Source organism: Heptranchias perlo, chromosome 8, assembly GCF_035084215.1.
Source record: "Heptranchias perlo isolate sHepPer1 chromosome 8, sHepPer1.hap1, whole genome shotgun sequence".
NCBI lineage: Eukaryota > Metazoa > Chordata > Chondrichthyes > Hexanchiformes > Hexanchidae > Heptranchias > Heptranchias perlo.
This window is the reverse complement of record NC_090332.1, coordinates 59,395,370-59,539,548: the sequence shown is the minus strand read 5'-3', so window position 1 is coordinate 59,539,548 and position 144,179 is coordinate 59,395,370. Positions and strand designations below refer to the sequence as shown.

The following is a 144,179-nucleotide window of genomic DNA, read 5'->3' as shown; positions in this document are numbered from 1 at the left end:
CAAAAGGGAGAGAGCTCTGCCCACATTTGTATCCAGACAAAAAGCTCTGCCCTAAAAAGAAGGGTTTAGGGTTCTCGCCAGATGGGAGCCAAGCCATATAAACATGGTTCTGCCTGGCTGGAATCAAACTGACTGCACTGTAAATGTGCCCCAAAATTTGCAAATGGGATCAAATACAAACACCCTTCCATAAAACATCGATTCAGTCCCACAGTTCCATTAGGCACTATAGGGCCTGATCCTTAACATAGGGTTACTGATTCACCTTAATACTTCAAGAGTGGGAAAGTAAAATCTGTTTTTATTTTAATCCCATGCAACATGTCCTAGTAATAACTTTGGATATTCACTTTTGCACTAGTTGTTAACCGATCAATTATACCCTCTGGGGGCTGAGCAATTGTGGCCTTTTTGAGGCAGTGACGATATCATATCAGCTAGACATGTCAGCTCCACAAGGTCAGATGTGAAGCTCCTGATGGCAAATTTAGTTTCCCTGCCCTGGTCACTGAAGATCTGAAATCTCCCTTGGTGTGTCGTTTCTGATTAATGCGTTATTCCACCGACGTGACTAACTTTTTAAGTACACAGCTGTACATAAAGAATTGCTTATTTGTGAATTTTTATATTCATCGAGGTGCTAGATGTTGGCCCCAGGGCAAGGAATATTCCCCATTTAAGGCACTCAGCAACAAGTACTCCCAGGTCAGGTGTAGCATGGTTAGATGTAGAGTCAAATGATCCTTACTCTGCCTTCCCACCAAGGGTGAGAAGAGCAGTCCCAGCTGTGACCTTTCCATTTCCCAATCTGGCTACTCTGGGTGAGTGTGCCAAATTAGTGCCAGTTTTGTGCTGTGGGCTCACACCCACTAGAAACCAGCTTAAGGCTGGCTAAGCTTATGTCTTGCAGGAACCTTATGGTCAGCAGACAGTGACTTCCAAACCACCAGTCTGGGCCATATTCCAATCCTGACTGTGAACGAGCAGCGCAGTGGGTAGCACAATGGTACTTTTATTAATTATTCTCAAACTTATCAGGTCTATGTTTCCCTTTACCAGGTGATAATTAAAGTATTTTGTATCCTTCTGTAGTTGGTTATTATTTTAAATGGAGAAATGAGAACAAAACTTATATTGTGCTGCAGATATACCCATAAAAATGTCTCAAAGCATTTTATATACAATTGCTTTGAAGTGCAGTGATTATTGCCATGTAGGCAAAATGTGGCAGCCATTTTGTGCACAGCAGTATCTCAAACAGCAATGAAATCAAGGGGCATTTGAGTTGTTTTTGGTGGTGTTGGTTGCATTGGTTGTGGGAATGTTGGCCAGGACACTGGGAGAATTTCCTGCTGTTTGAATAGTGCTGTGGGATCTTTAAAATCCACCTGAACCCTTGAAATTTGAAAGCAGGGTCTCTGTTTCACGTATCATCTGAAGGATGGCACCTCCAACAGTGCAGCACTCCTTCAGTACTGCTGGGACTCTAATCCACCACCTTTAAGTGTCAGCTTGGCTCAGTTGGTAACACTGGCCACTGAGACAGAAGGCTTTGAACTGAAGCCCCACTCCAGATGTAATCTAGGCTCACACCTGCAGTACCGAGGAACTGCCACATCGTCGGATGTGCCATCTTTCAGATGAAACATTAAACCGAGACCCCATCTGTCTGCTTAGGTGGGTGTAAAGGATCCCGTTGCGCTACTTGAAGATTGGGGAGTTCTCACGGTATGCTGGCCAACATTCCTCTCTCAACCAAAGCAGATTAACTGGTCATCATTTCTTTGATGTTTGTGGGACCTTACTGGTTGGGATCTTATAGCAAGTTGTCTGCTGTATTTACCTACATAACAACTGTGACTGCCCTTTAACAGTAATTCATTGGAGGTGAAATGTCTTGGGGAATCCTAAGAAAAAGAACAAACTTGCATTTATATGGCAACTTTTGCAACCTCAGGACGTCCCAAAGCTCTTTACAGCCAATTATGTACTTTTGAAGTGTAGTCACAAAGTGTAGGGAAAAGTCCTGAGATGAGACACTATGGGCCAGATTTTGCTGGAAAAATAAAGGCATGTTAACGATTCACGCCAATATTAATCCGCAAATCGGCCAGCAAGCTCAGCGGATTAAGAGATACGCCATGAGTTGTGAGTCTCCAGAACTTGATTTACGCTGCTCTACCACTCGCTTCGCACAAACGGCATCTCGCCCGTAGCCTCCCCATTATTTTTAAGAACGTGCTGGATTTGCACATTAATTGCCTATTAAACTCACCGCAGAAAGATAAGTCTGGTAATTAACAGCTGGTAATGACATGTTAATTGTTAATGCAATGTCAATCAACCTCTCTGGCTCAGAATGGAAACAATTTAAAGTGTTCAATCTCATTCCTGCATGTAGTCAATTGTTAGAGGTTTAAAAAATATCAAAATTAAAATTTAAAAAAATTAATTCTTACTTTTCTTTTCTGTCTCTTTTTTAACTCTGTCTTAATTCAATCTTTCTTTCCCTCTCTATTCTTTCTGCTATGACTCTAATTCACCCTCCTCTGTCGTTCCTCTGTTTCTTTCTTTCTCAATCTTTAAATCTCATTGGTGAATGAGATGGATTGCTAGTCCCGTCATTCACTACAGTCCTAGATGCCCGTTGCCCTCGCCGTGCCGTTATCAGCTCGCACTTCCAGCAAGTTATGGCACAAAACAATTTCGAGCTGAAGGATGCAGGATAAAGTCTAACTAATGGCATATGCCACGAGATGCCCCCTCCAGCAAGATCTGGTCATTCCAGTTCTTTCTTTTCCGGCCTAGAGGCAAAAGTTGAGCCAAGCTGGCTGACAGCTTTACAGGCCAAGCCAGTGAGAGTACCTCTCGGTGGCTGACACATTGTTCATTATCCTAATGAGTGTCGGCTGGGGGGCTTGGAGCCCAAGACGAGGTGTTGAAATGTCACATCTCCAAGCCCACCCACTCTCAAAGAAAGAGACCGAAATGACAGCCCAAAGTCGAGGAGAGCAATCTGTAGGTTTAACCTCCCTTCATCATCCTCCATCTGTAGGTATAACCTCCCATCATCATCCTCCATCTGTAGGTTTAACCTCCCTTCATCATCCTCCATCTGTAGGTATAACCTCCCATCATCATCCTCCATCTGTAGGTTTAACCTCCCTTCATTATCCTCCATCTGTAGGTTTAACCTCCCTTCACCATCCTCCATCTGTAGGTATAACCTCCCTTCACCATCCTCCATCTGTAGGTATAACCTCCCTTTATCCTCCATCTGTAGGTATAACCTCCCTTCACCATCCTCCATCTGTAGGTATAACCTCCCTTCACCATCCTCCATCTGTAGGTATAACCTCCCTTCACCATCCTCCATCTGTAGGTATAACCTCCCTTCATCATCCTCCATTTGTAGGTATAACCTCCCTTCATCATCCTCCATTTGTAGGTATAACCTCCCTTCACCATCCTCCATCTGTAGGTATAACCTCCCTTCATCATCCTCCATCTGTAGGTATAACCTCCCTTCACCATCCTCCATCTGTAGGTATAACCTCCCTTTATCCTCCATCTGTAGGTATAACCTCCCTTTATCCTCCATCTGTAGGTATAACCTCCCTTCACCATCCTCCATCTGTAGGTATAACCTCCCTTTATCCTCCATCTGTAGGTATAACCTCCCTTCATCATCCTCCATCTGTAGGTATAACCTCCCTTTATCCTCCATCTGTAGGTATAACCTCCCTTCATCATCCTCCATTTGTAGGTATAACCTCCCATCATCATCCTCCATCTGTAGGTATAACCTCCCTTTATCCTCCATCTGTAGGTATAACCTCCCTTTATCCTCCATCTGTAGGTATAACCTCCCTTCACCATCCTCCATCTGTAGGTATAACCTCCCTTTATCCTCCATCTGTAGGTATAACCTCCCTTCACCATCCTCCATCTGTAGGTATAACCTCCCTTTATGCTCCATCTGTAGGTATAACCTCCCTTCATCATCCTCCATCTGTAGGTATAACCTCCCTTTATGCTCCATCTGTAGGTATAACCTCCCTTCACCATCCTCCATCTGTAGGTATAACCTCCCTTTATCCTCCATCTGTAGGTATAACCTCCCTTTATCCTCCATCTGTAGGTATAACCTCCCTTCATCATCCTCCATCTGTAGGTATAACCTCCCTTTATGCTCCATCTGTAGGTATAACCTCCCTTTATCCTCCATCTGTAGGTATAACCTCCCTTCACCATCCTCCATCTGTAGGTATAACCTCCCTTCACCATCCTCCATCTGTAGGTATAACCTCCCTTCACCATCCTCCATCTGTAGGTATAACCTCCCTTCATCATCCTCCATCTGTAGGTATAACCTCCCTTCATCATCCTCCATCTGTAGGTATAACCTCCCTTTATCCTCCATCTGTAGGTATAACCTCCCTTCACCATCCTCCATCTGTAGGTATAACCTCCCTTTATCCTCCATCTGTAGGTATAACCTCCCATCATCATCCTCCATTTGTAGGTATAACCTCCCTTCATCATCCTCCATCTGTAGGTATAAACTCCCTTCATCATCCTCCATCTGTAGGTATAACCTCCCTTCATCATCCTCCATTTGTAGGTATAACCTCCCTTCATCATCCTCCATCTGTAGGTATAAACTCCCTTCATCATCCTCCATCTGTAGGTATAAACTCCCTTCATCATCCTCCATCTGTAGGTATAACCTCCCTTCATCATCCTCCATTTGTAGGTATAAACTCCCTTCATCATCCTCCATCTGTAGGTATAACCTCCCTTCATCATCCTCCATTTGTAGGTATAAACTCCCTTCATCATCCTCCATTTGTAGGTATAAACTCCCTTCATCATCCTCCATTTGTAGGTATAACCTCCCTTCATCATCCTCCATTTGTAGGTATAAACTCCCTTCATCATCCTCCATTTGTAGGTATAACCTCCCTTCATCATCCTCCATTTGTAGGTATAAACTCCCTTCATCATCCTCCATTTGTAGGTATAAACTCCCTTCATCATCCTCCATTTGTAGGTATAAACTCCCTTCATCATCCTCCATTTGTAGGTATAAACTCCCTTCATCATCCTCCATTTGTAGGTATAAACTCCCTTCATCATCCTCCATTTGTAGGTATAACCTCCCTTCATCATCCTCCATTTGTAGGTATAACCTCCCTTCATCATCCTCCATCTGTAGGTATAACCTCCCTTCATCATCCTCCATTTGTAGGTATAAACTCCCTTCATCATCCTCCATCTGTAGGTATAACCTCCCTTCATCATCCTCCATTTGTAGGTATAACCTCCCTTCATCATCCTCCATTTGTAGGTATAAACTCCCTTCATCATCCTCCATTTGTAGGTATAAACTCCCTTCATCATCCTCCATTTGTAGGTATAAACTCCCTTCATCATCCTCCATTTGTAGGTATAAACTCCCTTCATCATCCTCCATTTGTAGGTATAAACTCCCTTCATCATCCTCCATTTGTAGGTATAACCTCCCTTCATCATCCTCCATTTGTAGGTATAACCTCCCTTCATCATCCTCCATTTGTAGGTATAACCTCCCTTCATCATCCTCCATCTGTAGGTATAACCTCCCTTCATCATCCTCCATTTGTAGGTATAAACTCCCTTCATCATCCTCCATCTGTAGGTATAACCTCCCTTCATCATCCTCCATTTGTAGGTATAAACTCCCTTCATCATCCTCCATCTGTAGGTATAACCTCCCTTCATCATCCTCCATTTGTAGGTATAACCTCCCTTCATCATCCTCCATTTGTAGTTATAACCTCCCTTCATCATCCTCCATTTGTAGGTATAAACTCCCTTCATCCACCGCCTGTTTTCGTTCCGTTACTGGCCTGTAGGAAGTGTGCGTGAATGGGTTGGTGATTCTCATTGCAATTTGTCCATGGCAGGGAAGAAGGGGACCAAGTGGCCTCCATCAATGCTTCCCATGGCCACACAGGCTGAGATCAGGAACTCGGCATGTGGAGGATTATGGCACAACCAGAATAATTTCTATGTAATGTTTCATAAAAGATTGTTTATTTTTTTAAAAATCACCTCAGGGCCTGGAACTGGTATCAATCTATAAATAATTCCCTGGATCTAACAGCCAGCCACTGTAAGTTTTGACATTTCACTTTCTGCAGGGCACGAGCTACTGCTTTGTGTGCTAAACAAATAGACCTTTTCTTTTTATTTCTTGAATGTTTGAAGAACGTGTACTGCTTAATCATCTGGTAAATACTCCTTTTGTATCTTGTTGCTTAATGCATGAAGTTCAAGGAACCAGCTGAGATGGGTTAGCAAATATTAACGGATCACAAATCAGCTGACGTGGTGGCTGTAAGGTTCAATTAATAAAAGCTCAGTACTGGATGAAATATCTTCAAATACCTGGCATAACGTTAATTCGATTCACTGAGTGAGGGCAGTGAGAAACTGCATCACACAACACTAAGCACTAAAGGCCAGAAAGGTCCCAGATTGAATTCCCTGCTTTGTACTGAGCAGCACTGAGGGGGGCTATAACTGGCCTCAGTGACCTCCATCTATAGAGAGGGAGAAAAATATCAGTTAGGCTTCCCACTACCACCCAGTGACCTAGAGGAAGTGCATGTGTATGGGCATCAGGGGAGGACAGAGTCCAGTTTGACTGTGATGGGACTATGGTTCAGTAGCTGACTGACATTCTGTCTGGAATGGTTACCAGTCGGAAGCTGCTGGTGACATGGAGTCAGATCCCTGTATAAGTCACCATCTGCAGCAGAGAAAAGCTGTGAATAGTGAGGGGTGGGGGGGATCAATGCAAGTTCTATTTTGTTTTACACAAACAAACGTATGTCGACTTTCCAAGACATGTTTCATGTATTCTTAATTTACCCAGATAAAAGTTAATTTTTAAATGTTTCCTTTTTACTTATGGAACTTATAATTTTTAGGAGTTATTAAATTAGAGAGTGACATTACAGTTCTAAAGTAGACAGAAAGAACTTGGATTTCTATCTCAGGATGTCCCAAAGCACTTCACAGTGAATGAAGTACTTTTTGAAGTGTAGTCACTGTTGTAACATGGGGAAACGCAGCAGCCAATTTGTACACCACAAGGTCTCACAAACAGCAATGTGATAATGACCAGATAATCTGTTTTAGGACTTGGTTGAGGGATAAATATTGGCCAAGACAATGGGGAGAATTCCCCTGCTCTTCTTCGAACAGCATCATGAGATCTTTTACGTTCACCTGAGAGGGCAGACGGGGCCTTGGTTTAACGTCTCATCCGAAAGATGGCTCCTCCAACGGTGCAGCACTGTGATGTGATAGTTCTTTTAACAGTCACAGATTTCGTACGCAGATCTAGATATCCAATCACTGATTTCATGGACTCAGAAGCGTGTCACCAGGTGAATAAGAGGTGCTATCAAAAAGCTGGTTTTATTGTTTGATCAGTATCTTTGCTTGAAATCGACTCCCCAACAGTATGGTCGGAAATGGTTTCTAGTCAATCTCCTAAAGTCAGGGATGTGTAATATTTGACTATTGTCTGTCGCATGTTCTATTTATAATACACATTTAAAACTGAGATAATTGCCATCGGAAATGTAGTAAACAATGTGGAGGATAGTAACAGACTTCAGGAGGAATAGACAGACTGGTGAAATGGGCAGACACATGGCAGATGAAATTTAACACAGCAGTGTGAAGTGATACATTTTGGTAGGTAGAATGAGGAGAGGCAATATAAACTAAATGGTACAATTTTAAAGATGGTGCAGGAACAGAGAGATCTGGGGGTGCACATACACAAATCTTTGAAAGTGGCAGGACAAGTTGAGAAGGCTGTTAAAAAAGCATATGGGACCCAGGGCTCTATTAATAGAGGCATGGAGTACAAAATCAAGGAAGTTATGCTAAACATTTATAAAACATTGGTTAGGCCTCAGCTTGAGTATTGTATTCAATTCTGGGCACCACACTTTAGGAAGGATGTCAAGGCCTTAGAGAGGGTGCAGAAGAGATTTACTGGAATGGTATGAGGGATGAGGGACTTCAGTTATGTGGCGAGTTTGGAGAAGCTGGGATGTTCTCCTTAGAATAGAGAAGGTTAAGGGGAGATTTGATAGAGGTGTTCATGAGGAAACATTTTTTTATGCAGCAATCTGAAATGCATTGCCTGAAAGAGTGGTGGAAGCAGATTCAAAAGGGAATTAGATAAATACTTGAAAGGAAAAAATTCACAGGGCTACGGCAAAAGAGCAGGGGAATGGGACTAATTGGACAGCTCTTTCAAAGAGCCGGCACAGGCACGATGGGCTGAATGGCCACCTCCTGTGCTGTACGTACTATGATACTCAAACTACAAGCACGGTTTGAAAGGAACTGTACATCTTCACTGGTCTTGAATCACTGACATTGGCGGGAATCCCCCCAGCGGCCAGGATATAAAGGAGAGGGGAGAGAAAGCGCGGGAATCCCCACCAGCGGCCAGGATATAAAGGAGAGGGGAGAGAGAGCGCGGGAATCCCCCCAGCGGCTGGGATATAAAGGAGAGGGGAGAGAGAGCGCGGGAATCCCCCCAGCGGCTGGGATATAAAGGAGAGGGGAGAGAGAGTGCGGGAATCCCCCCAGCGGCCGGGATATAAAGGAGAGGGGAGAGAGAGCGCGGGAATCCCCACCAGCGGCTGGGATATAAAAGAGAGGGGAGAGAGAGCACGGGAATCCCCACCAGCGGCTGGGATATAAAGGAGAGGGGAGAGAGAGCGCGGGAATCCCCACCAGCGGCTGGGATATAAAGGAGAGGGGAGAGAGAGCGCGGGAATCCCCACCAGCGGCTGGGATATAAAGGAGAGGGGAGAGAGAGACAAAAAATAATGAAGGAATGACATGTCAGGACAGCAGGTTGGTGATTAGTTGGTGAGCATTAGGGCAGTGGGTTAAACTAAGAGCTGGAGACTACAACTATTATTTTATTAAATCAATAACTTAAACTAGTTAAACTAATTAGTTAATAAAACAAAAAATATCGAGTGAATAAAAACTTTAACTAATATATAAACTTTAACCAATATATAAAACAAGGTTAGATAGGGATGGCAGGGCAGGTGGTGTGTCGTAATTGCAGCATTTGGGAGTTGGTGGAGACTAGCAAGATCCTGAGCAACCACATCTGCAGTAAGTGTCTGCAACTTGAGGAACTTTGGCTCAGAGTTGTTGAGCTGGATTCCAAGGTGCAGACATTGTGATGCATCAGGGAGGGGGAGAGTTACCTGGACACTTTGATCCAAGAGGCATTCATACCCTTTAGGTTAGGTAGTAGTTTAGATTTGGTCTGTGGTCAGGGACAGGTGGATGTGATTGTGGGTCAGGCAGGTATGGGGACCCAGGATGCAGTGGTGGAGAAGCCTCAGCCTTTGACCTTGTCCAATAGGTACGAGATACTTGCTACCTGTGTGGATGAGAACAAAGACTGCAATTTGACCGCGGCACCGTGGTACAGGAGGCCATTCAAGTGAGGAGAGTAAAAAGGAATGTGGTAGTGGTAGGGGATAGTATAGTCAGGGGGATAGATACTGTTCTCTGCAGCCGTGACCAGGAGTCCCGAAGGCTTTGTTGCCTGCCCGGTGCCAGGGTTAAGGACATCTCCTCGCTGCTGGAAAAGAACTTGGAGCAGGAGGGGGAGGATCCAGTTGTTGTGGTTCACATAGGAACCAATGACATAGGTAGAACTAGGAATGAGGTTCTGCTGAGGGAGTTTAAGGAGCTAGGATCCAAATTCAAAAGCAGAACCTGAAAGGTAATAATCTCTGGAATACTTCATGAGCCACGTGCAAATTGGCATAGGGTCAAATAGATCAGAGAGTTAAATACATGACTGAAAGAGTGATGTGAGAGTCAGGATTTTGATTCATGGGGCACTGGCACCATACTGGGGAAAGAGGGAGCTATTTCTTTTGGACAGTCTCCTCTTAAACCAGGCTGGGATCAGTGTCCTGGCGCATCGATAACTTGGATGTGGATAGGGCTTTAAACTAAAAAAGGAAGGGGAGGGTTCAGGTAAGGGTAAATTTATAAATCTAAAGAGAAAAGTCAAGGCCGTAGAGCAGTGTAGTGATTTGGGTAAAGATAAGCAGAGTGTGACGGGAAGGGACAGAGCATCAGTGAATAAGGTCAAATCAGGTAAAAATAGTAAAAGGTTAAAATTAAAGGCACTTTATCTGAACGCACGAAACATTTGTAACAAGATAGATGAATTAATGGCACAAATAGAGATAAATGGGTTTGATCTAGTAGACATTACTGAGATGTGGTTACAAGGTGACCAAGGTTGGGAACTAAATATTCCAGGGTACTCGACTTTCCGAAAATACAGACAAAATGGAAGGGGGGGCGGGAATAGCCCTGATAATAAAGGATGACATAAGGACACTAGTGAGAAAGGATCTTTGCCTGGAAGATCAGGAAGTAGAATCAGTATGGGTGGAGATAAGAAATAACAAAAGGCAGAAAACACTGGTGGGAGTAGTTTATAGGCCCCCAACAGTAGTTATACGGTTGGACAGAGTATTAATCAAGAAATAGGAGGAGCTTGTAACAAAGGTAATAGAATGGGGGACTTCAATCTTCATATAGACTGGACGAATCAAATTGGCAAAAGTAGTTTGGAGGACGAGTTCATGGAATGCATTCGAGACAGTTTCCTAGAACAATACTTCGTGGAACCAACCAGGGAACAGGTTATTTTAGATCGTGTCTTGTGTAATGAGACAGGGTTAATTAGTAGTCTCAGAGTAAGGGATCCTTTGGGGAAAAGTGATCATAATATGATAGAATTTCGTATTGAGTTTGAGAGTGACGTATTTAAGACCAAAACAAGAGTCTTAAACTTAAACAAAGCCAATTACATAGGTATGAGGGGCGAGTTGGCTAAGGTAGATTGGGAAATTAGATTAAAAGATATGATGGTAGATAAACATTTTTAAAAATTCATAATTCTCAATGAATATACATTCCATTGAGAAATAAAAACTCCACAGGAAAAGTGACCCACCCATGACTAACTAAAGAAGTTAAGGATAGCATTAAATTAAAAGATAAGGCTTATATTGTTGCCAAGAAGAGTAGTAAGCCTGAGGATTGGGAAAGTTTTAGAATCCAGCAAAGAATGACCAAAAAATTGATAAAAAGGGAGAAAATAGAATATGAGAGTAAACTAGCAAGAAAAATAAAAACAGATTGAAAGAGTTTCTACGTGTATGTAAAAAGAAAGAGAGTAACAGAAGTTAACATGGGTCCCTTAGAGGCTGAGACAAGAGAAATTACAATGGGGAATAAGGAAATAGCAGAGACGTTAAACAAATATTTTGTATCTGTCTTAACAGTAGAAGACACAAAAAAACATACCAGAAATAGTGGGGAACCAAGGGGTTAATGAGAGTGAAGAACATAAAGTAATTAATATTAGTAAAGAAAAAGTACTGGAGAAATTAATGGGACTAAAAGCTGACAAATCCCCTGGACCTGATGGCCTACATCCTAGGGTTCTAAAAGAGGTGGCTGCAGAGATAGCGGATGCATTGGTTGTGATTTTCCAAAATTCCCTAGATTCTAGGACGGTCCCAGTGGATTGGAAGGTAGCAAATGTAACATCGCTATTCAAGAAAGGAGGGAGAGAGAAAACAGGAACTACAGGCCAGTTAGCCTGACATCAGTCATCAGGAAAATGCTGGAATCCATTATTAAGGAAGTGGTAACAGGGTACTTAGAAAATCATAATGTGATTAGGCAGAGTCAACATGTTTTTATGAAAGGGAAATAATGTTTGACAAATCTATTAGAGCTTTTTGAGGATGTAAGTAACAGGGTAGATAAAGGGGAACCAGTGGATGTACTTTATTTGGATTTTCAAAAGGCATTCAATAAGGTGCCACTCAAAGTTGTTATGCAAGATAAGGGTTCATGGGGTTGGGGGTAATATATTAGCATGAATAGAGGATTGGTTAACGGACAGAAAACAGAGAGTAGGAATAAACTGGTCATCTTCAGGTTGGCAGGCTATTACTAATGGAGTGCCGCAAGGATTAGTGCTTGGGCCTCAGCTAATTACAATCTATATTAATGACTTAGACGAAAGAACCGAGTGTAATGTATCGAAGTTTGCTGACGATACAGAGCTAGGTGGGAAAGTAAGCTGTGAGGACACAAAGAGTCTGCAAAGTGATAGAGACAGGTTAAGTGAGTGGGCAAGAAGATGGCAGATGGAGTATAATGTGGGGAAATTGAGGTTATTCACATTGGTAGGAAGAATAGAAAAACAGAACATTTTTTAAAGGGTGAGAAAGTATTAAATGTTTGTGTTCAGAGGTATTTGGGTGTCCTTGTACTCAGAACACAGAAAGTTAACAAACAGGTACAGCAAGCAATTAGGAAGGCAAATGGTATGTTTGCCTTTATTGCAAGGGGGTTGGAGTGCAAGAGTAAAAAAGTCTTGCTGCAACTTACAGGGCTTTGGTGAGACCACACCTGGAGTACTATGTACAGTTTTGGTCTCCTTACCGAAGGAAGGATATACTTGCCTTAGAGGCTGTGCAATGAAGATTCACTAGATTGATTCCTGGGATGAGAGGGTTGTCCTAAGAGGAGAGATTGAGTAGAATGGGCCCATACACTCTGGAGTTTGGAAGAATGAGAGGTGATCTCATTGAAACATATAAGATTCAGAGAGGGCTTGACAGGGTAGATGCTGAGAGGTTGTTTCCCCTGGCTGGAGAGTCTAGAACTTGGGGGTACAGTCTCAGGATAAGGGGTCGGCCATTTAAGACTGCGATGAGGAGGAGTTTCTTCACTCAGAGGGTTATGAATCTTTGGAATTCTCTACCCCAGAGGGCTGTGGATGCTCAGTTGTTGAGTATATTCAAGGCTTAGATAGATAGATTTTTGGACCCTAGGGGAATCAAGGAATATGGGGATCAAGCAGGAAAGTGGAGTTGAGGTCAAAGATCAGCCATGATCTGATTGAATGGAGGAGCAGGCTTGAGAGGCTGTATGGCCTATTACTGCTCCTATTTCTTATTTTCTTATGTTCTTATATTGTGATCTCTGTGTAGGGGATTGAATTAGGGTAGACCCGATGAGGCTGACCAATTACACACATGTTAAACTCAGCAGACTGATCCTGTCTGGCTGATCCTACAGGCAGTCAGTGAGACTGGGACAGTTACAACAGAACAGAACAGATCTAGCAGCTGAAAATTGGGCATCCATGAGGCGCTGTGGGCCATCAGGAGCAGCAGAATTGTATTCCAGCACTCTACCATTACCAACAAGCCAGGGGATCAACCCTGGTTCAATGAGGAGTGTATAAGAGCATGCCAGGAGCAGCACCAAATGTACCTAAAAATGAGGTGCCAACCTGGTGAAGCTACAATTCAGGACTACATGCATGCTAAACAGCGGAATCAACATGCTACAGACAGAGCTAAGCGATTCCACAACCAACGGATCAGATCAAAGCTCTGCAGTCCTGCCACATCCAGTCGTGAATGGTGGTGGACAATTAAACAACTAACAGGAGGAGGAGGATCTGCAAACATCCCCATCCTCAATGATGGCAGAGTCCAGCACGTGAGTGCAAAAGACAAGGTTGAAGCGTTTGCAACCATCTTCAGCCAGAACTGCCAAGTGGATGATCCATCTTAGCTTCCTCCCGATGTCCCCACCATCACAGAAGCCAGTCTTCAGCCAATTCGATTCACTCCACGTGATATCAAGAAACGGCTGAGTGCACTGGATACAGCAAAGGCTATGGGCCCCAACAACATCCCAGCTGTAGTGCTGAAGACTTGTGCTCCAGAACTAGCTGCGCCTCTAGCCAAACTGTTCCAGTACAGCTACAACACTAGCATCTACCGGACAATGTGGAAAATTGCCCAGGTATGTCCTGTCCACGAAAAGCAGGACAAATCCAATCCGACCAATTACCGCCCCATCAGTCTACTCTCAATCATCAGCAAAGTGACGGAAGGTGTCGTCGACAGTGCTATCAAGTGGCGCTTACTCACCAATAACCTGCTCACCAATGCTCAGTTTGGGTTCCGCAGGACCACTCGGCTCCAGACCTCATTACAGCCTTGGTCCAAACATGGACAAAAGAGCTGAATTCCAGAGGTGAGGTGAGAGTGACTGCCCTTGACATCAAGGCAGCATTTGACCGAGTGTGGCACCAAGGAGCCCTAGTAAAATTGAAGTCAATGGGAATTGGGGAAAACTCTCCAGTGGCTGGAGTCATACCAAGCACAAAGGAAGATGGTAGTGGTTGTTGGAGGCCAATCATCTCAGTTCCAGGACATTGCTGCAGGAGTTCCTCAGGGCAGTGTCCTAGGACCAACCATTTTCAGTTGCTTCATCAATGAACTTGCCTCCATCATTAGGACAGAAATGGGGATGTTCGCTGATGATTGCACAGTGTTCAGATCCATTCGCAACCCCTCAAATAATGAAGCTGTCCACGCCCGCATGCATCAAGACCTGGACAACATCCAGACTTCGGCTGATAAGTGGCAAGTAACATTTGCGCCAGACAAGTGCCAGGCAATGACCATCTCCAACAAGAGAGAGTCTAACCACCTCCCCTTGACATTCAACGGCATTACCATCGCCGAATCCCCCACCATCAACATCCTGGGGGGTCACCATTGACCAGAAACTTAACTGGACCAACTATATAAACACTGTGGCTACTAGAGCAGGTCAGAGGCTGGGTATTTTGCGCCAAGTGACTCACCTCCTGACTCCCCAAAGCCTTTCCACCATCTACAAGGCACAAGTCAGGAGTGTGATGGAATACTCTCCACTTGCCTGGATGAGTGCAGCTCCAACAACACTCAAGAAGCTTGACACCATCCAAGATAAAGCAGCCCGCTTGATTAGCACCCCATCCACCACCCTAAACATTCACTCCCTTCACCACCGGAGCACTGTGGCTGCAGTGTGTACCATCCACAGGATGCATTGCAGCAACTCACCAAGGCTTCTTCGACAGCACCTCCCAAACCCACGACCTCTACTACCCAGAAGGACAAGGACAAGGGCAGCAGGCACATGGAGGGGAACGTGCAGGTGGTGTTGTTCCCAAGTCACACACGATCCCGACTTGGAAATATATCGCCGTTCCTTCATCGTCGCTGGGTCAAAATCCTGGAACTCCCTACCTAACAGCACTGTGGGAGAACCATCACCACACAGACTGCAGCGGTTCAAGAAGGCGGCTCACCACCACCTTCTCAAGGGCAATTAGGGATGGGCAATAAATTCTGGCCTCGCCAGCGATGCCCACATCCCATGAACGAATAAAAACAAGGCTGACTATCGTGTTTGTCACAGCTGGCCTGGAGGGAGCTACTTTGTCAGGAATGTTTTAAGCCAAATATTACATTTTTAAAAAATTAAAATACCTTCCTGACGATTGAGAGTGGAGCGCACTCTCCCTTTTTCAAGTCGCATCTTTAACAATTCTTTTTTCATATGAGGCGTACATGTCACTTTACTTTGTTCTTAGAGGGAAATGGGGTCAGTCAATATTGAAAAACAACTTGTGATGTCTTGTTTAGTTATTAAAGGATGTGACATCTGGCACTAATAGACAATACAGGTTTACTTTATATCCTTAATTGTATGTATTGGTGTATATTGTGTTCAAAACATGAATAATTAACCATAATATTAAGCTTCAATTACAATACATAAAAGATGTCACAGGCTTAAGCTATTTTAGTTTCATGTAAAACATATTTTGATCTTTGTTATTCAGAATGTGGCGTCCTCGATTCCCATCATGAAGCATTCATTCAATGTAGTGGTTTTCGATCCTCTCTATGGGGGACTGTAGAATATGAAGACATTGCCAAGATCTCCTGCAAATATTAACATATTCCCAGGGACCCTCTGCAAACACTAACGCGCTCCAGGGGCCCCTTGCAAACATCAACACACTCCCGGGGACACCTGAAAACATTAACACACTTCAGGAGACCCCTGCAACCATTAATACAGTCCCGGGGACTGTGTGCATACATAATCACACTCCCAGGGATCCCTGCCCACATTAACACACTCCCAGGGACCCCCTGCACTCACGAACACACTGCCAGAAACCCCCTGCAAATATTAACACATTCCCCGGGACACCCTGCAAAACATAAACACACATCTGGGGACCTCCTGAAAGCAATAAAACACACTCGGGTACCCCCATGCTAACATAAACACACTCCCAGGGACACCTGCAAACACTAACTCATTCCCGGGGATCCCAGCAAACATAACGTACTCCCGGGGACCTCCTGAAAGCAATAAAACACACCCAGGTACCCCCTGCAAACATTAACACATTCCCGGGGACACCCTGCAATCACAAACACATTCCCGCGGGCACCCTACAAGCATTAAAATACTCCATGGGACAGTCTGCCAGCAAAAACACGCTCCCAGGGATACCTTGTCGAAACTTAACACTATACTAATGCATTAACACCCAAGCCAGTATTACAAAGAGAAAATTTTATTTTAACTTGTATACAAGGGAAGAGCACCTCCAAACAATGGTTGAAGGTACAGCTTCCTCGAGTCAGTGAAACAGCTCATGTTTATACAGTTCAATAAGAACGCCCATCTGCTACAGAATATGGGCGTACACATACATTCTTTATTGGCTCAGGTGGTTGGTCAATCAAGTCGTGAGCCTGCCCCCTCCGAACGTCCATAGCCCTTTTTTTATCTTGGCACGTAGGCCTCGTAGGCCTGAGCATTCTCATTCTCCCCACATTTCTGTCCTGGTTATCAGTAGGGCTGAAGTCAGTCTCAAGGCCACATGGCCTTTCAAGAAACTGTATTCTCATTATACTAAGCACCTGCTCAGCTAACTTAATTATCAACATACCAAGGCTTAAACGTAATTACACAATTGTGCTTCTCTGTGTGTGTTGTAGCTACCCCATTATGTGAGCTAACAAAGAGTTAATATGGTCAAATATCCCTTCATGCATTGCTACATTAATATGGTCAAGTATCTCTTCATGCATTGCTACATTAATATGGTCACGTATCTCTTTATGCATTTCCACAACCTGCAAATATTAGCACACTCCTGGGGACCTGCTGAAAACAATAAAACACACCCGGGTACCCCCTGCAAACATTAGGGGCTCAATATTAAAATCAAATTGCTGGTGCATTGGGGGTGGGGGAGGGGGGGGCTGTGAAAGTGGTAGCTGATCGAAGACCTTTTGAAAATCCAAATATATCACATCTACAGCATTACCTTTCTTGTTACTTCTTCAAAGAATTCAATAAGGTTGGTCAAGCATGACCTCCCTTTTGAAATCCATACTGACTAGTCTTAATTATATTTTCAGTTTCGAGATGTTTTTCTATTTGAGTAAGGATTCCATTATCTATCCTATCACCGAAGTTAAGCTAACTGGCCTATGCCTCCCTGGACTTGTTCTATCTCCCTTTTAAAATATTGGAATAACATTAACTGTCCGCCAGTCCCCTGGCACCATTCCCTTTTTAAATTAATTTTTATATATATGTAATAGTGCCTCTGCTATCTCTTCCCTAACTTCTTTTAATATGCGTGGATGCAATCAATCCGGACCAGAGGTTTTATCCTCTCTAAGTTTGATTTGTTTGTCAATTATCTCCCCCTTTCTATCTTAAATGTCTCTTTTTTAAAATCTCTTCTAATGTCATATCCTAGTCTCCCTGGTAAATACTGAGGCAAAGTAATTATTTAATATTTCTGCCATTTCGCTGTCACTATCTGTGAGTTTATCTTGTGTATCCCTAAGTGACCCTATCCTGATTTTTATTTTATTATTTATATGTCTGTAGAATATTTTACTATTTTCTTTTATATTCCTTGATAATTTAATCTCGTAGTTTCTCTTTGCCTTCCTTATTATTTTTTGACTTCTTTCCTAACCTTTTAGTATTCCGTTTTGTCATCCTTTCCTCTGTTGTCTATGTACTTAGCGTATGCCTTTTTCTTAAGTTTCAATTTTGTCCTTATTTCTTCATTCATCCATGGTGTGTCATTACTGGCTAGTTTGTTCTTGCTGTTTAGTGGGATATATTTCTCCTGGACTCTATTGATCACTGTTTTAAATGTGCCCCACTGCTGTTCTATTTCCAGTTTATTTTCCCTAGTTCCATTCTCATCCCCTGAAAATCAGCTTTTTTCCAATTTATTACTTTGGTCTTTGTCTTGCTTATGTCCTTCTCAATCTTTATCTTAAACCTTATTAAGTTGTGATCGCTATTGCCTAGATGTTCCCCTACTCTTACTTCTCTTATCTGTACTGGTTCATTTCCCATTACCAGATCCAGCAGTACTTCCTCTCTTGGGCTTTTTAAATACTGGGTGAGAAGGGAATCCTGCACACATTGTAAAAGCTCCATTCCCTGTACGCTTTCAACTACCTCTTGCCAGTTTACTTGAGGGTAGTTAAAATCTCCCATGATTATTATTCTATGTCCTTTACTCATTTCACATATTTGCTTACATATTTCTTCCTCCACCTCCTTTCCACTATTAGGTGGTGTGTAGTACACACCTGTTGGCGTGATCGATCCTTCTTTATCTTTTATTTCAATCCATACCAAATCTGTTTCTATCCTTCTGTTAGTTATGTCCCTTTTTTCTACTGCCATTATGTACAGCTACTCCAACCCCCATTCTTCCTTCCCTATCCTTTCTGATTATGTTATAACCTGCAATATTTAGTTGCCAGTCCTATTCTTTATGTAGCCATGTTTCAGTTATTCCTACTATATCTGGTTCCTCGCTACAGATTATTGTCTCCAGTTTCCCCGTTTTATTTTGGATGCTGGGTACATTGCTGTACAGGCAGTTTAATTCATCTTTAATTGTTGTTCCTTTTACTTTATTTTTAACAGTCCTTTTGTACTTCTGTTTTATAACTGTATTTATTCCTTGACTGTTTATGTTATCTTTATTCTTTACCTTGGTCTGACCTTTACACTCATCTCCTGTTCTTTTATCTTTAAGCTTTTGTTATTGCTACCAGATCCCTCCCCCCTCTTGCTAGTTTAAAGTCTTATGCTTATCCTTTCCGCCAGAACTCTGGTCCCATTCCGGTTCAGGTGGAGCCTGTCTCAGCAGTACAGCTCCTTCCTGTCCCAGTACAGGTGCCAGTGTGCCATGAAATCGAACCCCTCCTTCCCACACCATTCTTCCAGCCATGCTTCACCTTTCTGATAGGCCTATCCCTATACCAATTAGCATGTAGTTCAGAGAGTAATCCTGAGATTACCACCCATGCGGTCCTTCTATTTAATTTAGTTCCTAGCTTCTGATATTCCCTTAGCAGGACCTCCTCCTTGTTCCTCCTTATATCATTGGTGCCGACATGGACCACGACAGGATCCTCCTCCTCCCCTTCCAAGTTTCTCTCCAGTTGCTCGGAGATGTCCTTTACCCTTGCACCAGGTAGGCAACATACACTCCTGGACTCTCAGTTGCCACTGCAGAGGATGCTATCTATTCTCCTAATTATCGAATCCCCTATGACTACAACCTTTCTATTCTGATCCTCCTCCCCCCGACCTCCTTGGACTGCATCATGCTCCATGGTGCCATGGTTAGTATTTTGGGCATCCTCCCTGCAGCTTCATCCTTATCCTCATAGGACCAGTGGATAGGACCAGTGTCTGCGGGACCTCCTTCTCTATCTCTCCTAGGTTCCCACTACTGGACCAAAACTGCTGACTAACAGTTGCACTCTCCCTTTCCTGCACCTGTGCTTTCCTCTGAGGTGTGACTGTACTCTGGAAAAAAACTATCTAGATATTCCTCCCCCTCCCTTATGTGGCGTAGTGTCTCTAATTGGTATAGGGATAGGCCTATCAGAAAGGTGAAGCAAGCCAGAGACAATTACTGCAGATGTGGCAATCCGGGACAGTCACGCTGTCCACAAACTCCCACATATAACAGTCCCAATACACAGCCTGTACTGCCATTTCTTGTCCAAGCAATTTTATTTTAAATTCACAAGCTTTCGGAGGCTTCCTCCTTCGTCAGGTAAATGTTCAGGAGCTCCTTGAAGTCTACGCATTTATACATCACAGAACAATACATGGTGTTTACAGACTGCCCCTGCAACTGCCCGTTGCCAAGGCAATCACCGTGTTCAGACAGAGAGGTGTCACCTGCAGAACCCCCGAATACACATTCAACAAAAAAACAAACAGGAAAAAAAAACAGAGAGAGGCAGAAACATCCGGAAGGCAGAGAAAGCCAGCAAATGACCCATTATATTAAAAACAGATAACATTTGTTCACTGGTGGGGTAACGTGTAGCGTGACATGAACCCAAGATCCCGGTTGAGGCCGTCCTCATGGGTGCGGAACTTGGCTATCAATTTCTGCTCGACGATTTTGCGTTGTCGTGTGTCTCGAAGGCCGCCTTGGAGTACGCTTACCCGAAGGTCGGTGGATGAATGTCCATGACTGCTGAAGTGTTCCCCGACTGGGAGGGAACCCTCCTGTTTGGCGATTGTTGCGCGGTGTCCGTTCATCCGTTGTCGCAGCGTCTGCATGGTCTCGCCAATGTACCATGCTCTGGGGCATCCTTTCCTGCAACGTATGAGGTAGACAACGTTGGCCGAGTCACAGGAGTATGAACCATGTACCTGGTGGGTGGTGTCCTCTCGTGTGATGGTGGTATCTGTGTCGATGATCTGGCATGTCTTGCAGAGGTTACCGTGGCAGGGTTGTGTGGTGTCGTGGACGCTGTTCTCTTGAAAGCTAGGTAATTTGCTGCGAACGATGGTCTGTTTGAGGTTGGGTGGCTGTTTAAAGGCGAGTAGTGGAGGTGTGGGGATGGCCATAGCGAGGTGTTCGTCGTCATTGATGACATGTTGAAGGCTGCGGAGAACATGGCGTAGTTTCTCCGCTCCGGGGAAGTACTGGACGACAAAGGGTACTCTGTTGGTTGCGTCCCGTGTTGGTCTCCTGAGGAGGTCTATGCGATTTTTTGCTGTGGCCCGTCGGAACTGTCGATCGATGAGTCGAGCGTCGTATCCCGTTCTTACTAGGGCGTCTTTCAGCGTCTGTAGGTGTCCATCGCGGTTCTCCTCGTCTGAGCAGACCCTGTGTATTCGCAGGGCCTGTCCATAGGGGATGGCCTCTTTGACGTGGTTAGGGTGGAAGCTGGAAAAGTGGAGCATCGTGAGGTTGTCCGTGGGCTTGCGGTAGAGTGAGGTGCTGAGGTGCCCGTCTTTGATGGAGATTCGTGTGTCCAAGAAAGAAACTGATTCTGAGGAGTAGTCCATGGTGAGCTTGATGGTGGGATGGAACTTGTTGATGTTATCGTGTAGTCTCTTTAGTGATTCCTTGCCGTGGGTCCATAGAAAGAAAATGTCGTCGATGTATCTGGTGTATAGTGTTGGTTGGAGGTCTTGTGCAGTGAAGAAGTCCTGCTCGAACTTGTGCGAAGAAGTCCTGCTCGAACTATAGTCATACAGAACAGAACAGACTATTGCAAAGAAGCATACCGACAACTGGACAACCAGGAACACTACAGACGGTTACCCGCAGATCCGACCAAAGAACACACCCACCAGCTCAACAAACTGATCAAGACCTTCGATCCAGACCTTCAAAGCATCCTACGCACTCTCATCCCACGTGATCCCCGCGTGGGAGACTTCTACTGCCTCCCAAAGATACACAAAGCCAACACACCCGGACGTCCCATCGTATCAGGCAACGGAACCCTGTGTGAGAACCTCTCTGGATACATCGAGGGCATCCTGAAACCCATCGTACAGGGAACCCCCAGCTTCTGTTGCGACACTACAGACTTCCTACAAAAACTCAGTACCCACGGACCAGTTGAACCAGGAACACTTCTCACCACGATGGACGTCTCGGCACTATACACCAGTATCCCCCACGATGACGGCATCGCTGCGACAGCATCAATACTCAACACCAACAACAGCCAATCTCCGGAAGCCATCCTACAACTCATCCGCTTCATCCTGGATCACAATGTCTTCACCTTCGATAACCAGTTCTTTACCCAAACACACGGAACAGCCATGGGGACCAAATTCGCACCCCAATACGCCAACATTTTCATGCACAAGTTCGAGCAGGACTTCTTCACTGCACAAGACCTCCAACCAACACTATACACCAGATACATCGACGACATTTTCTTTCTATGGACCCACGGCAAGGAATCACTAAAGAGACTACACGATAACATCAACAAGTTCCATCCCACCATCAAGCTCACCATGGACTACTCCTCAGAATCAGTTTCTTTCTTGGACACACGAATCTCCATCAAAGACGGGCACCTCAGCACCTCACTCTACCGCAAGCCCACGGACAACCTCACGATGCTCCACTTTTCCAGCTTCCACCCTAACCACGTCAAAGAGGCCATCCCCTATGGACAGGCCCTGCGAATACACAGGGTCTGCTCAGACGAGGAGGACCGCGATGGACACCTACAGACGCTGAAAGACGCCCTAGTAAGAACGGGATACGACGCTCGACTCATCGATCGACAGTTCCGACGGGCCACAGCAAAAAATCGCATAGACCTCCTCAGGAGACCAACACGGGACGCAACCAACAGAGTACCCTTTGTCGTCCAGTACTTCCCCGGAGCGGAGAAACTACGCCATGTTCTCCGCAGCCTTCAACATGTCATCAATGACGACGAACACCTCGCTATGGCCATCCCCACACCTCCACTACTCGCCTTTAAACAGCCACCCAACCTCAAACAGACCATCGTTCGCAGCAAATTACCTAGCTTTCAAGAGAACAGCGTCCACGACACCACACAACCCTGCCACGGTAACCTCTGCAAGACATGCCAGATCATCGACACAGATACCACCATCACACGAGAGGACACCACCCACCAGGTACATGGTTCATACTCCTGTGACTCGGCCAACGTTGTCTACCTCATACGTTGCAGGAAAGGATGCCCCAGAGCATGGTACATTGGCGAGACCATGCAGACGCTGCGACAACGGATGAACGGACACCGCGCAACAATCGCCAAACAGGAGGGTTCCCTCCCAGTCGGGGAACACTTCAGCAGTCATGGACATTCATCCACCGACCTTCGGGTAAGCGTACTCCAAGGCGGCCTTCGAGACACACGACAACGCAAAATCGTCGAGCAGAAATTGATAGCCAAGTTCCGCACCCATGAGGACGGCCTCAACCGGGATCTTGGGTTCATGTCACGCTACACGTTACCCCACCAGTGAACAAATGTTATCTGTTTTTAATATAATGGGTCATTTGCTGGCTTTCTCTGCCTTCCGGATGTTTCTGCCTCTCTCTGTTTTTTTTTCCTGTTTGTTTTTTTGTTGAATGTGTATTCGGGGGTTCTGCAGGTGACACCTCTCTGTCTGAACACGGTGATTGCCTTGGCAACGGGCAGTTGCAGGGGCAGTCTGTAAACACCATGTATTGTTCTGTGATGTATAAATGCGTAGACTTCAAGGAGCTCCTGAACATTTACCTGACGAAGGAGGAAGCCTCCGAAAGCTTGTGAATTTAAAATAAAATTGCTGGACTATAACTTGGTGTTGTAAAATTGTTTACAATTGTCAACCCCAGTCCATCACCGGCATCTCCACATCTTGTCCAAGCAATGCAGACAAGCTGTCAACAAAGTCTACAGGATGTTGAACTACATAGCCAAATCAATAGATTTTTGGGAGGTAATTGTCAGCCATGGTTCACCTCTGAGTCAGAAGATTGTGAGTTTGAATCCCACTCCAGAGACTTGAGCACAAAATCTAGGCTGGCCCAGTGCAGTACTGGGGGAATGCTGCACTGTCGGAGGTGCCGTCCTTTGGATGAGACGTTAAACTGATCTGCCCTTTCAGGTGAACATAACAGATCTAATGACACTATTTCGAAGAAGTACAAGGAGGTTCACCTGGCCAATATTTATCCCTCAACCAACATCACTAAAACAGATGATCACATTGCTGTTTGTGAGAGTTTGCTGTGCACAAATTGGCTGCCGCATTTCCTGCATTACAACAGTAATTGCACTTGAAGAGTACTTCTTTGGCTGTAAAGCACTTTGGGACGTCCTGAGGTCGTGAAAGGCGCTGTATAAATGCAAGTCTCTCTTTCTTTTTATTCAGACCTTGCTATGAATGCTGCATCCAGTTCTGGTTGCCAAGAAACGAGAGACATTCAAGTACTGGAGACATTGTAGAGAAGAGCAATCAGCTGATCCCTAGTGGCAGGGGTCTGAGACTGGAGAAACCTGGGCTTTTCAGTCTGGAAAGGAGGCGTCTGAGAGGTGATCTTATTGAGGTTTATAAGATTGTTAAGGGTATAGAAAAAGTTAACCCAGAATATTACTTTAAATTAAATTGCAGGTATAGGACCAGGGTCATGGGTTCAAACTTGAGAAGAAAAAGTTTTAGTACAGATATCCGGAAATTCCCTTCATGCAAAGAGTGAGCAACATGTGGAATGAACTTCCAGAAAGAATAATGGAGGCAAAAATCCAGGAATCCTTTAAGAAACAGTAGAAGGGTTTTAGGATCTCTCTGGATTGTTGATTTAAGATGGGTCAAATGGCCTTCCTGATCCATAATTATATTGTGAGCTTATTAACCACCTATTCTGCATTTTATAAAATTATCCTGACATAGTATAGGTTATCCCTGTTTCCTTAGAGATTTCAAGTCTGAGTTGAGATGTCTCTGGCCCCTCATCTGCTTGCTTACTACGGCATTAATTATTTCGTAAGTTATGCTGCTTGAATTCTAGTATATAAAGTCACCTTTCTGATTCTTAAGTATCCTCAGGTCCCTCTTCACTCCTCCAAATCTGGCCTCAACCTGCTCACTCTCTTGAAACCCAGGCCTTAACCTCCCTTTGAGCTCCAGCTTTTTAAAAATTCATTCATGGGATGTGGGCGTCGCTGGCGAGGCCGGCATTTATTGCCCATCCCTACTTGCCCTTGAAAAGGTGGTGGTGAGCTGCCTTCTTGAAATGCTGCAGTCCGTGTGGTGAAGGTTCTCCCACAGTGCTGTTAGGAAGGGAGTTCCAGGATTTTGACCCAGCGACGATGAAGGAACAGCGATATATTTCCAAGTCGGGATGGTGTGTGACTTGGAGGGGAACGTGCAGGTGGTGTTGTTCCCATGTGCCTGCTGCTCTTGTCCTTCTAGGTGGTAGAGGTCGCGGGTTTGGGAGGTGCTGTCGAAGAAGACTTGGCGAGTTGGTGCAGTGCATCCTGTGGATGGTACACACTGCAGCCACTGTACGCCGGTGGTGAAGGGAGTGAATGTTTCGGGTGGTGGATGGGGTGCCAATCAATCGGGCTGCTTTATCTTGGATGGTGTCGAGCTTCTTTAGTGTTGTTGGAGCTGCACTCATCCAAGCAAGTGGAGAGTATTCCATCACACTCCTGACTTGTGCCTTGTAGATGGTGGAAAGGCTTTGGGGAGTCAGGAGGTGAGTCACTCACCAAAGAATACCCAACCTCTGACCTGCTCTTGTAGCCACAGTATTTATATAGCTGGTCCAGTTAAGTTTCTGGTCAATGGTGACCCCCAGGATGTTGATGGTGGGGGATTCGGCGATGGTAATGCCGTTGAATGTCAAGGGGAGGTGGTTAGACTCTCTCTTGTTGGAGATGGTCATTGCCTGGCATTTATCTGGTGCAAATGTTACTTGCCACTTATGAGCCCAAGCCTGGATGTTGTCCAGGTCTTGCTGCATGCGGGCTCGGACTGCTTCATTATTTGAGGGGTTGCGAATGGAACTGAACACTGTGCAATCATCAGCGAACATCCCCATTTCTGACCTTATGATGGAGGGAAGGTCATTGATGAAGCAGCTGAAGATGGTTGGGCCTAGGACATGGCCCTGAGGAACTCCTGCAGCAATGTCCTGGGGCTGAGATGATTGGCCTCCAACAATCACTACCATCTTCCTTTGTGCCAGGTATGACTCCAGCCACTGGAAAGTTTTCCCCCTGATTCCCATTGACTTCAATTTTACTAGGGCTCCTTGGTGCCACACTCGGTCAAATGCTGCCTTGATGTCAAGGGCAGTTACTCTCACCTCACCTCTGGAATTCAGCTCTTTTGTCCATGTTTGGACCAAGGCTGTAATGAGGTCTGGAGCCGAGTGGTCCTGGCGGAACCCAAACTGAGCATCTGTGAGCAGGTTATTGGTGTGTAAGTGCCGCTTGATAGCACTGTCAACGACACCTTCCATCACTTTGCTGATGATTGAGAGTAGACTGATGGGGCGGTAGTTGGCTGGATTGGATTTGTCCTGCTTTTTGTGGACAGGACACACCTGGGCAATTTTCCACATTGTCGGGAAGATGCCAGTGTTGTAGCTGTACTGGAACAGCTTGGCTACAGGTCCAGCTAGTTCTGGAGCACAAGTCTTTAACACTACAGCTGGGATGTTATCGGGGCCCATAGCCTTTGCTGTATCCAGTGCACTCAGCCGTTTCTTGATATCACGTGGAGTGAATCGAATTGGCTGAAGACTAGCTTCTGTGATGGTGGGGATATTGGGAGGAGGCCGAGATGGATCGTCCACTCGGCACTTCTGGCTGAAGATAGTTGCAAACGCTTCAGCCTTGTCTTTTGCACTCACGTGCTGGACTCCGCCATCATTGAGGATGGGGATGTTTGCAGAGCCTCCTCCTCCTGTTAGTTGTTTAATTGCCCACCACCATTCACAACTGGATGTGGCAGGACTGCAGAGCTTTGATCTGATCCGTTGGTTGTGGAATTGCTTAGCTCTGTCTATAGCATGTTGCTTCTGCTGTTTAGCATGCATGTAGTCCTGAGTTGTAGCTTCACCAGATTGGCACCTCATTTTTAGGTACGCCTGGCATGCTCCTCTGCACTCCTCATTGAACCAGGGTTGATCCCCTGGCTTGTTGGTAATGGTAGAGTGAGGAATATGCCGGGCCATGAGGTTACAGATTGTGCTGGAATACAATTCTGCTGCTGCTGATGGCCCACCGTGCCTCATGGATGCCCAGTTTTGAGCTGCTGGATCTGTTCTGAATCTATCCCATTTAGCACGGTGATAGTGCCACACAACACGTTGGATGGTGTCCTCAGTGCGAAGACGGGACTTCATCTCCACGAGGACTGTGCGGTGGTCACTCCTTCCAATACTGTCATGGACAGATGCATTTGCGACAGGTAAATTGGTGAGGACGAGGTCAAGTAAGTTTTTTCCTCCTGTTGGTTTGCTCACCACCTGCCGCAGGCCCAGTCTGGCAGCTATGTCCTTCAGGATTCGGCCAGCTCGGTCAGTAGTGGTGCTACCGAGCCACTCTTGGTAATGGACATTGAAGTCCCCACCCAGAGTACATTTTGTGCCCTTGCAAGCCTCAGTGCTTCCTCCAGTGGTGCTCAACATGGAGGAGGACTGATTCATCAGCTGAAGGAGGACGGTAGGTGGTAATCAGCAGGAGGTTTCCTTGCCCATGTTTGACCTGATGCCATGAGATTTCCTGGAGTCCAGAGTCAATGTTGAGGACTCCCAGGGCCACTCCCTCCTGACTGTATATCACTGTACCGCCACCTCTGGTTGGTCTGTCCTGCCGGTGGGACAGGACATACCCAGGGATGGTGATGGAAGAGTCTGGGACGTTGGCTGAAAGGTATGATTCTGTGAGTATGGCTGTGTCAGGCTGTTGCTTGACTGGTCTGTGGGACAGCTCTCCCAATTTTGGCACAAGTCCCCAGATGTTAGTGAGGAGGACTTTGCAGGGTCGACTGGGCTTGGTTTGCCGTTGTCGTGTCCGGTGCCTGGTGGTCCGATGCTGGGTGGTCCGTCCGGTTTTATTCTTATTATGACTTTTCGTAGCGAGATTTTACAACTACCTATTTCCTCTGAGCCCCAGCCACATCCTCCAAGGCCACAAGGCTTTCCAATGTTTTAAAAGAAAGAAAGACTTGCATTTATATAGCACCTTTCATGACCTCAGGATGTCTCAAAGTGTTTCACAGTCAATGAAGTACTTTTTTGAAGTGAAGTCACTGTTTGTAATGTGAGGAACATGACAGCCAATTTGTGCACAGCAAGGTCCCACAAGCAGCAATGAAATAATGACTAGATCATCTGTTTTCGTGATGTTTTGAGGAATAAATATTGGCCAGGACATTACTAAAGTCAAAATGAAACCTGCTGTCTCCTTGTAAACTTTGCAAAGGGAAGAATCTGTCCACTATTAATGCATTGTTTTCAGAAATAAATGAAGATAAAGTCACTTTGAAGGTTGGAATCGTTTATTTGAAATGAAAATGTGTGTGGTTTGACAGATGGTGTTGTGATTTCTCATCGTAATCAGGTGTGAAGCCCAGCCTTGGAGAAGCATTACCAACTTCAAGTTATTACCACCTTTCCTACCAAGGTGTCCAAGCTGTTACTATCAGTTTTCTTCCTTACTTCAAAAGAAATGGCACTACATGAAGAGGCTATCAGGGTGGGAGCACCATTCTGGCTGCCAGTCTTCAGTTCTAGCAAATACTCCAGGTTTTGTGGAGATACTCGCACCCCTCATACTCCATGTATAACATCTCTTCCTGACAGGCTATAAAAGAGAAAACCTGACTGTTTCACGAAATGAGCTGCTGCTTGCCAACAGTAACTTTCTGGAAAAGGGCATATTAGTCACTTGAGGATTGATTCAAAGGCTATTGTTTGTTGGGTGCTGTTAGGTATCTTGCTGTATGTTTTACTTCTGGATAGTATTTATTCTGTAAATTAAATTAGCTGAGCCTGTACAGATTGGCCCTTGGTGCCATGTTATTTTCTTCTTTCTGAGGTGATAGAACATTGTGTGGAATGACCCTCGCCACCATCTCATGTGAAATGGGCATTATGAAGCAGGGACTTAAAGTCCTCAGGGAGAACCTTCAGCATTTATTCAACTTTCAGGGACTTCTAAAGACAGTTTTCAAGATCAAAGACATCATACAAAATACTGACAGCACAGGCTAATGAGTAATCTGGCACACAACGCTGGGTCTCATACCGCCCAAGGTTTAAAACAAGCACATTCAAATTTTGACTAGAGTGAAATTTCCTGGATGGTTCAGCCATTGGAGTTAATGGGACAGAGTACTTGGGCGTGAAGCATTGCATGGGTAGAGCATAAAGGAGGGCCTTGGATTGGAAGTTTGGACACATCTGTGCGCAACAGCGCAATCGTTGTGCACAATGCTGGAAATAGTACCTCCCAGAGAGAGTAAAAGTTCCCTACTTAGATTAATGCCGCCTTCGACAAGCGCCACAAGAAATCTGTGCAATGGTGAGGAGCACACTTACCATCAACTTCCTCCTGATATGCGCAAACTTCTTCCTCATTTGAAGCCATCTACAAGGGACTTGGGTGACTGCAAGGATATGATTGGTGACGTCCTTCATTGCAGTTTGCACCTGTGCTTTTAATGGAGGATTGTCTTCAGCCTTGAGTCGGGTACATCTCCTTCAGTAGGGCCTCCAAGTCTTCACCGTCAAGGGGAATAGTATTATCTACATAACTCCGCATTGTCCTTGTGATCAATTACTCCACTTTTCTGCCTCCATCACAACTTGCTCTTTAATGGTAGCTGTGGCCCTTTAAGAGCTGCTCCCTCGCTGGATTGTCCAATTCCCAGTTAAATATGTGGCAGGCCAAGTTCTCTTGGCAAGCTTTTCCTGTGCCTGTGGCCTATTCAAATTGGGGGAGTGGCTTCCATTTGAAAATTGGCCGAGGCCAGCCCTGGGCTGCAAGTGTAAGCAAGCCTATGAATTGGGCCAGCACAACCCCATTTTTTTGTTGGACTCAGAAAATCAGGGCTTATATCTAAACATACATAGAACGAGAAAGTTTGCAACAGATCAACTACCCTTTTTAAGTATGGCTTCTGATTGAGCTGAGTTTCGATTCAATAATGAACAAAGTTCTTCTACATTCCTCTTTTCATGCTCTTTTGTGCAAATCTTTGTTTACCCTTAGGCAGGGATTGCTTCTCTTGGAGCCCTTGTTCAGTTCAAAGAACTGCTGCTGAAAAAATTCCTGTGCTGTTTCAGGCCATCAGTTTTTAACCCTTGAGGTATCAAAAATGGAAGTTCTTTAATTTTTTTACATAGGGTGCCAGGCAAAGTCTTCAATACTTCATCTATGTTTCCAAATAATGTTTGAAAACAGATATCACAATATATAGTGGTGAATATTAAGGAAAGTACAGTTTGCATTTTTATGACAAACATACAACTCTTCACAATGGAACAAGCCAATTCTTTTCATCCAAAGGAACATACTACTAAATAAATCAAGGAAACATTTCAAACTCTGCCGCAGTATGCTATATTTTCTTCTCTGCTTTGAGGTCTGGCATGTGGAGAGGAGCAGAGTGTGAAAAGAGGAAAGTCACACGTAAAATAGTTTTATGTTATAAGTGATGATAAACAAAAATAAGTGAAGATAAAGTTAAGACACTGTTATATGTTTGTAAACTGAGAAGATGCGATCAGTGTTGATCAGCGATGTTATTACTGTGTTGCTGATTGAATCGGGCATCTCAGGTTAATTATACACTAGTCTATCTCCCATGGCACTGCACACACGGAGTTGAGAACAAATGTAGTCTACAGGTGTACTGGGGGATAATTGGGCCAGGGCATGCAGATATAATTCAGTCTCCATTTTAAAGTCACATATACTGTACATATTTTAATGTAATATTTTGATTTTATATTATTTATAAATAATATATATGGGAAGCAGAGAATTAGAGCTGCTTGAAGCAAAAGAGTATCTCTGCAGTACAGGCTGAGAAGCTAGGAGATGCAAAATTGACGTGCTATAGTGCTACCACTGACAGGAGGGTGTAATTACAGTGTGAAAGTTTACATAGGCAGTTTCCATTCTAAATCTGAATATAAGAATTCATAATGGAAAAAGTTGACACAGGAGTGTGACAAGAACATGACAACAGGAAGTAATTTGTTGTATACAGGTGTAAATACCTACTGAGGTAAAAAAATTCAAAAATTACATTGTAAACATGCAGGTACAGGGCAGACGTTTTCTGATTGCTGCTCTGGTGACTTTGTAGATGAGTTTTCAGAACAGGCAGTTTCTAGTTGTTCAAAAAACTTAGCCTCTGAACATACCCCAGTTCACAACAGTGCCTCTTTGGACATGAGACATAAAAACAACATTCAAGCAGCTGCAAAATATGACACCTGTGACATTGTTAGCTCTGGCCAGTGTCACTCATTGGACAACATAACTTTAAATGGGTTTGTAATCTGGGACAACCTTGTTTACTGTAAAACGAGTGAAGATGGAAGAAATGTTATGAGCGAAATTCTTGATTGAAGTGATGACATGTTTAAATAGATTTACAACCTATGGACCAGTGCTTATTGTTGATAATGTTTATACATTCATATCAAATTGCTTACTGCCCTGAAATTCCATGGGGATTCTCCTGGTCTCCAGTCCGTAACCTTCAGAGAATGGTATAAATGACCATTTTAACAGAGTTATGCTGGAAAACTGGTGGAATCCTGCAGGGTTTCAGGGTCTACATTTTTAAATGAAAAATAGCGAGTACCACTCTTGGGGACTGAAATTTCAGAGGCCTCCATATTACGCCATCAAAAGCAAAATACTGCAGATGCTGGAAATCTGAAATAAAAACAGAAAATGCTGGACATACTCAGCAAGTCAGGCAGCAACTGTGGAGAAAGAAATAGAGTTGCCTCCATATTACTACTACTCCTTATATTTTCCTGATGTTGACAGCTAGCTAACTCAATTAGGACTTCATTTTCACAGTTTTTCTCTCGATCTTAGTTATGGAATATAATTATTTCAGAGCTAGAAAGAAAGAACTTGCATTCATATAACACCTTTAATGACTCCAGAAATTCCCAAAGAGCTTCACAGCCAATGAAATGCTTTGAAGTGCAGTCACTAGGAACATAAGATCATACGAAATAGGAGCAGGAGCAGGAGTAGGCCATCTAGCCCCTTGAGCCTGCTCCGCCATTCAACAAGATCATGACTGATCTTCTACCTCAACGCCATTTTCCTGCACTATCCCCATATCCCTTGATGTCTTTAATATCTAGAAATCTATCGATCTCTGTTTTGAATGTACTCAATGACTGAGCCTCCACAGCCCACTGGGGTAGAGAATTCCAAAGGTTCACCACCCTTTGAGTGAAGAAACTTCTCTTCATCTCAGTCCTAAATGGCCTACCCCTTATTCTGAGACTGTGAGCCCTGGATCTAGACTTCCCAGCCAAGGGAAACATTCTCCCTGCATCTACTCTGTCGATCCCTGTAAGAATTTTGTATGTTTCAATGAGATGTTATGAGACATCATTGTTATAATGTAGGCTAGCTATGAAATATCCTGAATTTATAAAATAATTTAATGTTCCCCCGAAGGCTCTGCTGCCTGTATCCTAACTCACACCAAGTCCCATACACCCATTACCCCTGTGCTCGCTGACCTACATTGGCTCCTTATCCGGCAGCACCCCGATTTTAAAATTCAATATATTGTCATTTTCAAATCCTTCCATGGCCTCGCCCTTCCCTATCTTTGTAACCTCCTCCAACCGTACAACCCTCCGAGATCTCTGCGCTCCTCCAATTCTGGTCTCTTGAGCTTCTCCGATTTTCATTGCTCCACCATTGGGGCTGTGCTTTCTGCTGCCTAGGTCCTAAGTTGTGGTATCCTCTCCGCCTCTCCATCTCTCTCGTTTAAGACGCTCGTTAAGACCTACCTCTTTGACCAAGCTTTTGGTCACCTGATCTAATATCTCCTTATGTGGCTCGGTGTCTAATTTTGTCTGATTACGCTCCCATGAATCGCCTTGGGATGTTTTACTACGTTAAAGGAGCTATATAAATGCAAGTTGTTGTTGAGTTAATTTTGAGGTTAGCGAGCCATACAGACTTGGAATTTGGTCAGTGCTGAGTTAGCTGCTCTCGGTGGGGTTGCTAATAAGCGTGTTGCAATTGGCTACGAGTTCCTTCAGTTAGGGAGGTAAAATTGGCCAGCATTCCCTTTCCCAATTGCTCACCAGCAAACCCTTGCTGGAAGTGTATATATGTGAATGGCAAGTGAGGAGGGCAGGACTTCCATCCACAAATGTTTGTCTTGACTGAGAGTGTTCCCATTGGATCAAGCTGACCTTTAACTAAATGTTGTTTATTGGGTGCAGAAGAGTTATCAATTTAAAGAAAACAAGTCAAAATGAAATGGATAACTGGATTTTCTAAAAGTCTCCAGGCGAGCAGTACCATTAAACACCAGCGTAAGTTGCATTAACAACCTGCCACCATTGAGAGGAACAGGCCAACCCCTCTCATGTGATGGGACCGGCTCCCAGTGCAGCCTTTTGGCCGGTGCGACGTCGTTTGCGCGTCGACGCGATGACGTGGAGGTTATGCGTGTGGCAGTTGTGAGGTGGCGGTGGCGGCGGCGGCGGTTGCTGGGGCAGAGCTGAGCTGAAGGAATCGGCCGAGTATATTCGGGATCATGGAGCTGTGAGTGTCTGTACCCGAGGCCGGGGAGCAGGGCCAAGCCAGGGCTTCACACTGTGTGGGGCAAGGGGAGGGAGCGTCACTTATCTCGAGGTAGGGGGCACTAGGTCGGGGTACCGGGACCGTCCCTAGGCCGGTGTTCCTGGGGTTGGGGAATTTAAAGATCCTGAGTGGCAGCCTGCTCTCCTCTCAGGGCAGGATACCCGGCCACTGGGTGTGTGTGGGAGGCCTCCAGCCGTGAGCGCACACCTGAGAAGGGACCGGACCTGAGGGTTGAAGTTTGGAGGTTAAATCAATGAGTGAAGGGGTCTGAGTGTTGGGAGATTGGAGGTTTTCAGCTTGAAAAGCTGTCCCAAATGTGGTCCTATTGAGATGTTTAAGATATCAAGTAGCATGGAAAAGGTAAATGCGGAATATTTAACTTGTGGGAGTAAGGCGAGGGAACACTAACTAGTAAAAGGTGACTTTAGATTTGAAATCAGGAAGTTCTACTTCACGCAGTGATTAACCCTTGGACTGGACTTCCAAGTAGAGCAGTAGAAGTGAGAACCCTTCTGCAACAATAGGGGGATTGTAGGATCCGATTCTCATGTTTCCCAAGTGAGGAAAAGGTGCTACTCAATATTTTTAGTTTCCTTTGTGAATTTTCTTGTGTGTAATCGTGGAGTAGCTTTGTCTCTTATTAACTGGAAAAGTGTAGTTTCCACTGTCCAGTGAACAGCTGGGCATATGGATAGAGCTACTACCACCTGTTTAGTGATTTCATCTTGGTGAACTGATGGAAAAGGCATTAATCTATCATATCCACTGTCATCAACAAGAGAAAACTTGACAGCATCAGAAATAAAACCATTTTTATGTGAACTCATAAGTCAGTGCAAATTCAGTGCTTTGAACTTTCCCCTCAAGCTACATTATGTTTTTCCCAGTGAACCTTATTCTTTGTCTGACCCTCTTCAGTTGCAATCAGGACTCCTTGTGCAATCTCTTACAATAAAGTCATTCTAAGGACTATGCAACTCCTTAAAGGTAAATGCTGTTTTGGGGACAGGGGATTTTCATTATAAGGTTGCTAGTCCAGAAGCAGCCTTGTGGAAACTCTACCGTTTTAATGAGGAATGATTTGCACCTTTCCTATTCCTGTACCAATCCTGCTGCAGTGATGCTATTGAAAAGTTCATGAGCAAGTGAAGAAAAATGGTTTTGAACTAAGACATAAGGAAAGGGCATACAAAAAGGCAAAAAATGGCACAGATCCTGGCGAATGGGAAGGATACAAAGATCAACAAAGGGTCACAAAACAGATAGTAAGAGCTACAAAAAGAGAGTATGAAAAGAAACTCGCAAGGGATATCAAAACCAATACGAAGAACTTTTATAGTTATATTAGGAAAAAGAGGGTGGTCAAGAGCAGTGTTGGCCCCTTAAAAACTGAAAGTGGGGATATTGTCATTGACAATGGGGAAATGGTGGACATGTTGAACAATTACTTTGCGTCAGTATTTACAGTAGAAAAAGAGGAAATCCCAAGAAAACTAGTATTGAATCGGGGACAGGGACTCGATAAAATTAACATAAGTAAAGCAACAGTAATGAAGAAAATAATAGCACTAAAGAGTGACACATCCCCAGGACCAGATGGTTTCCATCCCAGGGTTTTAAAGGAAGTAGGTGAGCACATTGCAGATGCCCTAACTATAATCTTTCAAAGTCCTCTAGATTCAGGAACTGTCCCTCTAGATTGGAAAATTGCACATGTCACTCCGTTTTTAAGAAAGGAGAGAGAGAGGGAAACCGGGGAATTATAGACCAGTTAGCCTAACATCTGTTGTGGGGAAAATGCTGGAGTCTATAATTAAGGATAGGGTGACTGAACGCCTCGAGAATTTTCAGTTAATCAGAGAGAGCCAGCATGGATTTGTGAAAGGTAGGTTGTGCCTGACAAACCTGATTGAATTTTTTGAAGAGGTGACTGAACTGGTGGACAGGGAAATGTCAATGGATGTTATTTATATGGACTTCCAGAAGGCATTTGACAAGGTCCCACATAAGAGACTGTTAGCTAAGATAGAAGCCCATGGAATCAAGGGAAAAGTACGGACTTGGTTAGGAAGTTGGCTGAGCGAAAGGCGACAGAGAGTTGGGATAGAACAAGGTACTTTCTAAATGGTAAAACGTTAACAGTGGATGACCAAAGGGACTTAGGGGTTCAGGTACATAGATCATTGAAGTGTCATGAACAGGTGCAGAAAATAATCAAGAAAGCTAATGGAATGTTGGCCTTTATATCTAGAGGACTAGAGTACAAGGGGGCAGAAGTTATGCTGCAGCTATACAAAACCCTGGTTAGACCGCACCTGGAGTACTGTGAGCAGTTCTGGGCACCGCACCTTTGGAAGGACATATTGGCCTTGGAGGGAGTGCAGTGTAGGTTTACTAGAATAATACCCGGACTTCAAGGGTTAAGTTACGAGGAGAGATTACACAAATTGGGGTTGTATTCTCTAGAGTTTCGAAGGTTAAGGGGTGATCTGATTGAAGTTCGAAGTTTATAAGATATTAAGGGGAACGGATAGGGTGGATAGAGAGAAACTATTTCCGCTCGTTGGGGATTTTAGGAGTAGGGGGCACAGTCTAAAAATTAGAGCCAGACCTTTCAGGAGCGAGATCAGAAAACATTTCTACACACAAAGCGTGGTAGAAGTTTGGAACTCTCTTCCGCAAACGGCAATTGATACTAGCTTAATTGCTAAATTTAAATCTGAGATAGATAGCTTTTTGGCAACCAAAGGTATTAAGGGATATGGGCCAAAGGCAGGTATATGGAGTTAGATCACAGATCAGCCATGATCTTATCAAATGGCGGAGCAGGCACGAGGGGCTGAATGGCCTACTCCTGTTCCTATGTTCCTATGATGGAATGCTGAGTTTAGCATCTGGGATTGGGAAAAATGCCAATTTCTACCTAACATAATGACATTTACTTGCGACATAATGTTTGTGGCGTGGCCATTTCCTGGCTGGGAGATCTCTGATAGTTGGTTTCAAGAAGATCCTTCTTAGGCAGGAAAATTTTAAAACAGAATGTTTACTTTTCCCAGCAAGACCATAACAACATATGTGCTGCTGACTTTGTCTGTAATACTGTGTATCAGCTATACCTATTGGTATTTGAACAACCTGTGTGCCCATATATCAAACAAAATAATTCCATGAAGGTTATTCATTATGGGTGTGACCTTATTGTTGACCAATCCTAGTAGTATGTGCTTCCTGCGTTGTACAGAACAGTTCTAAGTACTATAAGATTGAGTGGATACCTGGTTTGCTCAGTTTTTACCTTTTCAGGCAGCTTAATAAACAAAATCCCAACGCCACTATAATGTATTTGGAGTTTTGGATGGTTGGGCATGATCACGTGAGGCTGGAATTTACTAATAAGAAAGCATGGAATGGGAAAAAGCTATTCCTTGCAATAAACCTAGCACAACTAGTGTCATGCTTTCCACCTAATCCAATCAATGTTTTTGGGAAAAGTTGATTTATGCTAGGGTAGGGATGTCCAAACTATGGTCTGAGTCCAGGCACTTTGTCCCTCTAAACCTAGACAGCTGAGTTGTCTTCCACTTTTATTTCTTACCCATTGGCTTGTCTCGTTTGAATTTCATGGACCTAGAAATTTGGAAAGGGTTGGCCGTACTTGCTTCAAGGATGGACAAATCCTAAGTCAGATCTTCTGTATTGGCAGCTTGAGATGGGAACATTGGTCAGAACTTTAAATGTGGCTAATAAGACTCGCAATGACCAAAAACTTCAACACTCCTGCTTTAAGGGTTCAGACAATGTTTTAAACCCAAGTCATCAGACTAAAGCTTATTGCATTTTGCAACCTGAGATAATACCATAGTTAATAGTCCAATGCTACAGCCGTACGATGCAGGATGTCACTACTGAATAACATAGACAGATAATTTAGTCTGTATGATTATATCCTAAATCGAAAGCAGAATTAATGTGCTACTTTTAACTATGAGCACTTCATTTTATTGACTATTGCATTATTATTAAAAGTTCTAAACGGTATAGAGCAATTCTGAGGCATTAATTTGTAATGTTTGTTCAACTATCATAAATCGAGTTTCTCCTTTGCAGTCTATTGTTTGAAGACTCTCCAGCCAGGGGAAATATCCTGTCAGCATCTACCCTGTTAAGCCCCCTTAGAATCTTATGTTTCAATGACATCACCTCTCATTCTTCTAAACTCCAGAGAGTATAGGCCCATTCTACTCAATCTCTCCTCATAGGACAACCCTCTCATCCCAGGAATCAATCCAGTGAACCTCTAAGGCAAGTATGTCCGTCCTTAGGTAAGGAGACCAAAACTGTACACAGTACTCCAGGTGTGGTCTAATCAAAGCCTTGTACAGTTGCAGCAAGACTTCCTTACTCTTGAAGTCCAACCCCCTTTCAATAAAGGCAGACATACCATTTGCCTTCCTAATTGCTTGCTGTACCTGCATGTTAACTTTGTGTTTCATGTACAAGGACACCCAAATCCCTCCGAACACCAACATTTAATAATTTCTCACTATTTAAAAAATATTCTGTTTTTCTATTTTTCTTATGGAAGTGAATAATCTCTCATTTCCGCTCATTATACTCCATCTGCCACCTTTCTTGTCCACTCACTTAACCTGTCAATATCCCTTTGCAGATTCTTTGCATCCTCCACCAGCTTACTTTCCCATTTAGCTTTGTATCGTCAGCAAACTTGGATACATTACACTTGGTCCCTTTTATCTAAGTCATTAATATCATAGAATCATAGAATGTTTACAGTACGGAAGGAGGCCATTCAGACCGTTGACTCCGTGCAGGCTCTCTGCAAGAGCAGTCCAGCTAGTCCCACTTCACTGCCCTATCCCAGTAGCCTTGCAAACTTTTTCCCTTCAAGTACTTATCCAGTTCCCTTTTGAAAGCCACGATTGAATCTGCCTCTCCACCCCCTCAGGCTGTGTATTCCAGATCACAACCACTCACTGTGTTTTTAAAAAAAAGAAAAGTTTTTTTCTCATGTTGCCTTTGGTTCTTTTCCCAATCACCTTAAATCTATGTCCTCTGCTTCTTGACCCCTCCGCCAATGGGACCAGTTTCTCTCTACGCTGTCCAGAATGTCCTTAATGATTTTGAATACCTTTATCAAATATCCTCTCAACCTTCTCTGCTCTAAGGAGAACAACCCCAACTTCTCCACATAACTGAAGTCCCTCATCCCTGGAATCGTTCCAGTAAATCTCTTCTGCAACCTCTCTAAGGCCTGCACATTCTTCCTAAAGTGCGGTGCCCAGAACTGGGGACAATACTCCAGTTGTGGCCGAACCAATGTTTTATAAAGGTTCATCATAACCTCCTTACTTTTGTACTCTATGCCTCTATTTATAAAGCCCAGGATCCCGTATGCTTTCTCAACCTGCCCTGCCACCTTCAACGATTTGTGCACTTATAGCCCCAGATCTCTCTGTTCCTGCACCCCTTTTGGAATTGTACCCTTTAGTTTATATTGCCTCTCCTTGTTCTTCCTACCGAAATGTATCACTTCACACTTTTCTGCGTTGAATTTCATCTGCCACATGTCCGCCCATTCCACCAGCCTGTCTATATCCTCTTGAAGTCTATCACTATCCTCCTCACTGTTTACTACACTTCCAAGTTTTGTGTTATCTGCAAATTTGAAATTGTGCCCTGTACACCCAAGTCCAAGTCATTAATATATATCAAAAAAAGCAATGGTCCTAGTACTAACCTCTGGTGAACACCACTGTATACCTCCCTCCAGTCCGAAAAACAACCGTTTACCACTACTCTCCATTTCCTATTACTGAGCCAACTTTGCATCCATGCTGCCACTGCCCCTTTTATTCCATGGGCTTCAAATTTGACAAGCCTACTATGTGGGACTTTATCAAACTCCTTTTGGAAGTCCATATACTCCACATCAATCGCATTGCCCTCATCACCCCTCTGTTATCTCATCAAAAAATTCAATCAAGTTGGTTAAACACGATTTGCATTTAACAAATCTGTGCTGGCTTTCCTTAATTAATCCACACTTGTCCAAGTGACTGTTAATTTTCTCCCGGATTATTTTTTGAACAAGGGTGTAACATTTGCCATTCCCCAGTCGTCTGGCACCACCCCCATATCTAAGGATGATTGGAAGATTATGGCCAGTACCTCTGCAATTTCCACTCTTACTTCCCCCAGCAACCTAGGATGCATTTAATCCTGACTGGGTGACTTATCTACTTTAAGTACAGCTAGCCTTTCTAGTACCTCCTTTTTTAGTCCATCCAGTATCTCAACTACCTCTTCACTTACTGTGACTTTGGTAGCATCTTCTACCTTGGTAAAGACAGATGCAAAGTACTCATTTAATAACTCAGCCTTGCCCTCTGCTTCCATACGTCGATGTTCTTTTTGGTCCCTAATCGGTTCCACCCCTTCTCTTACTACCCGTTTACTGTTTTCATGCCTATAGAAGACTTTTGGATTCCCTTTTATGTTAGCCGCCAGTCTATTCTCGTACTCTCTCTTTGCCCCTCCTTATTTCCTTTTTCGGCTCCCCTCCGAACTTTCTATATTAATCCTGGTTCTCACTTTTATTATCAACCTGACATCTGTCATATGCCCCTTTTTTTTGCTTCATCTTACTCTCTACCTCTTTTGTCATCCAGGGAGCTCTGGTTTTAATTGCCCTACCTTTTCCCTCTTTGGAATGCCTCTAGACTGTACCCGAACCATCTCCTCTTTAAAGGCCACCCATTGTTCAATTACAGTTTTGCCTGCCAATCTTTGATTCCAGTTTACCCAGGCCAGATCTGTTCTCATCCCTTTGAAATTGTCCGTCCTCCAGTTGAGTATTTTTACTTTAGATTGCACCTTGTCTTTTTCCATAGCCAATCTAAACCTTATGATATTATGATCACTGTTCCCGAAATGTTCCCTTACTGACACTTGCTCCACTTGGCCCACCTCATTTCTCAGGACCCGATCCAGCAATGCCTCCTTTCTTGATGGGCTGGAAAAGTACTGGTCAAGTAAGTTCTCCTGAACACACTTCAAAAATTCCTCCCCCTCTCTGCCCCTTACATTATTACTATCAAACTATATTAAGATAGCTAAAGTCCCCCATTATCACTACTATGACTCTTGCACCTCTCTAATTTCCCTGCAAATTTGCTCCTCTATATCTTTCTCACTAGTTGGTGGCCTATAGACTGCCCCCAGTAGTATAATGGCGCCTCTATTGTTTCTTAACTCCGGCCAAATAGATTCTGTCCTTGACCCCTCCAGGACATCCCCTCTCTCCAGCATTGCAATATTTCCCTTAATCTAAACTGCCAACTCCCCCCTCCTTTCTTTCCTTCCCTATCTTTCCTGAACACCTTGTATCCAGGAATATTTAGTGCCTAATCCTGCCCTTTTTTGAGCCTTGTCTGTTTTATCACCACAACATTGTATTCCCATGTGGCTAATTGCGCCTGCAGCTCACCAAGGTGGTTTACTACACTTTGTGCATTTACACACATGCACGGTAAACCTATCTTAGACCTCCTTGCATTCTCTCTTAGTCTGATCCCACCTAATACTGAGCTATTTCTTACTCTAGTGCTATCTGTCTCTCCCAATCCTTTTGTGCACCTTGTTTCTCCTTTCCAATGCTACATCCTGGTGACCAACCCCCTGCCAAATTAATTTAAACCCTCCTTCCTTCCCCCCCCCCCCCCCCCCCCCCCCCCGAAGAAAAAGCGAACCTCCCTGCAAGAACATTGGTCCCGGCTCTGTTGAGGTGCAACCCGTCCGGCCTTTACAGGTCCCACTTCCCCCAGAACTGGTCCCAATGCCCCAGGAATCTAAAGCCCTCCCTTCTGCACAATATCTCCAGTCACACATTCATCTGCTCTATCTTCCTATTTCTATGCTCACTTGCACGTGACAAGGGAGTAATCCGAAGATTACTACCTTTTGAGTTCCTGCTTGTTAATCTCTTTCCTAACTCCCGAAACTCTTCCTGCAGGATCTCATCCCTCTTTCTACTCACATCGTTGGTACCAATATGGACCACGACCTCTGGCTGTTCATCCTCCCTTTTCAGAATGTCCTGCAGCTGCTCAGTGACATCCTTGACCCTGGCACCAGGGAGGCAACATACCGTCCTGGAATCACGTCTGCGGCCACAGAAACTCCTGTCTGTTCCCCTAACTCTTGAATCCCCTATGACTATTGCTCTCCTGACCTTTCTCTTACACCACCACACCCCCCCCCCCCCAACCCCTTGCAGCTGAGCCACCCATGGACTTGGCTCTGGCTGCGATCCTCAGAGGAACCCCCACCAGTATTCACTGGTTAGAGAGCGAGATGCCCTCAGGGGATTCCTGCACTAGCTTTCTGGTCCACCTTGTCTGTCTGGCAGTCACCCAGTCCCTCTCTGCCTGCACTGCCTTAAGCTGCGGGGTGACCACCTCCAGAAACGTGCTATCCACGTAGGTCTCAGCCTTGTGGATGCACTGCAGTGATGCCAGCTGTTGCTCAAGCTCTGAAATCCGGAGCTCGAACTCCTCCACCTGACGACACTTCCTGCCCCTGTGGTTGTCCAGGACACGGGAAGTGTTCTAGAGTTCCCACATGGCACAGGATGTGCATTCGATGGGACTGAGGGACACTGCCATGCTTCTATTATATTAACTAAATTTATCAAAAATACACTTAAAGACTTTAAAACAAAACCACACCAGCTACTCTCCAATCAGCTCCTTTGTTTGTGCTGACATCACTTTAGGTGTGTTTTCACTCACGCTCCCGCTTTCTCCTCTCTCTCCACCTTTTATCACTGATCCCACTCTCTTCTCTCTCACCGCTCGCGCTCCCGCTTTCTCCTCTCTCGCTCCTCCTTTTATCACTGATCCCACTCTCTTCTCTCTCACCGCTCCCGCTTTCTCCTCTCTCGCTCCTCCTTTTATCACTGATCCCACTCTCTTCTCTCTCACCGCTCGAGCTCCCGCTTTCTCCTCTCTCGCTCCTCCTTTTATCACTGATCCCACTCTCTCCTCCTTTTATCACTGATCCCACTCTCTCCTCCTTTTATCACTGATCCCACTCTCTCCTCCTTTTATCACTGATCCCACTCTCTCCTCCTTTTATCACTGATCCCACTCTCTCCTCCTTTTATCACTGATCCCACTCTCTCCTCCTTTTATCACTGATCCCACTCTCTCCTCCTTTTATCACTGATCCCACTCTCTCCTCCTTTCATCACTGATCCCACTTTCTCCTCTCTTGCTGCTCGCGCTCCCGCTTTCTCCTCTCTCCCTCCTCCTTTTATCACTGATCCCACTCTCTTCTCTCTCACCGCTCCCGCTTTCTCCTCTCTCGCTCCTCCTTTTATCACTGATCCCACTCTCTTTTCTCTCACCGCTTGCGCTCCCACTTTCTCCTCTCACGCTCCACCTTTTATCACTGATCCCTCTCTCTCCTCTCTCACCGCTCGCGCTCCCGCTTTCTCCCCTCTCGCTCCTCCTTTTATCACTGATCCCACTTTCTCCTCTCTTGCCGCTCGCGCACCCGCTTTCTCCTCTCTCGCTTCTCCTTTTATCACTGATCCCACTCTCTCCTCTCTTGCCGCTCGCGCTCCCGCTTTCTCCTCTCGCTCCTCCTTTTATTACTGATCCCACTCTCTTCTCTATCTCTCTCTCCTCTCTCACCGCTTGCGCTCCCGCTTTCTCCTCTCGCACTCCACCTTTTATCACTGATCCCTCTCTCTCCTCTCTCTCCTCTCTCTCCCCCGCTTTCTCCTCTCTCTCCTCTCTCTCCCCCGCTTTCTCCTCTCTCGCTCCTCCTTTTATTACTGATCCCACTTTCTCCTCTCTTGCCGCTCGCGCTCCCGCTTTCTCCTCTCTCGCTCCTCCTTTTATTACTGATCCCACTTTCTCCTCTCTTGCCGCTCGCGCTCCCGCTTTCTCCTCTCTCGCTTCTCCTTTTATCACTGATCCCACTCTCTCCTCTCTTTCTGCTCGCGCTCCCTTCTTTCTCCTCTCTCGCTCCTCCTTTTATTACTGATCCCACTCTCTTCTCTCTCTCCTCTCTCACCGTTTGCGCTCCCGCTTTCTCCTCTCGCACTCCACCTTTTATCACTGATCCCTCTCTCTCCTCTCTCTCCCCCGCTTTCTCCTCTCTCGTTCCTCCTTTTTATTACTGATCCCACTTTCTCCTCTCTTGCCGCTCGCGCTCCCGCTTTCTCCTCTCTCGCTTCTCCTTTTATCACTGATCCCACTCTCTCCTCTCTTGCTGCTCGCGCTCCCTTCTTTCTCCTCTCTCGCTCCTCCTTTTATTACTGATCCCACTCTCTTCTCTCTCTCTCTCCTCTCTCACCGCTTGCGCTCCCGCTTTCTCCTCTCCCGCTCCTCCTTTTATTACTGATCCCACTTTCTCCTCTCTTGCCGCTCGCGCTCCCGCTTTCTCCTCTCTCGCTTCTCCTTTTATCACTGATCCCACTCTCTCCTCTCTTGCTGCTCGCGCTCCCTTCTTTCTCCTCTCTCGCTCCTCCTTTTATTACTGATCCCACTCTCTTCTCTCTCTCTCTCCTCTCTCACCGCTTGCGCTCCCGCTTTCTCCTCTCCCGCTCCTCCTTTTATTACTGATCCCACTTTCTCCTCTTTTGCCGCTCGCGCTCCCGCTTTCTCCTCTCTCGCTCCTCCTTTTATTACTGATCCCACTCTCTCCTCTCTCACCGCTCCCGCTTTCTTCTCTCTCGCTCCTTTTATCACTGATCTCTCTCTCTCCTCTCTCTCCTCTCACCGCTCGCACTCCCGCTCTCTCCTTTCTGGCTCTTCCGTTTATCACTGATCCCCCTCTCTCCTCTCTCGCCGTTCGCACTCCCGCTCTCTCCTTTCTGGCTCCTCCGTTTATCACTGATCCCACTCTCTCCCCTCTCGCTCCTCCTTTTATTACAATATAGATTGTAAATAGCTGAGGCCCAAGCACCGATCCCCGCGGCACCCCACTAGTTACAACCTTCCAACCCAAAAATGACCTGGAGAAGTGTGAGGTAATGCATTTGGGGAGGGCAAACAAGGCAAGGGAATACACAACGAGGGGTACCAACGACATCGGCTTTAAAAAAAAAAGGGATGAGGTCCTGCAAGCAGAATACAGGGAGTTAGGAAATAAATTTAAAAAGCAGGACCTCTAAGGTAGTAATCTCAGGATTATTCCCAGTGCCACGTGCTAGCGAGAGTGGATAGCAGAATAGACCAGATGAATGCGTGGCTTGAGAGATGGTGTAGGAGGGAGGGGTTTAAATTCCTGAGGCATTGGGACCGATTCTGGGAAAGGCGGGACCTGTACAAGCTGGACGGGTTGCACCCAAACAGAACCGGGACCAATATCCTCGCGGGGGCATTTGCGAATTCTGTTGGGGGAGGGTTTAAACTAGTATGGCAGGGGGATGGGAACCAAAAGGGCGGGTACAGATAGGATAAATTCAGACCAGGAAACGGGAAGTAGAAAAGCAGTTTGTGATCTAGTTAGCGACTCAGAGGCAAAAGAAGCAAAGGTTAAATAGTGTTCAGCACAGGAATTTGACGGGGTTAAAGGGTATATACTTCAATGCAAGGAATATTACAAACAAAGCAGATGAGCTAAGGGCACAGATAGACACATGGCAGCATGATATCATTGCTATGACGGAAACCTGGCTTAAAGAGGGGGATAATTGGCAGCTCAATATCCCTGGATATAGAGTTTTCAGGCAGGATGGAGTGGGTGATAGAAAAGGAGGAGGGGTAGCATTATTGGTTAAAGAATCAATTACAGTTGTGAGAAGGGATGATATGCTAAATGGTTCATCAATCGAGGCCACATGGGTTGAGCTAAGAAATAAAAAAGGGGCAGTCACACTACTAGGAGTGTACTATAGACCCCCGAATAGCGAAAGGGAGATAGAAGAACAAATATGTAGGCAAATTTCTGAGTGCAAAAATAAGAGGGCAATAATAATAGGGGACTTCAACTACCCTAACATCAACTGGGATTCAAACAGTGTGAGGGGCACAGAGGGCGCAAAATTCTTGATCGGTGTCCAGGAGAACTTTTTTAGCCAGTACGTGACAAGCCCAACAAGATGGGATGCAATTCTAGATTTAGTCCTGGGAAATGAAGATGGGCAAGTGGGTGAAGTGACAGTGGGTGAGCATATTGGGGATAGTGACCACAATTCAGTTAGTTTATTATGGAAAAGGACAGAGTTAAATCAGGAGTAAATGTTTTAAATTGGGGGAAGGCAAATTTTACAGAACTAAGAGGTGATTTGGCAGAAGTGGACTGGACACAACTACGAGGAGAAATCAGTGGCAAGCCAGTGGGAGGCACTAAAAAGTGAAATTCTACAGGTACAATGCAGTCATGTCCCCTCAAAGAAAAAGGGTGGCACTGCCAAATTTAGAGCCACCTGGTTGTCTAGAAGTATACAGGGCAAGATAAAGCAGAAAAAGAAAGCTTATGACTGTCACAGAAAACTAAATTCAGCAGAAAGCCGAGAGGAGTATAGAAAGTACAGGGATGACGTAAAAAAGGAAATAAGGAAAGCAAAGAGAGGGCATGAAAAAATATTAGCTAGTAAGATTAAAGAAAACCCAAAGATGTTTAATCAGTACATTAAGAAAAAGAGGATAGCTAAGGAAAAGGTGGGATCTATCAGGGAGGATGAGGGTAACTTGTGTGTAGGGTTTAAAATGAATATTTTGTCTCTGTATTCACAAAGGAAAGGGATGATCTGGACGTAGTAGTTAAAGAGGAGAGGTGTGAAATATTGGATAATGTAAACATAATGAGAGAGGAAGTGCTAGAGGGACTGGAATCCTTGAAAGTTGATAAGTCACCAGGGACGGATGGATTGTTTCCCAGGTTATTGAAGGAAGCCAGGGAGGAAATAGCGGATGCTCTGAGGGTCATTTTCCAATCCTCACTAGATACAGGGGAGGCACCGGAGGACTGGAAGACTGCAAATGTAGTACCGTTGTTTAAAAAGGGTACGAGGGAATGCCTAACAATTATAGGCTGGTCAGTCTTACCTCTGTGGTGGGCAAACTATTAGAATCAATACTAAGAGACAGGATAAACTGTCAGTTGGAAAGGTGTGCTTTAATCAGGGATAGTCAGCATGGATTTGTTCAGGGAAGGTCATGCCTTGCAAATCTGATTGAATTCTTTGAGGAAGTGACAAGGAGGATTGAGGAGGGTAGTGCAGTGGATGTTGTCTACATGGATTTTAGTAAGGCATTTGACAAGGTCACATATGGCAGACTGGTCAGAAAGGTAAAAGCCTATGGGATACAGGGAAATGTGGCGAATTGGCTCAGTAACAGGAAACAAATGGTAAAAGTCACGGATGTCTTTGTGAATGGAAATCCGTTTCCAGTGGTGTGCCACAGGGCTCAGTGTTGGGTCCCTTGGTGTTTGTGGTATATGTTAATGATTTGGACTTGAATGTAGGGGGCATGATTGGCAAATTTGCAGACGACACAAAAATTGTCCGTGTAGTTGATAGTGAAGAGGATAGCTGTAGACTCCAAGAAGATATCAATGGGTTGGTGGAGTGGGCGGAAAAGTGTCAAATGGAGTTCAACCTGGAGAAGTGAGAGGTAATGCACTTAGGGAGGGCAAACAGTAAAAGGGAATATGCAGTAAACGGGAATACATTGAGAGGGGTAGAGGAAGTGAAAGACCTTGGAGTGCATATGCACAGGTCCCTGAAGGTGGTTGATAAGGTTGTGAAGAAGGCATACGGAATGCACCCTTATTAGCTGAGGTATAGAATACAAAAGCAGGGATGTGATGATGGAACTGTAAAACGCTGGTAAGGCCACAGCTGGAGTATTTTGTGCTGTTCTGGTCACCACATTACAGGAAGGACGTAATTGCTCTGGAGCGAGTGCAGAGAAGATTTACAAGAATGTTACATAGGAACAGGAGTAGGCCATTCGGCCCCTTGTGCCTGCTCCGCCATTTGATAAGATCATGGCTGATCTGAGATCTAGCTCCATATACCTGCCTTTGGCCCATATCCCTTAATACCTTTGGTTGCCAAAAAGCTATCTATCTCACATTTAAATTTAGCAATTAAGCTAGTATCAATTGCCGTTTGCGGAAGAGAGTTCCAAACTTCTACCACCCTTTGTGTGTAGAAATGTTTTCTAATCTCACTCCTGAAAGGTCTGGCTCTAATTTTTAGACTGTGCCCCCTACTCCTAAAATCCCCAACCAGCGGAAATAGTTTCTCTCTATCCATCCTATCCGTTCCCCTTAATATCTTATAAACTTCGATCAGATCACCCCTTAACCATCGAAACTCGAGAGAATACAACCCCAATTTGTGTAATCTCTCCTCGTAACTTAACCCTTGAAGTCCGGGTATCATTCTAGTAAACCTACGCTGCACTCCCTCCAAGGCCAATATGTCCTTCCGAAGGTGCGGTGCCCAGAACTGCTCACAGTACTCCAGGTGCGGTCTAACCAGGGTTTTGTATAGCTGCAGAATAACTTCTGCCCCCTTGTACTCTAGTCCTCTAGATATAAAGGCCAGCATTCCATTAGCTTTCTTGATTATTTTCTGCACCTGTTCATGACACTTCAATGATCTATGTACCTGAACCCCTAAGTCCCTTTGGACATCCACTGTTTTTAACTTTTTACCATTTAGAAAGTACCCTGTTCTATCCTTTTTTGATCCAACGTGGATGACCTCACATTTGCCTACATTGAATTCCATTTGCCACAGTTTTGCCCATTCACCTAATCTATCAATATCACTTTGTAATTTTATGTTTTCATCTCCACTGCTTACAATGCCACCAACCTTTGTGTCATTGGCAAACTTAGATATGAGACTTTCTATGCCTTCATCGAAGTCGTTAATAAATATTGTGAATAATTGAGGCCCCAAGACAGATCGCTGCGGGACTCCACTAGTCACATCCTGCCAATGTGAATACATACCCATTATCCCTACTCTCTGTTGCCTTTCGCTCAGCCAATTTCCTAACCAAGTCCATACTTTTCCCTTGATTCCATGGGCTTCTAACTTAGCAAACAGTCTCTTATGTGGGACCTTATCAAATACCTTCTGGAAGTCCATATAAATAACATCCATTGACATTCCCCTGTCCACTACTTTAGTCACCTCGTCAAAAAATTCAATCAGGTTTGTCAGGCACGACCTACCTTTCACAAATCCATGCTGGCTCTCTCTGATTAACTGAAAATTCTCGAGGTGTTCAGTCACCCTATCCTTAATTATAGACTCCAGCAATTTCCCCACAACAGATGTTAGGCTAACTGGTCTATAATTCCCCGGTTTCCCTCTCTCTCTCCTTTCTTAAAAAGCGGAGTGACATGTGCAATTTTCCAATCTGGAGGGACAGTTCCTGAATCTAGAGAACTTTGAAAGATTATAGTTGGGGCATCTGCAATGTCCTCACCTACTTCTTTTAAAACCCTGGGATGGAAACCATCTGGTCCTGTGGATTTGTCACTCTTTAGTGCTATTATTTTCTTCATTACTGTTGCTTTACTTATGTTAATTTTATTGAGTCCCTGTCCCCAATTCAATATTAGTTTTCTTGGGATTTCCAGCATGCTATCTTTTTCTACTGTAAATACTGACGCAAAGTAATTATTCAACATGTCCGCCATTTCTCTATTGTCAATGACAATATCCCCACTTTCAGTTTTTAAGGGGCCAACACTGCTCCTGACCACCCTCTTTTTCCTAATATAAACTATAAAAGTTCTTTGTATTGGTTTTGATATCCCTTGTAAGTTTCTTTTCATGCACTCTTTTTGTAGCTCTTACTATCTGTTTTGTGACCCTTTGTTGATCTTTGTATCTTTCCCATTCGCTAGGATCTGTGCCATTTTTTGCCTTTTTGTATGCCCTTTCATTATGTCTTATACTGTCCTTTCCCTCTTTAGTTGTCCATGGCTGTTGCCAGCAGTGGAGAATTTTAGCTATGAGGAAACATAGGATAGGCTGGGGTTGTTTTCTTTGGAACAGGGGAGGCTGAGGAGATTTAATTGAGGTGTATAAAATTATGAAGGGCTTAGATAGAGTGGCTTGAGAGGACCTATTTCCCTTAGCAGAGGGGTCACTAACCAGGGGGCATAGATTTAAAGTGATTGGTGGAAGGATTAGAGGGGAGCTGAGGAAATTTTTTTTCACCCAGAGGGTAGTAGGGGTTTGGAACTCATTGTCTGAAAGGATGGTAGAGGCAGAAACCCTCATCACATTTTAAAGGTACTTGGACATGCATTTGAAGTGCTGCAACCTACAAGAGCTGGAAAGTGGGATTTGGCTGGATGGCTTTTTATCGGACAGCACTGACAGAATGGGCTGAATGGCCTCCTACTGTGGCGTAAATTTCTATGATTCTCTGACTCATTTATTCCTACTCCGTGTTCTGTTCGTTAAGCAATCCTCAATCCATGCTAATATTTTACCCCCAATCCCATGAGTTCTAATCTTGTGTAACAAACTCTTATGAGGCACTTGAATGCATTTTGAAAATCCAAATGTACTACATCCACTGGTTCCCCCTTATCTGCTCTGCTAGTTACACCCTCAAAAAAAACTCCAATAGATTTATCAAACACTATTTCACTTTCATAAAACCATGTTGACTCTGCCTAATATTATGATTTTCTAAGTGCTCTGTTACTATCTCCTTAATAATTGATTCTCACATTTTTCCTACCACTGATGTCAGGCTAATTGGCCTGTCGTCCCCTGTTTTCTCTCTTCCCTCTCTTGAATAGTGGGGTTACATTTTCTACTGTTCTGGAATCTAAGGAATACTGAAAGATCAAAATCAATGCATCCACTATCTCTGCAGCCACCTCTTTTAAAACTCTAGGATATCGGCCATCAGGTCCAGGGGATTTGTTGGCTTTTAGTCCCATTAATTTCTCCAGTACTTTTTCTTTACTAATCTTAATTACCTAAAGTTCTTCACTCTCATTAGATCCTTGGTTCCCCACTATTTCCGGTATGTCTTTTCTGTCTTCTAATGTGAAGACAGATATAAAATATTTGTTTAACGTCTCTGCCATTTTCTTATTCCCCATTATAATTCCTTTCTCTGCCTCTAAGTGACCCACGTTTACTTTCAATAATCTCATCCTATTTATACAGTTGTAGAAGCTCTTACAATTTGTTTTTATATCTGTTGCTAATTTACTCTCATATTCAATTTTCTCCCTCTTTTTATCAATTTCTTGGTTATCCTTTGTTGATTTCTAAAACTCTCCCAATCCTCAAGCTTACTACTCTTGTTGGCAACATTGTAAGCCTGTTTTAATCTAATACTATTCTTAACTTCTCTAGTTTGCCACAGTTGGATCACTTTTCCTGTGGAGTTTTTATTCCCTCAAAGGCATGTATATTTGTTGGGATTTATGGATTATTTCTTTAAATGTTTGCCATTGCTTATCTACCGTTGTATCTTTTAATCTAATTTCCTAAGCTACTGTAAGGGGTTTCTTTTTTTTTACTGTTTCTCGGGGTTATAATAGGTCAGCCAGTTATGTTTTCCTGAGCTGCCCTGCCCGCAGTGCGGTTGCGAATCGCTTACCCATTCCTGATTCTGAGCTGAGGACTTATCGAGTGGTAACAAAGACAGACAAACAGACCAGTGGATTGGTACAAGGAAAACCAATGTTTATTAATAAGAAAACTAAAACTACAAGGTAAACAGTATAATACAGAAGATAAAAAAAGAAAGAAATCGCTATGGATGTAATACAGTCTTACACTTATCGGGGGTGGAAGAAACAGACACATCGAGGGAAAATTCTAAAATCACAAGTTTAGCAATATCCCCTTTAACCCCCAACCGTACACCTATGCTAAGCTGTCTTGTGGCAGCCAGAAAATTAATGCTCACCGGTGAAAACAGATGAAAAGGCCTGGCCTCCTGCTGCGTTTGCGAGGTTTTTCTGGATGGCCTTCCTTCTCAAGTCTGAGCTAGTGAGCAGCAGGACCCCGGCCACCAGGCGAAGAGAGAGAGAGAGAGAGAGAGAGAGAGATACTGGGAAGCCCAGTTATACCCTCTTGGTAACAGGTTTTTTTCATACCTCATCAGCTTGCTTCATTGTTTGATTTAAGCACGAAACGTAAGACAAAGGACCCCATCTCTGGCCCATTTACATTAATGGCCAATTCCTGTATTTCTGAGTTCCATAACTGCTTTAAGACAAAGGACCTAATTTCTGGCCCATTTACATAATGGCCGGTTCCTGTATCGATCTGTTCGCTAACTGCTTTACCATTGTTCCGAATGTACCTTGATGGTTCACCTTTTGTCCTGCGATCACTTCCTGCTCGAATTTTGATGTGTTGGCCAGCCATGTTGATAGCTTGCCTCAGGGCTAGAATGCAGCTGCATTGTTTAAAGAAACCTGTCTGAAACACGAAGCCTGCCGAGTTGTTGAGAATGCAATTTCAAATCTGCCGGTCCTCGGCCATGTGTCTGACCGCAGCCATTTTGAGAGACCTTGGATTTTTTAAAACAGTCACACCAGGGTTTCTTTAATAACTCCAATAAATCTTCGGGGTGGGGGGGAACATGTGAAATTTTGCGAATCCTTTCACTACCTTATCCAACTCACCCCTCATACCTGCAAAATTGGCCTTGTTTAAATTTAAGACCCTATTTTCAGACTTAACTACATCACTCAGAATTTCACATTGAATTTGAATCATATTACGATCACCCTTCCCCAGAGGATTCTTCATTATATGATTAATAATTAATCCTGTCTCATTACACAATACCGAATCTAAAATAGCCTGTTCCCTACTTGGTTCCTCGACATATTGTTCTAGGAAACTGTCTCGGATGAAGTAGGGAGGGAGGAGGCTTGGGTGGAACATAAATGGAACATAGACCAGTTGGGCCGAATGGCTTGTTTCTCTGCTGTGGACTCTATGTAACTTGATTGTATATTTAGTTATTTTCCTCCATTAATCAAATGTAGGCTGAGGCCCATTATCTGTTAATGGAGGAGAAGGGATTCTTGTGTCTCACTGCGGACTCTTGAGAATAGTCTGGGAATTGAATTTGTACACTTGGTGCTGGTTTTCCAAATATATCCGGCTAATAGAAACTACTTGCACATCTGGTATATTTCCTACTGATGAGGTTAATTTTGCCAAAGCTTGTTTAAAAATTTACCTGGGGATAATGAAGGGGTAAAGGTGCTTTTGAGAGTGTACTCTTTGTAACCAGGTTGAAAGATCTGCTTTTTTCTAATAGACTCAAATGCTGGGTTGCATAAGAGTCTATTTCAGTACATAATTAATAACTGCATTGCTTCAGTAAGAAACATAAGAAAATAAATTGGCCATCCACATATCATTGTCATGCCCACAGTCATAACACAAGAATATGAAAAGCAGTAACAACGACAACTTGCATTTATATAGCGCCTTTAATGTAGTAAAATACCCCAAGGTGCTTCACGAGTGTTATCTCAAAAAAAAATTGGCACCGTGCCACATAGCAATATTAGGACAGATGATCAAAAGCTTGGTCAAAGAGTGGGTTTTAAGGAGTGACTTAAAAGAGGAAGAGAAGCAGAGAGGTTTAGGGAGGGAATTCCAAAGTTTAGGGCCTAGGCAGCTGAAGGCACAGTCGCCAATGGTGGAGCAAAGGAAATCGGGGAAGCAGTGGTGGAATGAAGATCCTGTGCTATATGTAAAGTTTGAAGTCACCTTAGATCCTTCCTTCCTTCAACCTTGACCCTGTTCTTGAACCATGGCTTTTAAAAAGTCCATTCACAGATATTGTAGGGATGCACCTGGCCCAGTTTACACCTTAGGCTGATTCTCATTATGTATTCGTGACTTCACATAAAAATATGTCGTTCACAAGAATACACATTCCAGGCAAATTTATATTTTTTATAAATCTTTTGATTATCTGTGAGGACTTTGATTTTTGCTTCTGTTACAATTCCCAAGTTATTTGCTAGATTTACCATGGTCTCCCTTCTCATGTTCTTTATTTCTGTGCTCTTTCATGAAGGTGTGCTTGATTTGTATTAATGCCTGCAGTGTGCAATTTAAACTAACTTTAAAGTATTGGGCAATAATGTTTTTATTATCAGTAAAAGACCCAAGGATAACATCCTAAACTCTTCTGCTTGTTCTGATTTGCACTTCTCACAGTCAACCATCCCATCAAATTATTGAACTATGATGCCAGAAGTTTAAAAGGGATTTAAAAAGGGGGGTGTCCTCAGCCCCTTGGTGCTCTTAGTCATAGAGTAATTTTGGTCTGCAAACAGATAGCAAATATTTGGAGGCCAGAAACCTAATAAATGCCCTCATGGTTGATTTGTGAGCAGACCAGAAGATAGCAATCTCATTTGCACCCCTAGTCCTGCATCTTTCCAGTGTGTCAGCCCCGGCAGGACCTTAGAGTAGAATTCCACATGTGCCAGGTTCCTGTGGAACTGCATCCAAAATGGTCATTTTTTATGTGTGTGCCCAAGCAATGGCTGCTAGCAGGTTATTTTTATCATGGGGAACCACAACAGTGCCTGATCCTGTTCCTAATTTGTTGGGAGGAAATCGTCCATCTAATCAGGTGTGCTTCCTATTACCACGAAAAGCTCAGGACTGACGAGAGCCTGGTTAGTGTTGGTGCAGAAAAATGGGGTGAGGTCCTCAGAAGGGTGTTGCATTTAGGTGGCCTAACTGAGGACTAATAGAATGGTTCTATAAAAGCCAAGTGGGTATGTTTGACTGCGGCTAGGGCTCAATTCTAGATTCTAAGAAAGAGCTTACGTAAGAACATAAGAAATAGGAGCAGGAGTAGGCTGATATTGGAAAATGAGAGGTTATGCACTTTGGCAGGAAAAATCAGAGAGCAAGTTGTCCTACTCCTGCTCCTATTTCTTATGTTCTTATAATCGGCCCCTCGAGCCTGCTCCGCCATTCAATAAGATCATTGCTGATCTGATTCTAACCTCAAATCTAAATTCATGTCCAATTTCCTGCCCGCTCCCCGTAACCCCTAATTCCCTTTACTTCTAGGAAACTGTCTATTTCTGTTTTAAATTTATTTAATGATGTAGCTTCCACAGCTTCCTGGGGCAACAAATCCCACAGACCTACTACCCTCTGAGTGAAGAAGTTTCTCCTCATCTCAGTTTTGAAAGAGCAGCCCCTTATTCTAAGATTATACCTTTTATAGCACCTTTCACGACCTCAGGACTTCCCAAAGTACTTCACAGCCAATGAAAGAAAATGCGGCAGCCAATTTATGCACACCAAGGGCTCTCAAACAGCAATGAGAAACAACCAGATCATCTGATTTAAAGGTGTTGGTTGCAGGATAACTGTTGGCACCAAGAGAACTCCCCTATTCTTCTACGAATAATGCCATGGGATTATTTATGTCGGTAGAGGCAGATGAAACCTTGGTTTAATATCACATCCTAACGATAGCACCTCCAACCAGTGCACTTCTGAGGGATTGCTGCACTAAGTGTCAGCCTGGACTATATGCTCAAATCTCTCGAGTGGGATTTGCACCTACAACCTTCTGACTCAGAGGCAAGAGTGTTACCATTGAGCCAAGGCTGACACTGTAGGTATGCCTTTTCTCTGGAGTCAGTGCTAAACGTTCTAAAACTTTTTTTTAACCTGTGCTCTTCAAATCCCTTTGCACCACATCACTCACCACCCAGGAGGGCTGGCAGACAATTTTTTACTGTCATTCTGTTGTGGCCACAGAGGTGTGTAGGAGTGGTATGAACCTTTTCGATCTTTGTAAAATATATTTTTCCCTCCTTTAATTTGTATTACCCACTATATTAGGAAGTCTAAGAGTGTCTGGATATAGGTTCACTATCAGTGAAATGTGACAACGGATCACCTCGTTTGGCTGATCTTCAGAAAATTGGTTAGTAAAAACCACCTGCATGTGTTTGTGTATTAATGAAAGAATGATGGATTTCCTGTCCAATCAAGTTTCTCTCACATTTTTAAGAGTAACGTCATTGGTAATGAACAGAAAATACTGCATGTCTGCAGGCTCTTTATTAACAGTCCCAGAAATGAAGTCAAGGTTCTGATCTCAAACTTGAATAGCAATTGACTGTTTAATGAACTCATTCAAATTACTTGATGTCAATTAGACCTGGTCACCTTAAAGGGACAAACACCTACATGTTTGTCGAAGAATAACTTGCTATGCTTTGCACTGTATTAATATCCCTGTCTTTTGAAAACAGTCCACCGTCTTACCTTCTGTGAGCAGCCCCACAGGAGATTCCCAGTAATTTAGAAATGTTAGTTTTGTGCTGACTTCCTGCTGTGAGTCACACCTGATGTCGACTGATTGTCAGAAAATCTCTTGACAGTCCTTTGTAATGTACAGAAATTGTCTGCAATCCCTTAATTGACCTAGTGAAAAAAAAAGTGTCCTACCCTCCAGCTTGACTAGCATTTAACCTTTTTAAATGAATTCACCCAATGTTTATGTAACATCTGTTGGACATTACACTCTTTAAAGAACACAGCTTTATCGTAGTTGCACAATAATACATTTTGTATAACAATGTGTTTTACTCCTTTTGACTTACCATGAGCAATGCTACCAGAGATCTGTTAATGTCTATGTAAAAATGTATACTGTGTATGACAGTTGCACATCTTGTATATAGTGCGCGCTTCCTTTATGTGCAACGCTATTTCCTGTAATACTTCCCTGCCACATTATTTGTTGCATTTAAACGCCTATTTGTTATAATTACCTTTGAGTCTTTCCAGCTCCCAATTTGCACTTACAAGGTAGGTGGCGCTGTTTCCACAGCACCATCTTCCTGAGGCTTGTGAAATTCAGGTTGCTTGCCTACTTGCTTTTGCCTGCTGCCTCTCCTGATCCTCTGTGGATGGCTTTTTCCCTTCTCGTTGCTCCCTCCTGGTGTCCTGCTCAGTGGTTCCATTTTTCCCTGCTCAGCAGTCCATTTTTCCTACTCATCGTTGCTGCTTTAAAGGTCCCATTGCCAGGTTCTCGACTGACTCAGGAACTAATTTAAGTTTAAAGTGTTTATTGTGATAGTATGTTTACTAAAATAGTAAAAGTACAATAAGCACTTTTAAACTGTTCTCATGTCACTGTTGGGAATGTGGCAATTGCTTCTTTATAGGAGCAGGAGTGAGTGGCCACCAACAGCTGTAGCGACACAGAGCTGGGAGCCGTGTGTTCTTTGAACTACATAGTTAGCTTCTGCTTTATTTGCAGACATACACTGTTCTAAAACTTTTTTTTTTGGTTGGGTGGCAATGGTAAAGGTTTATAGGCTTTGTTCTCCTTCACTGCTTCCTTCCTAAAATACTGGCAGACCTCTTTCCTCCTCCCTCCCTCCCCCTCAATGCTACCACGTTACAATCCACTTCCTTCAATAACAGCTTAAATATAGCCTAATGTAAAAAAATGTCCTAGGATGCTTCAGAGGCATAATCAGATAAAAATGGACATTGAGCCAAAGAAGGAGATATTAGGAGGGGTGCCTAAAAGCTTGGTCAAATAGATGGATTTTAAGTAGAGTCTTGAAGGAGGAGACTCTGGTGACATAAAGTGTGGTCGTCCTGATGTGATACAGGATATTATGATGTGCTCTGACCAGATTGTAATGAACTCAACTTTAGGTCACACCAACGGTCGCTTGCCATTTTAATTCCCCTTCCCACTCCTACTCTGACCTCGGCCTCTTACACTGTTCCAATGAAGCTCACGTAAGCATGAAGAACAGCACCTCATCTCTCCTTAAGGTACTTTACAACCTTCCAGACTCCACATTGATTTCAATAACTTCAGATCATAACCATTGCTCCCATTTTTTCAGTCAGCTAGTGCTGGTAATGGTTTTGCTGCTGCCATTTACAGTTACCCCTGATCAATCTTTTGTTTCTTAACCTGTCCCATTACCACCTTCCTTGCCTTGCACCATCATCCCTCTGTGTTTGTTTAGGTCACACCAGATGTTTTCTTTCATTGTTTCTTGCATTGACATCTTGCTGATCTGTTCTTTGCAGGGTAGCACCGATGCGATTATATACACTCTCCAAGAGGCACTTTGTCCTGGTGTTTGTTGTGTTTTTCATCTGCTTTGGGCTGATAGTTTTCATCGGAATAGCTGGTGAGTACAAAAGTACAGAACTTGAATTTAATACTGGTGTAGAGAGATGCTAATTGTTGGTAAGAAAACCAGACCCAAGCTGCTACATAAGCTGCTGTACCCCAACCATTCAAGCTGCTTCTGAGATGTGATCATTTTCTGCATTTAGAGATATTGTTTTTTAAATTTGTTCTTGGGATGTGGGTGACAGTGACACTGACACTGCAGTATTTTAAGTTTTAAGGTAACTTTAAACTTACAGCCCGTCCCCCACCGCTGCTGTTACCTGCTGAGCTTATGAGTTGTCCTACTGGATTTTCAGCTTTATTTTGTTAGTGGTTCCTGGCCAGAAATTCACTCTCCTGGGCCGAAGTCCATGTCTCCGCTATTTCTGGATCTTATAATGACCTCCAACTTCGTTGCCATTTTTCTGCCTCACCTCCTGGCTCTTCGTTCCCATTGAATTAGCTCCAGCAGTGTGTCTACTCTACCCTTCAAATAGCTCTGGACTCGCTCCCCCTCCACACCTGTCTCTGAACTGGGACATCAGTTCATCAATGCTCCAAGTTGACTCCATCCCATCGACATCAACTTTATCCCACCACGAGACCGTTGACTTTAACATTGGGCTCCCTCCTATTGTCTCCTCTTTATTTCCCGTTTATTACCAGGACATATCTATCTTAATCTTGTAATGTAACCACGCCTATGTAACTTGAGTTTCCCTGTGTCCGTTTGTGTACGTGTTTTAGCTGCTGCTTTGGACCTGAGCCCAATTTCTCCCCCTATTTTTCTTTTCTCTTTACCCCTCCTAGGCCCCTCTCTTCTGTCGTTTTGCCTCTTTTCATTTCTCCCCTCTCTGGTGCTCTGCCCCAACCATTCAGCACTCTTTGACGTTTCGACTCTCCTGTCACCGTCCCAGGCTTGACTCCCTCTTAGATAAGCCTACAGCTTCCCTCTGTGCCTCTCTTGGTGTCCTCCGAAGGGCCCATCGAGGTACTTGTTGCTGCCTTCTTATCAAGCAGCAACCCCAACTGCCCCATCCTACTCTGACGTTCCTGCCCAATGGACCTGCTGGGGGCTAATCTTGCCAATCTCCTTCCCATTCACCTCTCCCAGTGCTGACCCTGTGGACACTGCCAGCGGATCAACTATCACCACCCCTCTCCCTCCAGAATGTCCGTTCACTCCTGAACAAAACCCTTGCCATCCATGAGCATATTGTGGATGATTGCATCAACATCATGGCCTTGTCGGAAACTTGGCTGATGGGTGAGGACACCTTCCCCCTTCATAAAACCTCCCCGCCTGGTTATATCTTCCACCACTTATCCCGACCAGACTGCTGCCGTGGTGGTGTGGCCCTTATCACCAAATCACACCTTGGTCTCTCCACTTTCTCCTCCTTTAATCATCTCATCTTGTTCCACCCCTCTCTCCTCTCCTTCAAAATTCTCGTTCTCTACTGTCCACCAAGTACAATGCAAAGTTTCTCACAGAGATATCTTCACTGCTTTCCTCCCTCAGCCTCTGCACCAAGCGACTTCTCATCCTCTGTTTTCAACCTCCATCTCAACTCATCGTGCCCTCTCTCTTCTGTGTTCACTGTCCTCCTATCCTTTCTTAATACCTCCCTCCATATAAATTCCCCTACCCACATTCATGGCCACCCCCTTGACGTGGACCCTCTACTCTCATCGTGCCAATCACGGATAAGGCCATCTCTGATCACTTCCTAGTATCCTTCTCCACTCACATCCCCCTTACCACTTCCTTCTGTGATCACCTTTGGGGGGATAAAAAAACTCTTCCTCCAAGTCATTTACAATGGCACTTTCAAATTCCCAACTGTCCAGCCTTTGGCCCTCCATTCACCACAATATTTCTGTAGCTACGGATCTGCTCAATCACACCCTCACCTCCACCTTTGATGTCCTTGTCCCCATTAAAACCATTACTCTGTCTCACCCTGTTCATTCCCCCGGTACGGCCCTCATATCTGTTCTCTTAAGTCCAAGGGACGCAGACTCGAATGTTTATGGCAGACAACTGGTTTAGCTATCCATCGCCAGATCTGGCTGGACCACATAAAGCACTATCGGGTCCTGCTCTCCTCTGCCAAAACTGCTCACTATTTCAGGATCATCCTGGAATGCAAAGATAACGCCCGGCTTCTCCTCACTACAAACCGTCACCTTAAACCTCCTCCACCCTCGCCTCCAATAACAAGTGGGAGGAACTCATGGACTTAATTGTCACCTAAGATTGAGACCATCTGTTCAACTCCTCTACCACTTCCCTCCCTTGCCCTAGCCCACCAAGCCAGACTTCCCCTATGGTTCCCCACTGCCCTAGCCCTGAGCTTGCATCTTTCTCTAGTTTCTCTTCCCCTCTCCCCTCATGCCTTCTCCAAGCTCATCTTGACCATGAAACCCACCTCCTGCTCCCTCGACCCTACTTCCACCAAACTGCTGAACACCCAACTTCCCCTCCTGGCCCCCATGTTAGCTGATAATTGTTAACAGTTCCTTCTTTTTGGGTACTGTTATTTACCCCCCCCCCCTTCAGATCCGCCGTCACCAACCCCCCTCCTCAAAAAAACCTATCCTTGACCCCTCTGTCCTTGTAAACTACTGCCCCATGTCCAACCTCCCTTTCCTCTCAAGTCCTTTAATGTGTTGTGGCCTCCCAAATCCATGCTCATTTTTCCTGCAACTCCACGTTTGAACCCCTACCCCTATTTGATACGGTTGACCACATCATCCTCCTCGAACGCCTCTCCTCTTTCGTCCAGCTGGGTGGGACTGCCCTCACCTGGTTCCATTCCTATCCATCCAGTCGTTGCCAGGGAATCACTTGCAATGGCTTCTCTTCCTGCTCCCGCAACGTTACCTCTGGAGTCACCTAAGGATCTAACCTTGGCCCCCTCCTATTTCTCTCTTACGTGGTGCTCCTCGACAACGTCATCTGAAAATGCATCAGGTTCCACATGTACGATGACGACACCCAGCTCTATCTCACCACCACCTCTCTCGACCCCTCCACTGTCGTTGATTTGTCAAGCTGCTTGTCCGACATCCAGTACTGGATGTGCAGAAATTTCCTCCAACTAAATATTGGGAAGACCGAAGCAATTGTCTTCGGTCCCTGCCACAAACTCTGTTCCCTAGCCACCAACTCCATCCCTCTCCCTGGCCACTGTCTGAAGCTGAACCAGACTGCTCACAACAGTGGCATCCTATTTGACCCCGAGATGAACTTCTGACCCCATATCCGCTCCATCACCAAGACCGCCTACATCCACCTCTGTAACATCACGCGTCTCTGCCTCTGCCTCCACCTCAGCTCATAAGAACATAAGAAATGGGAGCAGGAATAGGCCATAAGGCCCCTTGAGCCTGCTCTGCCATTCAATAAGATCATGGCCGATCTTCGACCTTAACTCCACTTTCCCGCCCGACCCCCATATCCCTTGATTCCCCTAGGGTCCAAAAATCTATCAATCTCAGCCTTGAATATACTCAATGAGTCAGCATGCACAGCCCCCTGGGGTAGGGGGTAGAGAATTCCAAAGATTCACAACCCTCTGAGTGAAGAAATTCCTCCTTATCTCAGTCTTAAATGGCCGATCCCTTATCCTGAGACTATGTCCCCTAGTTCTAGACTCTCAAGCCAGGGGAAACAGCCTCTCATCTGCCTTTGTTACCTCTAGACTTGACGATCCCAATATTCTCCTGGCTAGCCTTCCATCTTCCACCCTCCATAAACTTGAGCTGATCCAAAACTCTGCTGCCCGTATCCTAACTTGCACCAAGTCCGTTCACTCATTACCCCTGTGCTCATTGGTCATTAGTCTGGCCTCGATTTTAAAATTCTCATCCATGTTTTTAAATCCCTTCGTAACTTCCTCCAGCTCTACAACCCACTGAGAGCTCTGCACTCCTGCAATTGAGAGTGGCTCCATAGTTACAGCATGGAGCAGTGTCTTCAAATCTGGGAGGTGCCTGAGACTAGAAAATTAAATGCTCGAGTACATGGCAGTACTGGAACTTCCATTCTTAATCTCCCAGATGGCATGCAGAGGTAGGGTTGTCAACCCTCTAGGATCGGCTTGGAGTCTCAAGGAATTAAAAATTGATCTCCTGGACACTGCTGCGATCAACCCAGTAGAAAAATCATAGGAGAATTAAAAACAATTTTCTTCTTTATCTTCTTTGACCACTTTTATCTATTAGTTATAAACATATTGGAGATGGGAAAATGGCTGTTTGACTAAGCAGGGCAGTTGGAGGCAGGAGGTCATGTGATGAAACCTCCAGGAATACGTCCAACCAGTGTTGACAACCCTATGCAGGGGTGAAAATGGTGCCATACCGCAGATTGCTGATTGTTGTAGTGCTTTTGACATTGAGCTGCTAGGAGGTCTCTGCTAGTACAATGATTTAAGAGAATCTCATTGAGATGCACTAAAGCAATTTCCCCAAAGACAATTATGCTGTGCTGTATTCTCAACAAGCTTATTTGTGTGTGTGATGCACTACTACACAATAGAAAATTTATCAACATCATTCAGAATTACCAGCATATGCTGTTCCATTTAAAACTGACAAGGCATATTATAAAGGAATATTTTGCTGCTTTTCTTATTTACAATTCTGAATTTTAATACAGAGACCTAGGACCATGGAGAGGTATTCCCTTCATTCTGGATAGTTATCAATTGAAGACCCACCCTTTCTTGACACTGCAAATCATTGAGGGATTGGAATTGTGTGTAAAATAAGGCAATCAAAGAGAAAGAACTTTAGCTCAAGATAAGTGAAGGTAGGGAGAATAGAAACTGAAGGGGTTTAGAAGAAATAGAATTTGATTTCTTCCTCCTACCTATGCTATGAGCTATACCGTAAGAGCACAGTTGGATATTTTCTCCCAGTTTTACTTCTGAATCAACAGTTAAGAGGTGCATGAGTAATCCAGATTGACTGTCCTTTAAATTTCACTCCATCTTCATGAGTATGGCACCTTATAACCTTACATTCAATTAATTAGCTTTGAACAGTGGTCACTGTTGTTGCATAGGAAAACATAAGAGCCAATATAAGTTGCCACAAATGGTAAATGAGATGGATGACCAAGTTAATCTATTTTTGTTGGTGTTGGTTGAGGGAGAAATGATGGCCAGGACACCGGAGAAAATTCCCTGCTCTTCATTGAATAGTGTCATGGGATCCTGGCTGCAAGCAGCATTAGAATTGTAGTTGCAGTGTTCTACAACTTTGTAACATATTGCTGTGTTACACTGAACATGCTGCAGCACTAGGAAAATTTGTAGCTTTTTTTCCAGCTGGGCATGTCACCAAGTGGTGAGTGTGTCCTGTAGTGCTGAAGAATACTGCTTGGAGCAGACAGAATTTTACACGTGGCTGCAGTGTGTACCATCTACAGTGCACTGCAGCAACTCACCAAGGCTTCTTCGACAGCACCTCCCAAACCCACGACGTCTACCACCTAGAAGGACAAGAGCAGCAGGCACATGGGAACAACACCACCTGCACGTTCCCCTCCAAGTCACACACCATCCTGACTTGGAAATGTATCGCTGTTACTTCATCGTTACTGAGTCAAAATCCTGGAACGCCCTACCTAACAGCCCTGTGGGAGAACCTTCACCACGCAGACTGCAGCGGTTCAAGAAAGCAGCTCACCACCACCTTCTCGAGGGCAATTAGGGATGGGCAATAAATGCTTGAACATCCCATGAACGAATTTTAAAAAAAGAAAGCTCCCCTCAGTGTGGAAGTGTTTCCAGTTGAGAACTTTTCAAAGATATGTTCGAAACTATTCACATAGTAAAGAAAGTGAGGTAGATTGTGAACTTCCTGAAGGCTGTGTTGGAAATCGCTGAAGATCAGCCTGTCTGTTTCAGTGGAAAACTTGGGTAACAGGATGGTGAAATGGAGCAGCGTCTTAAACCTGAACACTCAGCACAGAGTAGTGGGATGCAGTTTTGTGCCTAGTTCTTCATGCATTGGATCACCATTATCAACACTGTCAGGGGAAGAGAGGCTGACTGGAGACCAGTTGCTTCCACACAGGATAGGAGAGAAATTTATCCTAGATCTTTATTAAGTATCTTCTGGAATTGAGGCAGATTACCTGTCTGTCTCTTGGCCAGTGTATATGACATGGAAAGAAATGCATTAACCTCCCTCTTTTTCTCCCCCCCCCCCCCCCCCCACAAATATTAGTGCACTGTTTCACTTGATATATTCTGTCTGATTTCAGGTCCAGAAATTATTACATCCAGAGCATTACCACCAATTTCACCCAAAAGCAAAAGTGGTCTGGTAAGTGAGTGTCTCCATGAAGCATTAATTTGCTTCATATGGAGTTTGGCGAATCTGATATCTAGATTTTACTGTTTTGTATCCTTTGTTCATGTTTGCATGATGTTGCCAGCATTTACATTAGGATAAGGGCCTAGGTTTTCTGATCGTAACGCCGATGGTAATTCATGAAACCATTGGGTTACTGTAAGTGATACGATCAGAAAACCTACGCCAGGAGATTCTATCTTCCTTCGTAAGTCCTTTCCACAGATGCTGCATTAGGTGGGGTAACATTAACATTCAGTTTCTTGTTAACCTATTCTTCCTGCCAGATTTTCACGTGGCTGCAGTGTGTACCATCTACAGTTTGTTTTTTTTTAAATTAGAAAGATGTAATTAATCATGAAGCATTGCCTCACATACAATTAAAGTGCATAACTGGGTTAGCATAGGTGTCAAACTCGGTTTAAATGATGGGACTGATCCATCATTCTTGCAGTTGGCATGGGCCACATTCAGCAAAAATTATTTGGACACACTTGGGGTATGGTATGCGTTTCGCCCATTTTTTGGGTGTAAAACGTATGCAGTGTACACTAATTTCTGGGCACGAGGCAGCATGGCCGCCGCCATATTGGCTCTCACTGATTTTAGGTGGACCCAGCGACTGCCTGCAATCAGCGTTGGATCAATTTAAATGCAAAGGGTTTTTCAGGACCCTTCTGCAAAATGTATGAAAAACTAGGTGGAGCACGTGGTGTACAAGTGGCCTAAACAGCGGTCCTTAAAGTGATCATTGGAGGCTACTGAAGGAATGGTGGAGAAAGTATTTTTTTTAAACCTCACCTTCAGAGTATCGTGGTGGAGCAGGAATGCTGGCCCGTACTTGGCCCTCCTGCAACTCACTCCTCCGTGTATTGGAACTTGACATGTAAAATCAAGGTGTGCAGTGAGAATCCTCAATCTCTTATTCCCCATTGGCACACCAGTGGAAACAATCTTTCATAATTTCCCACAGTAAGGTCCCCAGGTTTCTCACACCCCTTTACTGGAAGCTCCTCTCTCAGTGCTGCTCCTACTCGCCATATTGCTGCTGCTGCTGCTGCTCCCAGCTCTGTAGGAAATGCTGGGCCCCGTGACCACCCCACCCCATTCCCCTTTCTCTCGCCCAAGCCCCAGTTGCTCAGACCCCCAGTCCCCTGTCGCTCTCCCCTGCCCCTAACCCCAATCTCCTGACCAGTCCCAATCCACATCGCATGTCTCTCATGTCCCAATCTCAGTCTTTCTTCCCTCCCCCCGCACCCCCCCCCCCCCCAACCTCACCCACCTCACCCACCCCATGCCAAGTCCCAATCTCCTGCCCCTAGTCTCTGTTTACCCTCTTTCAGCCCAACCCTACACACTCCCCTCCACCAGCTGGTTCCGTTTCCAACACAGTTCTCCTGGGCTGTTAGAAGCAGTGCCCAGGACATTCATGTGCCATTCCCAGGACACGTAGCAACCTTAAGCACAGCACACTGTGAAAACTGTTCAGCGGGCTGCACGTTTGACACTCCTGATGTAGAGTAACTATTGCCTAGTTTTGAGGGATGTGGGGCGGTGTAAATATCTGCTTAGATAGCTCTAGTTCAGGTCACTCTAGTTCACAGACTTACCAATCCACCTGAGTTCAGATCACCGGAGTTTCACCCATGAGATTGATTTCATGCATTTATTGGCTATGCTAGTAATTCCCAGCATTTTTCTTGTTCTCCATGAAAGAAAGCACGATAATGTTATGGAGGGGTGCTATCCCAGCATACATAGCTGTAGTGAAAGCTGTCTATTAAAATTATGATGGCAGGGTAAAGGAGTAAAAACAAGATATGAACAAGTGAGCTTCCAGTGACTAGCATCAGGCATAGTCTGGAGCTGGACTCAAACCAGTTTTGTGTGTTCGCCATCAGTCTGGGTTACTGAAGCTAAATTTTGGATTCTTGGAAATCTGAAGTGTTTGAACTGGATTGTCCAAATCCCATCTGGAATTGAAGCCTTTTTGGGATGTGTTTCAATTGGGAGCTACTATACCTTCAGGTAATCATTAGAGGTTGAAATTTGAACCTTTTTTTCCCTCCTCTTTCCCAGACTAGCCCTTTAAAGCTACAAACACCAGGGTTGTCCACGTACAATCAAGAGCTATGGTTAATGTGTCGGTTTGAACTGAACAAGTCCACAGGTAGGAATATCCGAATAAGGGGCAAGTTACTCTGCTATAATACTTCAAACGTGTACAAATTATTTGTCCTTCCAGCCTTAGATCTCACCATTTAGACTGCAACATAGATTTTAAGACGAGCAGGAGGGCAAGATGAAAAGATCTATCCACCGTGCTGAACGCTTTGAAAGGCGAGAATGGAAATTACGGACAAGGTTTATAAGGCCTGATTCCATTGGGTATATTGCAGGAAATCATGGACATACAGCCTGTGAATTTCCATTAATTAAAGTGAATAGATGGAAAATCATGGGCTGTGACCTATCGATGAACTCTTTGTGAGTGCTGCTCTCTGCAGGAAATGCAGAATCAACCCGATAGTGCACCCTCAATAATCGAGGATGTGCACAAAATAACAGTTTTTGTTGATGTTGACAGTCAGTTATACCCCTTTACTGGCTGCTCCTCTCTCAATTTTCAATTTTTCTTGAACTTACCAGAGAACAAACAGATGAGCTGTAATTCAGAAGAAAGCAAGACTAAAGAATTGCAACCAAACAGATTCAAAATAGGATCCACAGTCTCCCTTTATAATTGTGTTAGCGGTCAGGCTATGAGTCAAAGCAGAATGAAAGATTAGTTTAAAATAGTAATTTTTCTCACGCAGCAGCTAAATTTGGACGAGCCCGATGAGCCAAATGTTACTAATGTGCACCGCGGATGGAGCCTCCTCTGCCAGCTATGCATATTGGGAAATTGCAGACAAACCTCCCTGACAGCCCTTGTATATCTGTTTTGAAGGGGTTTGAGTTGGGCTCCCAAACATTAAAAGGTCAGAGGAAACAGCAAAGGTGCTGACTGCAATTTTCAATCCTCCTTGAATCATAGAATGGTTACAGCACGGAAAGAGGCCATTCGTGGAGTCTGTGCTGGCTCTCTGCAAAAGCTATCCAGCTAGTCCCACTCCCCCTCCCTATCCCTGTAGCCCTGCAAATTTTATCTCTTCAAGTACTTATCCAATTCTCTTTTGAAAGCCATGATTGAATCTGCCTCCACCACCCACTCAGGCAGTGCATTCCAGATCACAACCCCTGCTGTGTTTGGCAAAAGAACCATTTTTTTTAATCACCTTAAATCTATGTCCTCTGGTTCTTGACCCTTCAGCCAATGGGACAAGTTTCTCTCTCTCCTCTGTCCAGACCCTTCATGATTTTGAACACCTCTTTCAAATCTCCTCTCTATCTTCTCTGCTCTCAGGAGAATACCCCCACCTTCTCCACATAACTGAAGTCCCTCATCCCTGGAAACATTACAGTAAATCTCTTCTGCACCCTCTCTAAGGCCTTCACATCCTTCCTGAAGTGCAGTGCCCAGAACTGGACACAATACTCCAGTTGTGGTCGAACCAATGTTTTATAAAGGTTTATCGTGACTCCTTACTTTTGTACTCTATGCCTCTATTTATAAAGCCCAGGATCCCGTATGCTTTCTTAACTGCTTTCTCAACCTGCCCTACCACCTTTAACGATTTGTGCACGTATACCCCCAGGTCTCTCTATTCTTGCTCCCCTTTTGGAATTGAACCCTTGAGTTTATATTGCCTCTCCTTGTTCTTCCTACCAAAATGTATCACTTCACACTTTGCTGCGTTGAATTTCATCTGCCACGAGTCCGCTTGTTCCACCAGCCTGTCTGTGTCCTCTTGAAGCCATTCACAGTCGTCCTCGCGGCCCCTCCCCCGCCGCCGTCCTCGCGGCCCCTCCCCCGCCGCCGTCCTCGCGGCCCCTCCCCCGCCGCCGTCCTCGCGGCCCCTCCCCCGCCGCCGTCCTCGCGGCCCCTCCCCCGCCGCCGTCCTCGCGGCCCCTCCCCCGCCGCCGTCCTCGCGGCCCCTCCCCCGCCGCCGTCCTCGCGGCCCCTCCCCCGCCGCCGTCCTCGCGGCCCCTCCCCCGCCGCCGTCCTCGCGGCCCCTCCCCCGCCGCCGTCCTCGCGGCCCCTCCCCCGCCGCCGTCCTCGCGGCCCCTCCCCCGCCGCCGTCCTCGCGGCCCCTCCCCCGCCGCCGTCCTCGCGGCCCCTCCCCCGCCGCCGCCCTCGCGGCCCCTCCCCCGCCGCCGCCCTCGCGGCCCCTCCCCCGCCGCCGCCCTCGCGGCCCCGCCGCCGCCGCCGTCCGGTGAACACCACTGTACACCTCCCTCCAGTCCGAGAAACAACCATTCACCACGACTTGCCTTTCCTATTACTGAGCCAATTTTGTATCCCTGCTGCCACTGCCCCTTTTATTCCATGGGCTTCAACTTTGATGACAAGCCTATTATGTGGCACTTTATCAAACTCCTATTCGAAGTCCATATACTCCACATCAACCGCATTGCCCTCATCAACCCTCTCTGTTACCTCATCAAAAAACTCAATCAAGTTGGTTAAACACTATTTGCCTTGAACAAATCTGTGCTGGCTTTCCTTGATTAATCCGCACTTGTCCAAGTGACTGTCAATTTTGTCCTGGATTATCGTTTCTAAAGGTGTTCCCACTACCGAGGTTAAACTGACTGGCCCATAGTTGCTGGGTTTATCCTTACACCCTTTTTTGAACAAGGGTGTAACATTTGCAATTCCCCAGTCATCTGGCACCACCCTCCTATCTAAGGATGATTGGAAGATTATGGTCAGTACCTCTGCAATTTCCACCTGTACTTCCCTCAGCAACCTAGGATGCATTTAATCCTGACCGGGTAATTTATCCACTTGAAGTACAGTTAGCCTTTCTAGTACATCCTCTTTATCAGTTTTTAGTCCATCCAGTATCTCAACTACTTCACTTACTGTGACTTTGGCAGCATCTTCTTCCTTGGTAAAGACAGATGCAAAGTACTCAACCATGCCCTCTACCTCCATGCGTGGAACTTTTTGGTCCCTATTCAGTCCCACCCCTCCTCTTACTACCCGTTTACTGTTTTCATGCCTATAGAAGACTTTTGGATTCCCTTTTATGTTAGCCGCCAGTCTCTTCTCATACTCTCTTTGCCCCTCCTTATTTCTTTTTTCGCCTCCCCTCCGAACATTCTGTATTAATCCTGGTTCTCACTTTTATTATCAACCTGACGTCTGTTGCATGCCTCTTTTTTCTGCTTCATCTTACTCTACCTCTTTTGTCATCCAGGGAGCTCTGGTTTTAATTGCCCTACCTTTTCCCTCTTTGGAATGTCTCTAGACTGTACCTGAACCAACTCCTCTTTAAAGGCCACCACTGTTCAATTACAGTTTTGCCTGCCAATCTTTGATTCCAGTTTACCCAGGCCAGATCCATTCTCATCCCATTGAAATTGTGCATCCTCCAATTAAGTCTTTTTACTCTAGATTGCTCCTTGTCCTTTTCCATAGCTAACCTAAACCTTATGATACTATGATCGCTGTTCCCCACTGACACTTGGCCCACCTCATTTCCCAGGACTGATTCAGCAATGTCTCCTTCTCAGTTAGGAACATAGGAACAGGAGTAGGCCATTCAGCCCCTCGTGCCTGCTCCGCCATTTGATCATGGCTGATCTGTGATCTAACTCCATATTCCTGCCTTTGGCCCATATCCCTTAATACCTTTGGTTGCCAAAAAGCTATCTATCTCACATTTAAATTTAGCAATTGAGCTAGTATCAATTGCCGTTTGCGGAAGAGAATTCCAAACTTCTACCACCCTTTGTGTGTAGAAATGTTTTCTAATCTCGCTCCTGAAAGGTCTGGCTCTAATTTTTAGACTGTGCCCCCCACTCCTAAAATCCCCAACCAGCGGAAATAGTTTCTCTCTATCCACCCTATCCGTTCCCCTTAATATCTTATGAACTTCGATCAGATCACCCCTTAACCTTCGAAACTCTAGAGAATACAACCCCAATTTGTGTAATCTCTCCTCGTAACTTAACCCTTGAAGTCTGGGTATCATTCTAGTAAACCTACGCTGCACTCCCTCCAAGGCCAATATGTCCTTCCGAAGGTGCGGTGCCCAGAACTGCTCACAGTACTCCAGGTGCGGTCTAACCAGGGTTTTGTATAGCTGCAGCATAACTTCTGCCCCCTTGTACTCCGGTCCTCCAGATAAAAAGGCCAGCATTCCATTAGCCTTCTTGATTATCTTCTGCACCTGTTCATGACACTTCAATGATCCATGTACCTGAACCCCTAAGTCCCTTTGGACATCCACTGTTTTTAACGTTTTACCATTTAGAAAGTACCCTGTTCTATCCTTTTTTGATCCAAAGTGGATGACCTCACATTTGTCTACATTGAATTCCATTTGCCACAGTTTTGCCCATTCACCTAATCTATCAATATCCCTTTGTAATTTTATGTTTTCATCTACTCTGCTTACAATGCCACCAATCTTTGTGTCATCGGCAAACTTAGATATGAGACTTTCTATGCCTTCATCTAAGTTGTTAATAAATATTGTGAATAATTGAGGCCCGAAGACAGATCGCTGCGGGACTCCACTAGTCACATCCTGCCAATGTGAGTACCTACCCATTATCCCTACTCTGTCGCCTTTCGCTCAGCCAACTTCCTAACCAAGTCCGTACTTTTCCCTCGATTCCATGGGCTTCTATCTTGGCTAACAGTCTCTTATGTGGGACCTTATCAAATGCCTTCTGGAAGTCCACTAGTTTAGTCACCTCTTCAAAAAATTCAATCAGGTTTGTCAGGCACGACCTACCTTTCACAAATCCATGCTGGCTCTCTCTGATTAACTGAAAATTCTCGAGGTGTTCAGTCACCCTATCCTTAATTATAGACTCCAGCTTTTTCCCCACAACTGGTCTATAATTCCCCGCTTTCCCCCTCTCTCCTTTCTTAAAAAGCGGAGTGATGTGCAATTTTCCAATCTCGAGGGACAGTTCCTGAATCTAGAGGACTTTGAAAGATTATAGTTAGGGCATCTGCAATGTGCTCACCTACTTCCTTTAAAACCGTGGGATGGAAACCATCTGGTCCTGTGGATTTGTCACTCTTTAGTGCTATTATTTTCTTCATTACTTATGTTAATTTTATCGAGTCCCTGTCCCCAATTCAGTATTAGTTTTCTTGGGATTTCCGGCATGCTATCCTCTTTTTCTACTGTAAATACTGACGCAAAGTAATTGTTCAACATGTCTGCCATTTCCCCATTGTCAATGACAATATCCCCACTTTCAGTTTTTAAGGGGCCAACACTGCTCCTGACCACCCTCTTTTTCCTAATGTAAACTATAAAAGTTCTTCATATTGGTTTTGATATCCCTTGCGAGTTTCTTTTCATACTCTCTTTTTGTAGCCCTTACTATCTGTTTTGTGACCCTTTGTTGATCTTTGTATCTTTCCCATTCGCCCGGATCTGTGCAATTTTTTGCCTTTTTGTATGCCCTTTCCTTATGTCTTATACTGTCCCTTACTTCTTTAGTTGTCCATGGCTTTTTTTTTGGCAAGTAGAGTTCTTACCCCTCAGGGGTATAAACCGATTCTGTATCATGTTAAATGTTTCTTTAAACATTTCCCACTGATCATCAGTCGTTTTACCCATTAACAGATTTGCCCAGTTTACTGTGGACAGTCTCTGCCTCATCCCATTGAAGTCAGCCTTACCCAAGTCAAGAATCTTAGCAGCTGATTCACTTTTTTTCCCTTTCAAACTCTACATTGAACTCGATCATGTTATGATCACTATTTGATAGATGTTCACGCACAGTTAAGCCATTAACTAAATCTGGTTCATTACTCATTACTAAATCTAGTATGACTTGCCCCCTTGTTGCCTCTAGGACATACTGCTGTAGAAAACTATCCCGGACACACTCAAGAAATTCACTACCTTTCTGACAGTTGCTAGTCTGCTTTTCTCAACCTATGTGAAGGTTAAAGTCTCCCATTAAGACCACTATGCCTTTGCTACATGCTTGTCTAATCTCTGCATTTATACAATCTAGCACTTCAGAGCTGCTGCCAGGGCTCCTATATACAACTCCCACTATAGTCTTCGATCGTTTTCTACTTCTCAATTCAACCCATAAGGTCTCTGTTGGCTGCTTACCTCTCGTTATATCCCCCTTTATCATTGAAGTGATTTCATCTCTAATCACTAAGGCTACTCCTCCCCCTCTTCCATTTTCCCTATCTCTCCTGTAGACCTTTTAACCCGGTATATTTAGTTCCCAATCCTGACCATCCTGCAGCCATGTCTCCATAATAGCTATCATGTCATACCCTCCAATTTGAATCTGAACCTGTAGTTCATTTAATTTATTCCTTCTACTCCGTGCATTTGTATATAGAACTCTTAGTTGGGCCACACACCCTAGCCCGACCTTCAGCTTTGATGCTGGACTAATCGCTTTATGCCTTCTTGTTTTCACTTCATCTGTAGTGCCTAAAGTACACTTTCTTTCCGCTGCTTTACGCTTTTTCCTTTCGCTTGTTCTTGAACAACTGTTTGTACTATTTGTATTGTAAATTTCCCCTGGGTCTTCCCCTCTCTTGCTGCTCTCAACTTTACTCCCTTCTGACTCCCCGCTCAGGTTCCCATCCCCCTGCTACTCTAGTTTAAACCCTCCCCAACAGCACTAGCAAACACCCCCGCGAGGATATTGGTCCCAGTCCTGCTCAGGTGTAACCCGTCCGTTGGGCTGGAAATGTACTGGTCAAGAAAGTTCTCCTGAACTCGCTTCAAAAATTCCTCCCCCTCTTTGCCTTTACACTTTTACTATCCCAGTCTATATTAGGATAGTTGAAGTCCGCCATTATCACTACTCTGTGGTTTTTGCACCTCTAATTTCCCTGCAAATTTGCTCCTCTATACCCTTTCCACTAGTTGATGGCCTATAGACTGCCCCCAGTAGTGTAATGGCAACTTTATAGTTTCTTAACTCTAACCAAATAGATTCTATCCTTGACCCCTCCAGGGCATCCTCTCTCTCCAGCACTGCAATATTCTCCATAATCAATGCTGCCACTCCCCCTCCTTTCTTTCCTTACCTATCTTTCCTGAACACCTTGTATCCAGGAATACTTAGTGCCCAATCCTGCCCTTTTTTGAGCCAGGTCTCAGTGTTTGCCACAACATCATATTCCCACATGGCTAATTGCGCTTGCAGCTCACCAACCTTGTTTACTACCCTTCGTGCATTTACACACATGCACTGTAAACCTATCTTAGACCTGCTTGTATTGTCTCTTAGTCTGATCTCATCTGAAAGCGTACTATTTCTTACTCTAGTGCTATCTGTCTCTCCCAATCCTTTGTGCACCGTGTTTCTCATTTCCAATGCTACATCCTGGTGCCCAACCCCCTGCCAAATTAGTTTAAACCCCCCCCCCCCCCCTTCACAGAACTAGTGAACCTCCCTGCAAGGACATTGGTCCCAGCACTGTTGAGGTGCAACCCATCCGGCCTGTACAGGCCCCACTTCCCCCAGAACTGGTCCCAATGACCCAGGAACCTAAAGCCCTCCCTCCTGTACCATCTCTCCAGCCACGCATTGATCTGCTGTATCCTCCTATTTCTAAATTCGCTAGCACGTGGCACTGGGAGTAATCCAGAGATTACTACCTTTTTGAGGGTCTGCTTATTAATCTCTTTCGTAACTCCCAAAACTCTTCCTGCAGGACCTCATCCCTCTTCCTACCTATGTCGTTGGTACCGTTATGGACCATGACCTCTGGCTGTTCACCCTCCCCCTTCAGAATGTTCGGCAGCCGCTCAGTGACGTCCTTGACGCAGGCACCAGGGAGGCAACGTAGCATCCTGGAATCACGTCTACGGCCGCAGAAACACCTGTCTGTTCCCCTAACTATTGAATCCCCTATCACGATCACTCTCCTGACCTTTCTCCCATCTTCCCCCCCCCCCCCCCCCCCCCTCACCAGATGTATCTGAGCCACCCATGGTGCTGTGGACTTGGCTCTGGCTGCACTCATCAGAGGAAACCTCTCCCTCACCAGTATTCAAAATTGCACCACCTACCTGGTCCTCCTTGTCTGTCTGGTGGTTACCCAGACCCCCTCTACCTGCACTTTCTTAAGCTGTGGGGTGACCACCTCCTGAAATGTGCTATCCACGTAGCTCTTAGCCTCGCAGATGCACTGCAGTGACGCCAGCTGTTGCTCAAGCTCCAAAACCCGGATCACGAACTCCAGCTGATGACACTTCCAGCATCTGTGGTTGTCCAGGACACGGGAAACATCCTGGAGTTCACACATGGCACAGGATGAGCATTCGATGTGACCTAGATGCCCTGCCATGCTTCTATTTATTATATTAACTAAACTTAAGAGATATAAACTTAGACTTAAAAAAAAAAACTCACCAGCAAAAAAGCATTCACCAGCTACTCACCCATCAGCTCCTTCCCTCGTGCTGACGTCACTTTAGGCGTTTTTTCATCTCTCTCTCTCCCCTCGCTCCGTGTTCGTTCTCTTATTGCTGATCACATGCTCCGCTCTCTCACTCCCCCTTTTATTGCTGATCCCGTGCTCCGTGCTCGTTCTCTTATTGCTGATCCTTTTATTGCTGATCCCGTGCTCGATCTCTTATTGCTGATCACACGCTTCACTCTCTCGCTCCTCCTTTTATCGCTGATCCTGCGCTCCGTGCTCGTTCTCTTATTGCAGATCACACGCTCCGCTCTAGGTCTCCCCTCTCGCTTCTCCTTTTATCGCTGATCCCGTGCTCTTTCTCCTCTCTCGCTCTTATTGCTGATTCCACGCTCCGCTCAGGATCTGCAAAATATCCAAAAATGCAAATTGTGCTGTGGGATTGGAGAGCAGCCAATATAAAATCTTTGTTCAAGAATGGAGAGCAGGATAACCCGATAGACTGGTTTGCCCAACATCAGTTGTGGGTAAACTCTTACAATCTTTAATTTGAGGTAAAATTAGTGAACATTTTGAAATGCATGGGTTAATCAAGGACAGCTAGTATGGATTTGTTAAATGCAAATTGCAGATGACATATTTACTAATATTTGATAGTGATTGATGGATAGATAAAGAGAAGGTAGTGTATTTTGATTTTGAAAAGGTATTCCATAAAGTGTCACACAAGAGTCTTGGTAAAATTCAGGCATATGATGTAAGAGAAAATGTAGCAGCATGAATAGAAAGTTGGTTGATAGATAGGAAACACAGTTAGGGTAAATGAATGTTGCTTGGATTGGAGGAGGATTGGACATTATATACCCTAGCAGTCAATACTAGGTCTACTTTTGTTCAGTGTTTATAGATGATTTGGACATGATTATAATGGACACAACCTCAAAATTTGCTCACCACACAAGTATGGTGCTTAGTAATCAGCAAGGAGGACTGTAAAAGACTTCAGGAAGATCAACAGGTTACCAGACAGGTGGTAGATGCATTTTAATGTGTATAAGCGTGATGTAATACATTTTGGGCAGAAAAAATGAGGAATGGAGTATACATGTAATGTAAAACAAGCACTGAAGGTTGTGGAAGATCAGAGAGACCTAGGGGTGCAAATACATAATTTCCTGAAATGGAAGTGCAGGTGGATAAAGTCTTTTTTTTAAAAAAAAGTAACCATAGAATCTTGGGGGTTTATAAATAGGGCCATAGGATGTAAGAGTAAATAATTAATTATTAGTTTGTACAAACTATTGTTTAGGCTGCAGTTAAATTAAATTTGCAGTTTTGGGCACCCCATTATAGAAAGGACACTAAAATCATAGAGCGTACAGTGTAGATTCACCAGGATGATGCCAGAATTGGAAAACTATACTAGTGAAGGGAGACTTGGGATACTGGAACTATTTCCACTGGAGCAGAAAAGGCCAAGAGGAGATTTAATAGTGGTTTCTAAAATTAGGAATGAAAAGGGAAAAACGATGTCCTTTGGTTGGGGAGTCAGTGACAAGAGGTCACCAATTTAAAATGACCATAAGAGAGTGAGGAGAAAGGTTTGGCGAAACTTTATGCCGAGGGGTGTTGGAGCATCGAATGCTTTGCCACAGGGAATGGTTGAGGCAGAGACCATTGCATCTTTTAAGAGAAAATTAGATAAATATTTGAAGTAGAGGACATACAGCGGTATGGAAAGAACACTGGGCAGTGGGATTAGTTTTGGATTGCTGTTGGAGTGGGCATGGACAAAATGGGCTCCTTCTGAACTATAAACTACTACGGTTCTATAAAACGCTGTAGTCTGTTTTGATGCTTGATCGTTCAGCTTTTGAAAAGAATACTTTAAGCTGGGGGTTCAAATGTAACTAAACGGAACTTGCTCATAATGAGTATGCCAAATCTATCTCTGGGCGTAGCTTTCCCTTTGTCACTGAAACAAATTGACTTAACACCAGGTTGTATCTCTTGTCTGTGCTGAGCTAGCTGTTCTCAGCTTGATGGTCAAGATGCAATGATTGGCCTAAACATTAGGGAGGGGAATATGGGTTAAAGTTCCCTTTCCTGACCGCTTTCCATTGATCCCTTTTGGAAATGTGCAGGCTTCAGGTGAGGAGGGGGCGGAAATGGGCTCAGCCAAGGTCACTTGGGTGAATTAATGGAAGATAACCAGGCTTCATGAAACCATACCTAGAAAAGAGTAACAGCTTTAATAATGTTGGAGCAGGGGTATGGAGAAAAGTGACAAGAAAGGGGTGGGGAAATGTAAAACAAAAAGTTTTATTAAGTTTGCACTTGTACGTGACATCTGGTGCAGTCTGGCTGCTGGCGGTGCAGCCGAGGTCGCTCCTCCAGCGACCACTGTTCCTATTTTGGTGCTTTTACAGTGGTTGTGTAACCGTTGGACATTATTTAGACTTCTTGGGCAATTGGTTTTTAGCCAAATGGGAGCCAGTTTTTTTTAAAAATGCAGTATCACCTTCAGAAGGGGCCCTGGATCCATGGAGCCAGAGGCGAATGGGTCAATAAGATGTGTAAAACAGGCTTTATTAGTCAGATGGAGGATAAGAGAAAATGACAACATAAACAGTAGGGAAAAAGTGTTTGAAATATGTAGGGATTTGCTCATGAGAGCTAAAACTGGTCAATTCAAATACTGGAATTTCTAAAACATGCCTGAAAAATCCCACCCAGGATGACACTGTTGTAAGGACCATTTTGAACCCATGCATGGACTCATGTGGATTTGATAGTGATGCCTATTACAAATTATGCATGTAAATGATGATGTATCTAGATAATTCATCAATCACAGTGGTACTTAGTGAGCAATACATGTGAGGGACTTGGCAGACTCATGATTGATAGTGTGTCACCTTCATTTAATTTTAAACCACAGGGTATCTTCTTTGGGATAATGTATAAGAGTGTCTATTAAATCACATTTTTGATTTTCTTCAGGGGTAGAATTCAAGAAAATGTTCCCAATGACTGTTGCAATAAGTGGAGTCATGCAAGACACCAGTGTGCCAAACATCAGGGTTCATGCTCACAACCACACCAGGTCACTTCATTGTGCAAATGTAAGTTTTTGTAACTGTGGCGTATTGTACTTCATTTAAATCCTGCTAAGGGGTAGTTTTATACCCCTTTTCATATTTCCAAAAATGAGAGTTGTGGGGACTGAATGGCTCAGTGAATTAATACAGTGCCCTTTCATCTTGGGGTGGGGTTTGAATCCAGCCTGGGGCTGAAGGTCTCTCTCTGGAAGGATCTCGAAGGATTTGGGCAGCTTCAACCCAGTTTATAAACAAAAAACATTCACATTGGTTCATTAGGGAGTATTCTTTCACGGTTGGGTTAAGGCGCATTGTTGGGACAGGATAGAGCAGAGGGAGCTTTATTTTACATTCAGTGGTGCCTTACAATGCTTGAGGTGCCTGATGCTGGCACTGTGTGTTCAAAGTGAAAAAAATCTTCCCTTACCTTGGTAACCACAAATATTCCTCCCCCACCCCTCCCCCCCCCAAAAAATGATCATACACAGTGTTGTCACTAGGATTTCATTGAAATGGTGAAAAACATTCAGCCGTACAAAATAGCAGAGTTTGTCCTCACAAACGTAGGTTGCATCTGGGAAGGACATTTTGAGTTTTATAATACTAGTGGTGGGAGCAGCTTGAGGGGATGTGTTAAAGGTTTAATGTAAGAAATGTATTGACATAAATGCTTTCCGTTTCCCTAAAGGTTATTCAATGAATAACCTCCTGCAGTGGTCACCTTTGATGTGTCATAGCTTCCATGCTTGACTCTCTCCTATTCCGTCTACAAGCGACCACTCCACTATATTATCTGTAAGTGTGGAGTCAGCTTTTTATGTGAATGATGACAACACCCAGCTTTACCTCTCCACAACAGCCTCAACTCCATTGCTGTAACTACTTGTTTTACTTAAAATCATGATGAGCCAGAACTTTCTCCAACTTAATAATGACAAGACCAAAGCTGTCCATTTCTATTTCTATCAGCAACTCTGTCCCCTTAATGCCCTGCTCAGGCTGAATCTAAACGTGCTCAAACTAAATGCTCTGTTTGATGCTGAGCTGAGCTTCAAACTCCATATCCTATGTATCACCAAAACTACCAATTACCACCTCCGAAGCATTGCATGCCTCTGCCCTTACTTCACCTATTGCATGCCTCTGCCCTTACTTCACCTATTGAAACCTTCATCCACGCCCTTGTCACACAGATTGAACTTCTCCTATGCTCTCCTCGCCAGCCTCCCTAACTCTTGCCTATATAAACTCCAACTCACCCTAAACTCTGGCACCTGCATCTAATTCCGTACTCTTTCCTCGCCTACTACCTTTACCTTCACCAACCTCCAGTGACTTAACTTCCCCTCCCTGTGTATTGACTGCAAAATCTTTAATCTTGTCTGCAAATCCCTCCATTGCTTTGCTCCATTCCATGTCTGCAACCTCCTCCTGCCCCGTGATCCCATTCGCACCCTCTGCTCTTCCGACTACAGTACAATCCCTCATCCCCTCCCGTTCTAACGATCCATGGCAGAGTCTTCAGCTGTCACAGCCCTACTCTCTGGAACTCTCTAACTAAATTCTAAGTTTAAAAATAAATTGATTTTTTTTTAAAGAACTGCTGAGTGCCTTGTGACTGGGCCTCTTTTTTTTTCCACTGATCACAATGCTTGAAACAAAAACGATGATAACAGCCTGTGACACACCAACCTTGGAAAATAGTCCTGACACACACAAAACTACTACTTCCAGTCCACTCGTGCAAATACCACACAAGATCAAGGGCCAATAGCACACAATTCTCCAATGTAAGTGCATAATTGTCCTCAGATGGGTCTAGGAGGACAAGAGGAAAATGCTTGTAAATCAAATTTCAAGTGCTGGGGATAACAATAACATAGTGGTTATGTTATTTGACTAATAATCCAGAGAACAAGTTCAAATCCCACCATGACAGTTGAAAATTTGAATTCAGTTTTAAAAATCTGGAAATAAAAAGCTGGTATCAGTAAAAGTAACCATGAAACTCTCTGATTGTTGTAAAAACTCAACTGGTTCACTAATGTCCTTTTTAAGGAAGGAAACTTACTGTCCTCATCCGGTCTGGCCTATGTGATTCCAGTCTCACACCAGCGTGGTTGATTCTTAACTGCCTTCTGAAGTGGCCCAGCAAGTCACTCAGCTGTGTCAAACAGCTATTAGCGGGTCAGGAGGAAGGCCCAATCCCCTCCGCCTCAGCTCATCTGCTGCTGAAACCCTAAAACATGTCTTTGTTACCTCTAGACCTGACTATTCCAATGCTCTCCTGGCCGGCCTCCCACCTTAAGGTTCACTCGGTTAATCCCGGGGATGAGGGGGTGGACATACGAGGAGAGGTTGAGTAGATTGGGACTCTACTCATTGGAGTTCAGAAGAACGAGAGGCGATCTTATTGAAACATAGAAGATTGTGAAGGGGCTTGATCGGGTGGATGCGGTGAGGATGTTCCCAAGGATGGGTGAAACTAGAACTAGGGGGCATAATCTTAGAATAAGGGGCTGCTCTTTCAAAACTGAGATGAGAAATTTCTTCACTCAGAGGGTAGTCGGTCTGTGGAATTTGCTGCCCCAGGAAGTTGTGGAAGCTACATCATTAAATAAATTTAAAACAGAAATAGACAGTTTCCTAGAAGTAAAGGGAATTAGGGGTGACAGGGAGCGGGCAGGAAATTGGATGTGAATTTAAATTTGAGGTTAGGATCAGATCAGCCATGATCTTATTGAATGGCGGAGCAGGCTCGAGGGGCCGATTTAAAAAAAAATTTTTTTTTTTTATTCGTTCACGGGATGTGGGCGTCGCTGGCAAGGCCGGCATTTATTGCCCATCCCTAATTGCCCTTGAGAAGGTGGTGGTGAGCCGCCGCCTTGAACCGCTGCAGTCCGTGTGGTGATGGTTCTCCCACAGTGCTGTTAGGAAGGGAGTTCCAGGATTTTGACCCAGCGACAATGAAGGAACGGCGATATATTTCCAAGTCGGGATGGTGTGTGACTTGGAGGGGAACGTGCAGGTGGTGGTGTTCCCATGCGCCTGCTGCCCTTGTCCTTCTAGGTGGTAGAGGTCGTGGGTTTGGGAGGTGCTGTGGAAGAAGCCTTGGCCAGTAGCTGCAGTGCATCCTGTGGATGGTGCACACTGCAGCCACAGTGCGCCGGTGGTGAAGGGAGTGCCAATCAAGCGGGCTGCTTTATCTTGGATGGTGTCGAGCTTCTTGAGTGTTGTTGGAGCTGCACTCATCCAGGCAAGTGGAGAGTATTCCATCACACTCCTGACTTGTGCCTTGTAGATGGTGGAAAGGCTTTGGGGAGTCAGGAGGTGAGTCACTCGCCGCAGAATACCCAGCCTCTGACCTGCTCTCGTAGCCGCAGTATTTATATGGCTGGTCCAGTTAAGTTTCTGGTCAATGGTGACCCCCAGGATGTTGATGGTGGGGGATTCGGCGATGGTAATGCCGTTGAATGTCAAGGGGAGGTGGTTAGACTCTCTCTTGTTGGAGATGGTCATTGCCTGGCACTTATCTGGCGCGAATGTTACTTGCCACTTATCAGCCCAAGCCTGGATGTTGTCCAGGTCTTGCTGCATGCGGGCTCGGACTGCTTCATTATCTGAGGGGTTGCGAATGGAACTGAACACCGTGCAGTCATCAGCGAACATCCCCATTTCTGACCTTATGATGGAGGGAAGGTCATTGATGAAGCAGCTGAAGATGGTTGGGCCTAGGACACTGCCCTGAGGAACTCCTGCAGCAATGCCCTGGGGCTGAGATGATTGGCCTCCAACAACCACTACCTTCTTCCTTTGTGCTAGGTATGACTCCAGCCACTGGAGAGTTTTCCCACTGATTCCCATTGACTTCAATTTTACTAGGGCTCCTTGATGCCACACTCGGTCAAATGCTGCCTTGATGTCAAGGGCAGTCACTCTCACCTCACCTCTGGAATTCAGCTCTTTTGTCCATGTTTGGACCAAGGCTGTAATGAGGTCTGAGATTGGCCTACTCCTGCTCCTATTTCTTATGTTCTTATGTTCTTCCACCCTCCACAAACTTAAGCTCATCTAAAACTCTGCTGCCCGTATCCTAACTCACAACAAGTCCCATTCACCCATTGCCCCTGTGCTCGCTTATCTACATTGGCTTTTGGTCCAGCAGTGCCTCGATTTTTAAAATTCTCATCCTTGTTTTCAAATCATAGAAAGATAGAAAATAGGAGCAAGAGTAGGCCATTCGGACCTTCGGGCCTGCTCCGCCATTCAAAATAATCATGGCTGATTGTCTAACTCAGTACCCTGTTCCCACTTTTTCCCCATATCCCTTGATCCCTTTAGCATTAAGAAATATATCTATCTCCTCCTTGAATACATCTAATGACTTGGCCTCCACTGCCTTCTGTGGTAGAGAATTCCATAGGTTCACCACTCTGAGTGAAGAAATTTCTCCTTATCTCTGTTCTAAATGGCATACCCTGTATCCTGAGACCGTGACCCCTGGTTTTGGACTCCCCAGCCATCAGGAACATCCTCCCTGCATCTAGTCTGTCTAGTCCTGTTAGAATTTTATATGTTTCGATGAGATGACCTCTCATTCTTCTAAACTCTAGTGAATATAGGCCTAGTCGACCCAATCTCTCCTCATATGTCAGTCCTGCCATCCCAGGAATCAGTCTGGTAAACCTTTGTTGCATTCCCTCCATGGCAAGGACATCCTTCCTCAGATGATGAGACCAAAACTGCACACAATACTCCAGATGTGGTCTCACCAAGGCCTGCAGTAAGACATCCCTGCTCCTGTACTCAAATCCTCTTGCAATGAAGGCCAACATACCATTCACCTTCCTAACTGCTTGCTGCATCTGAGTGCTCGCTTTCAGCGACTGGTGTACAAGGACACCCAGGTCTCGTTGCACCTCCCCTTTTCCCAATCTATCAGCATTCAGATAATCTGCCTTTCTGTTTTTACAACCAAAGTGGGATCACCTCACATTTATCCACGTTATACAGCATCTGCTATGTTCTTGCCCACTCACCCAACTTGTCTAAATCACATTGGAGCCTCGTTGCATCCTCCTCACAGCACACTTCCACCCCAGCTTTGTGTCGTCTGCAAACTTGGAAATGTTACATTTAGTTCCCTCATCCAAATCATTGATATATATTGTGAATAGCTGGAGCCCAAGCACTGATCCATGCAGTACCCCACTAGTCACTGCCTGCCACCTGGAAAAAGACCCATTTATTCCTATTCTGTTTCCTGTCTGTCAACCAATTCTCAATCCATGCCAGTATATTCCCCCCAATCCCATGTGCTTTAATTTTGCACACTAACCTCTTGTGTGGGACCTTATCAAAAGCCTTCTGAAAATCCAGGTACACCACATCCACTGATTCTCCCCTATCTTACTAGTTACATCCTCTTAAAAACTCCAGTAGATTTGTTAAGCATGATTTCCCTTTCATAAACCCATGCTGACTTTGTCCAATCCTGTTAATGCCTTCCAAGTGTTCTGTTATCTTTTATAATAGACTCTAGCATTTTCCCCACTACTGATCCCTCCATGGCCTATCCCCTCCCTATCTCTGTAACATCCTCCAGCTCGACAATCCTCCACCATCTCTGCACTCCTCCAATTCTTGCCTCTTGCATATCCCCGATTTTAATCACTCTACTGTTGGTGGCTGTGCTTCAGTTGCCTAATCCCTAAGTTCTGGAATTCCCTCCCTAAATCCCTCTGCCTCTCTACGCCTCTCTCCTCCTTTAAGACCACTCCTTAAAACCTACTTCTTTGACCAAGCTTTTGGTCACCTGTCCTAATATCTCCTCATGTGGCTCGGTGTCAAATTTTGTTTGATAATGCTTCTGTGAAGCATCTTGGGACGTTTTACTACATTAAAGGCGCTATATAAATGGAAGTAGTTGTTGTTGTAGGGATGGGCAATAAATGCTGGCCTTGCCAGTGATGCTCTCATCCCGGGAATGAATAAAGAATAATAAAGCCCCAAGGTATGGTACTCTTAATCCCCAAATTAAAACTGAATCCAGTTTCAACCCTGGTATAATGTAACAATGCAAAAATCACTAAAAGTAGTGATATAGGTTAATAAAGCCATGAGAAAAAGGCAACCAAAGCACTGGGGTTCATTTCTAGAGGACTAGAATTGAAAAGCAGAGAAGTTATGTTAAACTTAAACATAACCTTGGTTAGACCACACTTGGAGTACTGTGCACAGTTCTGGTCTCCATATTATAAAAAGGATATAGAGGCAAAAGGTGCAAAAAAGATTTACAAGGATGATACTGAGAAGTTATACCTATTAGGAAAGATTGAAGAGGCTGGGGCTCTAGAAAAGAGAATCCAGTCAGGACTGTTGTGTTGGAACCCTCTATCCAACATGGAAACAAATGGGTCCCTAATTTGGCACTAGTTGGTAATATCTCTGAGAGGCCACAGGATGGTTTGTGTCCCAGACTGCTGCAGTAAGGGGTGCTTTTCTGAAGTTGGGCCTGAGGCACATTTTGCCACTGTTTCTCTGCCCCGCGGTCGATTTTTGCGTGCCTCCTGGCTCTTCGTTCCCACGGAATTACCTCCAGCAGTACGTCCACTGATACTCTACTCTTCAAATAGTTTCTGGATTCACTACCCCTTCACACCTGTCTTTGAACTTAAATATCCACACTATCAACGTCAACCTTATCCCACCAAGTGACCTCTGACTTTAACTTTGAACTCTCTCCTATTGTCTCCTCTCTCTTCCCTGTTTATTACCAGGACCTAATCTTGCTATGTAACCATGCCTATGTACCTTGAGTTTCCGTGTCCATTTGCGTGTGTGTTTTGGCTGCCGCTCCAGACCCATGGGCTTCTGTTTCCCTTTTTCTCTTCTTTTCGGTTTACCCCTCCTAGGCCCCTCACTCCTGTTGTCTTGCTTCCTTTCATTTTTCCCTCTCGAGTACTCTGCCCTCTCAAATCCCTACCCCAACCCTTCAGCATTCCTTGACTTTCCAACTCTCCTGCTGCTGCCCCAGGCTTGATTCCCTCTTAGATAAGCCTGCAGCTTCCCTCTGCCTCTCTTTGCATCCTCTGAAGGGCCCATCAAGGCACTCGTCGCTGTCTTTTTATGAGCAGCAACCTCAACTGCCCCACATTGCGCTCTCACTGACCTTCCCGCCCAGCGCAGCCGCTGGGGGCTAATCTTGCCAATCTCCTGACCTTTCCACTCACCTCTCCCAGCGCTGACCCTGTAGACTCTGCCGGCGGATCAGCTGTCACCGCTGCTCTCAGCATCTAGCTCCAGAATGACCGTTCACTTGTGGACAAGGCCCTTGCTATCCATTGTGGATGGTTGCATCGACATCATGGCCTTGACAGAAACCTGGCTGACGGGTGATGATACCTTTTACCCTTAATGAAGCCTCCTCGCCTGGGTATATCTTCTACCACTTGCCCCGCCCAGACCACTGCAGTGACGGTGTGGCCCTTATCACCTTGGTCTGTCCTCCTACTCTTCTGGCACCTTCTCCTTTTGAACATCTCACCTTGTTCCACCCCTCTCACCTCTCCTTTAAAATCCTCATTCTCTATCACCCACCCAAGTACCATGCCAAGTTTCTCACTGAGATATCTTCACTGCTTTCCTCCCTCAGCCTCTGCACCAAGTGACTTCCCATCCTCGGTGATTTCAGCGTCCATTTCAACTCATCATGCTCTCTCCTTTGAGTTCACTGCCCTCCTATCCTCCTTTAATCTCTCCCACCATATAAACTCCCCTACACATATTCGCGGCCAACCCCTTGACCTTGCCATCTCTCGTGGCCTCTCTACTCCTATCATGTCAATCACTGATGAGGCCATCTCTGATCATTTCCTTGTATCCCCTTCCCCCTCCCGATCCCACTTCCTCCTGTGTTCACCCCTGGAAAAAACTCTTCCTCCAAGTCACTCACAACAGCACTTTCAAATTCCCAACTGTCTATCCTTTGGCCCTCCATTCACCACGATATTTCTGCAGTTACCGATCTGCTCAATCACACCCTCACCTCCATCTTTGATGCCCTTGGCTCCATTAAAACCATTACTCTTTCTCACCCTGGTCATTCTCCCTGGTATGGCCCCCATCTTTGCTCCCTTAAGTCCAAGGTACGCAGACTTGAACGTTTATGGTGGACAACTGGTTTAGACATGCATCGTCAGATCTGGCTGGATCGCACAAAGCCCTATCTGGTCCTGTTCTCTGCCAAAACTGGTCACTATTCCAGGATCATCCTGGAATGCAAAGGTAACCCCCGGCCTCTCTCCTCCACTACAAACCATCATCTTAAACCCCTCTTCCCTACCTTCTCCACTCTCACCTCCAACAACGAGTGCGAGGAGCTCATGGACTTAGTTGTCACTAAGATTGAGACTATCCGTTCAGCTCCTCTGCTGCTTCCCTCCCTTCCCCTAGCCCACCAAGCCAAACTACCCCTATGGTTCCCCTCCTGCCCTAGCCTTAAACTTGCATCTTTCTCAAGTTTCTCTCCTATGTTCCCTCATGCCCTCTCCGAACTCATCTTGGCCCTGAGACCCATCTCCTGCCACCATAGAAACATAGAAAATAGGAGCAGGAGTTGGCCATTTGGCCCTTCGAGCCCGCCCCGCCATTCAACATGATCATGGCTGATTCTCTATCTCAATACCATATTTCCGCTCTCGCCCCATACCCCTTGATGCCTTTTGTGTCTAGAAATCTATCTAGCTCCTTCTTAAATATATTCAGTGACTTGGCCTCCACAGCCTTCGGTGGTAGAGAATTCCACAGGTTCACCACCTTCTGAGTGAAGAAATTTCTCCTCATCTCAGTCTTAAATGTCCTACTCCGAATCCTGTGTCTGTGACCCCTCGTTCTGGACCCCCAGCCAGAGGAAACATCCTCCCTGCATCCAGTCTGTCTAGCCCTATCAGAATTTTATACGTTTCAATTAGATCTCCTGTCATTCTTCTAAACTCGAGTGAATACAGGCTCAGTCGACCCAATCTCTCCTCGTACGACGTTCCTGCCATCCCAGGAATCAGTCTGGTGAACCTTCGCTGCATTCTCTCTATGGCAAGTATATCCTTTCTTAGGTAAGGAGACCTAAACTGCACACAATACTCCAGATGTGGTCTCACCAAGGCCCTGTATAACTGCAGTAAGACATCCTTGCTCCTGTACTCAAATCCTCTTGCAATGAAGGCCAACATACCATTTGCCTTCCTAACTGCTTACTGCACCTGCATGTTTGCTTTCAGTGACTGGTGTACAAGGACACCCAGGTCCCTTTGTACATCAACATTTCCCAATTTTTTTTTTATTCGTTCATGGGATGTTGGCGTCGCTGGCAAGGCCAGCATTTATTGCCCATCCCTAATTGCCCTTGAGAAGGTGGAGGTGAGCTGCCTTCTTGAACCACTGCAGTCCATGTGGTGAAGGTTCTCCCACAGTGCTGTTAGGTAGGGAGTTCCAGGATTTTGACCCAGCGATGATGAAGGAACGGCGATATATTTCCAAGTCAGGATGGTGTGTGACTTGGAGGGGAACGTGCAGGTGGTGTTGTTCCCATGTCCTATCTATCACCATTTAAATAATTCCCACCAAACTGCTGACCACCCACCTTCCCTTTCTGGCCTCTGTGTTAGCTGATATTGTTAATGGTTCCCTCTCCTCAGGTACTATCCCCCTCCCCTTCAAATTTGCCATCATCACCCCCAATCCTCAAAAATCCCACCCTTGACCCCTCTGTCCTTGCAAACTACCACCCCATCTCTAACCTCCCTTTCCTCTTCAAAGTTCTTGAATGTGTTGTCGCCTCACAAATCTGTGCCCATCTTTCTCGCAACTTTATGTTTGCATCCCTCCAATCAGGTTTCCGCCCCTGTCATGGGACTGAAATGATCCTTATCAAAGTCACAAATGACATCCTATGTGACTGTGACTATGGTAAGCTATCCCTCCTCATACTTCTCTACCTGTCTGCAGCCTTGGCATGGTTGACACGCCATCGTCCAGCTAGGTGGGACAGTGCTCGCCTGCTTCCATTCTTATCTATCCAGTCGTAGCCAGAGAATCAACTGCAATAGCTTCTCTTCCTGCTCCTGCAGCATTACCTCTGGTGTACCCCTAGCATCAATCCTTGGCTCTTCCTATTTCTCATCTACATGTGGCCCCTTGGTGACATCATCCGAAAACACAACGTCAGATTCCACATGTACGCTGATGACACCCAGCTCTACCTCACCATTACTTCCATGAACAAAAATTTCCTCCAACTAAATATTGGGAAGACTGAAGCCATTGTTTTTGGTCTTTGCCACAAATTCTGTTCCCTAGCCACCGACTCCATCCTTCTTCCTGGCCACTGCCTGAGGCTGAACCAGATTGTTCGCAACCTTGGCATCCGATTTGACCATGTGATGAACTTCCGACGACATGTTGGCTGCTCACCAAGACTGCCTACTTCCACCTTCGCAACATTGCGTGTCTCCACCCCTGCCGTAGCTCATCTGCTGCTGAAACCCTCATTCATGCCTTTGTTACCTCTAGACTTGACTATTCTAATGCTCTCCTGGCCGGTCTCCCATCTCCCACCTTCCATAAACTTGAGCTGATCCAAAACTCTGCTGTCAGTATCCTAACTTGCACCAAATCCTGTTCACCCATCACCCGCCGTGCTCGCTGACCTACATTGGCTCCAGGTCTGGGAACACCTCATTTTTTAAGATTCTCATCCTTGTTTTCAAATCTTTCCATGGCCTCGCTTCTCCCTATTTCTGTAACCTCCTCCAGCCCTACAACCCTCCGCGATCTCTCCATTTCTTGCCTCTTGTGCATTCCCTATTTTAATCGCTCCACCATTGGCAGCTGTGCCTTCAGCTGCCTAGGTCCTAAGCTTTAGAATTCCCTCCCTAAACCTCTCCACCTCTCTACCCCTCTCCTCTTCTTTAAGACGCTCCTTTAAACCTGCCTCTTTGACCAAGCTTTTGGTCACCTGTCCTAATATCTCCTTGTGGCTCGGTGTCAAATTTTGTTTGATAATCGCTCCTGTGAAGCGCCTTACAATGTTTTACTACGTTAAAGGCGCTATATAAATGTTAGTTGTTATTGTTGCGGCAGAGTAGAGGGCGCTTTGCTCTGCATTTGCTGTGCTGTCTCTAGCCTGGGAGTGCCAATACCCACTAATATCTTTTAAATTTAGAATTTGTCTTAAAATCTGAGTTTCTCCTCTTTTTGTACATTTTTAAAAAAGAAGTGCTTAAAATATGTAAAGTTCAGGAGAACAATTAAACCTGGATAACCCTTCCCTAAATGCATTGTTTTAGTATTCTGTTTGGACAGCAACATCAAGTGGAAAGAATCAGTTACTACAACAATAAGTGGCAGTCAGATTGATTTGCAGCCACCACTTGTCATCCAAAAAATTGCCATGTTCATCTGCACAGGACAAGCAATTCTTCATGAGCAATGAAGAAAGTCTTTTATGTAATGCACTCCTTGCCTTAGAGCTAATTCAATTGAAATGCAGTCTGTTCTGTCTCTATAAACCAGAAGGCTGAAATTGCAAAGTGTTCTGTTCAAACTTGTGCTTAGTAAGGTATAGTTTTTACGAGCTCTTGTAGAAAAGATTGATTTTCGATTAGTGTTTATTTTCTAGTGAAATAAATTTGGTTCAGAGTTTGCGCCTCTCCAAGCAACACTCATAAGAGATGAAAATACAGCCTAGAGATTTCAAACATTTGACACAGTACACTTGGTGCTAATAAAAAAGCTGGTTTACTTAACATTGCATGCAGCTATAGATATGATAAAGCATAGCAGTAAAGCCCAGCTTTCAAAATTTTTAAAGACTGTTTTGTGAATTTTGCATTCATCAAGGTGAAGGACATTGATGCTGGGGAATGGCAGACTTTCCATTTTGGGCACTGGTGACAGCACAATGCACTCCATATCAGATATAATGAGCAAGGATTAATTAACAATGTCCTAGTTAAGGATCCCCTGGGAATGAGTGACCATAACATGGTTACATTCCATATCCAACTAGAGGGTGAGAAGGTTGGTTCTCAAACAAGCGTACTAAGCTCGAATAAAGGAGACTATGATGGCATGAGAGCGGAATTGATTAAAGTGGACTGGGAAAATAGATTAAAGGGTAAGACGGTACATGAGCAGTGGTGTTCATTTAAGGAGTTATTTTACAACTTTCAAAAAAAAAATATTCCACTGAGGAAAAAAGGGTGTAAAAGAAATGACAGCCATCCATGGCAAAGTAAAGAAATTAAGGATAGTATCCGACTAAAAATAAGGACATATAAGGTAGCCAAACTTAGTGGGAGGATAGAAGATTGGGAAGTCTTCAAAAGACAGCAAAAAGTAACGAAAGGATTGATTAAGAAAGGGAAGATAGATTATGAAAATAAATTAGCAAAAAATATAAAAACAGATAGCAAGAGTTTCTACAGTTATATAAAAAGAAAAAGGGTGGCTAAGGCAAACGTAGGTCCTTTAGAGGATGAGACCGGGAAATTAATGGTGGGAAACATGGAGATGGCAAAAATGCTGAACAAATATTTTGTTTCAGTCTTTACGGTAGAGGACACTAAGAATATCCCAACACTGGACAAACAGGGGGCTCTGGGGGGGGGGGGGGGAGGAGCTAAATACGATTAAAATCACTAAGGAATTGGTACTCAGTAAAATAATGGGACTCAGGGCAGATAAATCCCCTGGACCTGATGGCTTACATCCTAGGGTCTTGAGGGAAGTGGCAGTAGGAATTGTGGATGCTTTGGTAATAATTTTCCAAAATTCTCTGGACTCGGCAAAGGTCCCGGCAGATTGGAAAACTGCTAATGTAACACCGTTATTTAAAAAGGGTAGTAGGCAGAAGGCTGGAAATTATAGACCAGTTAGCCTAACATCTGTGGTGGGTAAAATTTTGGGGTCTATTATTAAGGAGACAGTAAGAGAACATTTGGATAAACATAATTTAATAGGACAAAGTCAGCATGGCTTTACGAAGGGGAAGTCATGTCTGACAAATTTGCTTGAGTTCTTTGAGGACATAACGTACAGGGTGGATAAAGGGGAACCAGTGGACGTCGTGTATTTAGACTTCCAGAAGGCATTCGACAAGGTGCCACATAAAAGATTATTGCTCAAGATAAAGAATCACTGGATTGGGGGTAATATTCTGGCATGGGTGGAGGATTGGTTATCTAACAGGAAGCAGAGAGTTAGGATAAATGGTTCATTCTCGGACTGGCAACCAGTAACCAGTGGTGTTCCGCAGGGGTCGGTGCTGGGTCCCCAACTCTTTACAATCTATATTAACGATTTGGAGGAGGGGACCGAGTGTAACATATCAAAGTTTGCAGATGATACAAAGATGGGAGCGAAAGTAGAGAATGAGGAGGACATAAAAAACCTACAAGGGGATATAGACAGGCTGGGTGAGTGGGCGGAGATTTGGCAGATGCAATACAATATTGGAAAATGTGAGGTTATGCACTTTGGCAGGAAAAATCAGAGAGCAAGTTATTATCTTAATGGTGAGAAACTGGAAAGTACTGCAGTACAAAGGGATCTGGGGGTCCTAGTGCAAGAAAATCAAAAAGTTAGAATGCAGGTGCAACAGGTGATCAAGAAGGCCAACGGAATGTTGGCTTTTATTGCTAGGGGGATAGAATATAAAAACAGGGAGGTATTGCTGCAGTTATATAAGGTATTGGTGAGACCGCACCTGGAATACTGCATACAGTTTTGGTGTCCATACTTAAGAAAAGACATACTTGCTCTCAAGGCAGTACAAAGAAGGTTCACTCGGTTAATCCCGGGGATGAGGGGGTGGACATATGAGGAGAGGTTGAGTAGATTGGGACTCTACTCATTGGAGTTCAGAAGAATGAGAGGCGATCTTATTGAAACATATAAGATTGTGAAGGGGCTTGATCGGGTGGATGCGGTGAGGATGTTCCCAAGGATGGGTGAAACTAGAACTAGGGGGCATAATCTTAGAATAAGGGGCTGCTCTTTCAAAACTGAGATGAGGAGAAACTTCTTCACTGAGGGTGGTAGGTCTGTGGAATTTGCTGCCCCAGGAAGCTGTGGAAGCTGCATCATTAAATAAATTTAAAACAGAAATAGACAGTTTCCTAGAAGTAAAGGGAATTAGGGGTTACGGGGAGCGGGCAGGAAATTGGACATGAAGCTGAGTTCGGATCGGTCAAGGCCCTGTGGGTGGCGGAGCGGGCCCAGGGGCTGAGTGGCCGGGTCCTGTTCCTACTTCTTGTGTTCTTTAGATTTGCGGTTAGGATCAGATCAGCCATGATCTTATTGAATGGCGGAGCAGGCTCGAGGGGCCGATTGGCCTACTCCTGCTCCTATTTCTTATGTTCTTATAACATAGCCAGGTGCAGATTGAAGTTCATGTACTCTGTCCCAACAATGGCTGTTTCCTACCGCATTTAGGTGTGTGAAATGGAAAAAAAGACGTCAGTCTGTGGCCTCTGAGACATTGCCAGTTAGTGCTAATTTAAGGATGGTTTTGTACTGTTTCCTTTGTCTAACAGGAACTGGAATGAGATTGTTCAAACACGTATGTCTGCTTGGCGGATCATGACTCATTTCACCAGAATCTGACAGTATTGCGTGCCCTTTGGTTTGTAAATGTAAGGAAATCTAGCTTTGTTGAGTTTGAACAGGCATTGTACCTGTGATCCCAGCAGAAATCTTCAGACGCCGCCTCCTTATCGTGGCTAAAGATAAGTATTCCTATGAACAACTCGGCAGAAAGGTGCCATTTTGTGGAAGTAATGCATAGGTTTAAGGTGCGTCACAGCATTTGGGAAGGTGGACAAATTGCTAACTGAAGCTACGTCTGCCTTTTGTGATCAATTCCACCAGTGTGCTGAAGTTCAGATTTTACAATACAGATTGGTCTACACTGGATATATCTTCAGTCCCAACCCTTATAACAAAGCCAGAGAAGCCTGTGCTCCAGGGAACAGGCAGAGAATGTAAATATATTACTTTGCTGCAGCAGTGGTACTCACAATTTGCGACACGCCTGCGTAGGACAGGCAAAAGAAAACTGGCATTCTTTTAAGGCAGCTGAAATGCAATATCTGCTGTTATAACCAGGTGTGTGAATGGATTGAAAGAGTTTTGAACTCCTAGTTCACCATAATTTTGTACCAGCAGTTGATAACTATCTGAGTATTGAGAACCTGTATCACATCAGTTTTAATTTTAGATAATGCACCTTCACATCCTGACAAAAACACCTTAACTGAAGAAGATACTCCAATCTCCATTATGTATTTGTCAGCTAACATCCATCATCCGTCCAGTAACTGAAACACCAATACAGGAGCAAGTTACTGGAAAAACTTCTTAAAGGGGACCACTACAGCTCTGGAAAAGCCATCATAATAAAAGAGGGCTTGTATGAGGTCACTCATATTTGGATGAGGTGAAGCTGATCATCCTACTTCATTCTGTTGCAAGCTTTGGCCTGCAGTGGAGGAGGTGACTGCCTGTAACTTCCTTGGCTTTGACTACAATGAAGAAGAGTGCCATGCCATTGAGGAGGACAAATGTAAGGAATCTTACAACACCAGGTTATAGTTGGACTATAACCTGGTGTTGTAAGATTCCTTACATTTGTCCACCCCAGTCCATCACCGGCATCTCCACATCATTTGAGGAGGAGGAGATCATCGCTGGATTTATTCTGGGTAATGGTGAGGAGCTCAACTGGAAGGGGGTTGAGCAGTGCAGGAGTGACATTTTTCATTGTGAATGGTGGCAATGAAAAGGAAAACACCAGTAGTGAGAAGAGAGGAGGAAGATATAGAAAATCTTTAGTCTTTTGAGGAACAAGGGAGCAATGAGTACAAAGTGCTCCACTTGTGTTTTCCATGTGATGAAGTGAAATGAAAAAAAAGCGTTAATGTCAGAAATCAATCAAAAATTTCTTCAAGATCAAGACCTTCAGCTTCACTCTTACCACCCCTCCACTTCAGAGGATTATATGTACCATCTCTAGAAATGCTACAATGCTGGGGAAAGCATTGTTTTTATTTCATCTTTCCTTGGTGAATAAAATTTCATAATCTGTTTTGTAATTTATATTGTACTTGTCTTGATTCCCAAGGTACCCTATCTAAGACCAAAATTGGGGGTGCTATTTATCTGCCAATTTTGATTATCCAATTTTTTTTGTATAATTTGAGGTTCCACTAGAATTACATACAGGTTGTTTAATCTTCTGTGTTCACGTTATAGTGCTTCACTAGTGCCAGCCCCAACTTCAGCTGCAGCACTAATGTAAATAAGATTGCACTAGATGGAGTGCCACCTCGACAGGTGGGTTCCCCCATCGTACTGCAAACTTCAACTACTTTACATTGGCCTTGGAGGGGTGTTTGCGCTGATGATTCCTGATGTGGGGTCTTACACTTCTGTTCTTTTCCAGGTCCTCCCAGCAGCTGCTCTGAGTGAACCTGGTAAGTTTACATTGGGGTTGCCCCAACCTGCACGGTGGGCACAACAAGCACTCCTCCAAGGCCAATGTAAAAGCACCTCTGGTGTTCCCGGCAGCAAATATAAACTGGCTTTGCCAAATTGCTGTTTTTTCCCCTGGCCACGCCTCTAAAGGCCAGGAATGGGGCTTTTGTATTGTTGGACTGTATGGATTTTTGCTAGCCAGTCGGGAAAGTCTACATCCAGAAAATGGAATTTATCTTTCAACATGAATGAGGCAGAGTACAAGAGTACCAAAAACCAAGACAAATGGCAGCAGTTCTATTTGACATTCTATACAATGTAAACAGTTTGAGGAACAAGGGGCCCATCATACCTGCCTTGTCTGTTTGCAGATGTCAGACCTTTAGTCTCTGATAGCATCTCATCCATCTCATTCAGAAGCCAAGCCCATTTCAGACATCTGTCAAGCTCTGTTTGTAAGGAAACAACAAATGCAAAGTAAGCTGTGCTGGGTTAGTTTCTGATGCTCTTTTAATGCTGAATGAGTGACCTCTAATACTGTTTCCAGAGTTTAAAATCTAGACTCCATCAGTCTCCACATCATCCAATCCATTCATTAACTTAAAGACAACCTGAATCCTCTCACTTATCACCTCTTAATCCACTTCCTCAACTGTATATAGTTAAAGCTCTCACTGTCTATCTTTGGAACCAAGTGATTTGAATCCGGAAATCCTCATTGTTGCTCTCCTTTTGGTACCACTTTGCCCTTCTGGAGAAAGGGTAGTCGGAACTGATGCTTACATGTAGTACGTGGGTATGAATGGTCTACAAAGACCTAATTTGATCAGGAGTTTAGGTGGTAATGGAAACCACCAGAGCCATGACTAAACGGTAAGCTTGTCAAGTTAAGCCAGATTGGTTTATTGCTGCTCATCCACTTCCAGTGCTTTTAAAATCAGTATGAGGTAGTGGTGCTAATTTAGTTTTGTCATTAGCTTTTCTTTACCACTGTTGCAGATTCGGATCTGTGACATAGGACTTCATGGAATAACAAGCTGTTTCAGATGGCACATTGCAGATAAATTCACCATCCTCTGTCTAATATAGACAATAGTCATTGAGCTGAGGTGTGTTCTGAGGTTGAAACTTAATCGAGAGGCTCAGATAACATCTTGCAGCAGGACAGTGAAGTGTGGTAGTTCTGATGTAGGCAGGGTATTTATGGTAACTGGAAACCACTGTTTCTGCCATACCTGTTCTCTGAAGGCTAAAAGTTATGCCACACAAGGACAAGGAGGCAGACTATCAGTAATAATGCAGGTATTTGATTATATCCTGTCATGTGACCAGAAGAGCCAATGATACTGGAACATACTTATTGCTGTGATACTTGGAAATGACAAAGCCACTGTACATTCTAACACTCAAAATGTAATGTCAGTAATAAGTTTGAGTTAGTAGAGCTGTTTAGAATTGGGACTTGGTCTCTTTGTTTGTATTGCGATATCACAATCATTATCTGGCCTACAGTCTTCAGCCTACAGTCTTCAGTATCGGCCTATTCATAGTTACTCGTGATCAATGTTTCTTTGAGACTAGTAAATTGCCAGCAGCCAGTTAATGTGTTTTTATAATCAAGATGGAGTTGGGACAGGAAATTCAGAAACTCACTCCATAGTACTGCCTACTGGCCAGAGCCTGCAACTAAATTGCTACAGGATTTTAAATGTTTACATAGGAAGCTTCAATGTATAATTTTGACAAGTGTTGGCAAAAATTATGACAACAGGAAGTCTGTGCATGCACAAAATTTTTAATAGATATACAATTTATTAGCATCAGTCAGCCACAATGGGCCGTGAAATTACATGCATTACAAGAATATTTTAGTTTCAATGTTAGAAATTGACTAATGTGCATTTTAAATTTTTTTTAAGCTGCTCTGTGATGAAATAATTGTGCTACACCTCGGTTATCTGAACTACACAGAGTACATGATCACTGTCACTTTCTACAACCTAGAAGACTCTCAGTTTTCAATAAGGGATGTGAATTTCACTGTAAGTACACCATCTATTTTTGAGTCTGATTGTCAGGCATTTTCCTCTGACTAATAAGACATTTTTGTGTATTTAAATAAATCCTTAGACTGAACTACAAATGGTAGACTTATTCAGACAGGTCATAAATCCCTTATTTAGTTATAATGTTTAAAGGTTTCAAATGGTCAGTAGCATTCAGTTTTATCATATGTACCTTACACGTCCTCTTGACAATGGACTTCGTTCTTATGTCATGAGTTGTACATAGTTCAGCTAACTACGATATCTCGATGAATAACTGGAAAGGGGTGGGGGGAACAGCTTCTGATTTTTAAAATGTAGATTCAGAAATTCAAACTTCTAAATGCTTCTTCCTTTTTATAACTGGGTTTCCTGAGTCCTCTTTCATTTCTGGTCCTTTTTTTTTCTCTTCCTACAATTTTCCCTCTTTTGGAGCCACCTTGACCAAGATGCTATTCATGTGTAAGCCTATCCAATGAGTTGGCAAACTATTCAACTACAATGGGCATTGCATAGGTGCTATCGTGTTAGTGAAGTTAAACTATTAAATGCCTTTGAGTGAGTAGAGAAAACTGGATGTGTAGGAGTTATTGCTGCTAAAGTCAAGCCTCCAGATTATATATCTGCATGTATGTAATATTGGGAAACAACCTCCCTGCAATGAGATTATTTTCATTGTAATCATTCCCACTTTCCCATTATTATTCATTGTGCATATTTTAAAAAAATTCTTCCTGCTTCCTCTTCCAGTTTTCTCTCCATCTCTTCTAAAGGTGCTGACTTATGACTGAGGTATGGTCCATGGGTGGCATTCACCCTCTGGTACCTTGCCCATGTGGGCTGACACAGTAATTATCAGCAGGTTATTTGCCTGCAGGAGCATTCCAACTGAGCCCGCTCTCATTGTCACTGAATGTCCACAGTTTTATTTAAAGCACAAAAATCAAGTGAAGTGTTGTAATGGGAGTGGGCATTAGCCTGACATCAGCAGTGAGGATGGTGTATTCAGATGATGTACAATGATGGGGGATTAGGGAATTTAATCTGCAGTGGATTATTGAGTATTTCTGCACTGAATAAGGAAGTACTTGAGGTGCTCCGATGTCCTAATAGTCAGTCAAAGATATCTTTTGTGATCACCAAGCACCCTTTTATTTTGCTATATATTTTTATATAAACACAATTGCAATTTGTGTTGGGGGCGTTGCATTTGAGGTGGTGGACTCTGCTTCCTTCTGGGGATTGGTTCAATAACCGCTGCAAATAGCGCTTGGTAGATGCGGATCCTGTTGGGTGTTGGGGTACGGAGGGGAAAGAAGGTCCGGGGGTGGGGGTGGGGGGAGGTGAGGAGAGATGGGGTCCTAGTTGACAGTCTGGAGAGGAGTCAGTTGTGGGGTGCCACCAGGATTTAGTTCAGCTGCCCTGCTTGAACCTTGAAGGGTTGTGTTGGTGAGGGGTGGGGGAGAAGGTAAATTGCTGCTGAGACCAAGCCCAGCAGTTTTATTGTTAATCCAATCAGGTCCTGGTTTAAAAGGGAGGAGGAATGTCGGCAGTGGCTGTAGGTGCCTAGTTTCCTTGTTTGCCTGCCCGTTTCTTTTCCAGCCAGCCGATCGGTGTTTCTTATTAGCTTTGTGTCTGTCAGTAGGAACTTGGTTACTTTACTTTCTTCTTATAACGTTCAGCTGAGGGGGCAGAGCATTTTCATCAAAATCAGCATGAAGGAGCTTGGTGTTTGGCGGAAGTTGGGGTCCTCAAGCTTGTTGACTGAATTGGTGGTAACTGCAGTATTTGCATTCACCTCTTGTGGTGCTGAAAGATCCATGCTGTCGGGAAAGTGCTGCTGGTCTCTTCCAGTGACTTAAAAATGACAGTGTCTGTGACAAAGATGTAACCTAATAAATTAGTGTTGAACTTGTCCTCAAATTATTATTAATTATTTATAATGTTCTAAGCACATAGGCAACATCTTGTACCAGCAGCAGTTGTGATGTGCAGCATGTCCTTGACGTGTGATGACTTTTGCATGAGAGGATTAACAATTATAGTGTCATCACTGCAGGCTTACTGAGAAATAATCTACAGTTGATTGAGCATGGAAAATCCTTCATGTATATTATTGAGCAGTATATCCAGATTAAAACGACTAGATTTTAATTTTGTGGTTGTATCAAATATCTGTTATGTTTAAGCTACAAAAAGTGATTTAAAACATTTCGGTCCAACTAAAAGCGCATGATAGCTACATAATGTTTAGCTGGTGCATTAAAAACAAGTTATTTTAAAACCTGTACTGGTGCTGCCTTCTCATTTAATGCCAGTGTTATATTTTCTCCCCACAGATGAAGATGTACAATGCCTCATTTTCACAAGTGGAAATCTGGTTCCGATTTATCTTTGTAGTTTTCACCTTCATGGTCACAGTAAGTACAACATGTACTACTAATGATTAGTGTTCTGGTACATGACTATGTTAGGAGTGATGGTGCTCAAAAGTCTCTTTGTCAAAATACAAACAGCTGTATATTGCAGCAAGACCTGGACAACATCCAGGCTTGGGCTGATAAGTGGCAATTAACATTCACGCCAGACAATGACCATCTCCAACAAGAGAGGGTCTAACCACCTCCTCTTCACATTCAACGGCATTACCATCGCCGAATCCTCCACCATCAACACCCTGGGGGTCACCATTGATCAGAAACTTAACTGGACCAGCCATATGAATACTGTGGCTACAAGAGCAGGTCAGAGGCTGGGTATTCTGCGGCGAGTGACTCACCTCCTGACTCCCCAAAGCCTTTCCACTATTTAGAAGGCACAAGTCTGGAGTGTGATGGAATACCCTCCACTTGCCTGGATGAGTGCAGCTCAAGATGCTCAACACCATCCAAGACAAAGCAGCTCGCTTGATTGGCACCCCATCCACCACCCTAAACATTCACTCCCTTCACCACCGGCGCACAGTGGCTGCAGTGTGTACCATCCACAGGATGCACTGTAGCAACTTGCCAAGGCTTCTTCGACAGCACCTCCCAAACCCGTGACCTCTACCACCTAGAAGGACAAGGACAAGGGCAGCAGGCACATGGGAACAACACCACCTGCACGTTCCCCTCCATGTCACACACCATCCCGACTTGGAAATATATCGCCGTTCCTTCATCGATGCTGGGTCAAAATCCTGGAACTCCCTTCCTAACAGCACTGTGGACCTTCACCACATGGACTGCAGCAGTTCAAGAAGGCGGCTCACCACCACCTTCTCAAGGGCAGTTAGGGATGGGCAATAAATGCCGGCCTTGCCAGTGACACCCACATCCCATGAACGAATTTTTAAAAAAATTGCACCTATTGGTGGTGTGATCTAAATTGATGGATAATGTAGTGTCAATCACAGCACTGATTTGAAAAGGGCATTTCAAACAGCACTACTGTAAAAAGGTTTGTGTCCAACAAAGTCAATTTAGGGCCAGTTCTCCCTTGCCCTTCTGATATCACTTTTGTTTATCTTTGTGTTCCATCTCTGCCTCAGCCCATCTGCTGCTGAAACTCTCATCCATCCCTTTGTCACCTTCTGACCCAAATATCCCAATGCTCTCCTGGCAGGCCTCCCATCCTCCTTGCTCAGTGAACTTCAGGTCATCTAAAACTCTGCTGAAAGTATCCTATCTCACACTAAGTCCTGCTTACCCATTTCTCCTGTCCTTGCTGACCTACACTGGCTCCATGTCCCCAAATGCCTCCAAATTAAAATTCTCGTGTTTAAATCCTTTCATGGCCTCGTCTCTCCCTATGTCTCAAATCTCCTCCAGCCTGACAACCCACCACCACCACTGGCCCCGCTCCAAGAATGCTCCATTCCTCCAAATTTAGCCTCTTGTGCCCTCCTCCTTCACCCCACCATTGCAGCCATGCCTTCAGCCGTCTTGGCCTCAAGCTCTGGAATGCCCTCTCTGAACCCTTCCAACTATCCATCTTCCTCTCCTCCTTAAAACTCACCTCTTTGACTAGCTCTTGGTCAACCCTCCTTTTTTTTTTGTCTGATTACGCCTCCGTGAAGCACCTTGAGATATTTTTGAAAGTTAACGAACTATATAACTGCAAGTTGCTTTTGTAACATAAAAGCAGCCACTGTACAATATAGTGCTTCCACGAAGTTTCATCTGCAAAGGCCTGCACTTCCCTCTGGAGCCTGAGGCTTGATTTCTGCTACATTCCCCAGCTTCTTTTGTGTACCTGGGCCTTGCCTGAATGAAGAAGCTCAACCAATGAGCAGACTCTTAGACTCCATCAGTATCACTCTGTGCATTTCACCTAGCGGACTACAATTCCCAGAATGTCATTGCATGTTACTCAACTCCCAGAATGCCGGTGTAGGCTGGCACTTTCCACTGAGTTTAGTAAAATTCTGGACAGAGAGTGGGGCTTACCAAAGGAAGTGGTAGCATACTTTGTGAATGGGCCAGTCTTGCTGCTGTTCATTTATTTTAAAAAATCTGTTCTTTAAGGATAGCTTTAAATTTTCTTCTGGATACAGTCTTCTAATTGAAAATCAGATCCAGTGGGAAAAAAATTCCCCCAGAATAGCTGCCATCACAGTTGGCTGCTCCAGCACCATTACACAGGCAAGCCCTGCTTCTCTTGAGGTCCAAAAGTTTTAATGTAAAAATTCTGGACCCTGCTCCCTGCTGTGCTCTACACTCTGGAAAAATGTAACTACTCCAACCCCAGACTACCTAGTTGTAATGCCGTGGGTCATCAGCTCATCACCTCGACATTCCACTAGCAGCAGCCCCTTAGAAATCTGACTTTCCCCTCTCCCAGCCTGGCCCAACTCAGCTTCCCTGGTATTTTTGAAGAGCTTTCTTACTGCACGTTACCAGCCCCACATGCATCCTCACCTGTTGTGAGAAACACTATAGGAGATCCACTAGTAAATGGCAAAATTTCATGAGCACAAAGTGTTTAGAACTGGTTTCTGGTTAAAATTTGGAAAAGTTTGGTTCCTGGCAGAGTGACTGTTTGTTTACTCCTAAATTTGTGATAATGTTGATTGAAATGTTCCCATGCCTGTGCTGGTAATCCCTGAAGAATCTTGTGTTGATTCCACAGTGCCTATTTGCTCACTCGTTGAGGAAGTTTTCAATGAGAGATTGGGCGATTGAACAGAAATGGATGTCCATCCTACTGCCTTTGTTACTGCTTTATAACGGTACGTTTCAGCGATGCTTGGATGTTGCACTTCTTGGCATTAACAAAGTTTTCATTCTGTCAATTGCCTTACAATGCTAGGGTGCAGTAGGTTTACAGGTGCCCTCCTTCATGCTTTTTATTCATGTTCAGATCTATCCTTGTGATGTCCTGAGGCTTTTGCAAAGTTATTCTGAGTTGACACAAAACATTTTCACTTAACTTATTCTGGCCTTTTTATATTTGGCAACTGTGTTTTTTCATTCTTTGAATGTAAGCTCCCTTCTTCACTTCTGCATCTTGTACGTTCAAATGTCAGTACTTGACCAAGGAAGGCAACAGAGATTGAGTTTGTTTCAGAGTGAGGCATTTATTTACAGTAGAAGTTTATTCATTTGCCTCTCCCTTCCCTCACAGTTCACAGAGCCATCCTTCTTTCTTCCAGTCACACCGGCACTGATCAAATGATTCAAGCAATGTTATTCACTCGCTTGTTTTAAAAAGAACATAAACCTGCCTCAGACCAGTCATCTGAAAAAAGCAGACACACCAGCACACACAATTCACAAATAGTGCAACTATGTGCAGCCGGTTCCATCGGGAGATCATCAATTCCTGCCCTACAGTGTTCAATCTCCTGGAGGAGGTCGGAGCTGGGAGTGGCTGTGGGGTGACTTGGGAAGCAGAGCAGGACAGCATTTGTGGAGGGTGGGGTGGGAGCTGTGATACTAGTGTATTCTGTGATTAAAAACGCAGCCACCAATTTTCAGTGGTCCTGGCCATGAGAAGACACTGTGAAGGTGCGACAGCTTTTTTCATATGACTGGTGTTTGGTGTGAACAGCCCAAAGGCAGGTTTATTTTCCTTTTTTTAAAGGAGGGAGTGAATAATGCTCCTTAAACCGTTTGATATTTTTGAAAGGTGAAGAATCCCCCAGACCGCAGATTCACAAACAAGGTACCCACTTTATTAGGGAGTATATGTTGTCCTGGTGCGTCAAAGTTAGCTGAGCAGGAGCAAGGGTTTTATAAAGTGCTTGATACAAACATACTATTTTCCTTTTTCTCTTAGACCCCTTCTTCCCACTGTCATTTCTTGTAAACAGCTGGTTTCCAGGAATGCTTGACGACCTTTTCCAGGCAGTCTTCCTGTGTGCATTGCTGCTGTTTTGGCTCTGTGTTTACCATGGATTTCGTGTACAGGTAATGAATTACAGTGGAACTTGGCAAAGTATCATTGCCTGCGTAAAATGACGGCTGCGCCCCACCCTGCCCACTCCGCCGGTCCCGCGCCCCTCCCTCTCCCGCGCCCCTCCCTCTCCCGCGCCCCTCCCTCTCCCGCGCCCCTCCCTCTCCCGCGCCCCTCCCTCTCCCGCGCCCCTCCCTCTCCCGCGCCCCTCCCTCTCCCGCGCCCCTCCCTCTCCCGCGCCCCTCCCTCTCCCGCGCCCCTCCCTCTCCCGCGCCCCTCCCTCTCCCGCGCCCCTCCCTCTCCCGCGCCCCTCCCTCTCCCGCGCCCCTCCCTCTCCCGCGCCCCTCCCTCTCCCGCGCCCCTCCCTCTCCCGCGCCCCTCCCTCTCCCGCGCCCCTCCCTCTCCCGCGCCCCTCCCTCTCCCGCGCCCCTCCCTCTCCCGCGCCCCTCCCTCTCCCGCGCCCCTCCCTCTCCCGCGCCCCTCCCTCTCCCGCGCCCCTCCCTCTCCCGCGCCCCTCCCTCTCCCGCGCCCCTCCCTCTCCCGCGCCCCTCCCTCTCCCGCGCCCCTCCCTCTCCCGCGCCCCTCCCTCTCCCGCGCCCCTCCCTCTCCCGCGCCCCTCCCTCTCCCGCGCCCCTCCCTCTCCCGCGCCCCTCCCTCTCCCGCGCCCCTCCCTCTCCCGCGCCCCTCCCTCTCCCGCGCCCCTCCCTCTCCCGCGCCCCTCCCTCTCCCGCGCCCCCCCCTCCCTCTCCCGCGCCCCCCCCTCCCTCTCCCGCGCCCCCCCCTCCCTCTCCCGCGCCCCCCCCTCCCTCTCCCGCGCCCCCCCCTCCCTCTCCCGCGCCCCCCCCTCCCTCTCCCGCGCCCCCCCCTCCCTCTCCCGCGCCCCCCCCTCCCTCTCCCGCGCCCCCCCCTCCCTCTCCCGCGCCCCCCCCTCCCTCTCCCGCGCCCCCCCCTCCCTCTCCCGCGCCCCCCCCTCCCTCTCCCGCGCCCCCCCCTCCCTCTCCCGCGCCCCCCCCTCCCTCTCCCGCGCCCCCCCCTCCCTCTCCCGCGCCCCCCCCTCCCTCTCCCGCGCCCCCCCCTCCCTCTCCCGCGCCCCCCCCTCCCTCTCCCGCGCCCCCCCTCCCTCTCCCGCGCCCCCCCCTCCCTCTCCCGCGCCCCCCCCTCCCTCTCCCGCGCCCCCCCCTCCCTCTCCCGCGCCCCCCCCTCCCTCTCCCGCGCCCCCCCCTCCCTCTCCCGCGCCCCCCCCTCCCTCTCCCGCGCCCCCCCCTCCCTCTCCCGCGCCCCCCCCTCCCTCTCCCGCGCCCCCCCCTCCCTCTCCCGCGCCCCCCCCTCCCTCTCCCGCGCCCCCCCCTCCCTCTCCCGCGCCCCCCCCTCCCTCTCCCGCGCCCCCCCCTCCCTCTCCCGCGCCCCCCCCTCCCTCTCCCGCGCCCCCCCCTCCCTCTCCCGCGCCCCCCCCTCCCTCTCCCGCGCCCCCCCCTCCCTCTCCCGCGCCCCCCCCTCCCTCTCCCGCGCCCCCCCCTCCCTCTCCCGCGCCCCCCCCTCCCTCTCCCGCGCCCCCCCCTCCCTCTCCCGCGCCCCCCCCTCCCTCTCCCGCGCCCCCCCCTCCCTCTCCCGCGCCCCCCCCTCCCTCTCCCGCGCCCCCCCCTCCCTCTCCCGCGCCCCCCCCTCCCTCTCCCGCGCCCCCCCCTCCCTCTCCCGCGCCCCCCCCTCCCTCTCCCGCGCCCCCCCCTCCCTCTCCCGCGCCCCCCCCTCCCTCTCCCGCGCCCCCCCCTCCCTCTCCCGCGCCCCCCCCTCCCTCTCCCGCGCCCCCCCCTCCCTCTCCCGCGCCCCCCCCTCCCTCTCCCGCGCCCCCCCCTCCCTCTCCCGCGCCCCCCCCTCCCTCTCCCGCGCCCCCCCCTCCCTCTCCCGCGCCCCCCCCTCCCTCTCCCGCGCCCCCCCCTCCCTCTCCCGCGCCCCCCCCTCCCTCTCCCGCGCCCCCCCCTCCCTCTCCCGCGCCCCCCCCTCCCTCTCCCGCGCCCCCCCCTCCCTCTCCCGCGCCCCCCCCTCCCTCTCCCGCGCCCCCCCCTCCCTCTCCCGCGCCCCCCCCTCCCTCTCCCGCGCCCCCCCCTCCCTCTCCCGCGCCCCCCCCTCCCTCTCCCGCGCCCCCCCCTCCCTCTCCCGCGCCCCCCCCTCCCTCTCCCGCGCCCCCCCCTCCCTCTCCCGCGCCCCCCCCTCCCTCTCCCGCGCCCCCCCCTCCCTCTCCCGCGCCCCCCCCTCCCTCTCCCGCGCCCCCCCCTCCCTCTCCCGCGCCCCCCCCTCCCTCTCCCGCGCCCCCCCCTCCCTCTCCCGCGCCCCCCCCTCCCTCTCCCGCGCCCCCCCCTCCCTCTCCCGCGCCCCCCCCTCCCTCTCCCGCGCCCCCCCCTCCCTCTCCCGCGCCCCCCCCTCCCTCTCCCGCGCCCCCCCCTCCCTCTCCCGCGCCCCCCCCTCCCTCTCCCGCGCCCCCCCCTCCCTCTCCCGCGCCCCCCCCTCCCTCTCCCGCGCCCCCCCCTCCCTCTCCCGCGCCCCCCTCTCCCGCGCCCCCCTCTCCCGCGCCCCCCTCTCCCGCGCCCCCCTCTCCCGCGCCCCCCTCTCCCGCGCCCCCCTCTCCCGCGCCCCCCTCTCCCGCGCCCCCCTCTCCCGCGCCCCCCTCTCCCGCGCCCCCCTCTCCCGCGCCCCCCTCTCCCGCGCCCCCCTCTCCCGCGCCCCCCTCTCCCGCGCCCCCCCCTCCCTCCCGCGCCCCCCCCTCCCTCCCGCGCCCCCCCCTCCCTCCCGCGCCCCCCCCTCCCTCCCGCGCCCCCCCCTCCCTCCCGCGCCCCCCCCTCCCGCGCCCCCCCCTCCCTCTCCCGCGCCCCCCCCTCCCTCTCCCGCGCCCCCCCCTCCCTCTCCCGCGCCCCCCCCCTCCCTCTCCCGCGCCCCCCCCCCTCCCTCTCCCGCGCCCCCCCCCCTCCCTCTCCCGCGCCCCCCCCCTCCCTCTCCCGCGCCCCCCCCCCCTCCCTCTCCCGCGCCCCCCCCCCTCCCTCTCCCGCGCCCCCCCCCCTCCCTCTCCCGCGCCCCCCCCCCCTCCCTCTCCCGCGCCCCCCCCCCTCCCTCTCCCGCGCCCCCCCCCCCTCCCTCTCCCGCGCCCCCCCCCCCCTCCCTCTCCCGCGCCCCCCCCCCCTCCCTCTCCCGCGCCCCCCCCCCTCCCTCTCCCGCGCCCCCCCCCTCCCTCTCCCGCGCCCCCCCCCCTCCCTCTCCCGCGCCCCCCCCCTCCCTCTCCCGCGCCCCTCCCTCTCCCGCGCCCCTCCCTCTCCCGCGCCCCTCCCTCTCCCGCGCCCCTCCCTCTCCCGCGCCCCTCCCTCTCCCGCGCCCCTCCCTCTCCCGCGCCCCTCCCTCTCCCGCGCCCCTCCCTCTCCCGCGCCCCTCCCTCTCCCGCGCGCCGCCCCTCCCTCTCCCGCGCGCCGCCCCCTCCCTCTCCCGCGCGCCGCCCCCTCCCTCTCCCGCGCCGCCCCCTCCCTCTCCCGCGCCCCCCCCTCCCTCTCCCGCGCCCCCCCCTCCCTCTCCCGCGCCCCCCCCTCCCTCTCCCGCGCCCCCCCCTCCCTCTCCCGCGCCCCCCCCTCCCTCTCCCGCGCCCCCCCCTCCCTCTCCCGCGCCCCCCCCTCCCTCTCCCGCGCCCCCCCCTCCCTCTCCCGCGCCCCCCCCTCCCTCTCCCGCGCCCCCCCCTCCCTCTCCCGCGCCCCCCCCTCCCTCTCCCGCCATGTTGAAGCCTAATGGGCTGTGTGTGTTTTTATTTGCTATTCAGGGGGAGAGGAAGTTTTTGACATTCTATTTGCCCAAACTGTTTGTTGTTGGTCTCCTTTGGCTGGCTGCAGTGACACTGGGGATATGGCAGACGTAAGTAGCAGTTTGGTTTTAAAAGTTTTTTTGTCGGACCTTTAACTGAAAAGTGCTGAAATTAATTGGTATTTTAACAGTCTGTTACTGCTGAAGGTTTTTGCTGTAATAGCAGCAGGTCCGCAACAACCAACCACTATATCCGTAAACTTTTAAAGAAAGAAAGACTTGTATTATTTAGTGCCTTTCACGATCTCAGATGGTCCCAAAGTGCTTTACAGCCAATGCAGTACAGCCACTGTTGTAATGTCTGGAAACACTGCAGCCAATTAGCGCACAGCAAGGTCTCACAAACAGCAATGAGATAAATGACCAGATAATCTGTTTTTAGATGTTGGTTTCTCTTTCCAATGTGTTGCAGTTCAGCACTTTAGTATAGTAATGCTGTTTCTGTTAATCTGCTTTTAAGAAATTATCTAGGGCATAATATTGAAACAAAACAATTTTATGGCTTTGTCGTAGCACAGTTGATAGCAATCTCACCTCAGAAGCCTGAGAGTTCAAGACCCACACCTGGACCTGATGCAATAATCTAGGCTGTAGCAAGGGAGTGCTGCATTGTCGGACAGGCTGTCTTTCGGATGAGCTGTTAAACTCTGGTCCCATCTGTCTCTTCAGATGGACGTAAAAGACCCTATGGCACTGTTCAAAGAAGCACAAGGGGTTCTCTGTCCTGGCCAACATCCCTTCCTCTATCAACAGCACCAAAATTAAACAGATTCACCAGTCATTCATTTCATTTGGTGTGTGTGGAACCTTACTCTGTGCAAATTGGCTGCTGCCTTTTCCTACATATCACTTTAAAAATAATTCATTGGTTGCAAAGTGCTTTGGCACAACCTGAGGATGTGAAAGGTGCTTTATAAATGCATGTTTTTTTTTCATTATTTAAATAGTATTTTATGCGGGTAGCCCAGCAGTGCACTCACATGCTGTGTTTCTTTCACATTGTACCCAAGCTGGTGGCTTCCAACCTCAGCCTGGATATCTGATGGAAGCATTGAGAGGAAGGGAAGACTGGGGGAGGGACAATTACAAGTCAATTCATACTGTTGCCTCACATTTTTGTCAGGCAGTTCAAGAGCACTAGTGGTAAAGGCATGGCCCTGGGTTGGCTGTGTGCCCTCCTGATCAGGGAATGAAAAGTGGTGAAGACTTTTAAACACATGATTTGCTATATTTTAATATATTGCAGGATAGGCCAAATTTACATGTTGTTTTCACAGTGTTTGAGAACCAGCACTACAATGAAAAGAGTGCAGATTATTATGCATTTGCATTATAAGAAATAGAAAAGGAAGAACTTGCATTTCTATATTCACATCCTCTGTCCCAAATGCTTCACCGGCATTGAATTACTTTTGAAATGTAATTACTGTTTTTGTAAGCAACTCCAAAATAAACAATCAATTGTGGATTAAAGCACATAAAGAAGTTGTTACAAAGATTAATGATAAAGCAGTTTTAACACTGTGCACTTCAACCCACCGATGGTGGTTTTCAACATCAGTTGTTAAGTTACTTATTGGCATCTGACCTGGATCTTGTCTTTTATGAATTAGAAGGTGAATTATGACTGGGAACTAAGTGATACGATTGGCTGGTTGTGCTGTAATTTATAGTGGAAATGGATACTAAAGTGCCAGGAAAGCTAACTAATAGAAAGAATGTATGGTAACTGATGAATGTTAGCTGTTAGACCCTTTCTGTACCAGATCATATGGTTGGAATTGCGTTAACAACTTTAAGAGGAAATTTAGATTGATTTTTTTTTAAAAATTGAGTGCTGCTTGACCCATATTGGTCCTGGCATTTTGGAATTCAGCCACTATGGAGAGTTGTAGCTGCAATGTGTTCCTTCTGGCAGGAGGGCAGACAAGACTGACTCGCTCACTGCGTCTGTCTCTGTGCACCCCACTGCTATTGTTAATTTATGGTAGAGTGCCAAGAAAATGTTTTTAGTTATCCAGTAGTACAAATTGAGTGATTTTAATAAAACAACTCAGATGTTTATTGCATAATTTCATTTTGAATTAATAGATAATTTGATAGGTTTTTTTTGTTTGTTCTCGGGATGTTTGATGGCACTGGATAAACCACATTTATTGCCAATCCCTAGTTGCCTGAGAAGGTGGTGATGGGCATTCTCCTTGAACTGCTGCAGTCCTTGCAGTGATGATGCTCCTACAATGGTGTTAGGTCAATATCCTGGAGTTCCCTGCCTAACGATGATGGAGAGGCGATTATATTTCAAGTTAGCATAATGTATGACTTGGAGGGGAATTTGGAGATGATGGTGTTTGCATGACATTGCTGCTCTTGTCCTTCTCAGTGGTAGTAGTTAGTAGGAGGAGATGCAGTCGAAGTAATCTTGGTTAGTTGCTGCAGTGCATCCTGTAGATCGTACATACTGCAGCCACAATGCATTGGTGGTGGATAGTGACTTCAGTGGCGGGGACACAGATGGAAAAAACTGCTTTGTCCTGCATTAAGAGGAGTGGACTATATCTGCTCCTAGAGGAGTAAAATAGCTTGTAAGATTGCTCATTCCAGGATTGACTCACTTTTTTTAAAAACACTACTTGCTTTTGAAATAGATAATTTTTTACATTATTATGAAGCCTATCGACGCTCCAAGTAGGCAGATAAAGTTTGTTAGTTAACGCAGTGGAGGTTTAATGGAGGAGGAAAGGATTCAAAGTCCAAATCATTTCACTTCAGAAATGCATTAATGCATAATGAAAACCTCCAAGTGCAGTAATGTTGGTAACAGTTATGAACTTCCTTTCTTTTGAAATACGTAGCAAGTCATTCAGTATTCTGATGGAGGTTACACATTCAAATTATCGCATCGTCTTTTCTCTTTACAGATGCTGACTGACCTGTGTTTTTCTAGCATTTTCTGTTTCATTTCAGATTTCCAGCATTTGCAGCTTTTTCCTTTTTATTTTAACCTTTCTTTGGAACTTTTCCAGAGTTAACGAGTTACGTGACCCAACATATCAGTATAGAGTGGACACAAACAACTTCCAGGTGAGGAATTCTCTATTCTTAAAAGCTCGTAAACACAGCTCAGATATATAATCCACAGCTTGGTGAATATGTAATCATGTGGATTAATACCAGCACCCTAGACTGGGTGATGTCTTTCAGCAATTAGACTGCACATTATAGTGCGTAGTGACTTTCTGTCACAGACTGCGATATTAAGTAACAGTAAACATATGCTAACAATTTTTACACTTACCTGGTAAACTTGTTCTGCAATAGTGGCAAAATGTAAACTAACAGATTGCAAATGAAAAGCTGCAAATGCACGTAATGTATTACAAATGCCATTGTAATTTTAGCTTAAGTTCTGTTTGCTGATACAGAATTAAAAGGCCATATATACATACAGACTGTTGTATGGGAGGGTGACCTTTGGCCCTGCAGCCATATTTTTGAAGTACATGGGATGCACTATAATGGAATGAACCTTCCAATTTACACTGGTCAGAGTCTACATGTTTCCAGTCTCTAACCAAGGGCAGGGAAATTGAGGTCTGAGCTTTTGTAAAAAAAAACAATTTACTTAGAGCTGCTAGAAGTAGAATTTGGACTAATTTGCATTTGGATCCAGCTTCTGTTTTGTATCATATGATGAAACTCAACTGTCCTTGGTAGTATGATGGTACTTTATAGTCAGAATGCTGTACGTCATCTGTTTTAGCCCCTGCATAATACAATGATGTCATAAAGCTGATCTATAGATGCTTGAGTTAAAAACTTCAGTGCCAATGAGCTGCCTTTAGTCAACTGTTAATAGAATAAACGTTTACACAACAAATGTGTAATGTTGTATGCTAATCTACAGCTTTAAGCAGACTATCTGTTTATTTATATAGTGCCAGGTTTGCTAAGTTGGTATTACCTTATCCTCTGAATCTGGAGCCCCATTCCAGGAGTTGAGTGCCTAATCTAGGCTGATACTTCAGTACTTGACCGAGAGTGCTGCATTGCCAGAAGTGCAGTCTTTCAGATGAAACTGTAAACTGAGGCCCTGTCTACCTGTTCAGGTGGGCACAAAAGATCCCATGGCACTATTTGGAGAGCTTTGTCAGTGTCATGGCCAACATATTCCCTGTCCCAGCACCATCAAAAACAGATTAACTGGTTGTTCACTTGCTGTTTACGGATCTTTGCATGTATAAAGCAACTGTCATGTTTGCATATGTAACAACAGTGACCGAACCAGTAGTTTGTTGGTTGTGAAGTGCACTGGGTCACCCTGAGGACATAATTAGGTGCTGTATAAATGCAAGTTCTTTTTTCTTCTATATGGGATTCAAGCATTCTGTTGAAAAGTTATTCCAATTTGCCTTGTTAGATGAAGAAAATGTCTTTATTTTCAATTTTATCTTTGTTGCTGTCTTGTAGGGAATGAAGATTTTCTTTCTGATAGTGGGTTCCTTGTATATATTATACCTAATTTTCCTGATTGTGAGGGCCTGCTCCGAACTGAAAAATATGCCATACTTTGGTAAGTGGTATTTATTGTTGCATGAAACTTCTGCTAAAACATTGACTCATCGAAAATGACTGAGTTGCATAAGGATATATTAATGCAGCCTTACGTTAAACACGGCCAATTTTACTGCTATTGTCCTTGCATACTTGTCTTATTAGGTTTAACAAGTGTGCTGAACAAACAGAAGTCTACTTTTACAAGTGGAGCTAATTATTTATTAAGAACCTTTTTCTGCATAGTGATGGGCAAAAAGCTCCAATTGATGTGAGACATTTGGCAAACTAAGGTTTTAATATTAAAAAAAATACTGTTCAACAGAGTAGAAGTCCCCGGTGCTTTACATAATTAGGTGCTGCGGAATTTAATTCCCTCCATATTTTTCCCTTGTTTTCCTTCTGCAATTTTCCCCATTTCAGTTGCATTTGAACCAGGCTGGTATGCCAATACCAAGTGTCTTGAGTCTAAATAATGTCATAAGAACATAAGAACATAAGAAATAGGAGCAGGAGTAGGCCAATCGGCCCTTCGAGCCTGCTCCGCCATTTAATAAGATCATGGCTGATCTGATCCTAACCTCAAATCTAAATTCATGTCCAATTTCCTGTCATTTGACAATCTTTTATTCTCATCGCTGGTTAATACCAATGCTGTTTGCACCCTGCTCAATTCACTTACAAGGTTAAGCGTGAAAGTTATAAAATGCATGCTGATTACACTATCCCCATTGATCTCAGCAGCCTTTGCTGAAGCTTTGTGTCCAGTTTAGCAGGTCAAGTATCTGAGGTGTGAAATGCATGGGCCTTGCAGAGATGCAGATCAGTGGGGATTAGAAAGTCGGTGTCAACTGACATAATTTAAACACCGAACACCACGTGTTGATTATCTAATATGTAGGTAGGTGAAAAATCAGGAAAGACAGCTAGGCAGTGAGGCAACTATTACTGTTTTAAATACGTACTCAAAATGACAAGCGGAGAAAACCACTTTTAAACATTTAAGATGCCCAATTTTTCAAAACAAAGCTGCCAGTTAGCACTGTGTTTATACAGTATGTTAAAAATGATAGAGATTTAGATGGCCACAACCCCTGGACAGACTTGCCCCAGAACTTACTTTCTCACGTTGCAGAATGTGGCTTGATTTGCGACAGAAATTGGCTTAGAGATGTTACAGAATCGAAGGAGCCATGATTATAACACAGGCTATCTTAAAATGCCTAGGAATCCATGGGTTTCTAAAGAGTTGGTGTGTTCAAAATACTGCAGTGGCCTGAAAGCAGACCTGTGAAGCCTAGAGATGGGAACATGGTGCCAGAGAACGAGGAGGTACACAGCAGACTTCACGTGCTCTTGGTTCTTGTAATTACTAAATGCTGTAAATTAATTACCTGAGAGAGAAAAGTAGATTTGGAGTCTGGAAAAGTTCAGTAGACGAGTGAGACACAAACATTCCAGGTTTCTTAGACCTACACTGTTCCCATATTCTTTATTGAAGGTACACCCTGTCTAGTTTGGGGATAATGTTAATGTAAAAAGCCTTGCATTTGCAGGCCTTTTCTTCTGTTCATTATGCAAACAGGCCAACACAGCAGTAGCTCCCCAAGTTAGCTGAAGTCCCAAGAACTGGGGTAAGGAACAGGAATAGGTACCACTCCATTTTTACCTGCTATTTAAAAAGGACTGAGTTTTTAAAACTCTTCTGGGGACTGGTGATGCACCACCTTTCATTTCAGCCTCTGTTAGCTCTTGTCAGTGAATAAATACACTGCATGGCGTGGCACTGAGTTACATTGACAAAGAAGGCCCCAGGTTCAACCTCCGATGTGCCCCAAGCTAGCAGGGTGACTCAATGGGCCCAGACAAGGAAGGTGAAAATTAGCAACCTTTGATAGGTTTGTGACTCTGCAATTTGGGTAGGACAGGATTGAGCTTGGTTTCTGGGTTTGGATAGCCTGCTGCCACTCGGTGCCCAAGCCCACATGTGAAGGTTGGCCACTTGGGCATGCTACTGGAGGACCAAACCATGGATTGCCACCTTTTGAGAGGAAGGGTGAGAAGAAAAAGTTAGAGGGGCTGGTTCTTTCACTTTTGGGATCTGGGTTTAAATCCTTCTCAAGTTTCAGGGGATGGAAGTGTCTCTCGGGCTGAGAGACTTCCAAAAATTCCGAGTGGGTGTAAGCCCAGCAGAACAAAGTTGCCAATAATTTGACCAGCTGGTGTGGGAAATGGACATGTTTCACTGGCACAGTAGGGCAAACATGCTTTTGTCTTCATGAAGCCTTTGTGGGGGTGGGAAGAGGTGGCCCATTTAAATTTTAGTTCATGTTCTCATTAATTTGCATTTATCTATAGACTAACACAGGGGTTTCAAACTCAATTTACATGGTGGGCCTGATTTAATATCTTGGCACTTGACATGGGCCAGATTCAGCAAAAGTTTCAAAAGGGAACTGGATAAGTACTAGAAAGTAAAAAATTTGCAGGGCTACGGGGATAGGCTGGGGGAGTAGGACTAGCTGGATTGCTCTTGCATAGAGCCGGCGTGGATTTGACGGGCCGAATGGCCTCCTTCTGTACTGTAACCTTTCTATGATTTCTATGAAGTTATTTGGACACACTGGGGTAGAAATTATGCGTTCCGTCTGTTTTTTGGACATCCCCTTGTTCTCATTAATGGAAACAATTTTTCATTACTTACCCCATGTTTCACTCACCCTATTATTGCCTGCTCCTCTCTTGGTGCCACTCCCATTCACCATGTTGCTGGTGATGCTGCTCCCAGTTCTGCAGGAAATGCTGGACATCATGTGCACACAACCCCACTACATTCCCCAGTCCTCTTCTCGCCACCCCGAGTCCCAATCTCCTGACTTCCCCCCCCCCCCACCAACTCCCTTCTACACAAGCTGCTCCCATTTTCAGTCACTCCTGTGGTGGGGCGGAGGGCGGGGGTGGGGGGGTGCCAGCGGATGGGGTTGCCTCAATCTCTCTGCTGGCGGGAGGGGGCGCTGACGTGACTGACCAAAGGAGGAGCACCACTGTGGCGCAAAATTTAATGGCGCAGGTCTGTAAGAAGCAGTGCCCGGGACTCTTGGCACGGTATACCATGGGCTGGATGGAACTGTTCTACGGGTCATTTGGTTGGCATCCCTGGACTAGCACTTAAGATGATGTCTCACTGATGCAGGATAGGCATGTAAATAATAATTTTAAAAGTGGCTTCAGGATACTTTAATTCCACTTTAATCAAGCAAACATAATACTTGTGTGAAAGTTTGTTGCTTGCTGCACTTGAGTTATTGAGTCTTGCGTTATTAAATTACATTTCTCAGTTTCACTTTCTCCATTTTAGTAAAGTAAGAATCCTGTTCTTGTATGTTTTAGATAAGTGACCTCCATCTGTCTTTGTGTGCGTTTTTTGTTTCAGATCTCCGACTGAAGTTTTTGACTGGGCTAACATTTGTTGTGTTGGTAATAAGGTAAGAGGCACCTGTGATGATGACTGAGGTTAGCCACTATCTGTATTAAGTGATAAAGAAATTATAAGTGTAGTGCCCAATTCTGAATGTAATGAAACATTAAATATTAGAATACATCTGACCACTTTTTTTATATTCGTTCATGGGACGTGGGCGTCGCTGGCGAGGCCAGCATTTATTGCCCATCCCTAATTGCCCTTGAGAAGGTGGTGGTGAGCCGCCGCCTTGAACCGCTGCAGTCCGTGTGGTGAAGGTTCTCCCTCGGTGCTGTTAGGAAGGGAGTTCCAGGATTTTGACCCAGCAACAATGAAGGAACGGCGATATATTTCCAAGTCGGGATGGTGTGTGACTTGGAGGGGAACGTGCAGGTGGTGGTGTTCCCATGTACCTGCTGCTCTTGTCCTTCTAGGTGGTAGAGGTCGCGGGTTTGGGAGATGCTGTCGAAGAAGCCTTGGCGCGCTGCTGCAGTGCATCCTGTGGATGGTACACACTGCAGCCACTGTGCGCCGGTGGTGAAGGGAGTGAATGTTTAGGGTGGTGGATGGGGTGCCAAACAAGCAGGCTGCTTTGTCCTGGATGGTATCGAGCTTCTTGAATGTTGTTGGAGCTGCACTCATCCAGGCAAGTGGAGAGTATTCCATCACACTCCTGACTTGTGCCTTGTAGATGGTGGAAAGGCTTTGGGGAGTCAGGAGGTGAGTCACTCGCTGTAGAATACCCAGCCTCTGACCTGCTCTTGTAGCCACAGTATTTATATGGCTGGTCCAGTTAAGTTTCTGGTCAATGGTGACCCCCAGGATGTTGATGGTGGGGGATTCGGCGATGGTAATGCCATTGAATGTCAACGGGAGGTGGTTGACTCTCTTGTTGGAGATGGTCATTGCCTGGCACTTGTCTGGCGCGAATGTTACTAGCCACTTATCAGCCCAAGTCTGCATGTTGTCCGGGTCTTGCTGCATGTGGGCTCAGACTGCACTATTTGAGGAGTTGCGAATGGAGCTGAACACTGCAATCATCAACGAACATCCCCATTTCTGACCATATGATGGAGGGAAGGTCATTGATGAAGCAGCTGAAGATGGTTGGGCCTAGGACACTGCCCTGAGGAACTTCTGCAGCAATGCCCTGGGGCTGAGATGGTTGGCCTCCAACAACCACTACCATCTTCCTTTGTGCTAGGTATGACTCCAGCCACTGGAGAGTTTTCCCCCTGATTCCCATTGACTTCAATTTTACTCGGGCTCCTTGGTGCCACACTCTGTCAAATGCTGCCTTGATGTCAAGGGCAGTCAGTCTCACCTCACCTCTGGAATTCAGCTCTTTTGTCCATGTTTGGACCAAGGCTGTAATGAGGTCTGGAGCCGAGTGGTCCTGGCCCAACCCAAACTGAGCATCGGTGAGCAGGTTATTGGTGAGTAAGTGCCACTTGATAGCACTGTCGACGACACCTTCCATCACTTTGCTGATGATTGAGAGTAGACTGATGGGGCGGTAATTGGCCGGATTGGATTTGTCCTGCTTTTTGTGGACAGGACATACCAGGGCAATTTTCCCAGTTGTCGGGTAGATGCCAGTGTTGTAGCTGTACTGGAACAGCTTGGCTAGAGGCACAGCTAGTTCTGGAGCACAAGTCTTCAGCACTACAGCTGGGATGTTGTTGGGGCCCATAGCCTTTGCTGTATCCAGTGCACTCAGCCATTTCTTGATATCATGTGGAGTGAATCGAATTGGCTGAAGACTGGCTTCTGTGATGGTGGGGATATCGGGAGGAGGCCGAGATGGATCATCCACACGGCACTTCTGGCTGAAGATGGTTGCAAATGCTTCAGCCTTGTCTTTTGCACTCACGTGCTGGACTCTGCCATCATTGAGGATGGGGATGTTTGCAGAGCCTCCTCCTCCTGTTAGTTGTTTAATTGTCCACCACCATTCATGACTGGATGTGGCAGGACTGCAGAGCTTTGATCTGATCCGTTGGTTGTGGAATCGCTTAGCTCTGTCTGTAGCATGTTGCTTCCGCTGTTTAGCATGCACGTAGTCCTGAGTTGTAGCTTCACCAGGTTGGCACCTCATTTTTAGGTATGCCTGGTGCTGCTCCTGGCATGCTCTTCTACACTCCTCGTTGAACCAGGTTTGATCCCCTGGCTTGTTGGTAATGGTAGAGTGAGAAAAATGCCGGGCCGTTACAGATTACAGATTGTGCTGGAATACAATTCTGTGGCTGCTGATGGCCCACAGCGCCTTACGGATGCCCAGTTTTGAGCTGCTAGATCTGTTCTGAATCTATCCCATTTTGCACGGCGGTGTCCTCAGTGTGAAGATGGGACTTCGTCTTCACGAGGACTGTGCAGTGGTCACTTCTACCAATACTGTCATGGGCAGATGCATCTGCGACAGGTAGATTGGTGAGGACGAGGTCAAGTAAGTTTTTTTTTTTTTTTTTTTTCCCCCCCCCACCTCGTGTTGGTTCGCTCACCACCTGCTGCAGGCCCAGTCTGGCAGCAATGTCCTTCAGGACTCGGCCAGCTTGGTCAATAATGGTGCTACCAAGCCACTCTTGGTGATGGACATTGAAGTCCCCCACCCAGAGTCCGTTCTGTGCCCTTGCTACCCTCAGTGCTTCCTCCAAGCGGTGTTCAACGTGGAGGAGGACTGATTCATCAGCTGAGGGAGGGTGGTACGTGGTAATCAGCAGGAGGTTTCCTTGCCCATGTTTGACCTGATGCCATGCGATTTCATCGGGTCCAGTGTCAATGTTGAGAACTCCCAGGGCCACTCCCTCCTGACTGTATATCACTGTACTGCATCCTCTGGTGGGTCTGTCCTGCTGGTGGGACAGGACATACCCAGGGATGGTGATGGAAGAGTCTGGGATGTTGGCTGAAAGATATGATTATGTCAGGCTGTTGCTTGACTAGTCTGTGGGACAGCTCTCCCAATTTTGGCACAAGTCACCAGATGTTAGTGAGGAGGATTTTGCAGGGTCGACTGGGCTTGGTTTGCCTTTGTCGTGTCCGTCCGATTTTATTCTTATGACTTTTTTTAGCAAGATTGTACAACTGAGTGGCTTGCTCGGGCAATTAAGAATCAACCACATATAGGCCAGACCGGGTAAGGACGGCAGGTTTCCTTCCCTAAAGGACATTAGTGAACCAGATGGGTTTTTACGACAATCCAGTAGTTTCATGGCCACCATTACTGATACTAGTATTTTAATTCCAGATTTATTTAATTGAATTTAAATTCCCCAGATGCCGTGGCAGAATTTGAACTCATGACTCCGGATTATTAGTCCAGGCCTCTGGATTACTAGTCCAGTAACATAACCACTATGCTACTGTACGTTGAATATTTTTCCTCTTGAAATCCTAACTAAAGCATATTTAAAAATATATTTCAATATGTATTTCCTATCATTGCCATTAACCAGACCAGTGAGAAATTTTTGCAGCAATACCTCCTTTTCTCAGTAACTTTAAAAAATGTAATTGTAACATTTTCTCTTTCTTCCCTTACTTATTATTTTTGTCTTGTATAACAAAAAAACTTAATCTTTGCTTAATTTTGTATTTTTTTCAGCATTGTAATATTATACCTGAGGTTCGGAGCAAAGGTCCTGCAAGATAACTTTGTAGCTGAACTTTCGACTCATTATCAGAATTATATCCTTTACTGTGCTTCAACTTGATCTCTAATGGTGACTAATGTTTAGAATGCATTTAAGAAAAATCCAGATCGTAATGTAATGCTGGTTACTGCAGGCTGAATAAAGATGCCAAGCCTGTACAGGTTTAGTATGTAATTTATGAGGAGTCCCATGTAGAGCGAGTTAGTGGAATGGGATAGGGATATAGATATATTTATTTGATCCTAATTGGACAAAGAGAAGAAATACTAAAGAACAGACTTGCAGTGGATCCTGGAAACAGGGCGCAGCTAAGGAGGGGGGGGAGGGAAACAGGAGGCTACCCTGATAGATTAATAATTTGTCTGAACTAGTAGTAAGAAAACTGTAGTGAGCAAACCCTCGCAGAAGAATAATTTGATAAGGTGGTTATTTGTATGTAAACTCAATTACCACCTCCCAATATTTGGGGAAGATGGAGAAAGGCCAAGCAAATGCAGCATTGTTATCTTTCCTGATGTATACAAGAATAGTTTGTTGCACTTACAATTGTCTTGTGTCAAATTTCTTACATTGAGCCAATGGCTTACTGTCAGGGAGTGTAGTGTTTGATACTTTAAAAAGGTTTTTCTTTAATACTGTATTTCTGTGCATTTGATTCTCTTCCTTTACTAAGGCTACCAGCTGAATTTTTATCCTTCTATGGCCTGTTGAACTACTACCTGTATACGTTGGCGTATGTTTATTCCCCTTCGAAGAACGCCGTGTATGGTGTGTGAAACTTAAAGAATGCTGTTGGGTTTGGCTGTCTGTTGAGGTGGTCTTTGAATGAAAATTGCTACCGATGCAATTGTGGACTTTTCAAAATACAAACTAAGGAAATGTGTTCAAATGAAATAAAAAACAAATAGCTGCCTTTTCGTTAGAAGTTAGTGATTGGTTGGATGAATAGAGTTTTATCAGCGTGAGAGTGGAACATTCTTTTTGAGGCTATTTGAAGGTAGAAATTATTTGGCCACACTCCCAAAGAAAAAAGAACTTACATAAGAACATAAGAAATAGGAGCAGGAGTAGGCCCTCGAGCCTGCTCCGCCATTCAACAAGGTCATGGCTGATCTTCTACCCCAATGCCATTTTCCTGCACCATCTCCATATCCCTTGATGCCTTTAATATCTAGAAATCTATCGATCTCTCTTTTGAATGTACTCAATGACTAAGCCTCCACAGCCCTCTGGGTAGAGAATTCCAAAGATTCACCACCCTCTGAAGAAATTTCTCCTCCATCTCGGTCCTAAATGGCCTACCCCTTATTCTGAGACTGTGTCCCCTAGTTCTAGACTCCCCAGCGAGGGGAAACATCCTCCCTGCATCTACCCTATTGAGCCCTGTAAGAATTTTGTATGTTTCAATGAGATCACCTCTCATTCTTCTAAACGCTCGAGAATTCAGGCCTAATCCACTCAATCTCTCCTCATACAAACAATCCCGCCATCCCAGGAATCAGTCTGGTGAACCTTTGTTGCACTCCTTCTGTGGCAAGTATATCCTTTCTTAGTTAAGGAGACCAAAATTGTACACAGTACTCCAGGTGCAGTCTCACCAAGGCCCTATATAATTGCAGTAAGAAATCTTTACTCCTGTACTCAAATCCTCTTGTAATAAAGGCCAACGTACCATTTGTCTTCCTAATTGCTTGCATTTATACAGCACAATTCATGTCCTCAGGATGTTCAAAAGCACACCACAGCCAATGAAATACTTTTGAAGTGTAGTTACTGTTACAATTTAGGGTAAGGCAGCAGCCAATTTCTACACCACAAAGTCCCACAAACAGCAATGATGTGAATAAACTTGGCTTGTGTTCTCTCGAGTTTAGAAGGTGAACTAATTGAGGTGTTTAAAATGATAAGGGAATATAGGGTAGATATAGAGAAACTATTTCCTCTAGTGTGGGAATATAGAACCGGGGGCATAATAAAATTAGGGCTAGGCTATTCATGACTAAAATCAGGAAGCACTTTCACAAAGAATAGTGGAAATCTGGAACTCTCTTTCCCCAAAAGGCTGTGGATACTGGGTCAATTGAAATTTTTAAGACTGAGATCGATATATTGTTAGGTAAGGGTATCAATGGATGATATGGATTAAAGGAGGGTGAATGGAGTTGAAGTACAGCCATGATCTAATTGAATAGTGGAACAGGCTTGAGGGGCTGAATGGCCTACTCCTGTTCTATGTTTCCTATATAATTGACCAGGTAATCAGTAAAGGACCATATGCATAGATCTAAAATCTGGCTTATTTATCATAGAATCATATAATACAAAACAGAAGGAGGTCATTCGGCTCATCGTGTCTGTGCCGGCTCTTTGAAAGGGCTATCCAATTAGTCCCACTACCCTGCTCTTCCCCTGTAGCTCTGCATAATTTTCCTTTTTAAGTATTTATCCAATTCCCTTTTGAAAGTTACTATTGAATCTGCTTCCACCACCCATTCAGGCAGTGCATTCTAGATCATTAAAACTAGTTGTGTAAAAAAAATTCTCATCTCACACCTTTTGGCTTTTTTACCAATTATCTTAAATCCTCTGGTTACCGACCCTCCTGCTAGTGGAAATAGTTTCTCCCTATCTACTCCATCAAAACCCCACATAATTTTAAACGCCTCCGTTAAATCTCCCCTTAACCTTCTTTGCTCTAAGGAGAACAATCTCAGTTTCTCTAGTCTCTCCATATAACTGAATTCCCTCATCTCTGGTGCCATTCTGGTAAATCTCCTCTGTACCCTCTCCAACGCACTGACATCCTTTCTAATTAAAATTAATTAATTTGTAGGAAACCTATCTCTATTTGGCTTAGGGAGGTTGTGTATTGAAACTGTCCAGATATTAAAGATAGAAATCATTTGCATATTAGTTTTTGCACTGATAACCAATCTTTTAGTTCCAACTCCAAATAATCTATTGTTAAGGCATTTTTATCCAGCTTCTATTCATCCTTTACCATCACTACAAAAGTTCACCTAAAGTAGTTTGAAGCAAGATCATCAATAGGCACAAGTTGCATTGTAGAAACAACATCTAGTTGCAGACCTTTACAAGGTTACTGAACCAAGTTAACTGAATGGAAGGTGCGAGTGCTGGTAGTTATATACAAGTTGTAAGGCTGTTGAACTTCGTCCATCAAGGGAAGGGGACTGTTACAAAAAGTGTGATTTAAGGGAGTTTGTAGCTTTCAAAGTAGAGTGCTGGTGTTTAATGTTTTTGTAATATAAAAAGCCTAGCTTTCATTTTCCCCAGGGAGTGTCACAGTTCCCCTCCTTGCAGGAGTGGGGTGTCATTTCATATCCCAGGGGAGTGAGGTGTCACCATTTTCCATCCCTGGGTGGAGAAGGAGTGGGATATCGCCAGTTCCCATCCCTGAGGTGGGGAGGGAGGGAGAGTGGTGTGTCACCCATTCCCTCCGGTGAGGGCTGGTACTTCCTGTTGTTTGGGGATGGGTGAGGGGTGCTGAGATGTCACCAGTTCCTATCCCGGGGGGAGTGGGGTGGGGTGTTGTCACTTTCAATAGAAAAGAAAAACGGGTGGATTGTAAAACGAGCTGCCATTTTGCTATCGCTTGTTATGCACTCCAGCCCAAGGTGAATTTCACTCCCCCACTCCCCCCCCTGCCGCGTGTCACCACTTTTCATCCCCAAAGAATGTAATCAGTTCTCATCAGTGCTGCTGGATGGAGTTTTTTGTGATCTTAGAGCCCTCCATTCCAGGGAGTAAAATAGACCTGGCACAGGGCTTATCTGTCACTTCTATCAGTGATTGGCTTTAACGGTCACTATGGAGAACGTGGTGCTCCAGATCGTATGAGAGGAACATAACGTCTGGGAGGATACAAAATGTTAATTGGGATGTGTAGAATATGTTTGTGTAACTGGGGTTGTCATTGTTAAAGCAGTGTTGTAGAAATTATGTTAGATTTTTGTCCTGAGCATCAATACAAATGAAACCATTGTGCTTTCCTCCATCCTGAAACATGATGGTATTCTGAAGAGGACAAACCCAATTCCTCAAATCGCACCCATTCTCATTCCATTCTTTGCTGTGACTTCAATACAATCATTTTAAATGAACTACCAAACTTGGGCCATCGTGAATAGGAGAGTTTGTGCAAATCATGGGGTTTAGCACAGAAGGGCCCACTGTGGCACAAGGTAATGTAGTCAGTAGAAATTGTGAGCTAGATCTAGATACACCGTTTACATTTACCGGATTCTGGGTTTTTAAAAGGAAATGACCAGAGGTTTTGCTTTTTTCCTAAAGTTGCACTTTAGGAGGCTCACTGTTACCTCGTGGACTTTTGATAGAACAGAATTGATGAATGCAAACTTGTCAGATTTATAAGCAATAAAATGGCCTTCACAGTAATAAAATGCTGCTGCTTTCATGACACATAACTTCTGCCAAATGATAGCATGACTCTGGGCACAGTTCTCAATGACGTGAGCACAAACAAAATCAAGGGTTCAAGTCTGAAAGTAAAAATTACGAACTACATAGGTATTGCATACACACTCCCAGTTACATTGAAACTACAGCACAGAAACAGGCCATTTGGCCCAACTGGCCTATGCCATCGTATGTGCTGCACATAAGCCCCCACCCTCCCTACTTCATCTAACCCTATTAGCATACCCTTCTATTCCTTTCTCCCTCTTTTGCTTATCTAGCTTCCCATTAAATGCGTTTATGCTATTCGCCTCAACTACTCCTTGTGATAGCGCGTTCCACATTCTTACCACTCTGAGGGAATTCAGGAGAAACTTCTTTACCGAAAAGGATTTATTAGTGACTATTTTATATTTTTGACCTCTAGTTTTGGACTCCCCCACAAGTGGAAACATTTTCTCTACGTCTACCCTATCAAACCCTACATCATTATCTTAAAGACCTCTATCAGGTCATCCCTCAGCCTTCTCTTTTCTAGAGAAAAAAGTTGCAGCCTGTTCAGCCTTTCCTGATAAGTATATCCTCTCAGTTCAGGTACCATCCTTCTGAATCTTTTTTGTACCCTCTCCAATGCCACTATATCTTTTCTATAATATGGAGACCAGAACTGTGCATAATACTCCAAGTGTGGTCTAACCAAAGTGCTATACAACTAAGAAATGTTGGTAGTCAGAGGATGCTGGATGTCCTTATACACGAATCACAGGAAGTTAACATGCAGGTACAGCAAACAATTAGGAAGGCAAATGGTATGCTAGCCTTTATTGCAAGGGGTTGCTGCAATTATATAGGGCTCTGGTGAGACCACACCTGGAGTACTATGTACAGTTTTGGTCTCCTTACCTAAGGAAGGATATACTTACCTTAGAGGGGGTGCAATGAAGGTTCACTAAATTGATTCCTGGGTTGAGAGGGTTGTCATATGAGAAGAGATTGAGTAGATTGGGCCTGTATTCTCTGGAGTTTAGAAGAATGAGAGGTGATCTCATTGAAACATATAAAATTCTTAAGAGGGCTTGACTGGGTAGATGCTGAGAGGCTGTTTTCCTCTGGCTGGCGAGTCTAGGACTAGGGGTCATAATGTCAAGATAAGGGGTGGCCTTTTATGACCGAGATGGGGAAAAATGTCTTCACTCAGAAGGTTGTGAATCTTTGGAATTCTGTACCCCAGAGGGCTGTGGATGCTCAGTTGTTGAGTATATTCAAGACTGAGATTGATGGCTATTTAGACACTAAGGGAATCAAAGGATAAGGGGATGGGGCGGGAATGTGAAGTTGAGTAGATGATCAGCCCATGATCTTATTCAATGGCGGAGCAGGCTACTTCTGCTCCTATTTCTTATGTTCTTATCATAACGCCTTTGCTTTCTAATTCTATCCCTCTAGAAATGAACCCTAGTGCTTGATTAGCCTTTATTATGGCCTTATTAACCAGCGTCGCTACTTTGTGATTTGTGTATCTGTACCTCTAAATCCCTTTGCTCCTCTATTCCATTTAAACTTTTATTATTCAAGTAGTTTGTGACCTCCTTACTCTTCCTACCAAAATGCTCCAACGTCAGTTGCGATGTAACACTCTGAAATGGTTGCCACTGCATGTCTAAGTCTGAAGGTGGACTGCATATGCAATACCATGTAGTCTACGAATTATTTTCAGACTTTGATTTAAAATTGAAGTATACTTTTAATGACATCTCATAGAATCATAGAAAATTTACGGCACAGAAGGAGGCCATTTGGCTCATCGTCTCTGCGCCGGTTGAGAAATGAGCATCCAGCCTAATCCCACTTTCCCGCATTTGGTCCATGGCCCTGCAAATCACGGCCCTTTAGGTGCACATCTAGATATTTTTTTAAATGAGTTGAGGGTTTCTGCCTCTACCACCCTCAGGCAGTGAGTTCCAGACCCCCACCACCCTCTGGGTGAAAAGATTTTTCCCCATTTCTGCTCTAATCCTTCTACCAATCACTTTAAATCTATGCCCCCTGGTTATTGATCCCTCCGCTAAGGGAAACAGGTCCTTCCTATCCACTCTATCTAGGCCCCTCATAATTTTGTACACCTCAATCAAATCACCTCTGTTCCAAGGAAAACAACTCCAGCCTATCCAATCTGTCATCATAGCTAAAATTCTCATAGCAACATCCTCATAAATCTCCTCTGCACCCTCTCTAGTGCAATTACATCCTTCCTGTAATGTGGTGTACTTTCTAAATGGTAAAAAGTTAAAAACAGTGGATGTCCAAAGGGACTTAGGGGTTCAGGTACATAGATCATTGAAGTGTCATGAACAGGTGCAGAAAATAATCAAGAAGGCAAATGGAATGTTGGCCTTTATATCTAGAGGACCGGAGTACAAGGGGGCAGAAGTTATGCTGCAGCTATACAAAACCCTGGTTAGACCACACCTGGAGTACTGTGAGCAGTTCTGGGCACCGCACCTTCGGAAGGACATATTGGCCTTGGAGGGAGTGCAGTGTAGGTTTACTAGAATAATACCCGGACTTCAAGGGTTAAGTTACGAGGAGAGATTACACAAATTGGGGTTGTATTCTCTCGAGTTTCGAAGGTTAAGGGGTGATCTGATCGAAGTTTATAAGATATTAAGGGGAACGGATAGGGTGGATAGAGAGAAACTATTTCCGCTGGTTGGGGATTTTAGGAATAGGGGGCACAGTCTAAAAATTAGAGCCAGACCTTTCAGGAGCGAGATTAGAAAACATTTCTACATACAAAGGGTGGTAGAAGTTTGGAACTCTTCCGCAAACGGCAATTGATATTAGCTCAATTGCTAAATTTAAATGTGAGATAGATAGCTTTTTGGCAACCAAAGGTATTAAGGGATATGGGCCAAAGGCAGGAATATGGAGTTGGATCACAGGTCAGCCATGATCTTATCAAATGGCGGAGCAGGCATGAGGGGCTGAATGGCCTACTCCTGTTTCTATGTTCCTAAGGAGCTCATGGACTTCTTTGGTGACCAGAACTGTCATGCATTACCTCACACTTCTCCGGATTGAACTCCATTTGCCACCTTTCTGCCCATCTGACCAGTCCATTGATATCTTCCTGCAATCTACAGCTTTCCTCCTCACTATCAACCACACGGCCTATCTTTGTGTCATCTGCAAATTTCTTAATCATGCCCCCTACGTTTAAGTCCAAATCATTAACATATACCACAAAAAGCAAAGGACCGAGTACCAAGCCCTGCGGCACCCCACTGGAATCACTCGCAAAAATACCCGTCGACCATTACCCTTTGCTTCCTGGCATTGAGCCAATTTTGGATCCAATTTGCCACATTCCCTTGGATCCTGTGGGCCTTTACTTTTTTGACCAATCTGCCATGTGGGACCTTTGTCAAATGCTTTGCTAAAATCCATGTACACTACATCAATTGCGCTACCCTCATCGATCCTCCTTGTCACCATCTCGAAAAATTCAATCAAGTTAGTCAGACACGACCTCCCCTTAACAAATCCGTGCTGACTGTCCTTGATTAGTCTGTGCCTTTGAGTGACAGTTTATCCTGTCCCTCAGAATTGATTCTAATAATTTGCCCACCACCGAGGTTAGGCTGACTGGCCTGTAATTACTCGGTCTATCCTTCGCTCCCTTTTTAAACAACAGTACAACGTTAGCAGTCCTCCAATCCTCCGGCACTACATCTGTATCCAGTGAAGTTTGGAAAATGATTGTTAAAGCCTCCGCTATTTTCTCCCTGGCTTCTTTTAACGGCCTGGGATAAATTTCATCCAGCCCTGGTGATTTATCCACTTTCAAAGATGCTAATCCCCTTAATACTTCCTCTCTCACTGTTTATCCCATCCAATATTTCACACTCCTCCTCAACTCCAATCCCTGTATCATCCCTCTATTTTGTGAAGACAGATGCAAAGTATTCATTAAGAACCATATCCACATCTTCCACCTCCACACATAGTTTCCCTTTTTGGTCTCTAATAGGCCCTACTCTTAGTTATCCTCTTGCTCTTAATGTATTTATAAAATATCTTTGGATTTTCTTTGAATTTTCCTGCGAATCTAATCCATCTAATGGCATCAATACGTGGACTAGGGCTATTTTAAAAATCTAGTTACATTTCAAACTGTATTTAATACTGACCCACATTACCAACACAGTAAAAACTTTCAACTAAGGGTTTAAATATTACCTTTCTCTTGAAGCATCACCAAGAATAGTGAATCTTTGAGTACTTAAGCTGTGCTGTAAATCGCCTTTTGCATATTTTAATTTTAGGGAGAATACTTTTACCAAGCACAAGGTGTGATGGTCAAAGCTGGCACATGATGTGGATGGAATGCAAGCAGTGTCACGAGACCCCACATTTTTGTTGATGAGACTGTCTGTCATTTATTGAGCACAATTAGCTATTTTGGTGTATTATGGGAATGGGCTGTTTCCATGGCAGAATACTGCAAGAAGCCTGACACCCTTGATGCACTGTGATCTGTGCCAAGTATAAGTCAGAAACGCTAACCTATCCAAATTGAAGTATTTTGAAATTAGTTTTAAGATAAACCTTTGTGGAGAAAGTTATTTTACAAATATTCTCTCTCCTTAGAATCCCAGCTAAAAGATAACCCAGCCTTCTCCATGTTAAATGACTCTGATGATGATGTGATTTATGGGTAAGTTAAGTACTGTCATGGTTTAAGGTTATTAACAACCTTGCCATTTTTGACTTTTTAATCATGCTGTTGTTTTCCTAGAAAATTTCTATTTTTTTGGAGTGTAAGGTTTTAATTCTGGTGGCTCGCCCTATGAGTGAGATTGGAAGATTATTAAATTCCTGTTCAGCCTCTGCAGGCAATGTACTGAAAGTTGTTGAATGCTTCTCCGGGGACTGTCTTGGAGTGTGTTTTCCAGCTAGTGCTTTTTTTCTTTGCAAATGTGCTGCTGACAGACTTGCCTGAGGATTCTCTGCATCTTGAGCAATGGCCAGCCTGTGGGATAAGGGAGTGGGTGCCTCCAAGTGCAGTATCAGGTCCCTGCATCACTCCAGAGGATGTGAAAGGCATTGATTGGAAGATATAAATGACACATGCTGCAATTGTTGGTTCCTATCACTACAGTTCCAGTGCATGCTTAGACACAGTTACATCGAGTCGATAGCACAGAAACAGGCCATTCGGCCCAACTGGCTGATGTTTATACTCCACATGAGCCTCCTCCCACCCTTTTCATCTAACCCTATCAGTATATCCTTCAATTCCTTTCTCCTTCATGTGCTTATCTAGCTTCCCCCTCAAATGCATCCATGCTACTCGCCCCAACCACTCCCTGTGGCAGCATGCTCCACGCCCCCACCACTCCTTGGGCAAAGAAGTTTCTCCTGAACTCCCCACTGGACCCAGCAGTGACCATCCTACATCCATGACCTCCAGTCCCAGACCTACCTGCAAGCGGAAACACCTTCTCCATGTCCTAGGCCCAACCATCTTCAGCTGCTTCATCAATGACCTTCCCTCCATCATAAGGTCAGAAATGGGGATGTTCGTTGATGATTGCACAGTGTTCAGTTCCATTCACAACCCCTCAGATAATGAAGCAGTCCGAGCCCACATGCAGCAAGACCTGGACAACATCCAGGCTTGGGCTCATAAGTGGCAAGTAACATTCGCGCCAGACAAGTGCCAGGCAATGACCACCTCCCCTTGACATTCAACGGCATTACCATCGCTGAATCCCCCACCATCAACATCCTGGGGGTCACCATTGACCAGAAACTTAACTGGACCAGCCATATAAATACTGTGGCTACAAGAGCAGGTCAGAGGCTGGGTATTCTCCGACGAGTGACTCACCTCCTGACTCCCCAAAGCCTTTCCACCATCTACAAGGCACAAGTCAGGAGTGTGATGGAATACTCTCCACTTGCCTGGGTGAGTGCAGCTCCAACAACATTCAAGAAGCTCGACACCATCCAGGACAAAGCAGCCCGCTTGATTGGCACCCCATCCACCACCCTAAACATTCACTCCCTTCACCACCGACGCACAGTGGCTGCAGTGTGTACCATCCACAGGATGCACTGCAGCAACTTGCCAAGGCTTCTTCGACAGCACCTCCCAAACCCATGACCTCTACCACCTAGAAGGACAAGAGCAGCAGGTACATGGCAACAACACCACCTGCACATTACCCTCCAAGTGACACACCATCCCGACTTGGAAATATATCATCGCTGGGTCAAAATCCTGGAACTCCCTTCCTAAAAGCACTTTGGGAGAACCTTCACCACACGGACTGTAGCGGTTCAAGAAGGTGGCTCACCACCACCTTCTCAAGGGCAATTAGGGATGGGCAATAAATTCCAGCCTCGCCAGCGATGCCCACATTCCATGAACGAATAAAAAAAAAAAAAAATGTCCACCCCATCAAACCCCCACCCACCACAATCCCAAAGACCTCTATCAGGTCACTTCTCAGCCTTCTCTCCTCCAGAGAAAAGTCTTGGGCTCATGCTGAGAGGGTGAAAGGTGCATTTGTCGGTCTTATTTTTCTTCATTGACCGTGTAGCGTAACTTTTTGGGAGTATAAGATGTATCAAAACAGTTCACCTTTTAATTCGTTCATGAGATGTGGGTGTCGCTGGCAAGGCCATCATTTATTGCCCATGAGAAGGTCTGCAGTACTACAGACATTATCTCTGATGATTGACCAGTCAGCCGGTTCACTAATGGACCTGGAGGGCTCGGCTTGTCATTAGAGGCTGGGATTCTTCTCACTTGGTTCCAGATAACTCTGCAAACAAAGGCATAGTGGTCCTAGCTGGGTTATAAGCTCTCTGCTGAAAGGTTGCATGGTCTTAACTGTTTTAAGATGCACACTTGGGAGCCTGTAAACTTCTCAGTAGTTTGGTTTGGAGATGCACAAACCTAATGGGTTTATGCACATGTCAGAAATGCAGCTGACCAACTAAAAGTTTCTTGGCAAAAGTGCTTTGAGGCTTGAAGTACCAAGACATTTCACAACGTTTATCGAAGTGGTGCGAAATATACCCATTAATCCACTTTAATCATTTGAACAAACGTTTTTGAAAGTTAAAGTTTTTGTTCAGTAACTTTGAATTTTTCCCTGTTAGGAGTGATTATGAAGAAATGCCTCTACAAAATGGCCGTGCCATTAAATCTAAGTATCAGGATGAGTCTGACAGTGACTGATGTACATCTTCAGAGGACTAATCGTTACCAAGGGCCGCATACATTTTGCTGAATTCTGAAAACGGATGGATGCAACTGAATTTTCTTTGAAATATTTTTCATGTCACCATCCTCTTAACTAATTCAATTCCTGTAACTAAAGTCCCTTCATAACATTACAAGTAAATATTTAGCCGTCTCATTCTCCAAGCACCTCAGCTCGCTGTTCTGTCCTCATTCAATACCTTCTGAGCAGAGAAAGGAAATGTTGGAGTGGACCCACGTGCTGAAGATAAGGTTTATTTTTTCTTCCATAGGGGAAAAAGGGAGAGTACAGTTTTATTTTATCAGAAACCAACCCATTAAGCTTCTAAAACCATTTGTACCTGTGAACACGTGTAATGCCATGAATGTTTGTGTTGTGAACCTATTTTTAGATTAGGTACTATATACAAAGCGATCAGAGCTCTTGGAGGCAGGGTAGAGGTGCAATGTTTTTAAAGCAAAAATGAGGGTGCTGCTTATGATCAAGTTTATTTGATGTCGTTTTAAAATCAAAAGTTTTAAAGAAAATAAATTGAGCAGCGGACCAGGAGCTGAAATTCTAGTCTTTGCCAGTATTAGCACAAAAAGCAGACCCATGTATAAAACGTTCCGCATTACACAGTGGCATCTTTTTTTTCTAACTAATATTAATGAAGACTGGAGTTTCAACCTCAGTTTTAGTTCATGCTATTTTTAAAATATGAGACTGTGTATAGTACTTTCATTAAGTAAGATTTACAGTGCCACAGTTTGGGAGCTGATATCTGCAAGGAATCTGCAGAATCAGTAGTTCATTTACTCTCATCATGTCATTGCAGCAAGTTACTGTTTTTCCAGGGTTTTTTCCACTGCACCAATAACGATCACTCTCCACTGTGATAGTAATCCTTTGACTATTGACACGTCCTGGGAATTTCTGTCTCCCTGAGCTAATTGGTTGTTTATTTCTTTTTCAAGTGCAATGATGTAGTATTTTAATATTACAGTAATAAATTAACTCAAACTTTAGGAAGTACTATTGCTGTAATATTAACTCTAAATTACTAAATTAAATATGGAAAATAAAAATTGTAAATACTTTATTTCTCTTCTCCCTGTCTCTATCTTACTGTTTTTTCCCATTCTCTTTGTCTTGATGTAATTGTTACTTTATCCTACTTAATCCTATTCTATTTTTCCCAACCTTTATCCCCTATAAATGTTTTTTAAACTTTTGTTTCTGTTGGAAACTCCAGCATTTGCCAAAGTTCAGCCTCTTCTTCCTTCCAAGTGATGAAAACTGGCAGCGAAGCAGAAATAGTGTTACCTTTAAATAAACTATCACTTCACTCAAATGTGTGATACTGAGATTCTCCAAGTTTTGGTCTTGTAAGTAAGGTACACCAATACATTACATATGGGAATTTAATGTTTCTTGAGCTCCGCTCTAAGAAAGAAAGAACTCACCTTTCCTGTCCTTGGGACATCCCAAAACACTTCACAGCCAATAAAGTACTTTTGAAGCATAGACACAGTTATGTAGGCAAACATGGCAGCCAACTAGTACACAGCAAGATCCCGCAAACAGCAAAAGAGGTAAATGAGCAGTTAACCTGTTTTTTTGGTGGCGTTGGTTGAGGCAGGAATGTGGCCAGAACTCCCTGCTCCTCTTGGGATACTGGTATTTTTGGTTTAATGTCTCATCCAAAAGATGGTACCTCCAACAATGCAGCACTCCCTCAGTACTGCACTGAAGCTTGAGCCTAGATGCTCAAGGTTGTGATGGGATCTAAAACCAGAATTGTCTGATTCGGACGAATGCACTGCCACTTGAACGAAGGCTGAATATGAGGCCGATTTATATCTGGGAGGAGGAGATTGGTATTCATGATTGCAATGAGGCACATGAGGCTTTGTCCATGAAAATTCTGCTGTGTAATCAGGAAGGCTGATGACTGCCTTTTGATTTAGAAGTTTGGAGCAAATTTAGACAAACTGGGTTTTCATTGCTGGAAAAAAAACATTTTTCAGCTAATCAAAACCCCAGACTCAGAAGCTTTGTAGACTGACCATGTCCGGGTCAATCAGTGATCCATGTGAAAACCAAGATGATAGCTGCTAAATAAGTGCCCTCTGGCATCCCTGGGGTGTGACAATGCCCGGACAAGTAAATTAATCCATGAGAATTGAGGGGTTAAAACATTCATTACTTAGTTTCTGGAGTCTGTACAAGTGCAATCCTTCCTTAGTCTTCATCTACTGCAGTTTTTTCTAGTTTCTCTCCTCCCCCTTAAGTTATGTTTACACGTCTTAATTGGCTACTAATGAATAGAGATGTACATTTATTATGGGTTTTAGCCAACCAGGGTTGAAGTATTAGAAAATAGTGGTGTGCTAAAGTCCAGACTAACACACTATAGTAGAGGCGGGTACAATTTTGTCTTTTAAAAAGCATTTGGACAGTTACATGGGTAAGATGGGTATAGAGGGATATGGGCCAAGTGCAGGCAATTGGGACTAGCTTAGTGGTATAAACTGGGCGACATGGACATGTTGGGCCGAAGGGCCTGTTTCCATGTTGTAACTTCTATGATTCTATGATTCTATTGTCATTAGATTGTACATGAGTATTTTTATTTTTTAAAAAATCTTTAATTTTCAGTTGCTGCCTCATTCACTGATTTTGGAGCACCAGAACATATGTTTACTGGATAATGTTTTTCTAAAGTATATTTTTTATTAATGTCAACCAATAGGAACCATTTTGATCCTTGCCTGTATGTAAATGCCCTGTTGGTGTTTGGATCTTCGGCTTGCTTCAGTTGCAGGTTAATATTTTGTGGTAAACCACTGCTTGAATGTTTTTTTTTAAATGTTCCTATTTGATGAGCTATTTTCTCTTCCTATTTAGTACAACTCCATTCCCAATGCCAAGTAATAGTCCCCAATAGGGCTGGTATGTGAACTGGAGTAGACTTCCACACTATTCTTGATCCCATTCCTAGGAGATATACAAATATGCCCTTAGTTGACTTGACTGGATTTTTTCCTCCTCTGTGCCCATATGGTCACAGACTATCAGGAGCTCAGTGTGTGAAAGGGCACAAATCCTTGATGTGGCACTTAAGTGTCTCAGTACTAAGTGTCTGCCTGTTTGAGAAGAGCAAGTGGAGTCAGGGGACAGGTAGCTACAAAACAGAAAAGAGAGAGTAGGGATTAAGGGTAGCTACTCGTGACGAGCATAAACGTTGGCATAGAGCATTTGGGCTGAATGGCCTGTTTCTGTGCTGTAGTTTCGATGTAACTCAGACTGGGAAAAGGTGGGAAGTGGTGTTCCACAGGGATCGGTGATGGGACCACTTGTTCACAATTTACATTAATGATTTGGATTCGGGAATCGGAAGTACAATTTCAAAATTTGCAGATGACACCAAATTGGGGATGTAGTTAATACAAAGGAAGAATGTGACAAAATACAAGAAGACACTAATAAATTTGGAGAGTGGGTGTGTAATTGGCAATAAATATCAATATAAATAAGTGTAAGGTGCATTTTGGTAGGAAGAATAAAGGAGGGCATATATTGCTTGGATAATAAGTATAAATGGGGTGGAGGAGCAAAGGGATCTAGGGATACAGATACACAAATCACTAAAATTAGCAACGCAGGTTAATAAGGCTATAAAAAAGGTAAACCAAGCACTTAGGTTCATTTCTAGAGTAATAGAATTGAAAAGAATTTTGTTAAACTTGTATAGAACCTTAGTTAGACCACACTTGGAGTGCTGTGCACAGTTCTGGTCTCCATATTATAAAAAAGATATAGAGGCATTGGAGAAGTTGCAAAAAAGATTCAACATAGTGTGCTGAGAGTTCGGTACGTGTGGGAGTTGAAGGGTTAATCTCTTTAAGGGTTAATCTCTTTAAATCTAGTGCATATTGCTTCAACTGTTTAAGGTCAATTTGAAAGTTTAAATTTCTAAGTTTCTGTCTGGCTTCAGCAGAGAGCTGCTGTAGCAAGTTAATTGGTTAGCTAGATTCAATTGGTCCCTGAAGGTGGGGCAGGCCTGACTCATCTGAGTCTCAACTGTAGAAATACAGGGGCCTGTCAGTGCGGACAGCACGGTGTGAGGACAACACAGTGTGCTGAGAGTTCGGTACGTGTGGGAGTTTGGTAAAGTGGGGGAAGGAGGTGCTGCTTTGCCTTGCTTTTCCTGCAGAGCGGTAGTGGACCTGAGAGCGGTGAGCGGCGGTAAAGAGCGAGACCAGAGCAGGGATAAAAACAGCGCGGAGAGAGCGAGAGTCCAGTCGGTGAGCGGCGGGAGAGAGCGAGACCAGAGCGGGGATATAAACAGCGCGGAGAGAGCGAGACCAGAGCTTACTCTGAGAGCGAGACTCTGAGACCAGCGGCAGAGTTCGGGGTGACGTCACCAGTCAGAAAGTGACGCGGCACAGGGGAGGCAGCTGATTGGTGAGTAGGTTCAGGTGAGTATTTCTACCATTTTACTGTAAGTAAAGTAATAAGAAAGGGAAGATCTGCAGGTTTTATAGCAGATAGTGTTTTTTTTAGTGAACCTAGGTCCCCAGTACAGTTAACATTTTCTAATTTCAACGTAATTTAAAAGGGGTAACTAAGCTAAGGCAAGTCATGGCAGCAGACCTCGCACCCGTGATATGCTCCTCCTGCAAGATGTGGGAAGTCATGGACACTACCAGTGTCCCTGCCGACCATGTGTGCGGGAAGTGTGTCCACCTGCAGCTACTGACCGATCGTATCTCGGAGCTGGAGCTGCGGGTGGACTCACTGTGGAGCATCCGCGATGCAGAGAAACTCGTGGATAGCACGTTTAGCGAGTTGGTCACACCGCAGGTAAAGGGTATACAGGCAGGAAGTGAATGGGTGACCACCAGGAAGAGTAAGAGATGCAGGCAGGTAGTGCAGGGGTCCCCTGTGGCCATCCCCCTCTCAAACAGATATGCCACTTTGGATGCTGTTGGGGGGATGACTTATCAGGGGAAGGCAGCAGCAGCCAACTTCCTGGCACCACGGGTAGCTCTGCTGCACAGGCTGGGAGGAAAAAGAGTGGCAGAGCTATAGTGATAGGGGACTCAATTGTAAGGGGAATAGACAGGCGTTTCTGCGGCCGCAACCGAGACTCCAGGATGGTGTGTTGCCTCCCTGGTGCAAGGATCAAGGATGTCTCGGAGTGGCTACAGAACATTTTGGAGGGGGAGGGCGAACAGCCAGCTGTCGTGGTGCACATAGGCACCAACGATATAGGTAAAAAAGGGGATGAGGTCCTAAAAGCAGAATATAGGGAGTTAGGAGGTAAATTAAAAAATAGGACCTCAAAGGTAGTAATCTCAGGATTGCTGCCAGTGCCACGTGCTAGTCAGAGTAGAAATAGGAGGATATTTCAAATGAATACGTGGCTAGAGGAATGGTGCAAGGGGGAGGGATTCAAATTCCTGGGACACTGGAAACGGTTCTGGGGGAGGTGGGACCAGTACAAACCGGATGGTCTGCACCTGGGCAGGGCCGGGACCGCTGTCCTAGGAGGAGTGTTTGCTAGTGCTGTTGGGGAGGGTTTAAACTAAAGTGGCAGGGGGTTGGGAACCTGAGCAGAGAGAGAGAGGAAAGCGTAACAGGAAGGGACAGAAGGTATGGAGTAATAGGTAAAGTGTTAAAAAAGGAAAAAGCAGGAACTAAGCGTCACAAAACAGATTTGAAAGTTCTTTATCTGAATGCACGTAGCATTCGTAATAAAATGGACGAGTTAACGGCACAAATAACTACGTATGGGTATGATCTTGTGGCCATTACAGAAACATGGCTGCAGGGTGACAACGACTGGGAATTAAATATGCCAGGGTATTTAACAATCAGGAAGGACAGGCAGGAAGGAAGGGGAGGTGGGGTGGCTATGTTAATAAAGGAAGGAATCACTGTAATACAGAGAAATGATATTGGGACAAAGCATCAAGATAATGAAACAGTTTGGGTGGAGATAAGGAATAATAAGGGAAAAAAAACATTAGTGGGCGTAGTATATAGGCCTCCTAATAGTTGCAACTCTGCTGGAAGAAGTATTAATCAGGAGATAGTCGGGGCATGTAATAAGGGAACAGCCATAATTATGGGGGATTTTAATTATCATATTAACTGGACAAATCAAATTGGGCAGAGCAGCCTTGAGGACGAGTTCATTGAGTGCATCAGGGATGGATTTCTTGAGCAGTATGTAACTGATCCTACAAGGGGGCAGGCAACATTGGACCTGGTCCTGTGTAATGAGTCAGGATTAATTAATAATGTCCTAGTTAAGGATCCCCTTGGAACGAGCGACCACAACATGGTTGAATTCCATATCCAATTAGAGGGTGAGAAGGTTGATTCTCAAACAAGCGTACTGAGCTTGAATAAAGGAGACTATGATGGTATGAGAGCGGAATTGATTAAAGTGGACTGGGAAAATAGATTAAAGGGTGAGACGGTACATGAGCAGTGGTGTTCATTTAGGGAGTTATTTTACAACTTTCAAAATAAATATATTCCACTGAGGAAAAAAGGGTGTAAAAGAAATGACAGCCATCCGTGGCTAAGTAAAGAAATCAAGGATAGTATCCGACTAAAAACAAGGACATATAAGGTAGCCAAACTTAGTGGGAGGATAGAAGATTGGGAATTCTTCAAAAGACAGCAAAAAGTAACTAAAGGATTGATTAAGAAAGGGAAGTTAGATTATGAAAAGAAATTAGCAAAAAATATAAAAACAGATAGCAAGAGTTTCTATAGTTATATAAAAAGAAAAAGGGTGGCTAAGGCAAACATAGGTCCCTTAGAGGATGAGACCGGGAAATTAATGGTGGGAAACATGGAGATGGCAAAAATGCTGAACAAATATTTTGTTTCAGTCTTTACAATAGAGGACACTAAGAATATCCCAACACTGGACAAACAGGGGACTCTCGGGGGGGAGGAGCTAAATACGATTAAAATCACTCAGGAGATGGTACTCAGTAAAATAATGGGACTCAAGGCGGATAAATCCCCTGGACCTGATGGCTTCCATCCTAGGGTCTTGAGGGAAGTGGCAGTAGGGATTGTGGATGCTTTGGTGATAGTTTTCCAAAATTCCCTGGACTCAGGAGAGGTCCCGGCAGAGTGGAAAACTGCTAATGTAACACCGTTATTTAAAAAGGGTAGTAGGCAGAAGGCTGGAAATTATAGGCCAGTTAGCTTAACATCTGTGGTGGGTAAAATTTTGGAGTCTATTATTAAGGAGACAGTAACGGAACATTTAGATAAGCATAATTTAATAGGACAAAGTCAGCATGGCTTTATGAAGGGGAAGTCATGTCTGACAAATTTGCTTGAGTTCTTCGAGGATATAACGTATAGGGTGGATAAAGGGGAACCAGTGGACATAGTGTATTTAGACTTCCAGAAGGCATTCGACAAGGTGCCACATAAAAGATTATTACTTAAGATAAAAAATCACGGGATTGGGGGTAATATTCTGGCATGGGTGGAGGATTGGTTATCGAACAGGAAGCAGAGAGTTGGGATAAATGGTTCATTTTCAGACTGGCAACCAGTAACCAGTGGTGTTCCACAGGGGTCGGTGCTGGGTCCCCAACTCTTTACAATCTATATTAACGATTTGGAGGAGGGGACCGAGTGCAACATATCAAAATTTGCAGATGATACAAAGATGGGAGGGAAAGTAGAGAGTGAGGAGGACATAAAAAACCTGCAAGGGGATATAGACAGGCTGGGTGAGTGGGCGGAGATTTGGCAGATGCAATATAATATTGGAAAATGTGAGGTTATGCACTTTGGCAGGAAAAATCAGAGAGCAAGTTATTTTCTTAATGGCGAGAGACTGGAAAGTACTGCAGTACAAAGGGATCTGGGGGTCCTAGTGCAAGAAAATCAAAAAGTTGGTATGCAGGTGCAGCAGGTGATCAAGAAAGCCAACGGAATGTTGGCTTTTATTGCTAGGGGGATAGAATATAAAAACAAGGAGGTATTGCTGCAGTTATATAAGGTATTGGTGAGACCGCACCTGGAATACTGCATACAGTTTTGGTCTCCATACTTAAGAAAAGACATACTTGCTCTCGAGGCAGTACAAAGAAGGTTCACTCGGTTAATCCCGGGGATGAGGGGGCGGACATATGAGGAGAGGTTGAGTAGATTGGGACTCTACTCATTGGAGTTCAGAAGAATGAGAGGCGATCTTATTGAAACATATAAGATTGTGAAGGGTCTTGATCGGGTGGATGCAGTAAGGATGTTCCCAAAGATGGGTGAAACTAGAACTAGGGGGCATAATCTTAGAATAAGGGGCTGCTCTTTCAAAACTGAGATGAGGAGAAACTTCTTCACTCAGAGGGTGGTAGGTCTGTGGAATTTGCTGCCCCAGGAAGCTGTGGAAGCTACATCATTAGATAAATTTAAAACAGAAATAGACAGTTTCCTAGAAGTAAAGGGAATTAGGGGTTATGGGGAGCGGGCAGGAAATTGGACATGAAGCTGAGTTCGGATCGGTCAATGCCCTGTGGGTGGCGGAGAGGGCCCAGGGGCTATGTGGCCGGGTCCTGCTCCAACTTCTTGTGTTCTTTAGATTTGTGGTTGGGATCAGATCAGCCATGATCTTATTGAATGGCGGAGCAGGCTCGAGGGGCCGATTGGCCTACTCCTGCTCCAATTTCTTATGTTCTTATGTTCTTATATCCTATCAGGAAAGGCTGAACAGGCTGGGCTCTTTTCTCCAGAAAAAGGCTGAGGCGTGACCTGATAGAGGTCTTTAAGATTATGAAAGGGTTTGATAGGGTAGGTGTAGAGAAGATGTTTCTACTTGTGGGGGAGACCAAAACTAGGGGCCATAAATATAAGATGGTCACTAATAAATCCAATAGGGAATTCAGGAGAAACTTCTGTACCCAAAGAGTGGTAAGAATGTGGAACTCACTACCAGAGGGAGTAGTTGTGGCAAATAGCATATATGCATTTAAGGGGAAGCTAGATAAGTACATGAGGGCAAAAGGAATAGAAGAATTTGCTGATAGGGTTAGATGAAGAGGGGTGGGAGGAGGCACGTGTGAATCATAAACGTCGGCATAGACCTGTTGGGATGAATGGCTTGTTTCTGTGCTGTAGACTGGATGTAAATTTGTTTATCTCCTATCTTAGTCTGCCATAATTCAATAAAATGTTAATGAACATGCAATAGGTGTTGGGCACCACTATCCTTACCTGTGTATCACATTTAGAGGAAACTTAGAAGTATTACTTCCAATTAAGACCATAATAGATAGGAGTAGGCCATTCGGCCCCTCGAGCCTGCTCCACCATTCAGTGAGATCATGGCTGATCTGATTTTTACCTCAACTCCACTTTCCCGCCCTTTCCCCATATCCTTCGACTCCCTTGCTGATCAAAAATTTGTCTAACTCAGCCTTGAATGTATTCAATGACTCAGCCTCCACAGCTTTTTGGGGTAAAGAATTCCAAAGATTCACGACCCTCTGGGAGAAGAAATTCCTCCTCATTTCTGTCATAAACGGGCGACCCCTTATTCTGAGACTATGCCCCCTAGTTTTAGATTCCCCCATGAGGTATAATCCTCTCAGAATCCACCCTATTACGTCCCCTCAGAATCTTGTATGTTTCAATAAGATCTCCTCTCATTCGTCTAAACTCCAATGAGTATAGACCCAATCCGTTCAATCTTTCCTCATAAGACAACCCTTCCATACCCGGAAGCAAAAACCCAATACTTGTGGCTTCTGTAATGGGGAAGAAAAAGTGCATCTTGTTTGATGATCAATATCCGTCTCTTAGTCAGTCCTCAGGGCAGCTCCACGCTTTGGACTTCAGGATTTGGAAATGGACAGTGGAATTCCAGATTCAAGCACTCCTCATTCTAAGCCTAACTCTCTTCACATTCTATGTGTCACATTAATGACCAACGTGGTTAACCTGTCATAACTGAACATAGTTCGGACTAGTGATTTGCGCAGACTCATGATTCATTACACTCACTACTCCTCCATTTTCTTTCAAGCCATCAGGCCTCCTTCATATGAAATTCATTTTTTTTCTGGATGGGGTCACTGGATGCTCACTCCCCTTTTCCGGTAGGACACCCTTGGCAGGGTCATCGCTTCCAGGGGGCAGAGGGAGGGAGACCAGCCTTCATTTAATTACAGCATCAGGGCCTGGCCCCTTGGATTTCAGCAGCATATTTTTAAAATACCTCCCCAATGTAACTAATTTTTAAAGTTTAACAGTGCTAAACTGATGGCTTTTTGTTTGCAAAAATCAGCCATTTTAAACTTAAAGCATGTACTGTGCTCAGCTCTAGAGAGAGCTGTAAATTAACACTAAGCTGTCAGCTGGCTAGGTGAGACAGCTAGTTGTTAAGTGGCAGCTAGGTGTTGAAAGTTAAACTGATGTTTACAACATTTTATTTTCTAGTAAGGCAAGCAGAGCCTAAACTTTTGAAGTATTATGCGCAGTCTGAGAGATCGAGTTTTAATTAAGAGTTTAAATTTACAGCATTGTAGCTCCTTTGTGAAAGCGCTGGTAATCCCAGTGCCTGATGGTGACAGATACCGATATTACATGCAACGACACGTGCTCCACTCACCGGCACACAAACCAAAGGAATGGGCTTGCATTAGTATAGTGTCTTTCCCACACTTGGGATGTCCCAAAGTGCTTCACAGCCTTTTGGCAAAAACAGTTCCTTCTGCTCAATAATGGATCTTATGTACACTACAACAATACGCGCAGAGTTTAGCAATCTGTACTTACAACCAAGTGAACTCGGTTGGCTGAACGAGAGAATTACAGCATCGAGCTCGGTCTTCCTAGATCGGTTCCAAAGAACCAGAGCTATCTTGCCCGTGTTTATACTCTTAAAATCACAACGTTACATGATTGTAAAAATATTAAGTTAAAACAATTAACATTGGTCCATAACAAAGGCCCCTCTGCACAGAATTACATAACTGTATTGTATAATAATAAACACAAACAATGTGATTTTGACAAGGAACAGGTTCAAAATTTAGTGTTCAGTAACTTTCTACTGTAACAAAGATGCATAACAGTACTAAGCTGGCAATTTTTACAAATCCATTTGTGATCATTTTGCTAAGCTGGCTGCAGGGCTGCTGCTACACAGCCAATTAATTATTTTGATATGTAGTGACTGTTGTTATGTAGACAAACATGGCAGCCAATTTGTGCACAGCAATGAGATAAATGACTTAATAAGGTGATTAAGGGATAAAGGTGGCCAGGACACCAGTAAAATTCCCCTGCTACTTTTGGAATGGTGCCATGCTTTTACCTTCAACTGAGCAGGCAGACGTGACCTCAGTTTAATGGTTCATTCAAAAGTTGCTACTTCCAGTAATGCAGCACTCCCTCAGAATTGTATTGAAGTGTCAGCCTTGATTATGTACTCAAGCCCTGGGGTGAGGTTTAAATCCATAACCTTCTGACTTAGAGGTGAGAGTGCTACCAGCTGAGCCAAGGCTGGCTAATATGTGAAGTGTGTAAATTAGTGAGCTGTGAATCAATGGGGATTGGTGTCAGCTGATACTATTGCATTCAGCATACCAGTTATCAGTCCAGCACAATTACTGGGGAAAACTGGGCACAAGTGGCACTGATCACAGTGTGAAATAAACAGTGGGAGCCAGGAATTGCTCTTTAAATAGCAAAGCTGGGGGAGTGCAGTGAGCAACACCTCATAGGAATGTGCTCCCCTTCTCCAGTGCTGTGATATATAGGTGCTGACCCTCCCTCCCAGCTACATTCCCTGTTTCCACTGCCAATTATATAGCTTTTAAGCCTTATTTTTAAACCTAAGATTTCTTCTTGTCCCTGGATCATTGTACCAGTCAAATTTACAAAGTCACTTTAATGTAGTCTGTGGACTAGTGTTCATTTTGAAGTTAAAGGTTAAGATTCAAGGCTGATACACATTTTACACGGTCAACAAAACAAAATTGACAAAAGTCCATGCCAATACACCCACCTATAAGAAGTGCTCTTTCCAAAGGTTTTGGCTCTGTTTGGATTCCCGGTTTGAAATGATTAATGGTGGTCTATTGTGCTGGGAGATTTTCCTTCATGAGCATTTTTACTGTGTTGTAATGAATTTGTGCCAACTGCCCATATACAGCCTGCAAAGAGGTGTTAAGAAGCAAAGATGTGAACAGTCCTTAATAGTTAATTTCACAGATTATATGTATGTTTTCAAAAGATAAACTTATTTTGAAATTTGTATAATATATGGATTGTAGTATCAAGGTGCATCTACTGGAGCTGTAAATATTGCAATGTCACTGTACAAATCTGTGGAGAAATTCTAATTAGGTTAATTTCTGAATCTGCTGTTAAGATGGAACTATCTGATCATTTTAAAACTACAGAGCATGGTTTTATTGACTTACTTAAAATCAGTTACAGATTGGGTAATCTTCAGTAATTGTGATTATCAATTAAATGACAATTATTAAAAAATTCTTTCAGTTTTTGTGCCTTACTTTAGTTTTCATGTAATCATTAACTAAGGATGACTGGGAGATCAGTCTTGGTGTGTGTAGTTAAACCACAGCCAGAAACATAATGCTCCAGTGTTAGTATTTTACAGCATTGAACCTACTGTGCTTTAAAACTACTGAGCACTAGTGTGCTGTACATCAGTAAGTACAGGTTCATGTCTGTGACTTACTGCTCTTTGCTCCATTTATCAGTTGGAGTTGCTGATTGAAGGTCGTCCTTCCTGTATAGGGAAGGAAAATCAGGAAGAGTCAACCTGGCCCAGTCACTCATGGACTGTAGCTCGAAAGTGACTGTAGAGGTTGGTTTTGAGCCTGTCCTCCCACTTGGGGAAAACAAATTACAAAGATCAGGAACAAATGTTTTTCCCCAACAAGCAAGTTCATTTTTTAATTAAATGGATTGAGTCTAATCGGTGAACACTTCAATTCTTGAAACGTGATGAAAAATGTAACTGGACTGCCAAAGTAAGATTTTATTTTAATTCATCACCAAATTCAATGTTAAGCATTGAAGTAGTTGGAGAATGGTGTGAAGTAGAATATGTCACACTGGTGTTGAGGCTATAAAAGGGAAACTTTCGGTGAAGGAGGGCTCTGGTCCAGACTGGCCAGTCACTCAGGAGCAGGAGAGGCCATCAGCCTTGTGGTAGGTGCACCTCTTTCCCAAAGATCCTTAAGGACCAGAATTAGGTAGTACGTGACAACTCAGTCTCGTTTATGGTGTTGGAATTGGACATCGAGAACATCAAGGTGGTCAGCGCAGCATAAACTGTGGAAGATGGCCATCGTTTGGTTGATGAAACTTGAGCTTGGCACGACAGCTGCTGCAGACTGGCTAGAAAACCACAGGTTAGTGTCCAGGGCATTTAGAAAATCATGTGATTAGGCTGTCAGTTTTTATGGTTTTATGAAAGAGAAATCATGTTTGACATTTATTAGTTTTTTTGAGGATTTAACTTGCAGGGTAGATAAAGGGGAAGCAGTGGATGTAATATATTTGGATTTTCAAAAGGCATTCGATAAGGTGCCACACGAAAGATTGTTATGCAAGATAAGGGCTCATGGGGTTGGGGTAATATATTAGCATGGATATTTTTTATGTTCATATTCCAAGGTTTGGTGCACCCTAGAAATACAAAAAGAGGCAAGCAAGCATTTACTGATTAAGCTCCTTGTCTCCCAACTGGTGGAATCACCATTGAAGGGTATGGTGTATATCTGTGCTGTGGTCACGAGGACGGTGGAAATTTGTCAAGATTTTGCTTGCTGTTTTTAATTGATTCCCATTTTTGGTTAATTCTACATGATTACTGTAGCAACCAATTGAACTTAAGTCAATGGTTCATTTTTTTTGGTTTAGGTCAGGTCGTCCAAATAATGCGACATGCAACCCCTGGAAATTCAAGCCATGAAACCCAGGTAATTGAGTCTTATTTGCACTTGTATTTTTTTATATATTTGCTGATTTGTCTATTTTATGGGCCTAGAAATATGGGAAGTGCAGTTCCTTGTACTATTACCTCATTGGATAAATCCAAAATCAGAATCTGTTAGTATCAAAAACTCGAGATTGAAGCACATTAATGGG

The 144,179-nt window shown here is 44.9% G+C and overlaps 1 protein-coding gene across 1 annotated transcript; it reads left to right on the top strand.

Annotated features, from left to right (window-relative positions):
• Positions 1–33,573: 33,573 nt before the first annotated feature.
• Positions 33,574–131,358, top strand: tmem181 (transmembrane protein 181). The gene is made up of 17 exons (XM_067989151.1): positions 33,574–33,659; positions 57,814–57,917; positions 64,182–64,243; positions 66,350–66,440; positions 77,754–77,875; positions 96,304–96,426; positions 98,769–98,849; positions 101,542–101,641; positions 102,691–102,821; positions 106,601–106,692; positions 109,668–109,725; positions 111,112–111,214; positions 114,629–114,680; positions 118,260–118,342; positions 118,987–119,076; positions 127,399–127,465; positions 129,922–131,358. Exons 1-17 carry the CDS (start codon positions 33,652–33,654, stop codon positions 129,998–130,000), a joined length of 1,446 nt encoding a protein of 481 aa, XP_067845252.1. The 5' UTR covers positions 33,574–33,651; the 3' UTR covers positions 130,001–131,358.
• The last annotated feature ends 12,821 nt before the right edge of the window (positions 131,359–144,179 follow it).

Excerpts from the sequence above, each read along its gene's own strand:
- tmem181 (XM_067989151.1), top strand. Across the intron at positions 64,244-66,349 it reads CCAAAAGCAAAAGTGGTCTG|ACTAGCCCTTTAAAGCTACA; the intron begins GTAAGTGAGTGT and ends CCTCTTTCCCAG. Across the intron at positions 127,466-129,921 it reads GATGATGATGTGATTTATGG|GAGTGATTATGAAGAAATGC; the intron begins GTAAGTTAAGTA and ends TTTCCCTGTTAG.